The following is a 144,179-nucleotide window of genomic DNA, read 5'->3' as shown; positions in this document are numbered from 1 at the left end:
CTTTCAAATTATTGAAAAAAACTGTAATGTGTTTGAGATTTGATTAAGGTGTTATGATGTTATTATTGTAATGAGAATGTGTTTTGTGACATCGAGGTGTGGTTGTGATCATTATGAAAGGTGAATGTGTGTGTGTGAATGTGAGTACCACAATGCCGTTGGAAATTTTTTTGGACACTGTTAGTTATGAGATTTTGTTTCTATACATTTCTAACGTAATTTTCAACCTATGAAATTTTTTTATTTATATGAGACTGTCACCGTAGAGTAAACTGCTCTCGTAAATGTTTCAGTAAAGAAGGTAGGTGAACTTGACTTGTTGCACTCTGGGTGCCCAGCTGCACAACAGTCATGTGAGAAAAAGCGTTAATGTGTGCCTTTCAAAGGCACAGGTGTAGAAAAAAGAAGCCATTAACCTCGCTATTGATATTTTATTTGTAGAAAGCATCGCAAACATGACACACTCATACTTGAAAACATATGATTACACTTTGGAGTTCGTACTTTCTACAATTTACTGAAATGCGTATGAAAGGATGAGAAATACCTTACGTCTACACACCTGATTATGACTACTGTCTTTCTAGTTGAGAGATTTTTTGCTGCGTTATGAAATGTCATATGGCTAGTGAATGAGGTTTCATGCCTTGCTTTGTATATATATTTGCCTATTTCGTTTGAAATCTAATCTCTAGCTGCACTGCAGCATTGGTTAAAATAAAATTTAATAAATGTACTACTGCAAATATTTTTTGTCTACAGATCCATTAAATAATAATTTTATGATCTACTTTCTTTAAAAAAAGGAGTACTAGCAAACAAAAGAAGTACAGGTAGGAGAACTGATATAGACATTAGGATGTAAATAGACATTTCCCTTCACAGGAATCGCAAACGTAATTGTTTTCAATGACTAGGTAACTTGTTTGGTAGAGTAAGTTATTGTGATGCATTACTCTGGTGATGTGACGTAGGTATTAAGGTGTAAATAGATATTTCCATTATCTGTATAGCTGTCTTTACTGTAATATTTTTTCTGCTTGAGCTTTATTATGTTTAGGTATAGTTTATTGCTTTTGCTGCGGCTGTTTGTCAGGTATTTTCCTACTGAATTTCACTTTGTATTACTCTGCTAAGCCAGATTTGCAACTGTTTTATTGTTCTTGTTGTTGCACATTGGCTCATATTAGTTGTAATGTTGTATTTGCTTTGCTAATTTATATTGTCAGAGAAGAAGCTCAGCAGCGCAGTCATAATAGTGTAGTGGATAGGATACTAGATTGTTGCACAGTAGATTGTGAGTTCAAAGCTCATCTGAACTGAAAAATTTTAATTTCTATATTCGGTTTGATTACATTATAGAAGCATCCACAAATGGCAAGGATAATTGTACCGCAATGTTCTGTAGCTGTATATATACCGTATGTGTTCTGTCTGAAGGTGCTCTTGTATGTGCAAGTGCTGAATAAACCTTCGTTAGGTGAAGTTAGTGTTCATCATTCATCTACTTACACCTTCCTCTACATGACAATATTTATTGCTACTTGCTTTGACAATTTGGATTTTTTTCTCATTCTTGTTTGTGCTGCAGCATTGCCTCATCTCTTAGTTTCTGTATCTGAGCTCAGTAGATTTAAGTTAGCTTAAGAGGGGAGAGGCTATATAAGAAACTAACTATGAGGAATATGGAAAAAATACATTGAGAAGGTTTATGAAAAATATTTCGGTCAATATGAGTATTGTACAATAAGATTTGGAAAGAGGAAATAAACAGATAAGTAGGGATTAGGGAAAACGGGGTTAGGTAGGATTTTCTTGAAAACAAATAAGGAGGTAATGAATATGAGAAAGTAGTAATACAGAAAGCATGCATAGATAAGACTTATTCGGAATAATGATGAACTAAGGGAGAAGTAAAGAAAGTTTTGTTATACTGCAGTACCAAATGTTATGCTGAAAACAAACCCTGTCCTTTCTTTTTCTATGATTCTACTATGTGTTTATGTGTACTCTTGTGTGTCGATGTTTTTCCTGTATTTATGTGTTTATCTGATATGAGTTATGTTGTAGAATTTTTCTAATACTAAGCTGTATTTCATATGATGAGGAGTACTGTTATCCTCAAATACAATCTGTTTTTTACTTTGGAAAAACATTTAGATATTACTTATTCTGCTATGTTTCTTTTTTTATGGTCACGTATCAATTTGATGTTCTAATTTATATTCTCAATTTTTTCAATTCCTATTGGCGCTCGCTGTATTGCAGTAGTGGTTCAAAATGGTTCAAATGGCTCTGAGCACTATAGGACTTAACTTCTGAGGTCATCAGTCCCCTAGAACTTAGAACTACTTAAACCCAACTAACCTAAGGGCATCACACACATCCATGCCCGAGGCAGGATTCGAACCTGCGACCATAGCGATCGCGCTGTTCCAGACTGTAGCGCCTAGAACCGCTCGGTCACCCCTCCCGGCTATTGCAGTAGTTCGAGTAACGAAGGCTTTTGTGAGGTCATGAAGGGTATAAGTTATTGTGAGTTAGGCTATTCTTTTGTAGGGATTATTGAAAGTCAGACTGCGTTGCGCTAAAATATTGTGTGTCAGTTTAGAAATGTTGAAAATAAGTAAAGAGAAAATAGTCTCAGTACGTTCAGTTTCACTCTGGAGTTTAAAAATCAAGTAACGTAGAAGTTTTACCAGCACAGTCATTCTTTACATTCAAAGGGGAAGTTTCAAGTCATCAGCATTTTCCTTATTGCACTGGCACTTCTGCAGTCCCACAGTGAAGGTGGCCTTTAATGTCATCTAGTAGCAGAAGGGGTTCCCCTTGGAAGCAATGATTGTTGATAACTGTCTTTCAGAAAACCTGTCATTAGGTGCTTTGTATGCCGAGATCCTCAAGTGGATACCTACTATTTTTAATGTATCATGCTGAGTGCCAGTATTGAGAACGAAGTGGAGGGTCTCTTGTTTTATCAACAATGATGCACTGACATAGCAATCACCTATTTTCAGAGATGACAGAAATGTCTACATTATCATTGAGTACAAAATGTCTAAGTTGTCTTTGTTTCCCTTGAGCGATCCTATGTTCCATTGGATGATTTCATAGGTCATTTTGGGGTGTAAGTTGTGGGCTAAAAATATTTTGGGTTGACATTCGTATCGAATCTGTTTGTAAGAAACCACTCAAAAACGAAGGTCGGATAAAAAATTTATTTATTTTAAACGACCTGTCTCCAAAATCATTGGTGTCATCTTCAGGTCTTTAACATATTTTTGTTGTAAAACATGTTAATTTTGCGCTGAACCTTACGCACAACGTAAAATTGACATGTTTTCCAACAGACAGATGTTAAAGACCTGAAGATGACAGCGATGATTAATGAAACAGGTCGTCTTAAGTAAAGAAATATTTTATGCGACCTTGGCTTTTGAATGGTTTTTAACAGTTAGAACAGATCGTCCATCAGTATTCTGAAAATGAGAAAATTCAATCGAATCTTTTTGTAATACTGGAATGGGTCCATTAGTAGCATGCTGGTGTGTTATAGGCTTATCTTTTTATCATAGCCGTAATTAGACTTAAAATGTTGTTAACGTGATAGATGATAGCGTCACTCTATAGGATGAATCTGTGAAATTTTGGTGGGTACGGGTTGGGACCCACTGGAGCGAGAGGGACGTTGAGTTCTGCTTGGTACAATTGGTCCTGGGGAATAATGTTTTGATGACGTCCTCTCTGTTCCATAGAAGTTATTTGTTGCGGATGGTGTAGTTAGGCATGGCTGTACCCTGACTCATAATGTTTGGTAGTGTGGTAACTGCACTAGGGTAAAGCTTGTGTTCAAATAAAGCTGCTGCTTCGCGGGAGGCAATATTATTGGCAGACATAGTTTTATTAATTTCCTTGTGGCTGGTTCCTGATAGGACACTGTGCCCACCGGTACAATGAATGCAGGCGGTTGATCGGCCGTCCCACAGGCATCCCTGCTGTGTGGGCTTGTGCACGACTCACATATTGTGTTACTTCTACACTCTTTGCTGCACTGTCCAAATCGCAAGCAATTATAGCATTGTAAGACGGAGGGTATATACACATCACTCGGACGGCGAACTCCGTGAATATAAAAAAAACTGTGAGAGCCGCTGTGACCTAAATGTCATCACGAAATATTGTTATGTCTTGCTTATTCAATATTGTAATTTCACTAATCTTTCTGATGGCAATAACTTCGCAAGGGAGATTTGAGCATTATTGACAGTACCTTCTTTAGTAGTAAAAAACTTTAAAATATGGGCCTCCAAACCTGTTTTGTCTAAGGAAGAATGTTGAACTAAGGCATCGGCAGTTAATCCTGACACAGTCTCAATTTTAAATATTGATTATGTGCTTGAGTAACATCGCGAGTTCTTGTCTAATAATTTTGCCAAGTGCAGTTGGGTGGAGCCTGTCTCTATTTTCTACATATAACATGAGAGGACCTTTGTCGCTAGTTGCATGATAGTTAGCTGTCCCACTTACATGTTGATGGGTGATAGTACCTTCTTAGGTGGCGTTGAGTTTCCGTTATTGTTTTTGTGAGGGCTGAATGTCTCTGTAGTTGCTTCGACAAGTGCAACACGTCGGTGCGCATCTTCTTGGTGCAACAACGTGATTGCGTAGCTTATCACTTCACTATTGCGTGGATGAAGTACATTAGTATCCATTGTAACACTGTGCCGCAGTTTTTGCAAAGTTTGTGTTGCAGGAGGCCTTTCACTGCCATTGTCCATGGTGGTGATCGCAGCGCAACAAATGTTTTAACGATTCCGCAGTATTTATCGAATACCGGAATGAATTATCACTGTTTACACTTCACGAGACCTGGACGAGAAATAAGTGTTCACACTACCAGAGCGTGTCGATGTCAACACTTCTGTGTCCCGAAGCGAAATGAGGTAGCACGTTACTTATACTGTGTTCGAACATTGCATGGTAGTTTATCCTACTTATCTCCATTTACTTACATTTTTCTACATTTGGAGCAGGCTGCCATTCATTACACCAACTAGAATGTTTGCCTACGATGTATTGTATACTTCTACAGTAGCTGAACGACTACACATTCGCGTACACCACAGCATCATCAGCAAACCGCTCCCCAACCTATCGGTCAGGTCATTGAACCATATAGAGAATAAAAGCGGTCCAGTCACACTTACCTGGGGCATTTATGAAGATGTTCTTGTCTCTCACGAACAGACGCAGACGAGGACCACGAACTGGGCTCTGTTGTTTGAGAAGTCTTCGACCGACTTGCAAATTTTGGAATCTGCTACGTATACTTCTACCATCGTTAACAGTTCACAGTGGGATACCTTTCCAAAAGGTTTCCAGAAATCTAGGAATACGGTATATTCCTTTTGCCGTTCATCCATGGTTCGGTGAATACCATGAAAAAAGGACATGCTGATTCAAGCACGAGCGATGCTTTCTAAATTCATGCTGATTTGAGGACAAAAGCTTTTCTGTCTGAAGGAAATTTGTTGTATTACGACTGGAAACATGTTCAAGATCTCTGCAGCAAACTGATGGTAAGAAAATTGGTCTGCCATGTTGTAGGTCCGTTCTTTTACCCTTGTATACACTCATGCATATAAATGGAGGACAATGCTGATACATGGCGAAACAACGCTCTGGTGGGCGGTTTGCGGGTTTAAATCACCTCAGGCTATGACCATGCGGTGCATTTGACCTGCGATCGTCGCACGGTGGCGCTGGCTGCAGTCCACATACGCAGAGGTGTGTTGGTGCATGTCAGAGTATGGTGCAGCGAGTAAGTGTGCGGATGTTTCCAGACGTGCTAATTGTGCCTTTGTGTTGAAAATGGCTCAAAGAACACATATTGATGACGTTGTGAGGGGTAGAATACTAGGGCAACTGGAGGCTGGTCAAATACGGCTTGAGGTAGCACGGCTCTTCCGTGTGCCACAAAGTGTGATCTCAAGATTATGGTAACGATTCCAGCAGACAGGAAACGTGTTCAGTACTGGACGTCCACAGTGCACAACACCACCCGAAATCCGATATATCACCATCAGTGCCCGCAGACGGCCACGGAGTACTGCAGGTAGCCTTGCTCGGGACCTTACCACAGCCACTGGAACAGTTGTCTCCAGACACACAGTGTACAGGCGACTGAGTAGACATGGTTTATTCGTCCTGAGACCTGCAAGGTGCATTCCACTGACCCCTGTCACTGGAGAGCCCGTAAAGCCTGGTGTCAAGAACATGGTCACTGGAACAGTGGTCCCAGGTTATGTTTAAGCAAGAGTCCAGGTATAGTCTGAAACAGTGATTCTCGCCGGATTTTCATCTGGCGTGAACCAGGAGCCAGATACCAACCCCTTAATGTATTTGAAAGGGACCTGTATGGAGGTCGTGGTTTGATGGTGTGGGGTGGGATTATGATTGGTGCCCATACACACCTGCATGTCTTTGACAGAGGAACTGTAACAGGTCAGGTGTATAGGGACGTCATTTTGCACCAGTGTGACCAGTTTTTCAGGGGTGCAGTGGGTCCCACCTTCCTCCTGATGGATGATAACGCATGGCCCCACCGAGCTGCCATCTTGGATGAGTACCTCTATACAGAATGGAGTGGCCTGCGTGTTCTCCAGACCTAACCCTATCGAGCACGTCTGGGATGCTCTCGGTCGACGTATCGTTGCACGTCTTCAAACCCCTATGACACCTCAGGAGCTCCGACTGCCACTGGTGCAAGAATGGGAGGATGTACCCAATCAGCTCCTCGACCACCTGATCCAGAGCATGCCAATCCGTTGTGCGGCTTGTGTACGTGTGCATGGTGATCATATCCCATATTGATGTCGGGGTACATGCGCAGGAAACAGTGGTGCTTTGTAACACATGTGTTTCGGGACGGTTTTCTCAACTTATCACCAATGCCGTGGACTTACAGATCTGTGTCATGTGTGTTCCCTATCTGCCGATGTTATTAACGCCGGTTTGGTGTAGTACCACGTTCTGTGTCACCACATTCTGCAATTATCCTTAATTTATGAGCATGAGTGTACATGCAACTTGTTTGCATTTGTTTGGGACTATTCTCTGGACGACAGATTTGCGATAAATACAAGCTAAGTAAGGGACCTGTGCAGTAAACTACTCTTTGTACATCCGAATTGGGATTACATACGGATTTAGCGACTTACTTGTTGTTAACTCTTTTAGCTGTTTCTCTATGCCAGGGGTATCTATTAGTACGAGTATGTCTTCTGTACGGAAGTCTGTGTGATGATCAATTCCCAAGACTGCGAGAGCTGAGAAGTGCGGGAATTATTGAACAGTCGGATTAACAGCTCATGCACCCAAAATTATGATCAGTGTGGCCTTAGGAACGGTAAAGGCACCAAAGAGGCAGTTCCTTGATGGAAACAAGGATTCGTCGACCTGGAAAATGCGTTCGACAGTGGAAGATGGAACAAGATGTTCAAAATCCTGACAAAAATAGGGGTAAGCTATAGGGAAAGACGGATGATATACCGGGTGACCAAAAAGTCAGTATAAATTTGAAAACTTAATAAACCACGGTAAATGTGGATTGACAGATAAAAATTGACACACATGCTTGGAATGACATGGGGTTTTTATAGAACAAAAAAAAGTATTGCTAGACGCGTGAAAGATCTCTTGCGCGCGTCATTTAGTGATGATCGTGTGCTCAGCCACCACTTTTGTCATGCTTGGCCTCCCAGGTCCCCAGACCTCAGTCCGTGCGATTATTGGCTTTGGTCTTACCTGAAGTCGCAAATGTAACGTGATTGACCGACATCTCTAGGGATGCTAAAAGACATCTGACGCCAATGCTTCACCATAACTCCGGACATGCTTTACAGTGCTGTTCACAACATTATTCCTCGACTACAGTTATTATTGATGAATGATGGTGGACATATTGAGTATTTCCCGTAAAGAACATCATCTTTGCTTTTTCTTACGTTGTTATTGCTATTCTGATCAGATGAAGCGCCATCTGTTGGACATTTTTTGAACGCTTGTATTTTTTGGTTCTAGTAAAACCCCGTGTCATTCCAAGCATGTGTGTCAATTTGTACCTCTCTATCTACATTATTCCGTGATTTATTCAGTTTTCAAATGTATACTGACTTTTTGATCAACCTGTGGAATACGTAGAATAACCAATAGGAAAAAAAAGAGTGGAAGAACAAAAAGAAATGCTCGGATTAAAAGGGTTGTAAGACAGGGACGTAATCTTTTGCTCCTCCTGTTCAGTCAGACATCAAAGAAGCAATGACAAAAATATAAGAAAGGTTCAAGAGTAGGATTAAAGTTCAGGGTGAACAGATTCCAAACTTAAGATTTGCTGATTAATTTGATATCCTGAGTGAAATTGATAAAGAATTACAGGATGAGTTGAATGGAATAGTCTAATGAGTATAGAAAACGAGTTGAGAATAAATCGGAAAAGGACAAAAGTCACGAGACGAAGCAAAAATGAGAATAGCGAGAAACTCGACATTAAAACTGGTGATCACGACATGAGCAAAGTTAGGGAATTCTGCTACGTTGCAGTCAATATAACCCATGATGGACGAACCAAGGAGAACATAAAAAAACAGACTAGCACAGCCAAAGGGAGATTTTGAGACTAAGGGGAGTCTACTGGTGGGAAACATAGCTCAAAATTTGTAGAAGGAATTTCTGTGATGCAACGTGTAACTGTAGTCGCCACTATCTTTATCTTAAAGAAAACTCATATCTAACTCGTCGATGTCCGTTTTTGAGTAATTTTCACTGCACGCTGCGCGATTGCTAAGCACGTTGAGCAATTAACAGCGATTAGCGAGTACAAACCGTAGGGCCGTGCAGAAGTCAAACAGTCGTCCTGTGCACAAGACGCTGGGGGCAAAACACCACACAAAAAACAACGCGCTATGGCAGACTGCAAGGTAATCAGGCATTGTGGTTCCGTGTTGTGATGATCTAACTGTCGTCAGTGCCGGCATCCGATACAGACAATAACGTTCTTCATATTATAAACAGAGGTGTAAGATAGGGAAGGGGAACTCAGTTTACTGTCATTACCTGTACTGCTACTACGTTTCCTCTGGTTTTTTCCTCTGCGAAAACAACTGTAAGTTACATCTTGAAGGTAGTTTTTCAGATAATGCTCCGCTCTTGTTATATAAATATCAAAATCTGTTATACTAAGACGAACTGATTCAAACAATTGTTTGTCTAAGCCAGAGTTGTATATCTTAGCGCCTCTTTCCTGCAAATATCTGGAACAGGGAACACCTCATTTTTACTTTGTGTAAGACTTGGTTTGTTTACAAGTACCTGATGCAAAATTTACAAGTACCAACGTCAATCTAATTTTCCTAACAATTTTTAAATCAATATTACAACAGAGCGAGAAACAGCAGTACTAAAATTCTATGCTTATGAATATGTTTAGTTTCAGGATGGAGTTAAACACAACTTGATTAACCAAAATATTAAATTTGAAGACATTATACAATAACTTGGAAGTTTTGGAAAGTTCCAAATACGAATGAACATCATCTTCAATGGCATCGCGGTAATATTTTCAACAATGTCTTCATACGCCAGGATAATTGCTCTGACGGTACCTGAACACTGGTGCCATGTCCCAGGAAGGGAAGATACAAATTTAACTGCGGAAATGTGGAAGAATATTACAATACCAAGACAAGTAAATAATCTGTTATATTTAGCTAAACGTTTGTATCTAGTATATAGCAAAACGACGGCTGAATAGTATAATATTTTACAATGTTGTATAATTTTTGGGAGTAAATGAAGTATTCAGGGAGACAATAAGACATTAAAATAGCAGAGCGGTAGGCAAAGGTTTGTTGAGTGGGATGAGAAAATGAGGGTCTTGAATTTACAAGCATATAAGCGTTACTGAACACAGTAAAATGAACAATGGGATTCATAGTCTGCGAAAGTTGTGCCAAGACCGGCAAATCCAAGCATGCAAAGGAAAAGAAACGCTGCATTCATTTTTGTTTGAAATACCACATTAAGTCAATAGGTTGGTGAACAATATTTCGTACATACGATGGATTCAGTAAACATCCAGCGAATTGGACTGGAGAAGGGAAGGCACAACGCAAACTAAATTCAATGTTTAGATGGCTTCCTGAAATAATCGTACTATAAGGCACTGCCAAAAATACCTTGTACGCACATGAATACTTCGTAGGCTTCAGTCTGAAACAATGTCTAAAAATCGTAGTCAATGAAACTATAAAGCATTCTGATCTTCTATTATGTTTTCATCTACAAACGTTAGTTTACGGCTTACACTAGGAACTCTTAAGGAGGATTTGTATAGAGCAGTTGGCTCCCGGCTCCCAACTTCTTTCGAAGGCATCAGTGGCTTGACTTGTACGTTGGCCATTACATTACATTCTGGAAGAATGCGTCTTGTTTACTTGTGAGAGAACAGTCAAGGCTTTTTCGCTGAGACTTAAGATGTGTGCGTGTGGCCGAAGTTGAAGTCCCTCTAAGTCTTTGCTGTAATTACCTACTAACTCTTGGACTCTACAACGCGCTTCTTTTAACTTTTAGTTAGTGAGGTAGATAGTTCTTTTATTACTCCATGGAACATTTGCACGATGAATCATAATGATGTGGAACCAATCACTTTACATTCGTGTTAGCAGTTCACGTGAAACGATATATACGACGTAACCAGTTACTGGTGTTTGTTTTAATACAGATAGGAATTAGTTAATCCTACACACCAACATTTGCATACAGCATCTATGGTATAGAAGGCATTTTCAAGGAGAAACCTTTCCCAGTTTGTTTTCATATTTAACTTTTGTGTACGTAAGCTACTGTGTATCGTTTGGCAAGTGACCAAAAGTCTGTTGGCAGCATTCTTCATCAGTTTTTTCAGGTAAAGATTAATGTGGAATAGCAAGTGTCATTCCTCTTCTGATTTTTTCATGATGCACTTCATTGTTCCTTCTGAACAGTAGTGCGCTACTTACAAGAAACTTCATAAAAGAACAGATACACTGCGGATCACAAATAAAAAAAATTATTATTCACAAAAAATATATTTGAGCATTAAAAATTTTCTTCCATGAAGATGGGTTTCCCCAGAGTATTATTTCGTACGACATTATTCAATGAAAAAACGCAGCTCATATTACTTAATGAATTCTCTCTCCCCAAGATTTATAATGATTCAAAGTGCAAATGTAAATGAATTTAGATATTTTAGGAGCTAAAGACTGTGTTTCCTCCAGTTTAAATCCTCATCAAACTGCAAACCTAAAGGTTTTGAAGTATCCATTCCAGTTACATTGTCCTCACTGTGTGTTACCTTCGTCATTGGTGAAGTACCTCCAGATGTGGAGAGTTCAATTAATTGTGGCTTCTAAATTTAGAGTGAGAGAATTTGTAGAAAATTACTCTTTACTATAAGAACAACACTTGTCTTTTCTTATGTTCTTGTATGTATGTCACTATTGATTGCAATACCGGTACCATCAACAAAAGAACTAACTATTTTATCGTGTATTACAAGAAAGGTCTTGTATATATATTAGTAACAACTGATGTCTTGCGATAGAGATTTATGAAACCCAATACGCTATTTCCCCTATTCAGAAGAGTCTCCCATCCTTAATAGAGTAAGAATTAGTAAGTATAACATTATGCATTAGGTTTGTTAGATACATCATCCATTGGTTGGCAGTACCACCAATTCTATAAAACCTCTGTTTATTTTCCAGGAAATTGTCATTCATATAGTCAGATTTCTTAGATAATCAACAGAAAATGTTAGCCGCTGTTCCATTATTGTTCTATGGTAGTAAATTTTGGTGAGCGGTCGTGCGAATAGCATTCTCAGTTGTGTAACTCTTCTGATATGCAAACCGTGATTTACTAATGATATTGTTGTTGGTCAGGTAAGATCCAGAGGTCGTCACAGTCGCAAATATTTTGAAAAATGATGTCAGTAGTGAAATGGGTCGTTTGTTATAGACATTTCTCCTATCACCTTTCATATGGCGTGGGGAGGGTGTGTTTGTTATCAATGGTGTATTGCTATCTGCCCTGAGTCCCAGTCACGATAACCTCCAGCGGCGCTTTCACGACGGTCTCGTTCATCCCAGTCCCAGAACTCGTTTGAACTTGCCATGACGTCTATCGATAGAGGCTAAAAACTATGGCACTTCACATAACAAAAACCATTTAGTTATTTTTAAACGTCTGAGCATGATCACAGACTCACAGGTAATTTCTTGAAGTTCTTTGAAAAGGAACTGGGTATGGGCAGCTTGGGTCCAAAAGTCTGCGACTTTGGCGGCAAGCCAATTGAAGAAACTGCTATATTCAACAAAGACAATGCACAAAAGATAAGTAAATATTCCATAATTCGAATCAAGAACAAATGCCAACATGAGTAACTTTGACACAGATATGCTCCATGTAGCGAAGCTGTTTAAATCACTTAATAAAGATAAGACCCCGGTCCATATTCGATACCGTTTATATTCCTTTCGCAGTATACTGACATTGTAGCTCCATATTTAGTAATGATAAAAAATTCAACAGCTCGTCCGTCGATAGATGCGTGCCTAAAGGCTGAAAAGGTTCACAGCTCACACCAGTACTCAAGAATGGAGATAGAAATAATTGGCTTTTTTACTGACTCGTGTCACTAACATCGATTTGCAGTACGATTTTTGAACTTGTACTGTGTTCGAACGTTATGATTTACCTCGAAGAAAACGATTTATTGAAAAATAGCCTAAATGCATTTAGTAAACATCGTTTTTGTGAAGCACAACCAGCTTATTATTCTCACGAGTTAATGAGTACTATCGACATGGAATGTCAGTTCAGTCCACACTTTAATACACATATCAAAAAAAGTTTGCCATCACCTCGGTTCCTAGAGGTCGGGAACCTGTACAGAAAATTGGAATAGCGATCAACATAAACATCATTTCCGCCCTGTGTACTCCTCATGAAAACCGCACATTGCATATTCTACCATCACATAGCGAGACTTTCAGAGGTACCTCTAATATCTAGCAGCACGCCCTCTTGCACTGATGCATGTCTGTATTCGTCTATCAACAAGTTCATCAAGGCACTGGTGGTCCATTCGGCGTAGGTCCGTCAGAGAGATTAGTGGTCACGTAGTCCACAAACAGCCCTTTTCCAATCAATCCCAGGCATGTTAGATTGGGTTCATGTCTGGAGAATATGCTCACCACTCTAGACGAGCGAAGTCGTTATCCTGAAGGAAATCATTCACAAGATGTGCACGATGGGAGCGCGAATAATCGTCCATGAAGACGAATGCCACGCGAATATTCTGTTAATATGGTTGCACTGTCGGTTGGAGGACGTCATTCACGTACCGTACGGCAATTACGGCGCCTTCCATGATCAGCGGCGTACGTAGGCCCAACATAAAGTCACCTCAAAAGAGCACGGAACCTCCACCTTGCTGCACTCGCTGGACAGTGTGTCTAAGGCGTTCAGCCTGACCGGGTTCCTCCAAGTACGACTCCGACGATTGTCTGGTCGAAGGCATATGCGACACTCATCGCTGAAAAGAACATGATGCCTTTCCCGAGCAGTCTATTCAGCATGTTGCACCACCCTGCATGGTGTCATGGTTGCAAAGATGAACCTCGCCGTGGACGTAGAGAGTGAAGTTGCGCATCATGCAGCCTATTGCACACAGTTTCAGACGTCCCGTGGCTGCACAAAAAGCGTTATTCAACGTGGTGGCTTTGCTGTCAGGGTTCCTCAAAGCCATAATCCGTAGGTAGCGTTCATCCACCACAGCAGTTCACAGAGCAAAGCATGTCATCGATAGCTCCCGTCTCTCTGTATGTCCTCCATGTCTGAACAACATTGCTTTGGTTCACTCTAAGCTGCCCTTACTGTGAGCCCTTCATGGCACAAAGCAACAGTGCAGACACGATGGAACAGCGGTACTAAGCATCTAGGCGTGGTTGAACTACAGACAAGACGAGCTGTCAGTTATGGACCAAAGACCTTTGTGGTGCAGTTTGTTAGTGCAGGTTGCCTACATTATCTACATCTACACTTATACTCCGCAAGCCACCCAACGGTGTCTGGCGGAGGGCACTTTACGTGACATTGTTATTACCTCTCTTTTCTGTTCCAGTCGCGTATGGTTCGCGGGGAGAACGACTGCCGGAAAGCCTCCATGCGGGCTCGAATCTCTCTGATTTTACATTCATGATCTCCTCGGGAGGTATAAGTAGGGGGAAGCAATATATTCGATACCTCATCCAGAAACGCACCCTCTCGAAATCTGGACAGTAAGCTACACCGCGATGCAGAGCGCCTCTCATGCAGAATCTGCTACTTGAGTTTGCCAAATATCTCCATAACGCTATCACACTTACCAAATAACCCTGTGACGAAACGCGCCGCTCTTCTTTGGATCTTCTCTATCTCCTCCGTCAACTCGATCTGGTACGGATCCCTCACTGATGAGCAATACTCAAGTATAGGTCGAACGAGTGTTTTGTAAACCAGCTCCTTTGTTGATGGACTACATTTTCTAAGGACTCTCCCAATGAATCTCAACCTGGTACCCGCCTTACCAACAATTAATTTTATATGGTCATTCCACTTCAAATCGTTCCGCACGTATGCTTCCAGATATTTTACAGAAGTAACTGCTACCAGTGTTCGTACCGCTATCATATAAACATACAATAAAGGATCCTTCTTTCTATGTATTCGCAATACATTACACTTGCCTATTTTAAGGGTCAGTTACCACTCCCTGCACCAAGTGCCTATCCGCTATCATGGGGAGGTATGCACTCAGGGGAAGCCTATTATTCTCCTTTGATTGACAGGTAATTCACCTATTGTTCTCCATTGATTGACAGATAATTCACCTATTGCTCTCCTTTGACTGGTAGGTACTTAAGCTATTGATCTGCAAAAATGACTCTTCCTTTTCATTGACAAGTACTTAACCTATTGTTCAGCTAAAAGAATCCGTCCTTTTGACTGACAGGTACTTGACTATTGTTCCTCTGCCCCCTCCTCCTCCCTTCAGCCCCCTCACCCTCTGAAGAAACCTCCCCCCTAGCTGCTACAGGTACACTTTAAGGTGTGAGCTATTGGAATTGCCCCTCTCACTCTTATCAATTTGATTTACCACTTCTTTAAGTTGATCAATTAATTAATCTCTCCTCCTCTGGTAAACACCCTCCCTCCCTCCCTCCCGAAAACTGGCTGAACTGTCATGCAGAGGAAGGATCTCATGACAATAAATTCGAGGGAATATTGTTTGTTTATAAAACTTGAGCTTGTGTGGGTTGGATTTCCATTGCTCATCATTCTATCTGGTTTGGAGATATGTAGGTCTTGTAAGAAGTAATTACATTGATCGCTCTGTCTTCTTTTTAATTCTGGTCACACAAAGAAAACCATCATGAAACTCCTATCACACGTAATTACACTGGCATATCTTTTGATCACAAAGCACACACCGCCTGGCACCCCCATGTCCACTGGACCACACAGAACGCCACTGAACACGCTCCCAGGAATCGGGATGCACAGGCGGCACCCGCAAAGTGACCATGCGGCTGTCAGCTGCAGAACGATGCACAGGTGTCAGCTGGGGTCCAGAAAGAATGAAGCGGCGGCATCCCATTCATACTTGACACCTGAAGAATACCTGTTGAAATGCGTGTTCACCTAGGTACCATTGCTCGTGTGATGACACAAAGCTTTTGTATCCAGTGAGATGTCTGCATAAGAGATCACCTGCGCATGCACAGCTACTCAATGTTGTACTGCTGTCAGATGTCTATGTAAATAAGAGCCAAGTCCACGTCTCGGAAATAGTAAACTGCTGCAGAATTAATTAACGGTCGATTTTGCATGAGCTTTAGTGATGTCTCAGCTTGTCAGCATTGAAATTCTGATCCTAAGAGGACCTGTTCACGAAAATAACGCAAGATAACACCGCGCGATCCTACCAGAACAGCCCATCTGTCACTGAATTTACCCATCTAACTGCTGCTGGTGCCGGCATGCAACCACCATCCACCATTGTTTTCTGCAGACGAGTCTTTCAGTGAGCAAACTGTTTTGTACAGATCGCCATATTGCACTGACAGTTAAACCCCACAAAAGTCACCAAATGCTTCCAACGTACTCACCGTGCTGCAATGCAGCACCATTGGAGGAAATTGGCGCCACAAATGTGTCCGATGTCCGCGGCCACAGAAGCACATGTCAGCCAGACGAGAGGCCAGCCAGCCGTGGATGAGTGTGCACCTAAGGAGGACCTAAGTGGAATTACACCTCTCGTGCAGCACGAATTGGGTTATGGGAGCAGGAGCCACAAGACTGTGTCCACTTACAAGGATATATAACAGACATGTCTGAAACTATATATCTTGGGCTTGAAGAAAACCGCAGACATAGGATGTGGTTAAAACTCTACACTGTGAAAGTGGGAACAGGGTCGAAAACAAGAACACAGAGGTTGTGAGGTAAAAATTCATTTATTTCTCATCCAACTTAAAGTAATTTTACTTTTTCATAAGTGGACACAGCAACACTATTTTCACACATCTTCTTATTCTTCTTGAGTCGGTGGAGACAAGGACACCTGTAGAACTCCAGGTCTTGAAAAGCAGCAAACTTAAAGATTCGACGCATCCATGAGACCTTCTCCATCCCTTTCACGTAGATGATGGTATCATGTGGTCAAATAATTGAATCGACGTCACCATACATTTACAGGGTATGTCAGTATGCCAGGATCATCGCAGTGAATTCCATGGTAGAAATGCGTTAACCACTTTGCACTCTTCCGTGTCCTAGCACAATTCACATACTTGAAAGACCTAGGCGATGCAACGTTTCTTGAGAATGTCGCCATCATTCTTGTATTTTCTGTGTTCGCTACAAACACAACCTCTTTAAATATAAAGTTTCTACACTCACCATCATAGAAACCCAGAGCATCTCCAATGATTTTCTCACCTTGTGATGCCATTGTGAAATGCTCTAGGTATAGCGCAGCACATGTTCATTTATACAGCTCATTGCACAACACTAGTGAGTGGGCAGTAGTTGATCACACGGTCATGTAGAACTGGAGCATACATGGCAGTGCGATCTGGGAAATCTGTCAAAGAATCAAATTCAATTCGCATAACTGTAGGTCCAGACTTAATTATCTCATTCTGTTTTGAGCATTCTATTTCGATGATTAGTGATAGCTCCTTGTACTTCTTTGGACTGAGTAGACACTCTCCTCCTCCTTCTTCAGCACTTTCAAAGTAGTTGTTGTCTTCAGTCCTGAGACTGGTTTGATGCAGCTCTCCATGCTACTCTATCCTGTGCAAGCTGCTTCATCTCCCAGTACCTACTGCAACCTACATCCTTCTGAATCTGCTTAGTGTACTCATCTCTCGGTCTCCCTCTACGATTTTTACCCTCCACGCTGCCCTCCAATGCTAAATTTGTGATCCCTTGATGCCTCAAAACATGTCCTACCAACCGATCCCTTCTTCTAGTCAACTTGTGCCACAAACTTCTCTTCTCCCCAATCCTATTCAATACCTCCTCATTAGTTACGTGATCTATCCACCTTATCTTCAGTATTCTTCTGTAGCACCACATTTCGAAAGCTTCTATTCTCTTCTTGTCCAAACTAGTTATCGTCCATGTTTCACTTCCATACATGGCTACACTCCAAACAAATACTTTCAGAAACGACTTCCTGATACATAAATCTATATTCGATGTTAACAAATTTCTCTTCTTCAGAAACGCTTTCCTTGCCATTGCCAGTCTACATTTTATATCCTCTCTACTTCGACCATCATCAGTTATTTTACTTCCTAAATAGCAAAACTCCTTTACTACTTTAAGTGTCTCATTTCCTAATCTAATTCCCTCAGCATCACCCGATTTAATTTGACTACATTCCATTATCCTCGTTTTGCTTTTGTTGATGTTCATCTTATATCCTCCTTTCAAGACACTGTCCATTCCGTTCAACTGCTCTTCCAAGTCCTTTGCCGTCTCTGACAGAATTACAATGTCATCGGCGAACCTCAAAGTTTTTACTTCGTCTCCCTGAATTTTAATACCTACTCCAAATTTTTCTTTTGTTTCCTTTACTGCTTGCTCAATATACAGATTGAATAACATCGGGGAGAGGCTACAAACCTGTCTCACTCCTTTCCCAACCACTGCTTCCCTTTCATGCCCCTCGACTCTTATTACTGCCATCTGGTTTCTGTACAAATTATAAATAGCCTTTCGCTCCCTGTATTTTACCCCTGCCACCTTTAGAATTTGAAAAAGAGTATTCCAGTCAACATTGTCAAAAGCTTTCTCTAAGTCTACAAATGCTAGAAACGTAGGTTTGCCTTTTCTTAATCTAGCTTCTAAGATAAGTCGTAAGGTCAGTATTGCCTCACGTGTTCCAACATTTCGACGGAATCCAAACTGATCCTCCCCGAGGTCTGCATCAACCAGTTTTTCCATTCGTCTGTAAAGAATTCGCGTTAGTATTTTGCAGCCGTGGCTTATTAAACTGATAGTTCGGTAATTTTCACATCTGTCAGCACCTGCTTTCTTTGGGATTGGAATTATTATATTCTTCTTGAAATCTGAGGGTATTTCGCCTGTTTCATACATCTTGCTCACCAGCTGGTAGAGTTTTCTCAGGACTGGTTGTCCCAAGGCCGTCAGTAGTTCTAATGGAATGTTGTCTACTCCGGGGGCCTTGTTTCGACTCAGGTCTTTCAGTGCTCTGTCAAACTCTTCACGCAGTATCGTATCTCCCATTTCGTCTACATCTACATCCTCTTCCATTTCCATAATATTGTCCTCAAGTACATCGCCCTTGTATAAACCTTCTATATACTCCTTCCACCTTTCTGCCTTCCCTTCTTTGCTTAGAACTGGGCTGCCATCTGAGCTCTTGATATTCATACACTTGGTTCTCTTCTCTCCAAAGGTCTCTTTAATTTTCCTGTAGGCAGTATCTATCTTACCCCTAGTGAGATAAGCTTCTACATCCTTACATTTGTCCTCTAGCCATCCCTGTTTAGCCATTTTGCACTTCCTGTCGATCTCATTTTTGAGACGTTTGTATTCCTTTTTGCCTGCTTCATTTACTGCATTTTTATATTTTCTCCTTTTATCAATTAAACTCAATATTTCTTCTGTTACCCAAGGATTTCTAGCAGCCCTCGTCTTTGTACCTACTTTATCCTCTGCTGCCTTCACTACTACATCCCTCAGAGCTACCCATTCTTCTTCTACTGTATTTCTTTCCCCTATTCCTGTCAATTGTTCCCTTATGCTCTCCCTGAAACTCTGTACAACCTCTGGTTCTTTCAGTTTATCCAGGTCCCATCTCCTTAATTTCCCACATTTTTGCAGTTTCTTCAGTTTTAATCTACACTTTCAAAGTAAGAAGCAGAAATTCTTGCATACATGTTATATGCTAGACAGTACACATTTTCATTCCCTTGCAGGTTTAAACTGTCTTAAGGGTAGAATTCTGATTTCAAGTAGGCTTTGGCATTAGTGAACTCACAGTTGTCGAACACATCGGAATCATTTGCTATATTCCCTCTTATATTAGTCTGAAACGGACAAGTGCCAGCGAAAGGCAAAGGTCCTGAGTTCGAATCTCGGTCGGGCACACAGTTTTAATCTGCCAGAAAGTTTCAATCTTATACCCTGTTGCAACTGAGGGTAAGAATCCATAAATAGCATGAATTAGACTGTCGTTGAGATAGGAGTTCGTTGCAATGTTACACTCAACTTGGATTGCGCTGACAAACAGTTTGTCCGCAGTTTCATCTCACTTGTAAAATTTACTATGATCCTTCCTCAAAACTTGCCCTCGTATGAAACCCAGTAGGCGCTTTATTGAACATTTCTGGTTAAAGTCAATCGTTGCATTTAGTTCTTATTTCTGTAGCAGTTTACTATTTCCGAGAGGTGGACTTGGCTCTTATTTACATAGACATGTGACGGCAGTATAACATTGAGTAGCTGTGCATGTGAGGGTGAGCCGTTATGCAGATATCTCACTGGATACAAAAGCTTTGTGTCATCACACCAGCAATGGTGCCTAGGTGAACACATATTTCGACAGGTATTTCTCTGGTGTCAAGTATGAAAGGGATGCAATTGCCTCATGCTTCCAAGACCACAACTTACACCTGTGCATGGTTCGGCAGCTGACAGCTGCGTCGTCACTTCGTGGGGGCTACCTGTGCATCCCGATTCCTGGGAGCGTGTACAATGGCGTTCTGTGTGGTTCAGTGGACATGGGTGGCAAGCAGTGCGTGCTTTGTGATCAAAAGATGTGACAGTGTAATTACGTGTGATAGGTGTTTCGTGATGGTATTCTTTGTGTGACCGGGATAAAAAGAAACAAGCAATCCATGTAATTACTTCTTACAAGACCTACATCTTAAGGAGGATGGGAGGGTGTTTACCAGAGGGGGGAGAGGTTAATTAATTGATCAATTTTAAGAAGTAGCCAGTCAACCTTGATAAGCGTGAGAGGGGGTATTCCAATAACTCAGACCTGAAAGTGTACCTGTAGCAGCTAGGGGTGAGGTTTCCTGAGAAGTGGGAGAGGGGGGGGGGGGGGAGGTGAAGGCAAGGGGATGGGGTAGAGGAACAATAGTTAAGTACCTGTCAGTCAAAAGGAAGGATTCTTTTAGCTGAGCAATAGGTTAAGTACTTGTCAGACTAAAGGAAGGATCCCTTTAGCAGAACAATAAGTTAAGTACCTGTCAATCAATGGAGAACAATAAGTTATGTACCACTCAATTAAAGAAGAACAATAAGTTTGTCCCTGAATGCATACCTGCCCCTGATTTGGGTAACCTGCACGAACAAAATGTGTAACATAATTCTGTGGGAGTTGTTTGCTGACCAGTTCCAATATTCACTTCTCGTATCTTCACATCCCACACGTGCTCAATTGGAGACAAATTCCGAGATCATGCTGACCAGGGAAGTTATTGCACATCTTGCAGATGACGTTGGTTTCATGAGCTGTGTGTGAACGGGCATTACCTTATTGTAACAATACATCATCTTCCTGTTGCAAGAATGCCAAAGAACGGCTCTAAGAACGTTCTACAAGCAGCAAGCGCTGGTTAGTGCCCCTTAGATAAACACCATGGATGAACAACAGTTGTAACTTGTCCGTCAGGTCCTGGAAGGTTTCTTGGGGAATGGCAGCCCATTCTTGACGGATTACTGAACTGTTGAAAGGTATTGATGTCGGTCTGTGAGGCCTGACACGAAGTCGTCGTTGCAAAACATTCCAAAGGTATTCTATGGGATTCATGTCAGGACTCTGTGCAGGCCAGTCCATTACAAGGATGTTATTGTAGTGTAACCACTTCGTCACAGGCCGTACATTATGAACACGTGCTCGATTGTGTTGAAAGATGCAATCACAGTGTCCGAATTGCTCTTCAACAGTGGGAAGCAAGAAGGTGCTTAAGACATCGATGTACACCTGTGCTGTAATAGTGCCACGCAAAACAATAAGGGGTGCAAGCCCCCTTTATGAAAATACGTCCACACCATAACACGACCGACTCCGAATTTTACTGTTGGTACTACACACACTGGCAGGTGACGTTCACCGGGCATTCGCCATACCCAAACCCTGCTATCGGATCACCACATTGGGTACCGTGATTCTTCACTTCACACAAATACTTTCCACTGTTCAATAGTGCCATGTTTACGCTCCTTACACCAAACGAGGCGTCGTCTGGCATTTACCGGCATGATGTGTGACTTGTGAGCAGCAGCTCGAGCGTGAAATCCAAGTTTTCTCACTTCCCGCCTGTCAGTGTACTTGCAGTGGATCCTGATGCAGTTTGGAATGGCCTGGATAGATGTGCGGAGCGGCCATTCTGCTCTCTCACGATGGCTAATGCCTACTGAGGTCGCCGATATAGAGTACATGGCAGTAGGTGGCAACACAATGCACCTAATATAAAAAACGTATGTTTTTGGGGGTGTCTGGATACTTTTGATCAGATGGTGTACTTCGTACGCGCAGTCGACCATCACTTGCGTGCAGGCTGAATCTGCTTTTATCGCTAAAGACCACGCGCCATTCCATCTTCCAAGTGGAGTGGAAGACGGGCTAAAGGTGTTCGTGCCCGTAGTCCCACTGATTATAACCGGTTTGCAACACTTCGGGTTTAGACGTTTGGACTCACAAGCCCTCTTATCTGCGCTGTGGTAGTTGTACGATAAGCCACTGGTGCCCTTACAATACGACGATCGAGCCGTGAGTCTGTGCTCTTCTTAGGCTGCGAGAATATTCATGTGATCACTGATACCTTTAACTGACGCAGCCCCCTTCAACTTGGAGATAATTTCCCCACCACTCGAAAGGCTTTCAGACTAGTTCAGTTGGCTGTGGAAAGCACGAGTGCGTGTCTATGGCAAGGTTTCAACACGTTTGCACAACACGGAGCCTTCTGGCTGTGAGCGTTCCCTATTAACGGATAGACACAGCTGGCACTCTGGCAGCTGTGCTCTTACGCTATCTGTTGGCGGACGACGCTGAAACCATAATCAGTACATCTTCTATCCCCCAGGTAGCACAGGCCGCCATCGAACCAAAATTGACTTCTTTCCAGATGTACTAAGTTTTTCCAGTAGTGTATACGTGAAGCGTTCAATTAAATTTCCTCATTTTTAACCTTTCCTGCCTGAAAGGGGCTGTTAACAATGGTGGTATACCATTTCAGTTCAGGGTAGCAGAGGTAGCAATGTTAGTTTTCGCTCTTGCAGCACACGGCATATTAAACACTGAGGTGTATAATTTTCCATTACGACAACAGTTTGCCTGGCCGCCGTGGCAGAGCGGTTCTAGGCGCTACAGTCTGGAACCGCGCGCCCGCTACGGGCACCGGTTCGAATCCTGTCTCGGGCATGGATGTGTGTGATGTCTGTCCTTAGGTTAGTTAGGTTTAAGTAGTTCTAAGTTGTACGGGATTGATGACCTCAGAAGTTAAGTCCCATAGTGCTCAGAGCCATTTGAACCATTTCATTACATTTTTCCCAAAATGCAAACAAATAAATCACTGACAGTTTGCAGGGAAAGGATATTTCAATAGAATGAAAAGTAATTGGAATACAGTCTTGCCCCAGCCTACTACGAGAATGCATAAGTACGTTCATGGAGAGAGAAGCAAGAATAAACGCAATCAAATAGCTATTCATTTGAGGATTCAGAAGACAAGAACTTGCCAATTACGTTCATTATCACAGACACTAAACTGCATATTTGGGCAATGTGCTAATCTACCTCTGCATATGTTATTCACCAGGAGATCCATACTTTTAAGGCCTGTAGATTGCTTTGGTAATGTTTCCTTCTCGTTTGCTAAATGATGAAAAAAATCCAATTCCATGGTACTGACGTTTCTTTCGAATCTTTGCAGCGACGTTCTTTGTACGTTGTTGCTTGGTATTCGTAAAGCCGGCTACCATTCCTGCTCCCACTGGATCGAGGTTTCCAGAAGGATTTACGAATTGTGTTCGAAATGGAAGTTAACAAGTGAAAAACACTCTAGATCACCCCGAATTTCCATGTTAGTTTACGTAGATACATAAATAATAGCAAGAGGAAACCTAATTTATCGATTGGCATAGCATTCGAACAGCAGCAGAACAAAATTATCAAGATCATCAGATTTAAACCCTCTCATGCGAAAATTATAATTAGTTTCTTTCGGTGATGTTATTTCTCTGTCAGTACTAATTTTTCCACAACGTTTCGTTATCCTATGGTCACTCTTTTTTTTCTTGGGGCTCTTTCAACTAGCGAAATTTTAATTATAACCACCCTGTACTACAAAAAGGAACTAATAAGATACAGCTTTTTCAGTAGCAACCAAGAACGAAAAAATTATGGATGCGATGAACAAACTTGTTAATATACATTGCTTGTGGTAGATCTGGAGATGAAAAATATATGGAAGTGCACAACTACATATATGCTAATTTCTTCTGTTTCGCTCGTGCTTCAATAGTTATACAATCAATTTTTTCTTTTGAATCCACAAAGTGATTTATTACTCGTCGGCGTCGATGTATTACTCTATTATCCATTATATCTCCACATTTTTGTGGTATTCTCATATTCTAGTTGTGTATCACAACATATGTAGATAAAGTCCGTTTTTGGTCAACAGTGTGTAGTACGAATCACTTACACGACGCAACACTGAGGGCGAGATTTTGGTCTTTCTCGGGGTAGAGCTATGAATTATGCTAACTCTATAACTATATCGCTTTTCATGAGGTTAATTAAAGCAATTCATTCATTTAATTGTAGCTTCACGTTATTACGTAAAGATATTTTATGGGACACAGTGCTGTAACTTAAAAATATTTTTGGAGAAGTAAGTAATAAGAGAATTGACATTTCATGTCTGAAACTGCATTCATCATTTTGTTTTTTCCCTGAGATCGGTATAAAAAATGATATACTTTTATTCGTCATACATTGAGAAGAACTATTTTTGGACAGTTCTATTTCTTTGAGCTGTTATCAGTCTGTTTTTTTCATAGTATGGCGTCTTTTCTGACATTATAAATAGAACAATGGTTGATCGTTTGGAGTCGGTTGTCGCACTGGACAATAGGCTACTCAACATGTGTTATCTACAAATAAGCATACCCTTGTATCAGAGGTCCTTTTAAAATCTATTAACTTCCACAGACAAGACGGGGAGTACAGTAGATGCCTGATGAAGACCCAAGGGGAAGAGAACGAAACTACACCCTGCTTGTATGGCTGGGAGTACGACACCACGTGGCTGTCCCTGACCGCCGCTTCCCAGGAGGACTGGGTGTGCGATAAGGAACTGTACCCAAATACTGTGTATTCCGTGAGCCTCTTCGTTTCCACCACCATCGGAGTTATTCTCTTTTACATTGGTGACAGGTGAGTACCTCACAGAAAGATTAAAATTTGCTAACAAATTTGAATAACAATGATAACTGTTCTCCGTTTATGTAAGATGAAACAGTCAAGTCATTGTAAGTGTGCAGACTTTGGTGGTCGTCGTCACTGAAGGTAAAAACTTCTGGGTTATTAGGTTCCATTGTATATCTTCTATACAGTCGACGTTTCTACCTCTCTGATTCCGGATCTTGTATTCGCGATTGATTGAAGACTGTAAGAGACCAGTGTCGTGATCTCTTACACAGCAAGAGTTTTCCCTCGCTTATGCCGGAAATTGGGATTATATTTTAAAATACCTGTTGCTGTTGTTAGTGGGCCATCTTCATTGGCTAGTAAGCGAAGTATTGAAGAGCTAATACTTACGAAGTAGGGTTACTGACTAGAATAATTGTGACTGATTTTGGTGTAACATTGTCATTGGATGTAAATGGATTTTTCCCACACTTATGCCAGAGGAGAATTATAGGTTAAAATTCTTCATGTTACTACTGGGGGGCCACCGTTATTGGACAGAAGTGAAACGGACAGAGCAAGAGAGGGGTACTGTTTACCAAACAATATTATTGTCCTCAGAGATGGCATCCTGGACGTTGTTTGTATTTCTCGCACAACGCAGCAGCGTATTCAGTTTCTTGATGATGGGGATCCACTGAGCCTGCAACCTGTAGCAGCCGGCTGCTGTGACTGAGCGGTTCTAGGCGCTTGAGTCTGGAACCGCGCTGCTGCTACGGTCGCAGGTTCAAATCCTGCCTCGGTCACGGATTTGCGTGATGTCCTTAGGTTAGTTAGGTTTAAGTAGTTCTAAGTCTAGGGGACTGATGACCTCAGATGTTAAGTCCCATAGTGCTTAGAGCCGCTTGAAGCATTTAGAAATTTAATACGCTTTCTCGGTATTTTCTTCTATAACCTTTGGTTTCCTCCGCCACCACATGTACGTTATTAAAAACAGTGTGAACGCCACAGTTATCGTGATTTCCGCTGCTGCAGGTTTCACATTTATTTCAGCGGCGTATGACGTTTGTGTTCCTTAACATATTCTTTAACAATCATATACCTTCCGCCTGTACACAACTTGCAGCAGCCACACATCATTTTATAGACTCCCGCAATGTGGAGGTAATCTGGTGCATCAGTTTAATGACCGGAAAAAGCCTTCTGTTTTGTTTTTACTGAAGAAAGAGGTCTCTATAAGAATTCTGCTTATGCGATCAGTGACCCGAGAAACAAACTGTAACTCAACAGATAAATAACTCTTTCCTTTTAGCATGATGGACCGCCGAAAAAATTTTAGTGCACCCATTTAGAGGTTTCCAATTCACTCAAACTTTATTGTTTCAATAGTGAATATGAAGTACATGATATGATTGCATTTACAGATCACTATCTCAAACGGGTGAGAGATATCAGATATCAAGCCATGCTGAAACACCCATACTAGTATATGGTGTAGCCTTCACGAGTGGCTATGCAGGTACTGACCCTGGCATCCAATCGATCCTACAGAGGGCGAAAACTGTCCTGGGATACGTTACCCCACGCCTGCTCATCCTTCTAACATTCTACGTGGTGTCTGTTTGTTCTAAGTCGTGTCTCCCTACCATCTGCGCGCAACGACGCTCTGAGCGTGTTGTTTAGGGAATTGACTAGTTTGATCCTGGGACCTGTTGCTGGTAATGAGACGCCAAACCACACATGACATGTAGAGTTCAGAAGAGTTCAGTGAGACTAGCAATGATATAATCAAATACTTAATGATTTCAGCATCAACTCCACTGCACTCCCTGTGAAAACTGTTAATACTAATTAAAATTAGTGGGAGGCGTTCAAGGCTTTCGTATTTTTAGTTAGCTGGTAAAATAACGTCGTAAAAGCAGTTAAGTTTACCATTGGAATTTTTATTCTACTCACAATTGTTTATAAATTGTACTATTAATAAAAGGAAATATTTTAATATAGGATGATAAAAACCAACTGCGTTCAACAAAAATGTGAAGGAATATTCCCTGAATGGGTTTCCAAGTTCTGTAATGAATAGAAGGATGACCTATGCCGTATCACGTCTATAATCTAGGCTTAAATTAAGTTTCATAAAAGAGAAAACTATTAAAATGGTCTACAGTGACCTTCAATTATCTTTAATTACTTATTTAACTTGTCATAAATAACAGTGGCTGATATGACTTCGTAATAATTATATAACAGAAAAATCATCCCGTTTCAGATTTTAACTTCAAGTAGCAAATGTTAATACCACAAAGTTTAATTGACGATCGACACTAGTATTAGATAAAAAGGGGGTGTAACAGATGAGACTTTTGCAGTTCTGAGTGAAGCTTTATGCTCTGTTATGCGGCATTGTGTGTGTTCATTACCTTGTCGGTGGCTAGGCAGCGTCAGGGGCGGTGGGAGGCGCAGCGCCACACACCTCGCTGTCTTGCTAGCTAGCAACTCTCATGAACTTATCCTTACTACTGTTTACCGAATTTGGAAAAAGATATCTGGCTGTGTTTTCAACTGATCAGTCAGGGTCTCAATGTTAACCTCAAGCTCCACCTGAAAAACTTCTGTCTATCCAATGAGAAACGTTATACTTTTCATGGTGGTGCAATGTTTTTAATGGTTGCTACGTAACAGAGACGCGTATAGTCTCACACTAAAAATTTCACCTGGTGTGGTCCTTTTAGTGTTATCGTAAGATCTATACTGTTCTTCTGGAGGGCTCTATCTTTTAACATGGGCCTGGGGATGGACCTCCCGGCAGTCGGCCGGCGATGTGGGTGTCGCATTGTCCCGCTCTTATCGTAGGGCCTTCTAGCCTACAAGGCTCTGCTCTCGGCTTCTGTTCTCGTTTCTCCCCTCGGAAATGCGTCTGTTTCACGGTGGGAAGGTATGACATGAATTTGGGCGTTCTTGTGTTAGTCTGTGGTATTCAATTTGACACTCATTGATCGTATCACTTTGGTTAATATAATGTCAGGATTTATTCGGAGCTATGTGACATATTGACGGATTTTCTATCATGTCAGGGTTTTCATGGAAGGTGTTGGATTTGTCTGACACCTCACAACCTGTTCACGTAGTACTGTAAAAGTTGTTAACTGACTCATCTCACTAGTCTCCTCCAGTGCCATCACAACCCACACGTGCTCGATTGAAGACAACTCCAGAGATGGTACTAGCCAGGGACGTTGGTGCACGTCATGCAGAGTACATTGACTTTCACGGGAAGTGTGAGGGCAGGCATTATTCTGCTGGAACAACACATAACTTCCTTGTTGCAAGAATGGCAAAAGAACAGGTCTAACAGCATTCTGCAGGCACCGAGAGCTCGTTCGTGTCCCCTCCGATAACACCAGTGGTGAAAGAGTTTTCTAGCTTATCACATCCCAGACCATGAGGCCTGCGGTGGGGAACGCATTACATTAGATAGCGTTCCTCTGGTCTACGTCGTACACGCAAACACCACCACTTGCGAGCAGGCAAAATCTGCCTTCTTCACTGAAGATCAAAGTGTGCCATTCCATCTTACAAGTGATCGTCTAATGGCAGCAGTCGAGCCATAAACATCGATGCTGTAGTGTGAGTGGTAGACGGGCTAGAGGTGTGCGTGACCGTAGTCCAACTGCTAGTAACCGGTTCAAACAGTTCGTGTTCAAATGTCTCGACTCACAAGCCCTCTTATCCGTGCTGTGGTAGTTGTACAATCTGCCACTGCTGCCCTTGCAATACGATGATCCCGGCGGGCGTTTGTGCTATACGGTCATCCAGAACCTCGTCTACAGGTGTGAGAATGTTCACATGATCACTGATACCAGCATCGTTACGCAATTGACGCAGAACGTCCAAACTGTGTGGCAGTTCTTCGAAGGATCTATCCCGCCACTCGGAAGGCCACAGTTTGACGGCTTTCAAACTCGTTCAGCTGGCTGTAGGAAGTACAAGTGCGTCTCCGTGGCGTGGTTTCCTGCTTGCTTCACTAGTCTGGACCACACGGAACCTTCTGGCTGTGAGCATTCCCTATAAAGTTTAGACACAGATGGCGTTCTCGTAGGTATGTCCCTAGACTATCTGTTGTCGGATGACGTGGAAATCATAATCAGTACATCTACTATCTCCAGATGGCATAGGCCATCATCGGATCGAAATCGATGTCGTCTTTCCAAGGGTACTAAATTGTTTTCCGGCAGCCTATTACACTACTGGCCATTAAAATTGCTACACCACGAAGATGACGTGCTACACACGCGAAATTTAACCGACAGGAAGAAGATGCTGTGATATGCAAATGATTAGCATTTCAGAGCATTCACACAAGGTTGGCGCCGGTGGCGACACCGACAACGTGCTGACATGAGGAAAGTTTCGAACCTATTTCTCATACACAAACAGCAGTTGAACGGCGTTGCCTGGTGAAACGTTGTTGTGATGCCTTGTGTAAGGAGGAGAAATACATACCATCACGTTTCCGATTTTGATAAAAGGTCGGATTTTAGCCTTTGCGGTTTATAGTATCGCGACATTGCTGCTCGAGTTGGTCGAGATCCAATGACTCTTAGCAGAATATGGAATCGGTGGGTTCAGGAGGGTAATATGGAACGCCGTGCTGGATTCCAACGGCCTCGTATCACTAGCAGTCGAGATGACAGGTATTTTATCCGCATGGCTGAAACAGATCCCTGAGTCAACATATGGGGACCTTTGCAAGACAACAACCATCTGCACGAACAGTTCGGCGACGTTTGCAGCAGCATGGACAATCAGCTCGGAGACCATGGCTGCGGTTACCCTTGATGTTGCATCACAGACAGGAGCGCCTGCGATGGTGTACTTAACGACGAACGTGGGTGCACGAATGGGAATCCAATTTTTTCTGATGAATCCAGTTTCTGTTTCAGCATCATGATGGTGGCATCTGTGTTTGGCGACATCGCGGTGAACGCACATTGGAAGCGTGTATTCGTCATCGCCATACTGGTGTATCATCCGGCATGATGGTGTGAGGTGCCATTGGTTACACGTCTCGGTCACCTCTTGTTCGCATTGACGGCACTTTGAACAGTGGGTGTTACATTTCAGATGTGTTACGACCAGTGGCTCTACCCTTCATTCGATCCCTGCGAAACCCTACATTTCAGCAGGATAATACACAACCGCATCTTGCAGGTCCTGTACGGGCTTTTCTGGATACAGAAAATGTTCCACTGCTGCCCTGGCCACCACATTCTCCAGATATCTCACCAATTGAAAACGTCTGGTCAATGGTGGCCGAGCAACTGGCTCGTCACAATACGGCAGTCCCTACTCTTGATGAATTGTGGTATTGTGTTGAAGCTGCATGGGCAGATGTACCTTTACACGCCATCCAAGCTCTGTTTGACTCAATGCCCAGGCGTATCAAGGCCGTTATTATGGCCAGAGGTGGTTGTTTTGGGCAATGGTTTCTCAAGATCTATGCACTTAAATCGCGTGAAAATGTAATCACATCTCAGTTGTAGTATAATATATTTGTCCAATGAATACTCGTTTATCATCTTCATTCTTGGTGTAGCAATTGTAATGGCCAATAGTGTAATATTTCAAAGCCCAGTTTAGGGACAGTCCATCATAGCCATTGGCCTGAACTGCCTTCTTTAAGAAATTTAACTCCTATCGCAGGGTATTGTCGTTGTTTAACGGAGCATTACTTAATGCCTGTTGATCGAAATATTACATGAAATTTTCAGCTGCTACCGGTGACAAGTGTGAGCTCATAGGAACACCGTCAGATTGTTCGTAAAATTTTCCTATATTTTTAAAATAGCTCAATCGAATGCCAAATTTAACAATTTCATAAACATGTGGTGCAACTTTCGAGCTTATGGTCTCCATTATATCTAATTCTGGAGTGTTAGTAAGTAAAGATTTCACATCGAAGCTTACAAGAATGATACTTGCGGATATCTTCACTATTCGTACAACTTCTAAAAAAAAGAGTAGAAGAATTTTTTTCCTGTTAGAGGTGTCAGTTTTCCAGATAAATGACTTGCTAAAAAGTAAGTTGGCTAGTTGGTCTTATTCACTATTAGTGTCAAAGGACGTGATTCGTCATCTATCATGGATAGACCATACATAATTGGTCCATAGAGAGGGCGTTTGAACAAAATATTAATTATGCTAATAGGGATGACGAGGAACCGTCTTCTCATTCAGTTTAGCTACCGTTTGTTTCTCATGTCACTGACCGCATTAATAGAATTATATGGAAGAATGATATACACACCCCTTTCTTCAGGAAGAACGAAGTAGAAGACCATTTCGAACACAAAACGGTTGCAACTGATTAATTCCACACTACTGGCGTCTACGAAATGGCGTGTGGCAGCTTCCATGTGTATACAGCCGAAACAGGAAGGACTGAAGAACGTATTAAGGAAAACGGACATCACACGAAGTAGAAAATATGTGTGAAATATGCTGTGGCGGAACATCACGAGAACTGTGCACTTGACACTGATTTCAGCAACGTGGCTAAAGAAACATTTATAAACGAAAATTCAGAGAAGCAGTTCTAGATTGTAAGGACGAATGTAACTTCAATAGTCCAGGAAGCCACCTCCGTGGACAATAATGTTGTTGATTAACATTCTGCCTCGTTTACTCTGCGCGTTTCGCTTCTGTCCGCTGACGGTGATTCACCAATAGCAATAGAAAGAATTCTTATCAGTAGCCCTTCTAGGGCATAATTGCTGGAAAGATCCTTCCCTAAACTATGACGGTGGCCCAACAATGCTAGCCATAAGAATTTCAGCAAATAAATCCACTTCTTTCGCATTAGCGTGGGGAACTTCACTTACTGTGCAAGGAAGAAGGCCTACCAATGGTAGCCACTGCAATTTCACCCAGTAATCCCACTGTTTAAGCTTAAACACGGGGAAGCCCCGCTCTATAATAGGACGTGACGCTGGTCTTTGACAGTGTTCAGACGAGTACGGATACCACAAGATACTAAAGAAGACCCCAAAGGAAGGGTCGAATCGTCGATTGTATGGAAGTAGTACGACACGGCCCAAGAACATTGAAGACTTTACCATCACTAAAGTCACTGGAAGCAGTAATTCATCAATGACCTTAGCCGGCCGCGGTGGCCGAGCGGTTCTAGGCGCTTCAGTCCGGAAGCCCGCGACTACTACGGTCGCAGGTTCGAATCCTACCTCGGGAATGGATGTGTATGATGTCCTTAGGTTAGTTAGGTTTAAGTACTTCTAAGTTATAGGGAACTGATGACTTCAGACGTTAAGTCCCATAGTGCTCAGAGCCATTTGAACCATTTTGAGCCATCGATAACCTTATATATAAGTCCTAAATTTTTTTCAAGTAACGTGCAGTCAGTTACTTAGTTTGTTGCTCTATTGATGACAGGCAAATGACAAACCTTTCAAAGAAAGTAAATGAAGGGCAGAATGATTCCTACCAGGTGTTACTCGTCGCGGTTTTCGTCTGATGTCCTGCAAGCTCAGGTATCCCGTAATTAATTTAGATTTATAGTGGGCAACTAGAAAAGCGCACTCAGTATCATGATTTTACGTCTTTATTTCATAGTACCCTAACTAATTCTCACATTTATACAACAATATACACGCAGGAATCTAAGCAATATGATATTCTCTGTTGCTCATATCAATTCAGTGTCTTTAAGGAAACACTGAAAATTTTTCAGTGATTCGTCGATAGTTACTTTCGGCTCGAAAATGATATCATTTGGAGTTATTTTAAATGACTGTAATGTGGGTAACATGTTTCCTGAGTAGGTACCGTCCCTGCAGCGCCAGTTTTGAGGAAAAACAGAGTACCCATCAACAATTGCCAGACTCTCTTCACTTTATTGAAAACGATTTCCACTACATGGTTGTTGAAATGTGGGAATAGGCGAAAGTCACATCCCGTAAGGTGGAAGTTCCCTAGAATACGGAATTCTAATGTTTCTGTTATCTCACTGTCATACTATGTTGGTACGGTATCTGATGTTTTTTTTTTCCTTTCTGTTCAATCCTTACGCCTCGAATTTCGGATTCACCTGCCCTAGAAAACTCACTGTGTATTTGCCAGTTATTTTTGTGTTTTGCTGAAAATATATATTCATGACAGAAAAATATTGGCCATAATTCCACAATTTTAAACCCCCTTGTCATATTCTTCAGACGGCTTTGCTAGCGTAATGTTAGAATCATCAGTATCTTCGGCAGTTATTACCTGGTAAATGGGGAGTAGGAGTGGTTCAAATAATGGTTCAAATGGTTCTGAGCACTATGGGACTCAACGTCTGAGGTCATTAGTAGCCTAGAACTTAGAACTAGTTAAACGTAACTAACCTAACTACATCACACACATCCATGCCCGAGGCAGGATTCGAACCTGCGACCGTAGCGGTCTCGCGGTTCCAGACTGCAGCGCCTAGAACCACACGGCCACTTCTGCCGGCCGGAGTATGAGTGGGTATAGTTTATTGTCAGATAGCGACATTTCCACAAGGCTACATGTATTCACCCGTGTCTTAAATACTTGAAGTCCAATATTTGGTCACCAGACCTTTGTCTAACAATGGCGTAGTCAAGCTGCGATCTGATCATATCTGTGAAACATTTTCAAATACAGCCTTTTTTTTTACAGTAAGGGAGTGTCTGTATTTAACAGTGGCTGTATACTATGTTCCTTCGAACAGGCATGCATGTCAGAAGGAACGGACACTGCCGACGGTGGTTGGCGTCTTAAATTATGAAATGCATTGGAAAGCTGCGAATACTAGTAACATATGATAAGTTGTGCCAGACTGAGACTCGACCGCCGGCCGCGGTGGTCTAGCGGTTCTAGGCGCTCAGTCCGAAATCGCGCGACTGCTACGGTCGCAGGTTCGAATCCTGCCTCGGGCATGGATGTGTATGATGTCCTTAGGTTAGTTAGGTTTAAGTAGTTCCAAGATCTAGGGGACTGATGACCATAGATGTTAAGTCCCATAATGCTCAGAACCATTTTTTGAGACTCGACCCGGGATTTCCCGCTTTGAGCCAACTGTCTCCTTAACCACCGCTGCCAGCCACGCACACCTCCAGTACCGACCCAAACTTTCATTTGTCTTAGTGTCTGCGTCCCATAGTTCTCGCATTCAAATGGTGTGATCCCCTTGCAGGGAGAGACTTTGTTTTTCTAGTCAGATTGACTTGCACTGGCGTGAAATACAGTAACGCAGTATTTTGCAATACGATTCGTACATGCATGTCCGAAGGAATATTGCATCGAACTATATACACACAGTAAAATGTAGACAATGCCTTACAGTATGTCATACCAAATCAAGGCAGTTTGACGAGCAAAACAATATTCATCCCTGTGCTGGAATCATAAGAGTTTTTATGCTAACACTATGGGACGTAGACACTAGTAAATATCGAAATTCGGGTGGGGCCTGGAAGCGTGATCGGATGGCCGATGCGGGTAATGCGACCACCTGCGCAAAGCGGTCCGGTACAAATTTCCATATGATATTATTGAACCGTATAGGCGTTGTACAGTCGTATTCGCAGTTTGTGAATGCATTTCATAAGACCCTTTTTAATTATGATTTTTAAGAAAGCGGACCAGCTGAGATACCGCCTAACACGAAAGCTTAGCGATAAAACTGCGTATCACAAGATGTTTGTATGTTTATATATATTTAATCACTTCATCAACCGGCTCATTTTTTCTCCCAGCTTTACTAATAACTCATGGCTAGGGGTTGTGAACTTGTACAATTTCAGTTGACACGGGCTTCATTCAGCACCTGAGAATAACTACATCAGTATGTTGTCAGAAATAGATTACTTTCTCATTCGCTTTTCTATTTCTAACAATATCTGCACTTGTTACACACCATACGTTGCTGCTGTTATTATTGCCGTATCTGCACTTTAGTCATACCAGTGAGTTTGAGCCAGTTTGCATGGCTGGTCACCAAACGAACTGACTACTCATATTAGGGGTGGAGGATACTGATTACAATTTTTTCATTTGAGAAACCTTGTTAAGTAGGTATTTGTGCATCCTGCAACGCGAAATTTCAGTTCGTTACAAGGAAACACCCATTTCCTTTATATCAGTCTCCTCTTTATGGAAAGTACATGCTGTTGAGCAAGGTAACTTTGAATGCGTGATTGAGAAAGAGATTACACATTTCCACATTAAAAAATAAACAGCTTAAAAATTTTACAAAACGAAATAACGTATGTGTGCTATATCGCACAGAAAAATCTTAATGTTGTTGATGTGGGCAGTTCTAAATTTCTACCTTCGAACTGCGTTGCTTTGGCTCAAGACATATTCCAGACAATAAGGCATTGGTAGAGAATGAAACTGTAATGTAAACATAGGTGACTGGTAGCATGAGTTCAAATTTTAGTCTTAAGCTAGAGACACGTTTCTTTACGTATTTTTGCATGCTGTAGTCAGTAAGAATAAACGGTTACCTGCAGGTATCTCAGCCTACCGATGAGCCACAATATTACTATTTCCTATTAGACGATACGTTTTATTGAATACAACGCTTGACAATCACCAGACACTGCGCCACAGAAGAAGCCGTCATCAGCCATCAATAATGACGATCTTATTTCTTGCTGGAAACTTCTCCACAGAAAACTCATTTTACATGACTAGGAGGCCAACACACTAGACTATACAGTAATGATAAATTTACGACACAGAGCTCTTAACCTTGAAAAGGTATACTAAAAACTATCAGAAAACAATAATTTTATTTTATCCGCCAATGAAATTATTATTCCACACATAAAGTGAAAAGGATTACAAATGATTTAAGTAAAAAAAAAGTAATTAATAATAAGGTATCATGGTTTCATGGTGCTGTAATTAGTATGTATCATCATATCAAATGTCATGGTCAATGAATTGATGAGAAATTTTTTTATCAAGATGATCAGAGTGGGTTCGAGAACATTTTTCCACAGAACCGGTTCATCATTTGATACCCTTCCCCCTCCTCCATTCCCCTCGGGCACTTCCACTAATCACTAACAGCGATATCCTCTGCATACAAATCATGCACTTCGGCGCCGCCTTCAGCTTTGAGCCGCAAGCTGTTGCTTGTTTGTTTTTGCTTTATACCGACCCTGTTCTCTGTTTTCTCCAAATCTTTTTTACTGTTTCAGATCTGGACGGAGAATACAGTATCTGGTAGGCCTGAGTGCGACGTTGTTGTCTCAGATACTGCTCCCCTTATCAGCTCCTGTGTTTCCGCTCTACATTGTACTTTCCGCAGTCTCTGAGGGTACACACTTGCCTATGGCGGAAGCAACCATGGCGACCGGTGAGTTAAGCTGGAGTCGTAATAGAAAAACAGAAATATATCCTACTCATCTGTTTCAGTTTAGCGGCTCTTACGTTCCATTCTCATTCACTATGCTCGGTTCACCTGTAGCAAGACTTTAGTTCGTTTGTGATCACTTGGAGAAGACAGTCGCGCTAAAATAATTGAGGAAGTGCCAGAAGAGCTCAGTCGCTTGTTGCAGTAAAGCAGAGCGTGGTAATAAAAGTTCAACCATGGCGAAGATAGGTGTATCATTTGGCGACGGTACGGTATAGGTGACCCACTTTCTGTATTTATTTTGAGACGAGTCGGTCGGGAAGTGATTGATGAATACCGGCAGCACCTCGTTGACTATGCCATGTGGGTTAAACTGTGTGATGTCAACGTTGCTGTACTTCAGTCGCCGCGCGGGATTAGCCGAGCGGTCTTGGGTGCTGCAACCATGGACTGTGCGGCTGGTCCCGGCGGAGGTTCGAGTCGTCCCTCGGGCATGGGTGTGTGTGTTTGTCCTTAGGATACTTTAGGTTAAGTAGTGTGTAAGCTTAGGGACTGATGACCTTAGCAGTTAAGTCCCATGAGATTTCACACACATTTGAAGATTTTTTGCACTGCAGTCGATATGAGAACAAATACAACTTCTTTGACGGGCAACAACGTGCAGTTAACCATCTCTGGGCTCAAAAATGAGTGCTGCCGTTGTTTGTTTTGTTTCTAATGGAACAATTGTTAAAGTGGTTTACAGATGTGGTACGGATGGACAGTTATGATTAAGAATCGTTTAACTGGCCTTTCCGCTTATTTAAGTGAACCTAAGCATGACATCGATGAATTGTATCATACTCCGTCCAAACAGACCTTGGAAGACCCAACGGCACCGACCGGCCGCCGTGTCATCCTCAGCCCACAGGCGTCACTGGATGCTGATTTGGAGGGGCATGTGGTCAGCACACCGCTCTTCCGACCGTAGGTCAGTTAACGAAACCAGAGCCGCTCCTTGTCAATCAAGTAGCTCCTCGGTTTGCCTCACAAGGGCTGAGTGCACCCCGCTTGCCAACAGCGCTTGGCAGACCGGATGATCACCCATCCAAGTGCTAGCCCAGCCCGACACTGCTTAACTCGGTGATCTGACGGGAACCGCTGTTACCACTGTGGCAAGGCCGTTGGGTAATTGCATCACAGTAATCGATTATTCCATTAATTGTTGTTTCACGACTTTGTTTTTAGATCTATAAAATATTCCCTCTTCCTGGAGGCACTGCCTTATCGTAGCACCGACTATGAGTGCAGGAGAGTTTGAGTGTTCTGGAGAAGCTGAGATCGGTAGGTCTGAGCCAGCTAGACAAGTCTCAGCAGAGCCAGACAAAGTGTGCCTCACAACGATCCATCTTCCTTTACTTTCCTCTCCCTTCTTATTCCTTATCACCTCCTGATTTCCCTTCCACCACATACTTCAGCGGGAAACGCCGATAGACAAAGGCTAACGGCTTCTCTGTCGATGGGGCAGGGCAGGGCTAGAGCTAGTCCGAAACACGTTCGAGGAAGCATTAGGATAAATGACTCGATGATTAGTGTCGAGGGGCATACTGAAGTCGAACAGATATATCTACTGACAAGTATCCACTTCACTCTAGTAAAGTTTTAGGCAGACTTGGTATGTGAGTGTCAAGGCAGTGAATCCTGTCCCATGCTAGGAAGGTTGAGGGTGACCGTCTGGCACCTTAAAACTGATCCTTTCGGCTAGGTTATCACAACACCAACAGAAAAGCCCCTTGCCCTCCAGGTTTGGGGCTTGCCGTTCACCTAAAAACCCTAAACCAGAAAAGTTAAATCAAGTTAGTCAGTCTCGGATACCAGATAGATTAATTGAATACAAACGTAGCAAAGAAGAAGAATATCTACTTGAAATATGCAAAGCCCCAACCGCACAGGGCTCTCTTCGGTAGTAGCACAAGAGAATGCTTGATAAGATTGACGTAGCGGCATTGCAGAAAATCGGATGTGTAGGCAAACAGGTATGCGAAGCAGGAACACTACAATGTTTTATGGAGGAGGATCCAAAAGACAAATTGTGATGGGTTTTGTATAAGTAAGTACATGGTAAATCCAGTAAAGCAGTTAAAAACTGTGAGCAAGCGTTTGTCATACAGTTAATCAGAAAAGCTAAGACGCAACCTTCACAAACGTTCATACCCCTACTGAAGGCACACAACGAAAAAATATGTGAAAGGACAGATCGTGTTTACGAAGAAATCTCTATAAGAGAGACGATGAAAATATCTGTTCTCCGACTGCAGGAAAGTACAACCTGCACGGAGAAACCAATGATAACGGCTTCAGGACGGTAACATTTGCCGCTAAAAGGAACATGGTTATCAGATCGACAACATTCCCAACAGGAAATTCATCTAGAAACATGGTGCTCAACGGATGGAAAAACCGCCAGTCAGACAGATCAATTAATGACAGACATGCAGCAGAGGGAAATGGTGAAACATGGTACAGCACGTCACGGTGGTACTGACCATTTCATGATTTGGAAAAGTTCAGGTTAGGTGCGAAAACAAAAAATGGAAACCTTGGGTCTGACGTGCCAAAACGAAAAAGTGATGAAAAACGCAAAGATTTTGCCTTAAAAATAAATAACCAGTTCGACGTACCAAAAAATTCAGAAAATGAAGAATACGTGGAGAAGGAATGTCACGCTGTGAAGGCACACGCGTAAATAACGCGCTGTGCAGAAACAAGAAGCAGCAATAAAGTAGATCGTTTAATGAGGGTTGGGTTGGGTTGTATGGGGAAGCAGACCAGAGAGCGAGGTCATCGGTCTCATCGGATTAGGGAAGGATGGGGAAGGAAGTCGGCCGTGCCCTTTCAAAGGAACCATCCCGGCATTTGCCTGGAGCGATTCAGGGAAATCACGGGAAACCTAACTCAGGATGGCCGGACGTGGTATTGATCCGTCGTCCTCCCGAATGCGAGTCCAGTGTCTAACCACTGCGCCACCTCTTTCGCTAATGAGGAATGCGAAGATTTAGTTAAGAGAAGGAAGAAAGCACGTGAGTTATGGCTATAGGATACAGATAATGAAACACTGAAGCAAACATATCTAGAAGCGCGCAGAACGACCTCAAGAGTACTGAGAAATGAAGAGAGAAAACACCTAAGAGAAATTCTTGATAATTTAGAAGTGAATAGCCGAAATCCGGTCAGTAAGAGATTCTTTGAAGATGTAAAAACGGCAGGAAAAGGGTTCAAAGCAAGAAGTCAGTACGTCAGTGACAAAAATGGAAAATGATCGTGGACGCTGAATCAGTCTTAGAGCGATGGAGAGAATATTGCAGTGAGCTACGTTACTGCCCTAAACGATATCTATGTTTCAGTGAAAACCAAAAAGAAACAAATAACACAAATTGATATCACGGTGGAGGACATAGTGAAAGCCATATGGAAGTTGAAGAGCAATAAAGCGCCATGAGATGACATGGTCCACGCCAAAGTGTTGAAATATAGAAGACGTGTGCTACAGACCGAGCTGTGCACACACATTCAGGTCATCTGGAAGACTGAGGCGTTGCCCTACAGCTGTAAGACAGCAGTACTTTGTCCATTGTACAAGAGAGGATCAAGATGGATTGCTCTAGCCACTGATGAATCAGTTTATTTAACTTGGCGTATAAGGTACTCTGTCATAACTAAGAACATGGTAAACCTAGCAAAAGGAGTTAAAAGCTGCTGAATCAATAAAATCTTCTCAACAAGCCGCCTAAGTTCCAAGTGATGCGGTTTGTTGAGAAAATTTTATTCGAAAATAACTACCACTTTTTAGTTTTGGTAGAAATGTATTCCTATTTAGCATTTATTAGTAAAGTTAATTAACGTCGTTCTTTTTATCACAAATACAGTAGGAAATGTACTTAGAAGCACCAACATTTTTTGGGTTCGTGCCTATCCCGATCAGTAGCTATAGTAACAATTACGACAGAAACAATGAGATCTGGTGAAAGCATGTCATAGAGACTTTCCCTTCCAAACACGCTTGTTGCAGCTGTTGTTTATGAAATGAAACACCCAAAACAAGACTCCGCCACGCAACTTAAATTCCGCTCCATTTGCAACGATCTGTATGTGCAGTTTTGATCTATTGTTCGCCCGCCGTTTGTCGGTCTAGGAATGAACTTTCAAAGGCTACCGTACCACAGAGAATGTTTTGCAGGAGTACTTGGTGGTGTGCCGTTTCACAGAAAAAAAAATCTGTAAAAAAGTCAAAAGTGTATCAAATACTTGCAGGAGTAGCAACATGTTTACAAAATTTGATCATTGTGGCGGCAATGTCTTAATTCGCCTGAAAATTGTAAGCATCCCCAGCCAACGCCTACGGTTTTGTGGACTCCCTGTCATGCAGTAGGGTAAAGTAACTAGTTCTGGATCTACCTAAGTATCAACTCATATTTCTCGAATGGAAGTAAAGGGGCATAATAAGCTTTGTGCACAACGTATTAATTAGTTGATCTACCGTAATCAAGGAAAATATAGATTTATACACTCCTGGAAATTGAAATAAGAACACCGTGAATTCATTGTCCCAGGAAGGGGAAACTTCATTGACACATTCCTGGGGTCAGATACATCACATGATCACACTGACAGAACCACAGGCACATAGACACAGCCAACAGAGCATGCACAATGTCGGCACTAGTACAGTGTATATCCACCTTTCGCAGCAATGCAGGCTGCTATTCTCCCATGGAGACGATCGTAGAGATGCTGGATCTAGTCCTGTGGAACGGCTTGCCATGCCATTTCCACCTGGCGCCTCAGTTGGACCAGCGTTCGTGCTGGATGTGCAGACCGCGTGAGACGACACTTCATCCAGTCCCAAACATGCTCAATGGGTGACAGATCCGGAGATCTTGCTGGCCAGGGTAGTTGACTTACGCCTTCTAGAGCACGTTGGGTGGCACGGGATACATGCGGACGAGCATTGTCCTGTTAGAACAGCAAGTTCCCTTGCCGGTCTAGGAATGGTAGAACGATGGGTTCGATGACGGTTTGGATGTACCGTGCACTATTCAGTGTCCCCTCGACGATCACCAGAGATGTACGGCCAGTGTAGGAGATCGCTCCCCACACCATGATGCCGGGTGTTGGCCCTGTGTGCCTCGGTCGTATGCAGTCCTGATTGTGGCGCTCACCTGCACGGCGCCAAACACGCATACGACCATCATTGGCACCAAGGCAGAAGCGACTCTCATCGCTGAAGACGACACGTCTCCATTCGTCCCTCCATTCACGCCTGTCGCGACACCACTGGAGGCGGGCTGCACAATGTTGGGGCGTGAGCGTAAGACAGCCTAACGGTGTGCGGGACCGTGGCCCAGCTTCATGGAGACGGTTGCAAATGGTCCTCGCCTATACCCCAGGAGCAATAGTGTCCCTAATTTGCTGGGAAGTGGCGGTGCGGTCCCCTACGGCACTGCGTAGGATGCTATGGTCTTAGCGTGCATCCGTGCGTCGCTGCGGTCCGGTCCCAGGTCGACGGGCACGTGCACCTTCCGCCGACCACTGGCGACAACATCGATGTACTGTGGAGACCTCACGCCGCACGTGTTGAGCAATTCGGCGGTACGTCCACCCGGCCTCCCGCATGCCCTCTATATGTCCTCGCTCAATGTCCGTCAACTGCACATACGGTTCACGTCCACGCTGTCGCGGCGTGCTACCAGTGTTAAAGACTGCGCTGGAGCTCCGTATGCCACGGAAACTGGCTGACACTGACGGCGGCGGTGCACAAATGCTGCGCAGCTAGCGCCATTCGACGGCCAACACCGCGGTTCCTGGTGTGTCCGCTGTGCCGTGCGTGTGATCATTGCTTGTACAGCCCTCTCGCAGTGTCCGGAGCAAGTATGGTGGGTCTGACACACCGGTGTCAATGTGTTCTTTTTTCCATTTCCAGTAGTGTATTAACGGGGGCTGAGTACAGCTTTTTCTTAAAAAACTAAAGTACTCGCATTGGTCCATAATTAACCTAAACTAAACTGAACTCTGTCAGAACAGGCCTTGGAAGGCCCAACGGTACCGACCGGGTGCCGTGTCGTCCTCTCAGCCCAGGGGCGTCAGTGGATGTGGATACGTAGGGGCACGTGGTCAGCACACCGCTCTTCCAGCCGTTGTCAGTTGTCGTGACCGGAGCCGCTACTTCTCAGCAGTCACAGTAGCTCCTCAGTTTACCTCACAGGGGCTGCTGAGTGCACCCCGCTTGCCAACAGCGCTCGGCAGACCGGACGGTCACCCATCCAAGTGCTAGCCGACGGCGGTTAAATTCGGCGATCTGACGGGAACCGGTGTCATCACTGCAGCAAGGCCGTTGGCAATGGTCCATAGTTAGACCAGTTATTGAAAATTTTTCCCTTTCTTTACGCTAGTAAAAAAATGTCATAAGACGTAAGTCAGTGGACGGCGTATACGGCTAAAATATTCTCTGCAGAAACTGTCCGATGTGATCCACACCTGGTGCTCGGTACTTACTGAGGATATAAAGTACGAATATGAATGGAAATGAAACTCGATAGACAAAGGATGGAGAAAAGGAAATTACAATGCGCAAACAATATTATTGATGCAATAGCTCTCAATCCTATGAAGTTGCCTTTTGTAAGTTAGACCTACACCTATTTGCAGTTTTCACATGTGAAGTATTTTGATCAAACATTGTTTGCTGAATTCTGACATGTTTGGTGATACCACACTTCGCACTTATTGCACAGGATCCAGCTTCCTCCATTGCAGTCATCTCTGTATGTCCCACCACATCACCACCTATTTCACAGGCAGTGTGATCGTCTCCGTCACTCTCTGAACTTTCAGATGACGTTTCATGTCTCCTCTTTCGAGATGTTCCTCCTCTCATCTTCTTGTCTATTTCTTTTTCTTTTTCTTCGTACTCCTTTAAGAACTCAAGTGACGTCACACATGAGGACAGACTTGAAGCGTGACCGTCTAGAAGCAGAAGTATTGGTCATTTGGGAGGTACTTTCACAGTGAATTTCACGAACGATCTGTAAAATTTTTGGAATCTGTGTATCCATTTGGGGAAGTGGCAAAAGTGATATCTTCCGGAGCTCCGTTGAAGAGGTCTTCGTTTACCCTGCATCCGTGTAAATGACCACTGGTGATAAAACTACAGTTCCTGTAGCATACGTAGCGACCACAAGCGTTATGTTTTCACTTCTTCCACCACTTTCTCTTATCACCACTGTTTTGCAACCTTTCCGAGCAACAATTTTCCCACTCTTATTGACCATCGTTAACGCAGTTTCGTCAACGTTGAAGATGTCGCAACCTGTTACACGGAGTTCCTGAATTATACTCGTCAGCTTTTCTAAGATCTACTCATTAGTATTTTCTGTTTCCATGCCGGAGCCTGCGGCAGAAAGATTTCCTGATTGCCGAAGTGTTAAATTGTGCCGCATCATGAAAGTTTTGCACTAGCGTTTGGACGGGAAGTCATTTTTGAAAACTTTGACCACTTCCTTAGCATTCATTTCCCTTACAGTTTTGAGCATTTCTGCTCAAATTACGCCCCACTTTTTGCAGTTCTACGACAGTTTCGGAAATTTGTTGCTCAACTTCTTCCCCGAGGCGAGGTTTTGGTCCAGGTCTCTTGTATGCTAAATGAACAGCTCCATTCACTCTCCTCCGAATAGTATTGAATGACACTGATTCCGTATGTCCTCTCAGCCTGTCTTATCGAAAGCCCTCCTTTCTTTACAGCAGTATCTAACCGTACCAGATCTTCTTCAGTATAATTTCTCTGATTCTACAAGTAAAAAGTAAATGAATAAATAAATAAAAAATCAAATTAAATTAAAATAAAAGAAAACAAGACTCTGAATGAGATTAATAATTTATTATTATTATACATGTCTAATAGCTTAGTTTTAAAATTTCTTTGACGTCTGCAACAATTAAGTCAGCGTGATTAATTAAAAAAGGGAATCTTTTGAATATAATTATTATAAATAATAATGGTTTTAAACATTGTATTAATAATTAGATTATCTTCCCACATAATATTCAAAACATTTGACGACATTTTATACACTCTGAATGGGCAATTTATACGTAGGAAGACATGACACTGAGATTCATTTAGATTTTGCGCTCTTTCCAGGCGACGAATAATACTGCTGTATGGTTGTCAACAGCATTCACGCAAACACAATGAGAAGCATCGATACATGTCTTCAATTTTTTTCGTTGAAGATAAAGATATTTTCCTTTATCTTGAATGAATTTTAGTAATGTTGATGAAATAAAGAGAAAATAGCGCCATTGTAAACTTCCTTACCTCAATCTTACTCTCAAAATTCTGTTGAAACTGGGAGAAACAATTTCCGTGTACAGTGCGTTGGGTTCTCCAACTCATTAATACCTGCAAAATCTGTAGCGCGTACAAAGCCTACCGACGTAGTTATCTGTCGTTCATGTGGAAAACTACCGCTCCAGGAATCTTGATCCCCAGCTAGTTCCTGATCCCTAGTTCCTTATCTTAAGTCAGCTCCGTCACAGAGACCATTGACGAATTAACAAATCTCTCCAATTATTTGGGCCGAGACACGTCACCACTCTCTAGGAGAGGTACGAGACCCGGCTGTGACTGGCGGTGTACCGTTTGGAGGCGGGAGGTGATGTTTCAGGAAATAGGCTCACCGCCACTGACGGAACATTTGCTGTTAGCTTGCAGGTTATCTTACACTCCGGGAAAAAACGGGATACCCTCAACGACAAAGCCATTTTATTGATAATCTGACAGGCGGCTCATCACTGTGTGACTATATGGTAACAAATTCAGAGCAAATAAAACATACATTAATTGGTGTCTAGGCAGTCACATCAGTACACATTGTATCTCCGCCCCCCCCCCCCACCCCTCACACACACATTCTGGCGACAGTTCTATAAGAAAACTACCGTGAAGATCCCGAAACGTATTCAGCTATAGACTGTCTCCAGCATCTTGCACCTTTTGTTGCAATTCGGCAATGGTTTTAGCGTGCTCCGGAGAAGAGTAAATTCTCGCTTCACCATACCCAATACATGTTAAATTTTAGAGAGATCCAGTGATCTTTCTGACCAGCGCAGTCGTACACCTCGAAGAGCACGTTGCTTCGCAGAGGTCGTGCATTGTCCTGCTGAAGAATCACAATCTGTACAGTGTAGCGGGCACTGATTACTTTATCATGATGAAGCAACTAATGAGATTGCGAGTTGTAACTAATGGACGCCCATCCCATGAATTCGGGATGGGACCTGTTTGCCCTGGACGAATGCACACTGGAATAGGCAGCTCACCAGGTCTATGCTAGATACGTCCCTCTCTCACGTACACAAAAAACCTATTTATTCTCATCACTGAAGAGTACAGAGGGGCTTTCTACTCATCAGTCGACTCTTTCACGACTCCAGCTAACCGTGCTGGCGGTGTCGTGGTGCCTGAGGTTGCCTGGCTAGACACACATTATCTTAGTCTTGCTGCAAGACACAGTTCCAAATGGCCCTTTGTGGCACGCCAAGTGCATCACGTGCCCGAATTTCGTACCTTGAATATATTCGGTCCGTCACTGCTGCCCTCAAAGTGAGTCGATTTCTAATCGCAACACAGTTACTGTCTGCCGTCCAGAACCTGGTCTGTGGGTGCGAGAATGTTCCATTAACAGCTCTTGAAATCTGCGTCACGCCACCGATACATTATGCCCAACATGTGCAGCAGCCCGTCGATATGTCCAGCCAGCTCCCTGCAGGCTAGCAATGCAACTCTTTTCAAATGGTTGACGTTGTTCAACGAGAGTACGTACCCGTCGACGGGGGCGGTTCTCCCTTAGAATGTTGCACACACTGCTCTCGTCTAATCTCAGCACAGTTACTGTCTTCAGAGCGAAAACGGTGCACAGACTGGCATCCAGAGACCGTGACAAATAAATCAATAAAAGTTACAACCCATCACTATCCACATGCTGTACGCTGGTGCCACTGAACCCAGTTCTTGAGGGTGTTGCATGTTTCTTTGACAGTGTCTATGTTCTCCTTGTCATTCAGGATACTTCCAGTCAGCATTTGGTGTTTGAAAATTTTTCAGAACTCGTATATTGTTTTTCAGCTGACGTTTGATACTACGATTGAGAACAATTCTCAAACTTTTCCATTACTAATTATTAAACAAATAAAATATTTACAATACTAAAAAAAATAATTTTCATACTAAACTGAAAAGATACTGATTAAATTTACATATTTTAAGAAAATGTGTTGACACAGTTTCGGCTGCCAATTGAGGCCGTAGATAAGCGAATTTTTTTCAGTTTCGCTTGAAATGCGCCATATCATTTCGTTGAATTCATTTGTACGTTCAGTGGTGATTTTTGACTTGAGACACTGTATTTGTCACTGCTGCGCTGTTATCTGCCCCACGTATCACATCAGCGCTAACACATTGTAGCATATGGATTTGCACAGATGTGAGATGTGCACAAACCAGGAGGTTGAAGTTGGAGGTTTAGGCAAAACTGCTAATATCAGTGAACGCAAATGACATCGGCCTAGAGAAATCGAAGCGTGTGGAGAGGAGATCGCCGTTCACTGAAGCACGGTACGTGTTTGAGTCAGTTATTTGTTCAGGCTAGTATTTCTGGTCATTTCCAGCTGAGTGAATTCCATAATGGTTGAAAGGCGTCAGTGCTTCGGCGAATTCATTGCTGAATTTATTGACATGCGAGGGTGTGCTGAAAAGTAAAGCCTCCGAATTTTTTATGTGAAAACTCTCAAGGTTTCTTAAATGAAGCAAACTTTATAAACCTTCTACACCTTTATTCCTCACGTCTGTGTATTTAATTCTGAATATATTCATCTTGGCGACGAACATATTTCTCCCAACTAAAGACCAGTTTGTTGGTACCTTCACAGTGGAATGTTGGATGTTGTTGATGGAGCGACAACCTCATATATGTTTGCACCGCTTCATCACTAACTAATTGATCCTCGAAAGTGTTTTTTAGACTTTGGAAACAGGTAGAAACCGAATGAGACCAAGTCTGAACCGTAAGGAGGATGATCGATGAAGGTGTCAGACTGTTGCAGATGACACAGCTCTCATGTATGGCCTCGCATTATCATGCTGAAGGAGCGGGTGCTCCACATGTGGGCGGACTCTTCGAATTCGTGCTTTCCGTGTGCCTCGCAATATCTTGCAGAATTCACTGTGATGGCTTTAGGTATGAATTCCAAATGCATCTTACTTTGAACATCTAGAACAAAGTGGGCATGAACTTGTCTGCGAATGGCATGGTTTCATCGTTTTGGCATCGGTGATCCTTTATGGCGGAACTCCAATCACGCTCTCTAGCGGTCTGCGTCAAAATTGTTAACCTAGCTGTCACTACCTGTCACAGTGTTGTTAAGGAGACCATCACCATCGCGCTCAAAACATAAAAGCAGTTGTTAGATGTCGGATCTCCTCTACTACATTCAAGGTGTGAGCATCTGAGGTAGCTGCAGTGCATAGTTTTCTGTATTGCTTTACTGCAATGATGACTTGTACACGTTCTCGTGTTGTGGCACACTCACATTAGGGGAAAAGAAAATTGTGGTAAGGTCTTATGGGACGAAACGGCTGAGGTCATCAGTCCTTAAGCTTGCGCTCTACTTAACCTAACTTAAACTAATTACAATGAAATGAACACCATTAGCTGCTTACAGGCGTTTACATATGTCAATGGGGACAGATGAAAATGTGTGCCCCGACCGCGACGCGAACCCGGGATCTCCTGCTTATATGGGAGACGCACTATCCATCTGAGCCACCGAAGACTCAAAGGATAGCGCGACAGCAGGGATTTATCTATGGCACGCTTCCCGCGAAACCCACATTCTCAACGTGTTGTCCCGCACTACATTCGTGCTAGGCAACGCGCCGCGAGTAATGAGTATAATAGGCGGGGGCACTACGAATGTAGTGCGTGACAATATGTTGAGAATGTGGGTTTCGCGGGAGGCGTGCCAGAGATAAATCCATGCAGTCGCGCTATCCTCTGTGTCCGCGGTGGCTCAGATTAATAGAGCGTCTGCCATGTAAGCAGGAGATCCAGGGTTCGAGTCCAGGTCGGGGCACACATTTTCATCTGTCCCCGTTGACATATGTTAACGCCTGTAAGCAGCTAAGGGTGTTCATTTCATTGTAATTTCATTCTAACGAGCTGCATGGTCACCGAATGTATATGTTCTTTCTGACATGTCCGAAAGAACAAATATCATCTAAGTATATATATAACTTAAATTAACTTACGCTGAGGACAACACACACGCCCGCACCCGAGGGAGGACTCGAACCTCCGACAAGGGGAGTCACGCGGGCCGTGAAAAGGCTCCCTTGACCGCAGGGCTACTACGCGCGGCCACTCTCATCAGAGCTTTGTCTGTGTTATCCGACGATTTTCTCTGATGAATGCAGCTTCCAAATTCCGGCGAGTCTTCTCGGTTGTCATAGGCGGTCGTCTATCCAGAGTTTTATTACATACGTTGACGATAGCACCACCGTTTCCTTCACTACGAGCACGAACAACACAAAGTCTCACATTACTAATGTCGATACAATCATAATTCTACGCAGCATGCATTCTTCTCTGATTTTCAATTGGAGGTACATATTCTTCGGTTAGAAACTCGATTACAGCACGCTGTTTCTCATTGTCCTAAAAACATGGTTCAAATTGCTCTGAGCACTATGGGACTTAACTTCTGAGGTCATCAGTCTCCTAGAACTTAGAACTAATTAATCCCAACTAACCTAAGGACATCACACACATCCATGCCCCAGGCAGGATTCGAATTTACGACTGTAGCGGACGCGCGGTTCTAGACTGTAGCGCCTAGAACCGGTCGGCCACCCCGGTCGGCTCTCATTGTCCTACATACATCAGTTATATTACAGTCGCCATGTTGCTTGCTACAATTGGGCAGATAGTTAGAACTAGCTTCAGCGAGTCGACGAGTAATATGCATGACATGTAGTGTCTCAATCAATATTGAAAACAGAATAAAAATTTTTTGAGGCATTGCTTTTCAGCACGCTTTTGTTTATAAAAATCGCACACGTCTTCAGGAGGTTCAATAATTGTAGAGATTGAAATAAGAAACCGGATGCTTATAATTCGGTAACAGAGAAGATGAGAACAATTATCCCGTGGCAAACAGTAGTAAAAGAAACGCTTGAGAACTTCACAAAATTAAACTGGTGGAAAGAAAGTCGCTACAACAATAAATAATTAAAGCAGGGTAGTGAAGTTTCGGTAATACATTTGCCTAAGTAACATATTTAAGTGATTAACATTGCAAGACGACAGGTTAATGTAATCGTGAGAGAAACCATTGAAAATTTGAAGTGCTGGTAAATTAATAACCGGAGTAATGGCCAAATGTCGAATGCATTGTGTTGTACAGGTGCTGGTGTTACCCTGTGGGACGCAGAGCGTGTTGCACTTGGTTGGTCAATACGGGGACAGTTATTGCTCGTCATATTTTCTGTTTTCCGTAGTTCCTTAGTTGCTTCAAAATTCAGGGAAGTATGTTCCGTCCATGCAACTAACTGAAGGCCTTCAATTATTCCCATGTGTGCTCGATTGGAGACAGACATGGTGATCGAGCCGGCCAAAGAAACATGTCGACACTCTGTGGAGCTGTTGTGCTAGAAAAGCGGTATGTGAGTGTAAGTTACCCTGTGGGAAAACACCCTGTGGAATACTGTTTATGGATGGCAGCACAACAAGCCGAAAACAGATAGGTCGAACCAGCAGACTGACGTACAAATTTTAGGTCAGCGTGTGTGGGGTAACCACGAGAGTGCTCCTCAAATTGCTGCTGCAGAGGCAGAACGATGCGCCAGATCCACACGCCGAACACGATGGCCTTCCCTCTCTGGCCACCTGGAGTCCGGTTTTCTTGCACCCGCACATTTTCACGACCACCGCTGCCAGCAGTTATGTTCGGTGACTACATTTCTGCAAAGTATTCCTGCGTTATTGGAGAAAGAACTTCCAGCTTCCCGTAGCACTGTTACAAGACCCCATTTAAACTCCGTGAGATGCTGATAACGGCGTCTTTGTTGTCTTAAGGGGGGTAGGACGTCAAACGGGCCTTCTTGGAGCAGAAGAGACACCACAGGACATTTTAATTTCCACTGTGTATACTTTTGCGAATAAATTCATAAAACTTTGTAAGCATGACCAGGAAGGATTCAGGATTCAAAATCATAGCAGTGGAAGTTCAAAAAAATAATAAAATAATTTTTTTTACATGTGAAAGTTCATCATTTTTTTCACTTCTATTGGCTGCGTTTGTTCCTATAGGTACACGTTTCTTCATAATAAGAGAGATTCTTCGAGGAATTTTGCACAGCGTACAAACCATACTTACAGGTGTATGAAACTCTAGGAATTATTTAATTTATGAAAAAATGAATGTGTTGTTACATTTTAAACTTCATGTTTAGAAAAAACTCAAATATTATAGTTAATTATCTCAGTTTTTACCACAGTTTTTAATAGATTTGGAAAATTCTAGAGTTTGATACACCTGTAAGTATGGTTTGTATGCTGTGCAAAATTCATCGAACAATCTCCCTTACTTATGAAGAAAAGTGTACTTATAGCAACAAATGCTGCCAATGGTAAGTGAAAAAGAGGTGAAATACCAATGTAAAGCTGGCCAGTGTAGTCGCGCGGTTCTAGGCGCAACAATCTGGAACCGCGCGACCGCTACGATGGCAGGTTTGAATCCTGCCTCGGGCATGGATTTGTGTGATGTCCTTAGGTTAGTTAGGTTTAAGTAGTTCTAAGTTCTAGGGGACTGATGACCTCAGAAGTTAAATCCTATAGTTCTCAGAGCCATTTGAACCATTTTTGAACAAATGTAAAAAAAAAATTGTCTTATATTTTTGAACTTCCAGCACTATAAGTGTAAATCATGAATCCTTTTTGGTCATTCTGACAAAGTTTTTTGAAGTTATTTTTAAAAGTAGAGACACTGGAAATTAAACATTCCTGTGGTGTCTCTCCTGCTCCAAGTCGTCCCGTTTGACGTCCTACTCCCCTTAAGAGCAATCTTGAGTAGCATCAACTCAGCACATCCCTTCTGAATGGTACCAACATTCACGGCCGTTACAGAGTGGATTTAAAGCAAACCTGATTTGCATCCTCTTTCGGATAGTAACTGGAAATGACATCATCTTTAAGATGTCGAAACACGCTTACCAACTTTCGTTTTTATAGCACAACTCCATACTGATTTAGCGACTTTTTTTTGTCAGTGTATTAATCCTAGCAGATTTGCGCTACGAAATCTCTCTCATTATATTCACCTCCATATGGGATTGGTAGAATACTTCAACTCATTAATGTTCTACGCCACAATCTTTTGTATATTTAGAGTGAAGTCAGATTATTGTTTGAATATGAAACAGAAACTTCTTCCATGAGCGTCTTCAGGGTCATGGGGTATCTTACAAATTTATGTCGGTATACAGGACGTATCATAATTAATGGCTTGAAAAGAAAGCGCACATTGGTAGAAGTAAAAATTTCCCAGCAGACACATTCGCAAGAGAAATTTTTACGAGATAATGGCGACATTTTGGTTACTAGTCACTGCTGACGTATTTCTGTGTGAACTTCGCATGGTGTTTGTTTACGGTTTCGAGCAATGGTGCTGTAAACAAAACGGATGCGACACTGTAGTACACAGTCAGGATGCCACTCTTGTCAGTTTTTTGTGGTGCGTCAACTGTGTTGTACGAGTGTTGGTCGTAACATGAAACATTACAGTATCGAAGAATATGTGGATATGGATTTCATGTATGGTGCGGCTAACGGCAATGCACGAGAGGCTGCACGCTTGTATCATGAAGTATACCCTGCGAGGAGGAACCCCGAGAGTCGGATGCATCAACGCCACCGAGAAACTGGCAGCTTTGCCCATAGTGTGAGAGCGAGTGGGGCTACATGAATTTCACTTGTGCTTGAAGATGCGGTGCTGGAAACAAACATTCTCCAGGAATCTCGACTTGCCACACAAATTCCTAGAATGAGTCACAGAAGCATTTGGATCATAATACATCAAAATGCAGTGTACCCACACCCCCTCCATTGACTTCAGTGTCTTTGTGACGCGGAAGTTGGTCCTAGACTAACGTTCTGCCAGTGGGTGCAGCGACAAGCTGTGGGCAGCCCTATGTTTGACAATAACATTTTATTTACAGATGAAGCTGGGTTCACTCTTGATATTGTCTTTAAGTATCACAGTGCTCACCTTTGAAGTCGTCTAGATTCTACCGCACATGCTGAGCATGAATCTTCACATCAGCAGCATTTGTCATTGACTTTGTGTTTAGGGGCACTACGCAATCTTCTCACTGTTACCAGATAAACTCAATGGACGGAATTAACTTCACTTTTTGCGTTATCATCTTGCGGGATTGCCTGAGATTGTTCCCTTAGAACAACAGCAGAGGGTGTAGTTCATGCGTGATGCAGCACCGACACAGTACGATTCTATGGTGAGACGACATCTAGCGCGCCGATATGATCAAAGATGGATTTGGTGAGGAGGACCTTTATCGTGGCCTCCAGCTCCCCTCATTTGAACTCCATGACAGTCTATGACCAGGTGTTTGTGCTGTTCTCATCTTTTCATCATCATTCATGAAAGTGGCGAGATTGGACTGAGCAAAGGTTGGGAATTTGTACGGGCGCTGATAATTGAGCAGTTGAGGGCCCCACAAACTAAACATCATCATCATCATCATCCATGACAGTCTGTGTTTTGGGGCCAACCTAAAGGCATAGCATACGCTACGCCGTTTAACATAGTTGAAGAATTGAAGCAGAAACTTAGCGCTTGTCAAGTATTTCAAAATGATGTAGGCAGGATTCGAAACTCGGTTGAATAGCGGCGACGGACACAGGCCTGCATCCGAGTACAAAGATGACCCTTTGATTCTCTCCTTTAACCATGAGTAGACATGTCGCTGTTATTGTGTCCATTCAAAGCACCTGCACTTCTACCAAAGTATCTGTAACAAATTTTTAAAGTATTGTACAGTATTGTTACCTTTTCGTAACTGGAATGACGTTTACACAGAATCAAGTTAGTGCTTGATGAAATCACAAAGTCGCCGTTATCTCGCAAACGGTTCGTCTGTGGACCTAAGTTTCATTGAGACTTTGTGGCTTCTGGTACAGTGTACTTTCAGCTAAGTGCGTGTTCGCCATTAATTCTGGTACAGCCTGTGTGTACTGCCTACAGGTATATGTGGTCCATAACAAGAGTGAGTATAGGCGTAAACTATTCACGTCATTACCATAATATTAAAACTTTTCCTGAACACTACGAATCCCGTCTATAGTTCGGCATGGAGTTCTATATTCCGGCGAAAAAGTTTATAAAAATTTGCTGGTTTGGCTCAAGAGCGGAATTGTAAATCCCCATATTCTCAGAAATGAAGTATAAGAAACCTCACTGACCACACCTCTAATTTATTAGGCTGTATGAAGGTCAAAACATACTGGAAACAAAGAAAATATTGTCTGTAACTTGCACAATTAATGTGTTACACAGCTGAGATTCTTCATTTGTTTTCATGATATTCTTCATCAGGATAACTTAAAACGATTCGCATTTGTAATGAAATATTTCGATCACTGCTTATCTAGATATTGATGTCGAAAATTCTAAATCTTCATAACGTATTCCTGTTATCTGACATTGCAATGTCGCTATAAGCATTCGTATGGGTCGTGGGACAAGGCGGGTTCAGTGGCGAAGTTCCATTGTTCTTCTTACGTAAATAAATCAGCCATTGCCTTAGTGTACGTAGCTAAACTAAGCGCTCACTTTGGCCTTGGTTTTATACATTTAGACCGTTGGTAACGGGCTGTAACTGTCTTTATAGTTTTATTGAAGATCCATAAAAAAAGAAAGAAAAAAATAAGAAAAAGAAAAGGTATTACTTAATGGTCAAATGTCATCATAAAGAAGGTTATCTGTGACACAAAATGGCGTCTTCTCTACCCCAGTGATGCAGTACACTCGTATACGCCACCCGCTCCAAACTACCACCCCCCCCCCCCCCCTCAAAGTCCCCAGCATCCTGAGAGGGGACTTGGCATTTGTAGTCTGTATCTCCATAGAGCAAAACAGCAGCAGCAGCAGAAGTAAATTCACGTAATATTCGCATATGTTCAACATAGTATTGCACCCAATGGTGTCGGCTTCTTTTACGTAGTTTCCGGGAGTTTATTGCATCCGAAGTACTTTTCTGCAACATATGATGCTTTTTATAGTGTCGTTGTTATTTTACCGATTTTTTAAAAGGGTACATACACAAATACGGGTGTCACTGCTATACTACAGATTTTTCGACACTTTTTAAGAAGATACACGTGAACTGGGTTTTGGTGAAATTTTACCGATCGTTTTTAAGAAGACGCGCGTAAATACGGGCTTGGTGGTGATTTTACAGATTTTTTTCAACAGTACACACATAAATACTGGACTGTGAACATTTAAAATTTTCGCAATGCATTATTTAGTAATAAGTAAATTCCTGCTATTTACCATTTGTAAGCACGCCATTGCTATTTACGACTTAACCGATTTTTTCCGAGTCCTTCACATATTGCCACTTATGTCGAGGACAAAGAAACGTAAAAATATGGATCAATCGGATTGATCTTCATCACTAAACAGTTTCTTATTTAAGAACAAATACACGCCAGCTCAACGTATCACATAAACGTGCTTATTCCCCCACACTAATAGTGTGTGTGTCATCACTATCAAGTCCATTAACACCATAAGAATATACTGGACTTGTAAAAATAACGAGGGAACGCTTCTACTGAGAAGAGTGTATACATAACTAATATACCACACTTACGAGGCCCACACGATGTATCGCACAAGCCTATCGGATAGCCCACACTTCCAGCACATCACGGCCGCAGACGCCGCTGCTTTCCTCATAATGCTCAACATTTTGCGGTAGCATTTTGCCGCCACTGTTCGGACAGCACATGAATAATAGCAACATCCATTTTTAAACAAACAATTCACCCTGTAGTACCCCCTCCTCCCCCACTCCCCCCACCCCCTCCTGGAGCACTAAAGAGTATCACATCGCCTATCACACCGTGCCGCCAAAGTGCACATCTGATTGGGCCTACATTGCTAATCATCTCCTTGTACCACTTGTGCACATCACCTAAGGTGCCACTAACACTAGGATAAGAATAGGCACGGCATGCACTTAAGAACAAACAGGAAATGCAGCTTTCAAATGATAGAGCACAGAAATGAGTCGTCCTTTTCTTGTGGGCTAGTAGCTAGCTATTATCAATGCACCATTTCATAGTATCAACATACGTTCTAGTACACATCACAGTCGATGAGTGCACCAACGTTCCTAATGGAAGGTAACCTAAAGAAAATATAACTTTCGTACCATGTGCAGTGTATTCCTGTTGTACAGCAAAACACTAGTGCAACAGCAGTCGCGCCTGTCTCTGCTGAACCGTCGCTCTATAGCGCTTCTGTGTTTGATGCTGCGACAGCTGCGTCTTCACTTCTGAGTGCGATGGAGTCTCTGCCAAGGGCAGCCAACAGCAGCTCCACATGACATAACGTAAGCAATACGCTCCCATCTCCCTGCACACTTAGCGTACAGTGGGTCACTGAGTAATCCGCTGGAACCTGCGTCGCCGAAGACCTAGGCAGATGCTGCGTGAGGGACGACCTACTCCAACACTCAGAGAGGATGCTTAGTAAACTTCACTCGGCCCGTTCCTCCCAGTTTAGCGAGGTGCAAATCTGATCTAAAATATCTGGATACCTTATGAGTATGTGGGTTTTATTCTGTCAAGTTGTGCAATGGATTGGTCCAACAAGTACCCTTTGGCTCCTGCAAGAAACAATTTCCACATCACACTACAACAGAAGTCAGACAGACGCTCCTAATGTACCAACAAGACCTGCTTGAAAAACATTCAGCAACAAATATCTTATGGACTCGTACGCAGTACGACACAGAAATATTCTATATATTCTTACGTAATTAGTGGGATACTTGGGTAAGGGAGTATTGCTAGTTAGTATAATAAAAACATTAAGCGAACGAAAAATATTAATTATTACAAAAAATTCTGAGAAATCAAGTGAAACTTTTTCTTATAAAATAATAATAAATTTCCGGGTTCTTTTCGGAACAACAGATTGCCTCTTATGGATAGGAATGCTATTATTTTACAAAGTATGGAAAGGTTCTTTTCTCCCTTATCTTTAATAATGTTATTTACCCGGCAGAATGGCTGAGAACCGCGCCTACACAACTTGAATAACTTTTCTAGGTATTGTCAAGACTGTAGCGTGAGAAATGTAATGTACTGTTATGGAGGACAGATTGGACTCGCATACGCTGAGCACACAGTACCGTGAGCTGCGACGACTGCTGCCTGCGTCGCTCGCTGCTGAAAAATAACACAATTGTCTCTTTCTATCTGGATTGACCTTCAACGGTCAAACTCTCCCTATGCCTTGATGAAGTCAAGGACTCCTATCCGCCCCTTGTCTAACTATTGGCGTGGTACACCAATCAGATAACCAGTCCACCGCGATGCCACTCAATACTCGCTCGCAGGCTTTTAACTAGTACACAATAAGTGTGGTGGCCAACGCAGTGAACAATGCTTAATCGTGTGCGACTCAATATAGCGTGTCACTCCTATTTGCTCAAGACAAAGGTGCTTCTCCCATTGAAGTACTGAGGAGAGACTTTATTCCTCGCTCTCTGCGTACACGTACGAGTACAGTCCCTCTTGTTACGTGTTCCCACTCCAAGAGTGACAACAGAATGGCCCCTTTTTCTGGAAAAGTTGCAAGGGTAATTCATTCGCTGTCTTCCCTCACTCCATTGACTCTTTTCATCTGACATATTCCGCCAATCAGCGTTGTTCTTTTAAACGGGAGAATGACGTTCCGTTTAAGTCGACCAATGCGGAAATCTGTAGCATCTGCGTTAGGCATATACTGTCCTCCTGTGAAAACTCCGTAACTACGCAGTCGGTCCATAAAAAAAAAATGTGTCTTCTGGGCGCTCCACCACAATGTAGCGGAATTTGCTTTTAAGTCAAACATGGGGGTCGTTATCCCTTCACTCCAGTAAAAGCTGTCTTCTCTCTGGGCGGTCGCTTCAGCTGAAGTAGGTATGGCCGGCCGGCCGCGAAGGCCGTGAGGTTCTAGGCGCTCAGTCCGGAACCGCGCGACTGCTACGGTCGCAGGTCGAATCCTGTCTCGGGCATGGATATGTGTGATGTCCTTAGTTAGGTTCAAGTAGTTCTAAGTTCTAGGGGACTGATGAACTCAGATGTTAAGTCCCATAATGCTCAGAGCCATTTGAACCACTTTTTTTTGAAGTAGGTATGTTGTTGACCCAGCCCTCTGAAGGGATAGTCTTCCCAGCGGGCTGGTTTCCACTTTAGAAGGAAAATTCCTGTGGCTGTCATACTGTGTACGCCAGCCTCGACTTTTTCAACCTCTGTGTGCACTTGCGATTTACTTCTTAGATTTGCATATTGCTTACATGAATTCATACAAAATTGACTCTACCTTATCGAGTTTGGGTTCGAATAAAGCATCTTGATATGCAGAATACCAATGTGAGGACAGAATATGTAAGAAATGAAGGTCAGGAGACCACACCACCTTACACCCTACCACTAAACATTAATATGATGTCTGTCTACTGGTAAAATGGAATGCCCCATTTAAAACGAGGGAAAAAGTCATGATGGACAAGCTATAGATGTGTGCGAGAGTGGCTATGCACTTTAAGTGTTTCAGTTTTTTTATTTATTTTTTTCGGGGTATTGTGGGGTAATACCCTCTATGAATCAACATAGATACTGTTTAACGTCTTTATTCTTCTAAATACAGAGAAACGGAGATCAATAATTCCATTTCAGCAAAACTATTTACCCCTCCTCTCAAAGGATATAGCTTTTGTTAGTTATTCTTTTGTAATGCTGAGAATATATGGAGAGATCAATGACGCATCAGGTTTTGCTGATATGTAAATATCATAATAGAATGCTTACTGATCTCTTCATTTCTATCCAGTAAGCTACATGATATACAGATTCAACTACCAGTCCCTTCTCTTTTTTGTAATGATGTAGAAGATATGTTGTCCTATTTAGGCGCAATACTTACATTTATTTACGTTCAGGTCTACTACCAGTCCCCACAGTGATCAGTCATAGGTGTCCCAACAGTTCACTACTTCCTTTTTACAGAAAAAAGCATCATCCTACATCTATTACGGAACAAATACCCTATAAGCTAAGGTATAGTGCATGTCAGATGGTGAAATAAGGCGGTAGTGTCACGTTTCTTTTCTTTCTGAGTTTAACCTATGGAAAGAGTAAAAACGAAAAATATATATTGACATGCCACTCCATACTATATAGTGCTATATGCACAACTTTGATTGCAAACCTGAGAAACACAAAACTCCTGTATAGTAAAGACATAGAGACTGCGACGCCCACTGGCAAGGTCATGGTGTTCTGAGAGAGACGTTTGCTAGATTTGTCCTCATTGATTAATCACATGTTTCCATACCCCTCCCCAAGTGATTGAAAAACAGATTACTTTGTTGTGGAAGAAAACATTTGTATTATCTTGACTTACTAATTGCAGTCATCATGAGACGTATGTGGTAGGAAGTAACGTCTCACTGACAACAGAAGAATAATTAGAACCAACTCCAATCATCGATCCTGTGCAGGTCTTCCTGGAAATCACTGTGGCATACTGGGGCTGCAGACCTCGTATGTATATAATAGCATAAACCGAAATACACACTCAAAAGCTGATGTACAGTGCTCGATGCATCTACGTGATAGCAGTATTAACAAAAGGTATTGAACGAATTGTAGGTGGCATGTGTACTGCTTTTTACTGGTATACACATTGTTCACCCGAGAAATGTTAGAACATAAATGTAAGGAATTCCTACGATGGATTTTTATGTCTCTGCATTTGAAGTAACTTTGTATGCATTTTAAGTGCTTTGTGATATTCCCGCTGATTTCATTCACAAACAACATTACCATTCCATTAAACACAAAGCCATCAGGCCCGCCACCCTGTCACTGGCTATGTAAGATAGAAATCACAACGAGGAAGAAATAAACAGCTGAAACCTCTGGAAAGAGCTAAACCCTACTGCTATTACAGCCCTCCTGTATCTAAATACTCCACAAGCTACTGTACGCTGCATGCTGTGAGGTATATTGCTTGTAATATGGTGTGTAACGCAACTGCCAGTGCAATATAGCTTCCGCACCAAAGACGGAACTACTGCTGGTACCAACCTTTCACGCTCCGTTTGTGAATGGTGGGTAGAAATAACGTCTTCTCGTTGCAATAAATTCGTAAGGCATGTGACGGACGCGGTGATAAGTTGAAAGTGTGTTTTGTAATTCACGCCTTCGTGGATGATTCTGCTTTTCATCATATTCTCGACGTTAACAATTCCTCCATTAAAATTTTAGTTGTCGATGTTTGTATTTACATCTCCAACCTTTCATCTTGGTTCAGTCTTAAAAAATGAACGGAGCGCGAATTTTCAATGCGTAATGTATATCCTGCGTACTTTATCTGCTCTAACGCATTCGGACTCCTAATAATAATATTATTATTAATAATAACAGTAACACACTAAAATAAAAAAGGAGTTATGCTGATTGGTCACAAACTGATTTTCATTCAAGTATTGACGGAAAATGCTAAACTGTAAACTTTGGCGGCCGCTGGATGAATGTGCGTCGCTGCCGTTTCTCTGTAAAGCTGGAAATTACAGTAATCAGGGGCACAAACTCTTTGCGAATTTAGTTCCGTCTACTCGACCGGACAGTAACATGCCTCACAGACAGACGAGTGAACAGTGAAGGTAGATGTCAGCTTTTGAGAGAGGACGTGTCAATGGGCTCAAAGAAGCTGGCTGGAGTAATCGGCGTACTGCTCGACATTTGAACAGGAGCGATGCCTCTGTACAATGATGTTGACAGGAACCTGTGAACCGGGGCCGAATACGTAGTCATGAAGGAAGCGGCCGACATAGAGAGCAGCAGAACTTGAGGACCGAGCAATCGACAGAGAGGCACTCAGAGCCCCGAATTAATCGTTATCATCGATATAACAAGCAACTGGTGCTTCAGTGACCATGAAACTGGAATAGAATATTGTCCATTGATGAGTTCCGCTTTGAGATAAGCCCCGATCACTTGCAAAGATGGGGGTTAGCACACTGGACTCGCACTCGGGAGGATGTCGGTTCAATTCCGCGTCCAGCCATCCTGATTTACATTTTTTCCGTGATTTCCCTAAATCGCTTCAGGCAAATGCCGGAATGGTTCCATTAACAGGACACGGCCGTCTTCCTGCCCAATCCTTCCCTAATCCGATGAGACCGATGACCTCGCTGTTTGGTCCCTTCCGTTTCACCAGCCGCAACGTTACAGCACTTTTTTTTTCTTTATTGGATTTTGATACTCTCCAGAGGTGGGGTGGGCTGGCAGCAGCACAATACGCCGATCTGCAGCCTACAGAAAAGTTAAAAAACAGAATCAGGAGATATGAAAAACAAACAAAAGCAGGTGATTAGACGGTGACTGTTAAAAACTGAAACATGGAAAAAAGATATGAAGAAAATATAAAAATGCTGATTAAAACACATAGTAAATAGACATGCACAATTAAAAAAAAAACACAGCAACAGTCTGGTTTCTGTTCACATGAGATAAAAAAACACAACTAGCAAACACAACAATGGTGAAGATGCGGCAGAGGGCTGGGGTGGAAAGGATAGGAGCAACCAGGGGATGAATGGAATCAAGACTGCAGGAGGTGTAGAGGACGCGGATATGTTCGAGGAAAAGGAGCAGATGGGGGAAAGGAATCAGGTCGTAGAGGATCCGCTTGGGGGACAGGAGGCGTATACGGATTGCGAGGTGGAATGCATGGCGCTCGAGGATCTGCAGGGACTTCTAGAATTTGGGGGAGAGGGGCAGAGATCCAGGCAGAACTGGCATACGTTATAGCACAGTGGTACCTCGACGGTATTCTACGCCCTGTTTTGTTGCGTTTGGAGCATTGCATTGTGTGCTAGTGAATGATGGACTGTGGGAAAACCAGAAAAGAAGTGAATCAAATATTTTGAGATATGGTTCTTCCTTCGTGAGGAAAGGAACTTATGGATATCACTAGATGTCTGCATTTATTGTTTATGCTCGCTCGAGTTTCTCTGTGTAGGTAGTACTGCGTAAGTCCGACAGACGTCGACACAGCCACTTTGGATTGGGGAAGTAGCTGCACTCGACTTCCTTAAAGCTCATTCGAGTTATTTGAATGCTTACCGTCTGTTCCTTCGAAAGGATAGGCACGAAGCAGATCCTACAGCTGTGAAAACTGTATACAAACTCAAGAAGTATCACTGCTATCAGCTGCCGCGTTATATTAATCGTAATTAGCGGCGACGAACGAAAATGTGTATCGGACCGGGATTTCGCTTAATGTCTCGTTGGAGTTGCCCAAGCGCCGCTCAGTCCCCCACTCTGCGATCACGGCGCGTGAGATGAGGAACGGTACGACAGCGAAACTTGACTCGAAAAAATAAATCCTGAGTGCCAAATACGTTGGTCGTAACAATGTCTCGGAGAGATTTTCGTTAGTGACTGATATGAATGTCCGCTACATATACTGGGGCAAGCGCTCTGTTCTCCTTACACATCCAAAGACACATGTCCGCATGACACATCAAAGTGTAGATTCTGAATCATTACCAGTTTCTTTGGAAGCTAAGGTAATTAAAAAGGCAGAAATTTCTGCTAGAAATATTTGTCCATTTAGATTAATACTGGCTGTAGCATGCTAGGAGCTTGTAAATGTCGGTTCAGAATTAGTACAGTAGACATCACCAATACTTTGCTTCATTTTACTACAGAACAGTGAAAGATGACCCGATGATATAATTATGGCAGAATATGATGGCCAGCGTTGTCTTTGACATACCTGTCAATGTACGAGGGCTATCCAGAAAGTGACCTCCGATCGGTCGCGAAATGGAAACCAGCCTAAAAATCCGATGAACCTTTGCACCGATGTGTTGGGCAGTGTCTGTTGAACGCCCGACGATAGCGTCACATCACTCTTTTCAGTTATGAACGCATAAGGAGCACGTAAATGCACCTGGAAAACAGTGTCTCCCACCAAGTACTACTGCCCGCTGAGAAATTTCGCCTGAAACTATGCAGCCCAAGTAACACAACTGTCGCACCGTTCCTTCTTCATGACAATTCTCAGCTGCACTCTGCAGGAGCAATGAAGATCCTCCTACAGCATTTTCAGTGGGAAGTGTTTGATGACCCACAGTGCAGACCGCAACTGACCCTCTTAGTTTCATCTTTGCTTGCACGAACCGCTGACTATGAAGACAACATTTTGGCATAGACAACAAGCTGTAGATCTGCGTAGACAATTAACGGAAAGCACTAACGGCTGCCTTCTATGACAAGGGTATTGAAAATTGGTACAACGCCACGACAAATGTCTAAGTAGGAGCGGTGATTATTTAGATACTTAGCTGGGAGTTGTGGCTAGCTCTTGCAAATAACACATTTTTGATTTTTGCAGTAGTGCCCATTTCGCGGATGATCGGAACTTACTTTCTGGATAGCCCTTTTATATTGATGTACAACGGATATATGACCGATACATATAGCAAAATGGGTAGCATATTTATTATTACATAGTTTGTTTATCAAGATTAGGCACTGCGAAATATGATATTGGTTACAACTCTCTTTTCTGGGAAGAAAAAACTCCGGGAAATTAATTGAGGTCTACGTTAATGAAACGTTATCCAAACTGTTACGAGTAAATCCTCAGCATTTTAATAAGACTTAATTTTTCACTGACCTAGCTGGTGATATATACAAGGCACTGCAGCCTTTCAGCATTATGCATGAATTACACGTGTTTTGAACATAGTCCTGAACCACATTTTCGATGACGATTATTTAACATATGCGGGTGCAATGGTTTCTTTCACGACTTATGCTGCCAAAGAGGATCCGTATCGTTAAGAAAACTGGTGACGTAAATTCGGTACAGACAAGCTTCAAGCAAGAAACGGAGAGAAGGGGAAACAGCTTGTTTGATATGCTGCAGTCTGTAGTTAGACAGCAGAATTAAAGTGTGGAAATGCTTCTGGAAATAGGCGTCTAAGAAGAACTTAATGGTCGCGACGACAACACTGTAAAAGAAACTCGCGACTTTTTAGAGCCATTCAAAGATGCAGTAGGAATGCTAGAAGGCGAGACGAGACGTATCCATCAGTTCAGTCTTTTTTTTCTTATGTGTGCTCAAACTGAAAAGTCACTGTAATACAGGGCCCGAAGATACAAAGGAACGTACAGATTTCTGTAGAGCTAGTTATCTTTTTTAATACACTTTGATTATCCAGCAAATAAAAATGGTACTTAACTGCAAAAGGTCACTTTCAGTGTATTTTGACAGTACATATAGCTATCGTATTATCGTTTATCAGTGTAGATACTACGGGCGCCGCAGGAGCACTGTGTCTGTGTCATCGAGGAGGAAGTTGAAATTCGGAAGTTGCACAGAACAGATACACTATTGGCCATTAAAGAGGCTACACCACGAAGATGACTTGCTACAGAAACGAAATTTAGCGGACAGGAAGAAGATGCTGTGATATACTAATGATTAGCTGTTCAGAGCATTCACACAAGGTTGGCGTTGGTGGCGACACGTACAACGTGCTGACATGAGGAAAGTTTCCAACCGATTTCTCATACACAAACAGCAGTTGACCGGCGTTGCCTGGCGAAACGTTGTTGTGATGCCTCGTGTAAGGAGGAGAAATGCGTACCATCACGTTTCCGACTTTGATAAAGGTCGAATTGTAGCCTATCGCGACTGCGGTTTATCGAATCGCGACGTTGCTGCTCGCGTTGCTCGAGATCCAATGACTATTAGCAGAATATGGAATCTGTGGGTTCAGGAGGGTAGTACGGAACGCCGTGCTGGATCCCAATGGCTCCCTATTACTATCAGTCGAGATGACAGGCATCATATCCGTATGGCTATAACGGATAGTGCAGCCATGTCTCGATCCCTAGGTCAACAGATGGGGGCGTTTGTAAGACAACAACCATCTGTACGAACAGTTCAACGAAGTTTGCAGCAGCATGGACTATCAGCTCGGAGACCACGGCTGCGGTTACCCTTCACAGACAGAAGCGCCTGCGATGGTGTACTCAACGATGAAACTGGGTGCACGAATAGCAAAACGTAATTTCTTCTGATGAATCCAGGTTCTGTTTACAGAATCATGCTGGTCGCATCCGTGTTTGGCGACATCGCGGTGAACGCACGTTGGAAGCGTGTATTCGTCAGCGCCGTACTGGCGTATCAACCGGCGTGATGGTATGGGGTGCCATACGTTACACGTCTCAGTCACCTCTTGTTCGCATTGACGGCACTTTGAACAGTGAACGTTACATTTCAGATGTGTTACGACCCCTGGTTCTATCCTTTATTCGATCCCTACGAAACCCTACATTTCAGCAGAATAATGCACGACGCATGTTGCAGGTCCTGTACGGGTCTTCCTGGATACAGAAAATGTTCTCCTGCTGCCCTGGCCAAGACATTCTACAGATCTCTCACCAATTGAAAACGTCTGGTTAATGATGGCCGAGCAACTAACTGGCTCGTCAAAATACGCCAGTCACTACTCTTGATGAACTGTGGTATCGTGTTGAAGCTGCATGGGCAGCTGTATCTGTACACGTTATCCAAGCTCTGTTTGTCTCAGAGCCCAGGCGTATCAAGGCCGTTAAGTGGTTGTTATGGGTACTGATTTCTCAGGATCTATGCACCCAAATTGTGTGAAAATGTAATCTCATGTCAGTTATAGTATAATATATTTGTCCAGTGGATACCCGTTTATCATCTGCATTTCTTCATCGTGTAGCAATTTTAATGGCCAGTAGTGTACATTTGTGCAGCTGCTCTTTCGATTACTGCAAATTCTGTATCTGACAGATATAAGACGTGAAATACGCAAGTCAGATTTGGAATAAAACTTCAATTTCTGATGAGCTAGAATAATATTGTAACATGGCAATAATATCTTAGTTATTGTGATATTTGTGGAAATTTATTTAGGGTCGTCGAAAGAGTGACAGTAGCACTTATGAAACGTCCCCTTTGAACAATTGCACTTGAATGTGCTTAAACTGACACACAATGCTTTTTTAGCGCAACGCAGCCTGACTTTTAATAATCCCTACAAGAGAATGTCCCTGACTAAATTAACCTATACGTTTCACACATAACGAACCTCACAAAATTCTTCGTTACTCGAACTACTGCAATACAGCGAGCGCCACTACTGCCAGCTAAATAAAAGATTCAAACTACTGAAGGCACTAACTACTGATAGGCACAGTTCGCGAATGAAAGATTTTGATAGAGAACAAACAATGTATTTACCTTCAAAGTGTTCAAAAGTCATAATATATATATATATCAGTTCATGACATCTAGCCTTACAAATTTACTGTCTCTGTCCAAAACTCCGCCATCTCACTCCCCACACCAACCACTGCTGGCGGCTCACCTCCAACTGCGCAACGCTACGCGCTGTTCACATCCATCTGTCCAACACCACAATGGCAGACAACAATGCAAACTAGCCACAGACTGCACACAGCACAGCCAGTGATTTTCATACAGAGCGCTAAGTGGCGTTACCAGTAAGAAAACCTAAATAGCCTACTTACACACTCAGGTCGTTCGCCGACAGCCTGCCCGCTTTGAGTGTTCGCAGTCGTACAAGCCATGCCCGAGCGCGGTGGGATCCAGCGATTATTAGCGTACAAAAGGGTCTGTTTGCAGACCTCCAGGCAACACTGACTAGAAAAAGGGACAGGATGATTGGTCATGCTTTACAACGTCGAATAACTTTCATTGTACTGAAGAAAGCTGTAGGGGGTGAAGTTTATACGGCAAAACAGGAACTGAAATATAGCCAAAAATAAGTTGCATGGCGTGTGAGAGGCACTCAGATGAAGAAGTTGGACACAAGAAGTCGTGGCGACCAGCCGAAGAAAACTGAAAAAAAAAAGACACTTGCTCTATCACAGCATTAAGCTGAAAAACACATTTTAAATGGGAAATTATATAAACAACGCAAGCTTATAATTGCTTCTTAATTGTCTTCTTTTCTGATCTGCAGTCTGTTTGTGTTTATGACGCAAGAGAAAATGCAGCCATCAAAAATATTTTAATGTTACTATGAGAGTGAGGTTATAAGAGAAAATTCTACAATAACGTAACATTACTTTAAGGAATTTTATTTTACTTCATATGCCACCTGCGTTTCGTGTAAGAATATTTTTTGCATGATGGACGGAAGAATTAGACATGTGACCTAGCATATATATTACGATTAAAATTTCATACTTATATTTTATTTCCAGGAGTCGAATTGGCCAGTATCAAACACCGTTCTTCTGTCAACTTTTTGGGCTTTTTTTCTTACTGCCTTGGTGTAATTGCCATGGCTTTGATAGCTTGGTTTGTCAAAAACTGGGTGCATTTTACACTTATTGCCGCCGTACCATGTTTTATTCCACTACTGCTTCAAAAGTAAGTACATCACGTATCCAAACAGCTGAGAGTACATACAGTGCCTAACGCAAAATACACCTTGCGATACTGTTTCACTATGTGTTCACCAGAAAAGTGCTAATGCAAAATAGTTTTCTAGTAATAAATTGTTTCCAAAAAGATTTGTTGCTATGAATGAGGTAGAATATAATCTGAAAACTGTACATTATCTTCTAGGTACCGTAAAAAAATAAATTTAGGCATTTAACAACCAAATATTTTATTTAGTTTCAGTTTTCGATAATCGAGAAATGAATGTCGACAGGGTCCACAGTAATTTTCATCTTTCGTAACATTCTCATCTTATTTCAATGCCCGTTGAAGTTAGCTATTGATACTTCACTATATTTTGGCAGATATCAAACCAATAGAGTCCATATTTTCATTTCAGAACCTGGAATGTAATAGCACATAATTCTCAATATTTACATTCAAACAAAACGTTAATATCTGTCTGTATTTTAGATAAAGAGGTCTGTAAACACCTGGGATTTCAGAAGGAGAGCGATCTCCGTATAAAAGCAAAATAGTAGTTTTATTGGAGTTGGTACATTTCCTGATTACGAACTGCTACAAATTTATACTGCCATCTTCAGATCTGTAAGTGTTTTAAATATGTTACAGGTTTTGTGATTGTTGTACGTAATCTAGAGTAAAGGTTAACGCAGTTTTACATATCACCGGATACGTGAATTATAAAGCCCCTACTTGTGGCACAGTGGCATCTGGCCACTGAAAACATGGACGTAAACTGTGAAAATAAAGATATTACTTAAGTCATAAGCGCTAAGAACAGTTTAAGGAGACCGTCGTCTTAGAATATAGTAACGTATTCTTCACAGGAAAGACACTCCCGTAGTTGCATCAGCAAGACACAGAGGTGTCAAATACATCAGACAGACCACATTCTCTGCTGTCAGATGTGTGCGTGGTGATAACCGGCTCGGCACTGCTGGAAAGTTTGCGAAAGAACTACGCAACACTACAGTGTACTAACAGGTGACAGCAGTCTTACGCAGTAACATACGATGTGGAACAACGTCAAGCTATATACAAAGTAAATCAATCTATTTTCACCAACTGTAAGTTCACAACATTGCTGCAAAATTATAGAGCATGCAGTAATTTACTTCCGATCATACTGATCGAAAAACGTTTATTGAAAATAAAATAAGTGTATATGTGTATATTGCTATCGCAGTATTTTAACTTCAAATTGTACTATTGTTTGATGATGCCACAGCTTTTCAAACATAACGAAAATGTAAATTATGTGTTTACCATAATGGCATTTCCACTGAGTCTTAATATTTAGAAACTTGGGACAATGTGCATACAGTGTGTAACAAAGAGTAATTTCTGCCTAACTGAAGTATCGTTCGATAAAGAGGAACATCAACAGGGAACCTACTGCACCTCTTCAGTCCAAGTTTCTAGGCTGAATTAATAAAAACCAGAAATAGGTTAAGACGGTGGTTTTAATGCTTCAGTTTTCTACATAGTCTCTCCAGATGTGAATACAACACACAAAAAGTCCGTAAAATCATGTGAAACTCCTTCTCTGGAATATTGTACAACTCTCGGAGACAGAGCTCTCGTGAAAAATAAGTAATTTAGTTTGTAATTAATTGTAGTTGAACACTTTTAACTAATTAGATATTTTCTTTAGTGTACTCTTCAAGCTCACCATTAAAAGTTTTTCTCTTACTTGCGTAGTGTTCTAGTAATCGCGAAAAGTTCGTTTGTTTACTTACTGCTGCGTAGGCCTAATTTTTCGAGTGTTCATATTTAGCGTTATACCGCAATTGGAAGAGCAATTTGCTGTAGTTTAACTGATTAAATACGTTCATTTCGGTGCTTTTCAAGCTCACCATTGAAGGTTTTTATTTTATTTGCGTATTGTTCCAGTAATCGCGAAAAGTTCGTTTTGTTTATATTTCGCGGCTTTGCCTTACTTTCCGAATTTGCATACTTAGCGTTATACCGCAATCTGAAGTGCATTTGGTATAGATTAACTAAGTAAATACATTCATTAGTGTGCTCTTCAAGCTTGCCATTAAATGTTTTTCTTTTATTTACGTATTTTTGCACTTATTGCAAAAAGTTCGTTTTGGTTACATTCGGCTGTTTAGGCCTAATTTTTGATCGTGCATATTTAGCGTTATACCACAAATTTAAGTGCATTTGGTAATAGTTTACTTACATATTAGTTTCCAAAACATATTTAATATCCTTTTGCTCCTGTATTTAATATATTGTCGTTATCACTTAGTAAATCTCTTAACTAATTTCCAAACTACCATGGATACTAAGTGTGTGACGGCAGTAGGAAAGTTAGTTCAGGGGTTTTGTGCAGCTGTTGTGACAGGTGGTTTCATTGGGCAAATTGTAGCGGTGTGGGAATTGGGGAAGCAAACGAGACTCTTCCATTCTTTTGTAGGGTTTGCTCAAGAGATAGGATTATAGCTGAACGGGAGGAGAAAATTAGAGCCCTTCAGGCTGATTTGGACAGAGCGAGGGAGGAACTGAAGGGGTTAAGAGGGGAGGAGGGCAAACAGCGGAGGGAAGTGGTAGCTGGGAACAGGGGCCATACAAAGAGGACAGTGTCTGACACTTTCTCAATTGGCACAACCAATATATTTGCCTTGTTACCACAGTTAAGTAAGGAAGAGGCTCCAGTAGAAGTAGATGCAACAGAATCTCACTAGGAAACCAACTGTTTCAAAAAAAGTAAGAAGTAAGAGGAAAGATCTGTTCTAGGTAGCTGTCATGAAAGAAGTGTGGGCCAGATTTTGCAGGAAAAATTAGGTGACAGGTACCAGGTCACAAACTTTTTCAAGTCAAGTGCAAGTCTTAGCCAGGTGGTAGAGGATATAGGTTCCTTGCGCAAGGGATTCACAAAGCAGGATCATGTGATGATAGTGGGTGGAGTGGGAAACAGTATTGGTAAGGATCAGGGCTACAGTATTGAGTATGACCTGGTGAAAATAGCCTTGGTAACGACTCGTACCAGTGTTGGGCTGGAGCCTGCTTTCGTGTGGCATGATCAGCCCCAGTTGAACCGCTCTGTCAGGACGGTAAATATGGAGTTGGATCAGTTGCGTAGGGCGGCCACCCTGTCAGACATTTGATTGGTTCATGTCGATGCTATTGATAGGGGGGATTTCGCAAGGCATGGCCTACATCTGAATAGGAAAGGGGAGGGTAAACTGGCAGGGTTGATAGCGAAATCCATAAGGGGGGGACACTAGTACTCATGGATGTACCTCGTTTTTAGACTAATATCAGTGTCCAATGAGAAGTTCAGGCAGGCAGGTGCTAAAGAGGTCCAAAACTCACAAAATTATCACAATGGGAGAGTAAATAATAATGTTACCATATTTAACCAAAATATTGGTGGTTTAGAGAAAAAAGCAGATTCTCACAAGAGTAAAGTAAAAAAACAATGTTACCATTTTTCACCAAAATATTCCGGGATTGAAGAATAAAGTAGATGAGCTCCTGGTTTGTATAGATGGCATTGAATCTGATAATGTAATAGATATACTATGCCTGTCTGAGCACCACATTGTGTCTGATATGGAAAAGGTAAATATCAGTGGTTATAAAGTAGCTGCACAAAAGAGTAGAGAGAATAAGATGGGAGGAGGAGTTGCCATATATGTCAGAAATTATCACTGTGTAGAATGCTTAGATACAAAAAAGTTTTGTCTAAAGCAACATATAGCAGCATGTGCCTGTCAACTTAAACTGAAGGAGGGCTCTTTTATAATTGTAACAGTATATAGGTACGCTTCAGGAAACTACCATTTATTCCTGGAAAACTTGGATGCCTTGCTGTGCTATCTGTCAGATATGGGAAAGCAAATTATTATTTGTGGGCGCTTCAATGCTGATTCACTGAAAGAGTGTAATGGGAAGAATGACCTGGAAGTCTTGCTTGGTTCTTTCAATTTGACATCTGTCATTAATTTTCCTACTCAGGTAGTAAAGGACAGCAGCACATTGATAGATAACACTTTTATAGACCAAGATAGGTTTAAAAACATAAATTCTTGTCCTGTTTAGAATGGCCTTTCTGATTGTGATGCTCAGCTAGTTACAGTATATGACATAGCTCCATTCAGTAATTCAAAACTACCCTCCAAAGTTGTGTGTTCCATTAATGACTCAACAATTAGAAATTTTCAGAGGAAATCTTCAGCCGTTAGACTGGGATGAGGTGTGCAAGGAACCCGATGCTGATTTAAAATATAGCTTATTTCATGATACATTTGTAAGAGAATTTGAAAACTGTTTCCCCAAGAAAGTATTTAAAACTTATTATAACAAACCATGCAAAACACCTTGGCTTACTATAGGAATAAAAATATCTTCTAACCACAAAAGGGAACTGTATCTAACAACGGGAAAGAATAATGACCCTGAAACAGCCAAATATTATAAAAACTACTCTGCTACATTAAGAAAGGTTATTTAAAAGTCCAGAAGCATGTGCATCATGTCTGAGATTAACACCTCTGATAACAAAATCAAAACAGTTTGGAATATTATTACAAGGGAGACAGGGAAACCAAGAGTACAGGGTGACGGCGTCACCACCAAAGAGAATGGAAACTTGATACACAACAAGCCGGAAGTCTAAAATATTTTGAATATTTGTGCACCTTGGAGAGGTTTATTATTGTAATTTCGCGAGAGTACTTTTCGATAAGATTCAGACTACATATTACTTCCTTCCACATACATTTTGTCAAACTACCACGAGGAGAAAATTCGAGTAATCGCAGATAGAATAGAGCCTTGCCAACAATCATTCCTCTCACACACCAGTCGCGAGTGGAACAGAGAAGGGGGGATCAGTTAGTGATACCACAACAACCCTACGCCACACACCCTTAGGTGGCTTGCAGAACATTACGTACATGTAGAAACTTGTACTAGTTTGTACTAGCTAATAAGAAAAGACCTTTGTAAGCACATGAGCAGTCGTTACCCCCCACTGTTAAATTATTAACATTGATCAGTACTAGCTGTTTCTGGATTTCCTTAAATATTCGGTGTGGAGACACGTGCTCCAGGTGTCGGTGCCCCACGAATCTTCCTGTTCTCCTTTCCACTTTCAAAGAAGTTATCCTAACAACCCTCGTTTTTCGGCAAAATTTGGCTGCGTGCTATTTCTCTCTACAAATGCAGCTCTTCCAGGACTCTGCCATTCAGAATTAAGTGGCATGCATCCCACCGCCACACAGCTAGTGAAAGACAGACTCTGTTGTCCAGCACGTTCTGGAGGTATGATATGCACTGTCTGACTTCAGACGCTCGACGCAAGTGGTGATTTCTGTCTAACTCTTTTTCCACGGAAAACAGCCCAGCCTAACATTATACCTTCATGGCAGATTTGTGTCCCTACAGCGCTCACGTTCTCCGTGGAGCCCACCCTGCTTTCACAGTGGCTTCTCATTTAGCAACGCATTCATTTAATTACAGGAATGCACATTTCATTATCCAGTGGAGATTAATTTAGTCTGATTTGATATTATTCTTTCTTAAAGTGTTTTGCGTAAATTATGGGACAATTTGGAGAAAATGGTAGCGTAACAATTAAGTATTAAACTAAAGTTCCTGCAATATTTTCCTGTTACTTTCTTATTCTGAAAGTTGCATATTGGTAGATGTGATAGTTTACTTCCTTAACATTTCACTCATGTGATCGTACCTGTCATTCTCACCCCACTTAGATGTTAATCCAACTTCAGAGTTTTACTTTTACCTTATGATAGGACGCATTTCCGCATTAATATGCGCCACTGCAGTATATCTCTTCTGAAGGGGGCTCTTCGGATTCCTGGTGAAGATATATATATCATCAATCATGGTGTAGAGTTTCTGGCCATAAGGCTTTGAACCAATAATGCGGTATAGTCTCCTAGCTTATGTGTGGTATCTCGTTCAGTGAGTGTCTCTTATGTTTGTAGTAGCCTGTGTGTTGCATAAGCACCTTAAACATGCCAGCTTATTTTTTCGGGTTGTCAGCCATATGATATTTGGACCACCAAATTGATATTTGGCATCACCGAATTTGCTTTTGAGCTTACCTTTAATTTCAAGTATGACTCACAACAGAAACAGCGGGCCGTTTTGGCCGAGTGGTTCTAGGTGCTTCAGTATGGAACCGAGCGACGACTACGGTCGCAGGTTCGAATCCTGTCTCGGGCATGGATGTGTGTGATGTCCTTAGGTTTAAGTAGTTCTAAGTTGTAGGTGAACGATGACCTCAGATGTTAAGTCCCTTAGTGCCTAGAGTCATTTGAACCATTTGAACAACAGAATCTCAGCGGTACTCTTCCCAATGTCCGATACACTGAAGCGCCAATCGTATAGGCATTCGTATGCAAATAGAGAGGTATGTAAACAGGCAGAATACAGCGCTGCCGTCGGCAACGCCTGTACAAGACAACAAGTGCCTGGCACAGTTGTTAGATCGGTTACTGCTGCTACAGAGGCAGTGAGTTTCAACGTAGTGTTATAGCGGTGGGGCTCAACATCTTATAGGTCGCGAAAAAAATGGAGATTTTCCCGTACGACTATTTCACAGGTTTATCGTGAATATCAGGAATCCCATGAAACACCACATCTCCGACATCGTTGCTGCCGGAGAAAGATCCTGCCAGAACAGGACCAACGACGAGTGAAGAGAATCGTTCATCGTGACAGAAGTGCAACCCTTCCTCAGATGCTGCAGATTTCAACACTGGTCCATCAGCAAGTGTCAGCGTGCGAACCATTTAACGAATCATCATCGATATGGGCTTCCAGAGCCGAAGGCCCTCTCGCGTACCCTTGATGACTGCATGACACAAAGCTGTATGCCTCGCCTGGGCCTGTCAACATCGACATTGGACTGTTTATAACTGGAAAGATGTTGCCTCATCGGACGAGTCTCGTTTCAAATTGTATCGAGCGGATGGACGTGTACAGGAATGGAGAGAACCTCATGAGTCCATGGACACTGCATGTTAGCAGGGGATTGTTCAAGCTGGTGGAGACTATAATGGTGTGGGCCGTGTGCAATTGGAGTGATATAGGACCCCTAATATCTCTAGATATGACTCTGACAGGTGACACGTACTTTAGAATCCTGTCCGATCACCTGCATCCATTCGTGTCAATTACGCAGTCCGACGGACATGCAATTCCCGCAGGACAATGCGACGCCCAACACATCAAGAATTTCTACAGAGTGGCTCCAGGAACATTCTTCTGAGTTTTAACACTTGCGCTGGCCACCAAATCCCCAGACATGAACATTATTGAGCATATCTGGGATGCCTTGCGACGTGCTGTTCAGTAGAGATCTCTTGCTCCTCGTACTCTTACGGATTTATGGAGAGCCCTGCAGGATTCATGGTGTCCGTTTCCTCCAGCACTACTTCAGAGATTAATCGAGTCCATGCCACGTTGTACTGTGGCACTTATGCGAGCCCGCGGGGGCCCTACGCGGTATTAGGCAGATCTACCAGTTCCTTTCGCTCTTCAGTGTATGTCATAGAAATACACTTGACTCGCTACCTTAACAATTTTAAGAAAAATTCTACGTCATGTTCTACGAACATTCACGAAAATGTATCCCCACGACATAATTGCTAGGCTGTGATTCATAAATAATTGCCGTTTTCCGCTTTGCTTGACTATTTTTCTCCTCATTTATCAGTGCCATATTATTTTTACTTTCAAACGTTTATGTTATCCCACTTCTCGATGTCGTTCCACTTCTCGATCAATACTTCTTGCAGGAACTACGTCTAAAGTAGGGTTTTTAATGGCAGGTAAAAATGTAATAGTACGTAGAAAATAGTCTACTGAATTTGTTGTAGGGAACCTGGAGTGGGAGAAGCCAGCTTAAGGAGATATGGAAATAAGCTTGTCTATCTCTTGGTCTAGCATTACTGTTTTCCAGCTTACTTATAACTAACATGTGTACAAGTTTACACGTACTGTGCTATCTACTTACATGTACGTTCTTTACTTCCTGCAAGGAAACATGAAGGACGAGCCTGATTACCAGGAAGTCATGAAGCAGGTTTTGTTTACTTTACTTGTCCTCAAGATAGCTCCGTTGTATAGTATTTGCATTGACCCATGACAGAACGTGCTATGAAACAACGACAGACCTATTCGTTACTCTGTGTTATTCAAAGACGTGTAGTGCAATACGATGGAATAGTAACGGTACAGTATTTCCTGGTCGCTTGATAGGAAGGGGTGATCCTATTCCATGGCCTGCGAGGTCACCTGATATTAATCCCCTTGATCATTTCCTATAGTTATATCTGAAGTTATTTGTGTGTGAGACGCCAGTGGATATGGAGTTGAAATTAGTTGTGGGTAATGTAGCTGGTTCTGATATGATTTTTAAACACACCAGGGATATTAGTCAGCGTGGGTCAGAATCTTGTTCGCCGATGTCATGCTTCCATTGAGGTTGATGGCCGTTAGTTTCAGCACATTTTTTAAGATACGGTACAAGTTTTACTTTCATTTTGACAGTGGTGGTATTTGCTGTCATGTAATGTAAATAAAAGAATTCACAGTAATGTGATTTTATTCCTATTATCTCCTTAAGCTGGCTTCTCCAATCTCAGATTCCGTACCTCAAATTGTTCAGTGGAGCATCCTCTATCTCCTGTTAAATTTTTGCGCGCTGTTACGGAAACACCCTATATACTAATAAGCCAAAGGTACATATATAAGTTTTGATAGTTCATATCTTTGGAACAAACTGGCGTAGCGTTGCAATTTTGCGCGGTAGGGAGTCCATATTTTTAGACAACATAGTTGTGTGGAGGTAACAGCGATTGATTTACTTATAATCAATTATTCAAAATGACAGCCACCATCACATTATCTATTTTACCGCCAACCTGTTTCAACCCGCGATATAATCATCGAATTTACACACTTAAGCTGAAGATGATCCCATCGCGGGTTGAAACCGGTTGGCGGCAAAATAAATAATGTGATTGTGACTGTCATTTTGAATAATTGATTATAGGTAGTGCATTGCTTTCTCAACAGATTTTGGCGTGTGTTTTCCAGCAGATGACATGGCAGCAATGAATGAAGTAAGATTGGAGTTTGAACTACGCCAGCCCATATTCAAGTGGTACTGGTAGTATGATAATATGATGGAGGTACAATGGTAATGGAGTAGTGTAATCATACCGAACTCAGTCGAAGCCCACAGTACTGTTCAGGACACGCGTAAGGAACAATGTAGCCGACCGAAAACATCAACAAGGCCAGCTTCCAGCGGTGCTGTGTGGCAACATTTTACTAGATCATCTCAGAATCTGTGAAGCAGGGTGTACGTGGAAGTGGGGTAAGCTGATGAAGTGTACGACGAATTCTGAGAGCTGAAAAGCGGAAAGTGTACATTCCAAGATCACTGTGTGCTCCAGATGAGGACGACCCTGATCGAAGGATAGAGTACTCCGAGATGTTTGGAGATCCGCGACGATGAAGGGTTTGCAGAAATGATTATCTTGTCAGACGAGGTGCAATTCAAACCGAACGGTCCTGTAACCAGCCACAACTTCTTGCACTGGGCTGCTGAAAATCTTCAAATTCACGAGGACAAACATATTAATCTACCGAGTGTTGATGTGTGGTGTAGTCTGTCATAGCGCGGTTTCATGGTTCCATTCCGTTTTGAAGGTACTATAACTGGTGAGATGTACACATGCTGCAAATGTGGGTTTTTTCTTCCCTCCGAGAGGTGTTTGGAAATGTAAGATTTTATCTACAAGTTGCCGCTCCAATTCACAGATATGTCAGAGCTTGCTTGGATGAAAATCTATCTGGACGTAGGATAGCCCAAAGAGAAGCTGTTGAGTATCCATCATGATCTACAGAACTTACACATATTGACTTCTACCTATGGGGGACCTTTAAAAATGTTATCAACAGAAGTCAGCTATACTGAAAGAGCTACGACAAATCATCGAGGCGTCCTCTGCGGCTATCACATCCTGCAGCACTGGCTGACGATATTCATTCAACAATTGAACGCATCGATGTTGTTTAGATGCAAAGGGGGGTCACTTCGAACATATAAAATTACCTTCCCCCGTGCAAAAATTATAACAGTACGTCAGTTTGTTCCATTAATACAAAGAGTGTCTACATGTTTCTGGACCCCTGTATACACACCTGAGTAGTTCCGGTAAGCGCAATAGAATTGTCGTCAAAACTTCAGGATAAAGTCATAACAATTGTTTCGTATCAATATGCAATTTAATCATAAATCTCCTTAGTACAATGGCTACACAGAATGGTATCATGGTTCAAAAATAGATAAATCACAAGATTAATTTTTATAATATCGGTTGACTACACGACGACATTTGGTGATCGCTATGGATACTCGTCCGGCACTGTGTGGTTGCCTTCTGCGTCTATGTCATCACTGTTTTCTGTATTGCCTTCCGACGACTCCTGCAGACGACCGTAGACATTTGGACTGCCGCTGGCCACTGTGTGCCGAATAGATCAGCTACGTAATCGCTTCGCGCCTTTCTCTTCGTTTCTTTTTCAACGTTCCGTAGTTCTCGCATTCGCTCGGCACTGTAATTCTTAGGATTTTTACGCTGCTTTCGACGGTAGCTTTCCCTTCACTGGCGTTTTCTATAGTTCCGATCATATTTACAATTCATCAGAGACGACATCTTTCATTATTTTGTAATTTTCTGTTTAATACCGATTTCCACGTATTTCCGGTGAAAAATTTTATTGTCTTCCTTTGTGTCCTATTAAGGATTCGCAAGCTCTAGGTGTACGAGTTTCCACGCTACTCCGTTTTACAGCTTTAAACAAAGCTAATTCACGATAATCACGATCATGCACCTACACTGATACGATGATGTCACAGGCACAACAAATACTGTGAGACAAACAAGTACATACGTGATCTGTCCGCTATTGATTCAACCATTGTTAATGTTTGTTTCTCATTCGAGTGCTTATTAGGGATTCAAATGTGATGGTACTCTGTAACATAAGAAAGTTCGAGCACCTCTCACCGCAACGAACGTATAGACACTTCCACGTTTAAATTAATATTTGTTTGCTCGGCTTCTACACTATTCATCTGAAACCATTTATAGTATTCGGGACAAATTTGAAGCCGATAGTACTGGAAGACGAGTGGCGACTCGTGAGTAGGCATAAAAGAATTCCATTTACAATCCCGTTAAAAACCTGCCTAATACTGACTTTTAAATCGAAATACCTGACTACATTACATTTTTTTCTTTTTCCTGGGAGCTAATGGGGGAGGGGGGGTGGGAGGGCGAGATCCTCCCTTGCTGCCAGGTGTAGGCGCCCTTGATGTGTGCACATCAGGGAAGGTATCTGTGGAGGTAAGAACTAAGATGAACAGATGGTGACATAGTAGCTTAAGTTAGGAACGCAAGTACTAATTTCAATCAAATATTGCATATGCATGACTCATTGTGTGTACAAAATAATACTTATGGGGTAGTATATCCTAACCGCCCCTAGACGTGGGGTGAAGCTAAGAAAGGGTAACATGTGGAAACGTCCGAGGACGATTTGTAATATTTAACTAATCCCGATATTTAAAAGACTAAAGTGCCATCAGTTTCTCATTTGCGTTGTTCAGTGTATCAACCAGGTCGCTAGAATGAACACTGCATCGAGACAATAATTTTCCTAGGCTGTTCCGGAGGCCAAGATCAAGAAGCACGGGTCAATTCTATGGTTACGTCGTAACGTCCTCTGTGGAGTCCCATCGTGTAAAGCAACAGTGAATCAAACAGTTGCAGCGACAGTCTTTTTTCCCCAGACGATAATCATAGCTGGCAGAATCGCAATTTTCCTTAGAATTCAGAAACTGCAGTGGGAAATTCGGTAGTGTTAGGGATGAAATACATGTACAAATATATGTTAAATATATTAAATGTGTGTGTGTGTGTGTGAAAATGTTATGCGCCACCTCTCTCCGTATTAAATCTGGAAAATCCATGCTTTATGTTGCATGCTGAGAGGTGGGGCAGCTGAGAAAATTATTTGACTTCGCGAATACAGAGACACCAAAACTATTGTACATCGCAAAACACTTGAATAAAATTTTTCAAATTTACTTTAACGCACATTATTGTCTTTTATTTTTTGTGAATGTAACTGTGTCTGCTTTGTACATTTGTACCTCATTAGAAAGAGAAAGAGGCAGGTCAGGCACGGCTAGTAGTGGCTGAAGCAACATATCAGATATCGGCTGCATAAGATTTAATTTTAATGTTCTATTAAACTGGACCAGTATCTGGCCGCATGCTCATCTACAGCAGCAGACTGAATTAAAATAAATGCCTTGCAACTGGTGTCCAATTTTAGTCACCTCGAAGTTCCTGAAATACCTGCTAGCTGTAGTGCACAGTGAGTGTAAAACAGCTTTCAGTGTCTTCCCCTACGTTTCCACACAAAGGAGAAGAGAGAGGGGAGGAGAGTTCTACTGCTGAGGCGTTATGAAGCTAATTCATCCATTTGCGGCTCGCTCGTGATTGTTATGTATTGGGATGCTATAACCTTTTCGGGCGAAAGTATCTAGCAAGCTTAGCTATCCTAATTTGTATTATACTGCCAAACAGGACCAAAGAGAAATATTTAGAACTGAAATAAACAAGCGTCTTATTAAAGAAGGTACTGAAATACTTTGAGTTTCTCCTAACAGTTGTTGTCGAAGAAAGATTTAGACGTATGATCCTAACCACGAATAAAAATTTAAAAACTCACGTTTTTGTTTGCAGGTACCTGCCTGAGTCACCACGATGGCTGATAAATAAAGGACGCACAGAAGACGCTTATGAGGTCCTGGAACGTATAGCGCACACAAACGGAAAAACTTTGTCTCCTGACATCACGAAAAAAATTGATTTTCTGTGTCAACAAAGAACTTCGAAAATGGGGTTTACAATCATCATAACCAACAAGAATCTCCTCAAAAATACGATTTTACTTGTGCTCAATAGGTGAGTGGAACAAAATGTTAGGTTCATTAATTTGTAGTTCATTAAGTATAATTACTTCAGATTATACCGAAACTGCTGCTTAGAAACTTGTGTAGTTTCTCTGAATAATGTAACTGCGACGGTTATTTGATAAATAACGCCCCACCGTTTTTTTTCTCGGAATGTATGTAAGGTATGAGTTAGAATTTGGTGTCAATATCAGTCAACGTTTCTATTACATGTACTATTTTTATGCCTACTCTTCATTACGTTCTATGACCTTGCACCAGTGTTGTGTAAAATCATATATTCCCTGTTAGTGCAGAGCTATGTAAGAGCATATAGTCCCTGCTGATAAAACTCTGGTCACTGTCTCGAAGCCATGTTTTTGCTCCATGAATTCCTCTCTCATCATCTTCGAAGTGTGTCCGATGTAGAGAACAGCTAATACAGATACTTACTGACAACTATTGTTTCCATGCACCGGCCGGAGTGGCCGAGTGGTTCTAGGCGCTACAGTCTGGAACCACGCAACTTCTACGGTCGCAGGTTCGAATCCTTCCGCGGGCATGGATGTGTGTCATGTCCTTAGGTTAGTTAGATTTATGTAATTAAGTTCTAGGGGACTTATGGCCTCAGAAGTTAAGTACCCTGGTGCTCAGAGCCATGTGAAGCCTTTTAGTTTCCACGTGCCATTCGCGATGGGAACAGGAAAGGTGGGATCCGATTCTTGAAGTTTCGGGATTGCAGCCGTATCATGTTGACTTTTTGCCACGATATTTCGGGTGGCAATTGTCCAACCATCTCCAGGTGAGTGTCAGTCACCTGAGACTGCTAGCTCTTTTTTTTTTTTTCTCTTTATTGTATTTCAGTGTCCCATAAGGGGCGGCCTGGCAGCAGCATGGGCGCTGCTCTTCAGCCGAGAGACAGAGAGTAAGTACAGAACATGTAGACATTTAAAACAACATAAAAGAGGAACTATGGCGAAACAGACATATAAAAGAGGAAACATAAAAGATCGCGTAAAAAGGGGGCGACTAAAAATTGTGATAAAAATCTAAAAACTGTACACCAAAAACCGCACACCGTGACGATTAAAAGAAACACAAGGCGAATTATGGCAGGAGCATAAAAGTAGCGATGGGCGGCGTAGCGCATAACAGTCACCGACAGCATCACTGTGTACAAGTCCAGCACATGATTAAAATCATAGCTTCTGATGTGAGGGGAGAACAGCACCAAACACAACACCGACATAGCACACTGATGATAATGAGCACACTGTGAGGATCTGCCAGGGAGATGGAGACGAGGAAGAAGGAAAGAAAGGGAAGAGTGTTGGTGCTAAAGGGCGAGAGGGAGGGGATGGGCGGGGGGGGGGGGGGACCGAAGGGGGCCAGGGAGGGAACGACATGGGAGGGAAACAGTTGAGGTGGGGGTGCAGAGACTCGGTGGGGCAAGGAGGAAAATCCGCTCTGGGAGAAGGAGGGGAGAGGAAAAGGAGAGCCCTGGGGAGAGGGGGAACAAGGTATGGCTTCGGTAGGAAGGGTAGATGCCATCGCAAAGTTCAACATCCTGGAGGGGAAGGTGCTGCAAATTGTCGTGATGAAGGACATGGAGGGTGTGGAGGCAGAGCGATGGAGGAATATAGCGAAAGAGGCGCAGCAATGGGTGGGGGATGGAGAGGAAGGAGGAAACCAGGAGGTGGGGGGGGGGGGGGAAATCAAGCCTGCAGACAGTGTAAAGTATGCAGATATGTTGGAGGAAAAGGAGGAGGTGGGAAGGGGATTAGGTCATACAGGAGTCTTGTGGGGGAAGGATGCAGACATGGAAGGCAAGGTGGAGTGGGTGGCATTCTAGGTTTTGTGGGGCCTTGTGAAAGTGGGAGGGGGGGGCAGAGATCCATGCAACACTGGCATAATAGAGGAAAGATGATGGATGAGGGATTCATAGGTGTGGAGGATGGTGGATGGATGAAATCCCCATGTCTGGCCGTGCAAGAGTTTTGGAAAGCAGAGGTGGGAATGGGCTTTCTGCTGGGTGGTAAGGGGGTTCCAGGTGAGGTGATGGTCGAGGGTGAGTCCAAGATATTTCAGGGTGGGCGTGAGCTGGATGGGACAACCATAAATGGTAAGGCAGGAATCATGGTGACAGAAGGAGTGGGTGGTATGGCCTATGATGATTACCTGTGTTTTGGAGGGGTTGATACAAAGGAACCACTGGTTACACCAAGTGGTGAACTGGTCAAGGTGAGTTTGGAGGGTGCGTTGGGACCATTGAGGGGTAGGATAGAGAGCCAGAAAGGCGATGTCATCAGCGTATTGGGAGACTGCAAGTTTCCAGCTTCGGCTTTACAGCAAAACTCGACGTGGAAACACATGTCCATTGACTGCCATCACAGGAGCGTCCTCTATCGAAATCGGCGCCCTCTGTTAGTATTCTGCCTGTGGAGCGCAGGTGCATGCATAAAAGTGAGAGCTACATGGCCTCCCTCTGACGGAATGTGTGCTAGCGTCACTAAAAACCAGACGTCAGATGTCGATAGATGCTTCATTATGAATAAACTTCTCTCAGAAGAAATTAGAGAGATGACTGGGTCCCAAGCCTTGTCCAATTGAAAACCGCCGTCACGATTTATAAGATTTTGTGCTAGGCGTATTTTCACAGATTCTTTCATTACTCCTAGGGGCCAAGATTTTCGTGGCAGAAAAACCCATAGCTTGTCCTGTGGTAATAAAACGCATCATGTACTGTGTGTGTCGTCTGACTGATACAAGCTTTGCCACCCTAGCAAGGAATTTTGTAGATCCCTGCTTTCTGCAGACCCACATCACCTTTTACCAAACCAAGAAGGGCACTAATCTTCGCTTGTGACCAGAAGATTATTTTAACTTGTGTTTACGTAGGGTTCTGCCTAGTGATTAACACTGCAAAATCACAGGTTAATGTAAGCGAGAGATATGTTTATGACGCCGCGCGGGATTAGCCGAGCGGTCTAGGGGCGCTGCAGTCATGGACTGTGTGGCTGGTCCCAGCGGAGGTTCGAGTCCTCCCTCGGGCATGGGTGTGTGTGTTTGTCCTTAGGAGAACTTAGGTTAAGTAGCGTGTAAGCTTAGGGACTGATGACCTTAGCAGTTAAGTCTCAGAAGATTTCAAACAATTAAAAAAATATGTTTATTACAAATGTGAAATGTTGGTACATTAATAACCAGTGTAACCGTTAGAATGTTGAATCCAAGCATGCAAACATGCTTGCATTCTATTGTACAGGTAGAGGACGTATGTTTGTGGATGAAGTATGGCTCTGAGTACTATGGGACTTAACTTCTGAGATCATCAGTTGCATAGAACTTAGAACTAATTAAACCTAACTAACCTAAGGAAATCACACACATCCATGCCCGAGGCAGGATTCGAACCTGCGACCGTAGCGGTCGCTCGGCTCCAGACTGCAGCGCCTAACTGAAGTGTGTACATCCAGCACGTCTAGCACACATACAGGTTGGTTACAGGCCCTCAACAGATCTCCTTCTAACCAATACACCGCCATCAGTGACACCGAGGCAGAACCAGCTTTCATCAGAAAACACAAGAGACGCTGACCCTATCAACCAATGAGCTCTCGCATGACACCACTACTTGCGAATGGCGGTGGTTTAGGGTTAGCAGATGCATGCTAGAAGGCGCCTGGTAGGGAACTGTCCTGATGTGGTGACCGAGCAAGCCAAGGCAAGATGTCGACAACGATTTTTAACAGTTCGCTGTGTCATTGTTGTGCCAGCTGTCGCTCAAATTGCTGCTGCAAATACAGTCATGATGCGCCAAAGCCATACGCGTCTTGGTATTGCGACGTATTCGTTTGGAGCCCAGCCTTCTTGCAACTGTGCCTTCTCGTTGTTGTGTACGACGTGATTACAACGTTACAGAGAGGTGGGCTAATTAATGGTGTAGCAACTGTGGTCATAGTAAGTCTGGACAGAGGCAGAAAGGATTAGCAACCAAGTGAACATACGAGATATGACTGGAAGGTTTTAAGAATGGATCCACTACTGCTTACTGGTTTGACGGGCAGGTATACGGAGGGTGGGGAGTGAGTCATTGCCTTGTCCTTGAACGCCCTCTGACAGGGAACTGCACTTCCTCTATTCAGTTCGAGGTGCCAGTTGGATGAGTTGGGTCTGTTAGCGCTTGTTGGCGGATTCTGCCTGCGTGAAAATGGACGTAAAAACGAAGCAACGAGCTTGTGTGAATTTTTTTTAAAACCAGGAAATCTGCTTCTGACAATCACGAATTATTAAAAATAGATTTTGGAGATAATTGTGTTAGCCAGTAAAATGTTTTTGCCTGTTTGAACAGATTTAAAAACGGATTCGAATCATTTGAAGATGAACCACGGTCCGGCCGTCCTTCCACCTCAAAAACGAATGAAAATGTGAAAGTTCGCGACTTAGTGCGCTCTGATCGTACACTTACAATTAGGGAGATTTCTGATGAACTTCATTTAAATTTCTATGCAGTTTAGTCAATTTTAACTTAAGATCCGAACATGCGTTGAGTGTCCGCAAAATCCATCCCGAATGTGTTGTCAAGTAATCAGAGACAATACCGACTTGAAGTGTGCCAAGAACTAATTAATAGGACTAAAAATTACCCAGATTTATTAAATAGGGTAAATACAGGTGACGAATCAAGGGTATATGGGTATGATCATGAAACCAAAGAGCAGTCTTCGCAGTGGAAGAATGGAGGTTCGCCACGACTGAAAAAAGCACATCAAAGTCGGTCGAAGGTGAAGAAAACGTTGGGTTTGTTTTTCGATTCTGCCGGTATTTTGCATCATTAATTTGCCCCAAGAGGACAGACAATTAACTAGGAATACTACAAGTGTGCCCTTGAGCGTTCGCGCGAAAAGGTGTGGAAGAAAAGGCCTGCATTGTGGAAAGACAGGAGTTGGGCGCTACACCGTGACAATGCTCCGGCTCATCGTGCCTTCTCCACCGCTGAATTTTAGACCAGATTCAAAATTCCTGTGCTTCCACAATCGCGATATTCCCCTGATTTCGCTTCTGCGGACTTCTACCTTCTTCCTAAACTGAAATTTTCACTGAAAAGGAAGCGATTTGACTCGACTGAAGACATCCAGGCAAATACGTAGAGCGTGCTTAACACACTTCAGGAAAAAAATTACAGGAATGTTTCCGAAAATGGAAACACCCTTGGAGTCGGTGTGTTCAGTCAGAAGGGAACTATTTTGAAGGAGGTGCATTACAGTAGCATGTAAGTACCACCATTGTACAATTACAAGCCAATTCCTAAGACTTCCCAATCACATCTCGTATAAACAGAAGAATTAGTTAACTTATATTTGTCCAAGAGAAGGAAGATTGAATACAGATAAAGCAGCAAGAAACAGAGTCCAGCTCATCACTGACATCAATAAAGTGTTGATGTACTAACCACGAACTGTGGTGTTTGATCCGCGACTAGTCACAAGGCGAACTGGCTCCTAGTACAGGTGGGCTGAGTCGCTGCCCCCGGCCCTCCTGTATTCCGGCGGCAGAGGGCGCTCTTAGTACACAGCCGCTGGGGGCGTGGCTCAGCGGTCGCTCACCATTGCGTCCACTGATCCTGCGCGACCACTGTCAGCGTCTAACGGAAACTTGCAATTCCGTTACCAACTGTATAGCGCCCGTAAGGTGGTATCGATATGTGACACCACTCTCGTGACTACTGCCGCCAGCAATCAAGTAAAATGGCCACATACCTGCAAGGCTTTCTGCAGAAGGAACATCCAGCTTCTCGGAGCCGTGTAACAAGACCTCGCCCACAGTCAGTGAGCCCTACTAATGGCGTCTTTGTCGCCTTAAAAGTATTCTCGGTTAACATCAACTCACCATGCCCAGTCTCAAAGTTAACTAGCGCTCGCGACTGTTACAGCGTGTACTTTCATACTCATAGTTGTACTACTAGCGGCACTCTTATGCGAATGGCACGAAATCTATCAGACATCGACTTTCAGATGTAGAAACACACCTACCAACTCTCGGTTACGGCACAAAACTGCGACTTTTTCCCTTCACTATAGTTTTAAATGGATGTAAATGGAGGCTGTATTCATAAACTACTATTTGTTAATTGTTTGTATGCTGAAATTGTTTTTCATTAGTAATGCCATCTGATGTCCTGTTAATTACAGCGTGTATCAGTTTAATAGCGCAATTAGTTCTTTGAACAATTTGATACGATGAGCTACTAGTTTTACTCATATTTAATTTTTAAACTCCGTCTAATTTATTACATGTATATGTAAAAGTGCTATATGTAAATAATAGACATATTGCTGCCCTAGCGCCTCCTTGTTGCCGATATCACTTAAGATTACACGCAGTAGCAGGAATTAGTCTGCACTCGTCTGTTGCCCACAACAGATTACTACTTACTATGTTCGCACATGTTTAGTACATGCAGTGTTTTCAGTATGGTATATTTTATACGTGGTAAGATCTCCGTAGATGATTCAGTAATATTGTGGATTCAGTGTAATCATTGTTGTACCAGTGATACTACGCACATTTTCCATTTAGCCTTCTAAAACGATGTACCATCGAAAGCCTTAAGGCTGTTATTCAGTAAACACTCTGGCGAAGGCAATTTGTGGGCAACAAGGCCACTACGCCTCATATTGCATTTCTGCAGACCTTTAATACTATTGAAGTATCTGTGTATTTTATGGCTTCCCCGATGAAACGGGCGTGGGAGTTGTTCCCCAAAGCGAGATTTAACTATTTTGTCGGTCTCACAAAGCGCGTGCTTCGCCACCGTCGATTTCTCCACTCGTCGCTGTCTGATATACCTTTTTTGTTCGGAGTTCATGATGTTGACGGATCGTCTAGTAATTCCCACACAGACTTTTTCACATGTACAGCGTGTGTAGTATATTCCCAACATTGCAAGTAGATCGCTTTTTGTCGTTTTCCAATCAGAGACACTGTTTATAAATAGTCTTTGAGTGGTGTTTGCGTCGTATGCGGCCGATTCGTCCGTCCTCTGGGTATGTATGACAGAAAGGGTGTTCCTATCGGTTTTTCTTCTGATGTGTCGTCTGGCCGAGTGCTGATCTTATTGTAACTGGTTGGAGTACGCATTGCTCTACAGAACAAGTGTTTCATTTCGCTAAACATTTACCCTTTCTGCTTCCGCCGCACAGTGAAAGACCGATGCATGTAAAAAGAACTCGCAACATATCTTTGAGAGGCTGAAGAAAGTAAAGTTTGGGCCAAGCGGCATGCCTGCAACACTGCCGGGCCAAATTCAGTCTCTGGCTAGCAGTGGTCACAATGATACAGGCCGTCACTGTATTTATGATGTATCACTTTCTGGAAATGGCTTCTCGAGTTTACGTAAAACCAAACAAGAAGCTGTTGAAAGAAGAGAGGTAAATAGCGAAATAATCTCTTTGCCTGGCCTCGTCTGCTTCTTTCGTTCTTTTCGGCACGGTCATCATATTTTATATTGCGTCCAAACATATTCCTTTCCATTACTCTCTATCGTTCCATTTTACTCATTGAATATTCACTCCATTTATCAGGTCCTGAAATACATTCCCACTTCTACATGTATAGGAACGTCATTTCCCTTTCTTATTGCTGACATTCTTTCACTCTGAGTTTTAATCCCACTTCTAAAGACTGCTTTTCTAGTATATAGGCCGAACAAAAGAACAAATAAACTACATACCTACATTACGCCCTTTCTAACACAATAGCTTCTCAGTCAGTGGTCCATACTTACCAGTTCACCTTTTTTCACGTACACTACGAGACCAAAAGTATCCGGACATCCGGCTGAAAATGACTTACAAGTTCGTTGCACCCTCCGTCCGTATTTCCGGAATTCAATATGGTGTTGGTCCACCCTTAGCCTTGATGGTGGCAGCTGCCACTCTCGCAGGCACACGTTCAGTCAGGTGCTGGAAGGTTTCTTGGGGAAAGGCAGCTCATTCTTCACGGACTGCGGGACTGAAGAGTGGTATCGATGTCGGTCGGTGAGGCCTGGCACGAAGTCGGCGTTCCAAAACATCCCAAAGGCGTTCTATAGGATTCAGACAAGGACTCTGTGCAAGCCAGTCCATTACAGGGATGTTATTGTCGTGTAACCATTCCACTACAGGCTGTGCATTATGAACAGGTGCTCGATCGTGTTGAAAGATGCATTCGTCATCCCCGAATTGCTGTTCAACAGTGGCAAGCAAGAAGCTGCTTAAAACATCTATGTAGGTCTATGCTGTGATAGTGCCAAGCAAATCAACGAGGGGTGCAAGCCCTTCACACGCTGGTAGATGATGTTCACCGGGCGTTCGCCATACCCACAACCTGCCATCGGATCGCCACTTTGTGTACCATGATTCGTCACTCCAAACAACGTTTACCCACTGTTCAGTCGTCCAATATTTACGCTACTTGCACCAAACAAGTCGTTGTTTGGCATTTACCGGCGTGATGTGTGGCTTAAGAGCAGCCACTCGACCATGAAATCCAAGTTTCCTCACCTCCCGCTTAGCTGTCATAGTACTTGCAATGGATCTAATGCAGTTTGGAATTCTAGTGTGATAGCTGGACAGAAGTCTGCCTATTAAACATTACGACCCTCTTCAACTGTCGGCGGTCTCTGTCAGTCAACACACGAGATTGGCCTTACGCTTCTGTGCTGTACGTCTGCCTTCATGTTTCCACTCCACAATGACATCGGAAACAGTGGACCTAGGGATGTTTAGGGAAAATCTCGTCTACAGCCGTATGCCACAAGTGATCCCAATCACCTGACCTAGTTCGAAGTCCGTGAGTTCTGCGGAGCGCCCCATTCTGCTCTCTCACGATGTCTAATAACTACTGATGTCGCTGATGTGGGGTACCTGGCATTAGGTGGCAGCACCATGCACCTTATATGAAAAACGTCTGTTTTGGGGTGTTCGGATACTTTTGATCGCATAGTAAATATGTTTTGTATTACGTCTTCCTCGATACGGTGTACCTACTTTTACGAGTATTTCAGGGGTCTTCCACAACTTTACATTGTCGAACACCTTTTCCCCGTCGAAAAACCCTACGAAAATATCTTAGTTTTTATTAGTTGTTGCTTCACTACCATGTAAAACGCTGGATCGCCATGTATCGTGCCTTCAAATAACCTGAACCCAAATCCGTCGACGTCTAACAGATCTTCATTCTTTATTCATTTTTTGTGTTTTCTTCTCGTCAGGAATTAGCATACAGGAGCCGTGAATCTGTTTATACAATAATTCTCTCATGGCTAGCTCTAATCGTCTTTGAAATTGTTTAGTTCGTATTCTTCGTAATTTTCGGTTTTATGCAACCATTATCATACATGCTGCTCACTAACTTCATCAATGGTTTTGACTGGCACTTCTGCCAACGATTGTAGCTATAAAGCAGACATATAATCTACCGTTTCTGCCTCGACAGATCCCAATTCTTCCAAAGCTCTGCTGAACACTGCCTCTCAGTCGATCCTTACTTCCTCCTATTTGACACTCACTTCTTCTTGTATCACGTTAGAGAACAATTATTGCCAGTCATAGACGCCTTCATTGTCTTTTTCCGTCCGTCCGCTTCCTCCTATGGATTAAAAGTGGAGTTTGTTATTTACTGTAAATGTTGACAGCTTTCCTTTCAAATTTTGCTAAAACCATATTTACTTTTATACAAGCAGAAGTTGTTCTTCCGAAGTCCTTTTACTTTACATTCCTTCAAATTCTTGTTGCAATCGTCTAGCATTAGCTTCTTTTTACGAAGGTGTGCTGAAAAGCAATGCCATCGAATCATTTACGTGTAAATTCTTAAAAACGTCCGAATGAAACAGACATTATTAACATTCTACATCTTTATGCTTCATGTTTACATATTTGCAGCCTTCTCCCGCTAGGATGTAACACCGCTGTGTGTAACATAACTGTGGCGCTGTCTGAAAAATATCGTGCTGTAATCGAGATTCGAATTCGAAGAGTTCGTCCTCACGAATTGTGATTTTTGATATTATCGTGACATGCATGCAATTTTTGCTGTTGCATACCAACACTCAGCGCAACACTCCTTCAATCAATCAAATACAACGTTACCACCTTGCGTTAACTGTTAAAAGCTCTTGAATCTGCACGCGACTAATGGCCTCGTTTGAATTTTTACTAAAATATAAGTAATAACTCCAGTATAAGGGATTTGAGAAGAAGAAAGTAACGTGACGGACATATGGCAAAACTGTATCGTTCTTGTAAAATTACGCTACTGACCATTAAAGGTGCTACACCAAGAAGAAATGCAGACGATAAACGGATATTCTTTGGACAAATATATTATACTAGAACTGACATGTGATTACATTTTCACGCAATTTGGGTGCATATATCCTGAGAGATCAGTACCGAGAACAACCACCTCTGGCCGTAATAACGGCCTTGATACGCCTGGACATTGAGTCCAACAAAGCTTGGATGGCATGTGCAGGTACAGCAACCCATGCAGCTTCAACACGATACCACAGTTCATCAAGAGTAGTGACTGGCGTATTGTGAAGAGACAGTTGCTCGGCCACCATTGACCAGACGTTTTAAATTGGTGAGAGATCTGGAGAATGTGCTGGCCAGGGCAGCAGTCGAACATTTTCTGTATCCAGAAAGGCCCGTACATGACCTAAAACATGCGGTCATGCATTATTCTGCTGAAATGTAGGGTTTCGCAAGGATGGAATGAAGGGTAGAGCCACGAGTCGTAAGACATCTGAAATGTAACGTCCACTGTTCAAAGTTCAAAGTTCCGTCAATGCGAACAATAGGTAACCGAGATGTGTGACCAATGGCACCCCATACCATCACGCCGAGTGATACGCCAGTATGGTGATGACGAATACACGCTTCCAACGTGCGTTCACCGCGATGTCGTCAAACACGGATGCGACCATCATGATGCTGTAAACAGAACCTGGATTCATCCGAAAAAATGACGTTTTGCCATTCGTGCACCCAGGTTCGTCGTTGAGTACACCATGGCAGTCGGTCCTGTCTGTGGTGCAGCGTCAAGGGTAACTGCAGCCATGACCTCAGAGCTGATAGTCTATGCTGCTGCAAACATCGTCGAACTGTTTGTGCAGATGGTTGTTGTCTTGCATACGTCCCCATCTGTTGACTCAGGGATCGAGACGTGGCTGCACGATCCGTTACAACCATGCGGATGAGATGCCTGTCATCTCGACTGCTAGTGATACGAAGCCGTTGGGATCCAGCACGGCGTTTCGTATTACCCTCCTGAAACCACCGATTCCATATTCTGCTTACAGTCATTGGATCTCGACCAACGCGAGCAGCAATTTCGCGATACGATAAACCGCAGTCGCGATATGATACAATCCGACCTTTATCAAAGTCGGAAACGCGATACTACCCATTTCTCCTCCTTACACGAGACATCACAACAACGTTTCACCAGGCAACGCCGGTAAACTGCTGTTTGTGTATGAAAAATCGGTTGGAAACTTTCCTCAAGTCAGCGCGTTGTAGGTGTCGCCAACGGCGCCAGCCTTGTGTGAATGCTCTGAAAAGCTAATCATTTGCATATCACAGCATCTTCTTCCTGTTGGTTAAATTTCGAGTCTGTAGCACGTCATCTTCGTGGTGTAGCAATTTTAATGGCCAGTAGTGTATTTTCCTTCATTTCCAATCGGGAGTCTGGCCCTGCAGTTTGGCGTTCTTATTAGTGTTAACCAAATGTTCACACATACAGAGATGAGAAACGTGTGCTGTTCAACCACGATATTATTGCACTTGGCCGTTACAGCAAACACATGGTTACATCACAGTAAGCAAACCTAGTTGTGTTTAAGCTAAACGAATAGAATTGTCAATGTTTTTATGTAAGTTGTGCTTATACTATCAACTCAGATTACGCACTTAAGGCAACCGAAGCTGCCTCACGCCCAGGTGCAATAATACTGTAACCGACTTATATATTAAAAGTGTCATATTTGACGAGAATAATTTCAAAAGATAATTAGGGTAACAAGTTTTCATATTTTCGTTATACAGGTCAGCTGCTGCGTTTACTGTTTTCACCCTACTTTTCAGCAACAGTAATTTCGGAGTGAATCCATTTGTTGCATTCATAGGAAAAGGATCACTGCAACTGGTAGCATTGTACGCGGGTCACGTTGTCGGAAACAAGTTCGGGAGACGGGTAACACAATGTCTGGTGCTAATGTCTACTGGTTTCTTCTGCATCATTCTCGTGTTCTTAACCACAGGTAGCTCTTTGTTTAATCCTTTCTTGCACATTTCCTACTAGAAACTAATTTAGAAATATTTTCAGGGGAAAGGAAACGTTCAATATTGTTACACTGTACTTCACAAGCGATTTCGGCAGTCTGTAATTTATACAGATTTAGTGTTTTGTTGTTTCAAGGAAGTGACTCTCTTACAGGACATTCAACCCAGTGGATCATAACTACATTTTCGCTGATGCTACTGTTTTGCTGCGAGTGTTCGTATTCACTCTCAAACCTGCAGAGCTTGGAATTACATCCAACGAGTATACGACAAATAGGAATCGCAACTGAGTACGTCTTCGTTCAATGCACTCTGACTGCTGCACCTCATCTCGCTCACTTGGTACGTACCTGTACGATTTATTACTTAAAAATAATGACAGCTGCACATATCCACGCTCATGCAGTGTCCTCTGTTGCAAACATAGTGATGTGAATGACATCCGTTTGAATTATTAGGGTACCTCCCAGTGTAAAACTAGACCTATCATTCTCGTACTAGATCTGTGCTACATGAAAATTCATTCTGTTCTTTAAGATTCTTGTAAAGTTTTTTCTTTTGGCAATATAAATTTAAAGTTCCTCAAGACGTCAAGGTACAGCCCTTCGTTTGTCCTAAGCAAAATCTCCATAACGTTGTCAGTACTAGTGATTTCATGCTTGTGCGCTGATAAATGCTTACTTAATGCAGTTTTACTTATCGTGAGACTGAGCGAGGTGGCGCAGTGGTTAGCACACTGGACTCGCATTCGGGAGGACGACGGTTCAATCCCGTCTCCGGCCATCCTGATTTAGGTTTTCCGTGATTTCCCTAAATCGTTTCAGGCACATGTCGGGATGGTTCCTTTGAAAGGGCACGGCCGATTTCCTTCCCAATCCTTCCCTAACTCGAGCTTTCGCTCCGTCTCTAATGACCTCGTTGTCGACGGGACGTTAAACACCAACCACCACCACCCACCTAACGTGAGGAGATGGTACTGAAGCACGTTTCAAATGTTCGTACCGTCTGGCCAGTTCAGTTCTTTTTTAACCTCATCACACGTTTTCTTATAAACACTGAAAAACACTCCTGGAAATTGAAATAAGAACACCGTGAATTCATTGTCCCAGGAAGGGGAAACTTTATTGACACATTCCTGGGGTCAGATACATCACATGATCACACTGACAGAACCACAGGCACATAGACACAGGCAACAGCGCATGCACAATGTCGGCACTAGTACAGTGTATATCCACCTTTCGCAGCAATGCAGGCTGCTATTCTCCCATGGAGACGATCGTAGAGATGCTGGATGTAGTCCTGTGGAACGGCTTGCCATGCCATTTCCACCTGGCGCCTCAGTTGGACCAGCGTTCGTGCTGGACGTGCAGACCGCGTGAGACGACACTTCATCCAGTTCCAAACATGCTCAATGGGGGACAGATCCGGAGATCTTGCTGGCCAGGGTAGTTGACTTACACCTTCTAGAGCACGTTGGGTGGCACGGGATACATGCGGACGTGCATTGTCCTGTTGGAACAGCAAGTTCCCTTGCCGGTCTAGGAATCGTAGAACGATGGGTTCGATGACGGTTTGGATGTACCGTGCACTATTCAGTGTCCCCTCGACGATTACCAGAGGTGTACGGCCAGTGTAGGAGATCCCTCCCCATACCATGATGCCGGGTGTTGTCCCTGTGTGCCTCGGTCGTATGCAGTCCTGATTGTGGCGCTCACCTGCACGGCGCCAAACACGCGTACGACCATCATTGGCACCAAGGCAGAAGCGACTCTCATCGCTGAAGACGACACGTCTCCATTCGTCCCTCCATTCACGCCTGTCGCGACACCACTGGAGGCGGGCTGCACGATGTTGGGGCGTGAGCGGAAGACGGCCTAACGGTGTGCGGGACCGTAGCCCAGCTTCATGGAGACGGTTGCGAATTGTGCTCGCCGATACCCAGGAGCAACAGTGTCCCTAATTTGCTGGGAAGTGGCGGTGCGGTCCCCTACGGCACTGCGTAGGATCCTACGGTCTTGGCGTGCATCCGTGCGTCGCTGCGGTCCGGTCCCAGGTCGACGGGCACGTGCACCTTCCGCCGACCACTGGCGACAACATCGATGTACTGTGGAGACCTCACGCCCCACGTGTTGAGCAATTCGGCGGTACGTCCACCCGGCCTCCCGCATGCTCACTATAGGCCCTAGCTCAAAGTCCGTCAACTGCACATACGGTTCACGTCCACGCTGTCGCGGCATGCTACCAGTGTTAAAGATGCCATGGAGCTCCGTATGCCACGGAAAACTGGTTGACACTGACGGCGGCGGTGCACAAATGCTGCGCAGCTAGCGCCATTCGACGGCCAACACCGCGGTTCCTGGTGTGTCCGCTGTGCTGTGCGTGTGATCATTGCTTGTACAGCCCTCTCGCAGTGTCCGGAGCAAGTATGGTGGGTCTGACACACCGGTGTCAATGTGTTCTTTTTTCCATTTCCAGGAGTGTATAAGTACTCATTCTTTCCTTGTGAAATCTGCTGACGAAACCCTACATCCCAACGAACTTTCAGTTGCAAAGACAAATTGCACGTTAGCTTTACGTAGAGACCTTTAGATTTTTTTAAGCCATTCCACGATAAGCCATTCTTATAAAATGGCACTTCTTCCTTAATTTAGGTGCATGTCGCTGACACTTAAGTTTATTGTGTTTGTGCGAACTGTAGAATTACCATACCCATTTGCTACCAAAATCTACTTCAAGATCACGATCTGCTTGTCATATCTTCCTTTGTCCAAGGTAGACGTATCATCGTACTCAACAATGAATGAAAATTGCTTTCTTACACCTGTTAGGATGACATGATGCAGCAGAGATTATAGTCTCAGTGCATGTGGGTTTTCGAAAGATGCCGAATTTGTATTTACAGTTAGCTTTTGAAATGGTTAAGCCAAGACAATCCAGGATATTATTGTTTTCCACTTATAATGTAAACTACATTTCGGGTCTATGGTACACATCTTCTCAACCACCTGTCTGATTTTACTCCTTCCCATGGAACAAAATTATACAGTCACTGACATCCCTCTTGCGGTGAAAGACTCGACTTTTAACTACTGGATATTTTTGTAAGAAGTTAATTTCCAAGTCGTTGAGAAAGATTTCTTCAACAGTACCAGGCAGACTGTTACCCATAGCCACTCGCTAAACCTGCTGTAATATTCTGTTGTTAAACATGAAGAAACTGGTAGATAGTGTGAACTCCAGAAACTTAACTAGTTCTGAAATTTCACCTAAACTGGCTTTATTAGATTTGAATAAGTTATTTTCAATTATAAGAAGTTTCTTTCATCAGTAAATTAGTATCAAATTCTTAACATCAAGCTGAGTGAGTACTGTATCATGAGATATATCTATATTTTTAATTTGATCAACTATTTCGTAGCTTTTCTATAACGTTAAATGTATTGGGGAATGTATACATGACTCTCAGTCATTTTTTTAAACTTGATTGAGAAGGTAGCTAGAACAATCCAGTTGTTGACAAAACACTTCAAGCAAAAACAAAAAAGATAGCTAAAGAATTCCGAAAACGTCCATTATTTGGAAGTCAATGATGCTATAATTTTATTCCATGAGAATGGGGAAGAATTTAAGCAGGTGAATGACAAAATGTGTACCATGCATTCGAATAAACAGTTGACTCTAGTAATAGAGAAGTCATTATCTTGACTTCTTTTTGTTTTTTTTTTTTTTTTGGTCAACAGTCTACTGACTGGTTTGATGCGGCCCGCCACGAATTCCTTTCCTGTGCTAACCTCCTCATCTCAGAGTAGCACTTGCAACCTACGTCCTCAATTATTTGCTTGACGTATTCCAATCTCTGTCTCCCTCTACAGTTTTTGCCCTCTACAGCTTCCTCTAGTACCATGGAAGTCATTCCCTCATGTCTTAGCAGATGTCCTATCATCCTGTCCCTTCTCCTTATCAGTGTTTTCCACATATTCCTTTCCTCTCCAATTCTGCGTAGAACCTCCTCATTCCTTACCTTATCAGTCCACCTAATTTTCAACATTCGTCCATAGCACCACATCTCAAATGCTTCGATTCTCTTCTGTTCCGGTTTTCCCACAGTCCATGTTTCACTACCATACAATGCTGTACGCCAGACGTACATCCTCAGAAATTTCTTCCTCAAATTAAGGCCGGTATTTGATATTTGTAGACTTCTCTTGGCCAGAAATGCCTTTTCTTCCACAGCGAGTCTGCTTTTGATGTCCTCCTTGCTCCGTCCGTCATTGGTTATTTTACTGCCTAGGTAGCAGAATTCCTTAACTTCATTGACTTCGTGACCATCAATCCTGATGTTAAGTTTCTCCCTGTTCTCATTTCTACTACTTCTCATTACCTTCGTCTTTCTCCGATTTACTCTCAAACCATACTGTGTACTCATTAGACTGTTCATTCCGTTCAGCAGATCATTCTTCACTTTCACTCAGGATAGTAATGTCATCAGCGAATCGTATCATTGATATCCTTTCACCTTGTATTTTAATTCCACTCCTGAACCTTTCTTTTATTTCCATCATTGCTTCCTCGATGTACAGACTGAAGAGTAGGGGCGAAAGGCTACAGCCTTGTCTTACACCCTTCTTAATACGAGCACTTCGTTCTTGATCGTCCACTCTTATTATTCCCTCTTGGTTGTTGTACATATTGTATATGACCCGTCTCTCCGTATAGCTTACCCCTACTTTTTTCAGAATCTCGAACAGCTTGCACCCTTTTATATTGTCGAACGCTTTTTCCAGGTCGACAAATCCTATGAACGTGTCTTGATTTTTCTTCAGCCTTGCTTCCATTATTCGCCGTAACGTCAGAATTGCCTCTCTCGTGCCTTTACTTTTCCTAAAGCCAAACTGGTCGTCACCTAGCGCATTCTCAATTTTCTTTTCCATTCTTCTGTATATTATTCTTGTAAGCAGCTTCGATGCATGAGCTGTTAAGCTGATTGTGCGATAATTCTCGCACTTGTCAGCTCTTGCCGTCTTCGGAATTGTGTGGATGATGCTTTTCCGAAAGTCAGATGGTATGTCGCCAGACTCATATATTCTACACAACAACGTGAACAGTCGTCTTGTTGCCACTTCCCATAATGATTTTAGAAATTCTGATCGAATGTTATCTATCCCTTCTGCCTTATTTGACCGTAAGTCCTCCAAAGCTCTTTTAAATTCCGATTCTACTACTGGATCCCCTATCTCTTCTAAATCGACTCCTGTTTCTTTTTCTATCACATCAGTCAAATCTTCACCCTCATAGAGGCTTTCAATGTATTCTTTCCACCTATCTGCTCTCTCCTCTGCATTTAACAGTGGAATTCCCGTTGCACTCTTAATGTTACCACCGTTGCTTTTAATGTCACCAAAGGTTGTTTTGACTTTCCTGTATGCTGAGTCTGTCCTTCCGGCAATCATATCTTTTTCGATGTCTTCACATTTTTCCTGCAGCCATTTCGTCTTAGCTTCCCTGCACTTCCTATTTATTTCATTCCTCAGCGACTTGTATATCTGTATTCCTGATTTTCCCGGAACATGTTTGTACTTCCTTCTTTCATCAATCAGCTGAAGTATTTCTTCTGTTACCCATGGTTTCTTCGCAGCTACCTTCTTTGCACCTATGTTTTCCTTCCCAACTTCTGTGATGGCCCTTTTTAGAGACGTCCATTCCTCTTCAACTGTGTTGCCTACTGTGCTATTCCTTATTGCTGTATCTATAGCGCTACAGAACTTCAAACGTATCTCGTCATTTCTTAGAACTTCCGTATCCCACTTCTTAGCGTGTTGATTCTTCCTGACTAATGTCTTGAACTTCAGCCTACTCTTCATCATTACTATATTGTGATCTGAGTCTATATCTGCTCCTGGGTACGCCTTACAATCCAGTATCTGATTTCGGAATCTCTGTCTGTCAATGATGAAATCTAATTGAAATCTTCCCGTATCTCCTGGCCTTTTCTAAGTATACCTCCTCCTCTTGTGATTCTTGAACAGGGTTTTCGCTATTACTAGCTGAAACTTGTTACAGAACTCAGTTAGTCTTTCTCCTCTTTCGTTCCCTGTCCCAAGCCCATATTCTCCTGTAAACGTTTCTTCTACTCCTTCCCCTACAACTGCATTCCAGTCACCCATGACTATTAGATTTTCGTCCCCATTTACATACTGCATTACCCTTTCAATATCCTCATACACTTTCTCTATCTCTTCATCTTCAGCTTGCAACGTCGGCATGTATACCTGACCTATCGTTGTCGGCGTTGGTCTGCTGTCGATTCTGATTAGAATAACCCGGTCACTGAACTGTTCACAGCCTCTGCCCTACCTTCTTATTCATAACGAATCCTACACCTCTTATACCATTTTCTGCTGCTGTTGATATTACCCGATACTCATCTGACCAGAAATCTTTGTCTTCATTCCTCTTCACTTCACTGACCCCTACTATATCTAGATTGAGCCTTTGCATTTCCCTTTTCAGATTTTCTAGTTTCCCTACCACGTTCAAGCTTCTGACATTCCATGCCCCGACTTGCAGAAAATTATCCTTTCGTTGATTATTCAATCTTTTTCTCATGTTAACCTCCCCCTTGGCACTCCCCTCCCGGAGATCCGAATGGGGGACTATTCCGGAATCTTTTGCCAATGGAGAGATCATCATGACACTTCTTCATCTACAGGCCACATTTCCTGTGGATACACCTTACGTGTCTTGAATGCAGTGGATTTCATTACCTTCTGCATCCCCATGTTGTTGATCATTATTGATTCTTCCGTCTTTAGGGCAATTTTACACCCCTAGGACAAGAGAGTTCCCTGAACCTCTATCCGCTCCTCCGCCCTCTTTGACAAGGCCATTGGCAGAATGAGGCTGACTTCTTATGCCGGAAGTCTTCGGCCGCCATCGCTGATTATTTGTCAAAATTTAAGCAGTGGCGGGGATCGAACCCAGTACCTATGACGTTTTCATTATGAATCAAAGACGCTACCCCCAGACCACAGGTACAAGCTTTCTGAACTATTTCAAAGGTAATCGAATCACCAAATTCCTCATCTTAGAAAACTTACATGCACTGTCACTGTAATCCCAGAATATTGTGTCATTCTATGCGGTAAAACAGAGCCCATTTTCACTCTACGTTTTGTTAGTTAATACGACTGCTTTCGGCTCTTGACGCGATAGATATGGAGATCGAGGTACTGAAGCAGATTGTGGTAGCAAATGGGTATGGCAGGTCTATGGTTATGCGTACACTCAATAAATTAAAGCGTTCACAACATGAACCTAAAAAATTAATAAGGATGAACTGTTACTTAGTCAGCTTGACTTAAAATGGCACAACTTCTAATAAAATAGAAAAATCACTACATACAAGTTGCCTTTATAACTGAAAATTCTTTGAGATTAAGGGTTAGACAAAACATTTCACAAGGAAAGAATAAATTCTTACACTGCCCTATTTATAAGGTCACGTCTGATGACAGTCAAAAGAACTGCATTGGACAGGCGGGATGAACTTTTAAAATGGCTCTAATGAATATATGCTTACTCAAAGTAAAACTGACCTATGTGCTCATTTATTAATGCACAAACATGAAATCACTAATATAGACAGTAACTTTGAGGTTTTGGTTAGTGCAAGCAAAGAGCTGTATGTTGACATCAGTAGATATGTATTGGGGTTTCTGCCCAACCGGCCCCAGATCATAGAATCTATTCGAATCCATTTATCGACCCTATGAGACCAACACTGCTTAGCTAAAGGAACAAGGGCATGATAATGAATACAAAATAAAATGAAGAAGTAATAGTAATCACAACAGGAGAAGAACTATTTCTTTCAAGAACACCACCAAAGTAGAAGAATTAAAGGAACAAAGAAGATACAATATAAACGCATTAAAATCAAAGCACTGCAACTCCAATTGAAACAAAACCAAATCGAAATAAATAAGTCACTTATAGAAAAATCTAAATCAAATCGCAAGTAAATACAACACATTGATATGAAGACAAAAACTAAAATAAAATGTAGATCTAAGAGTAAACACATCAAAACAGTTGGCCGTTACCCATATTTTTATTAAGAAACAAAACAGCAAACGAAGACCCTTATCTATAACGAGAAAGAACGAACCCAGTGAACCATGACCAATAACGTTTGTACATTTACAGTTACTAAAGTCCACAACAATGAAATAAAGTCGAATAAATATAATAAAAATCAGGATGAATAAATAAAAGAAACAATGAAATATAGTCGAATCAATATAACTGAAATGAAATGTCGTGTGACGAGGACCTCCCGTCGGGTAGTCCATTCGCCTGGTGCAAGTCTTTCGATTTGACGCCACTTCGGCGACTTGCTCGTCGGTGGGGATGAAATGATGATGATTAGGACAACACAACACCCAGTCCCTGAGTGGAGAAAATCTCCTACCCAGCCGGGAATCGAACCCGGGCCCTTTGGATTGACAGTCTGTCGCGCTGACCACTCAGCTACTTGTGCGGACGTCAATGTAACTACACATATCTAATCAACGACAATACAACCATATTAAAATGAAGACACTTGCACATTTCATGGTAAATATGTGACTGATATACTTGAATAAACAGACACAGGTTAAGCAATTAGCAAATATGTAGACATAGGAAATAATAAAACTCATGAACAAGTGAGACCCAGTGAAACACCTGGTTTGCCCAGTCAAAACTGAGGGTCTATCCAGTCAAAAACGACATGTATAATTTTAACGAAAGCAGAACTATTTTTATTAACCAGTTGGTTTATATTCTCTAATTTTAAACTAATTAATGAATTAAACCACGCCAACAAAATCGAAAAATGAACGATTCATTATTGTTGTTTAAGATGGCGATGTACAGATTAGAGATCACATTAAACCTAAATACCAAAAAACATATACACAAATAAAGGAGAAAAAATTGTTCCACTCTTCAAATAAACAATCAACAAAGGGTAGCAATTCGCTACCCTCTTCAAATAAACAAACGACAAAGAGCAAAAAATCGGAAAACATTTGAAGAATTTAAGAATCTACACTGTAGACTCTCTTCTGGCTCAAAGAGTCTACACGCTATCTTTATCAATGATCCTGGCTTGTATTCTATAGTTATAAAGCTAATATGAAAGAAGCAGATAAACCATATGCGAGGAAACATGGTTCCCTTTTTAACCAGGGAGCAGTGAAACATGGCTTCCTTTAAAAAGAACAACGATAAACAATTCAAACTTGTCAAATGGCTGGGTTAAAACGAAATGAACAAGTTCAGAGCACAAAAATGAAATAAAAAGAAATAAAATCAGAAAATCATTCTCAAAAACGGCAAAAACCTTAGGCGCGTTGGAAGAAAACCCCAGAGGGATTTTTTCAGCTTCTCTTTATCTCATCTCTACCCTACGGGGTATTTGGAAGTCTTCTCGTATTCTAAGTTTCATTACCAGGTCGTCTTCCAGCGACTAGATAGTAGCTGCCCTTCTGCATCTGTCACCTGTCGCCTTTAATTGAGGGGGCAGAGCTCCAGACAGCAGTGTCTCAATGAACGACGATCCCCATTGCTTGGCTTGGCCAGGCGAAACTCCCAGCCTGGGGCAACTGGGAGCTTAAGCAGTCCTTTGCAGTTTGTATATATAGTTGGTATTCAGTGATAAAGTACATCCTAAAAGCTCAACATTCATCAGCTTATTCCGGACGTAAATATATAATTTCCTTCACATTATTATATTTCATTTGGAGAGACTAAATCTAAAACAGATGTAAATGTTAGTATGAATAAAGAAACAACATTTAAAAATACCTAATTTGTGTTTAAAGTGAAACAGAGTCCCCTAGTAATTAAATGGAACAAACGTGAGTGCCATCTGTTAACGGAAGCTCAAAGATAGTACATGTCTCAGCTTCCCGTTTCAATGTATGAATCAGCACCGTGCTTCTGTGCGAGACAACGAGGCTAACTAGATGGTTGCATCACACACAGCACAAAAAGCACACCAAGGGCGACAGCTATCGTTTCCTCCTATGATTACACAGCAATGTTGTAGCGCCTCTATTTAAAACCGGCTTTTATGGATACACCCATAAAAACATCGTAAACTAAACTTAATAAACAATTATTTACAAGCCCCAGCCCCTTTTCCTTTTTGTGTGCATAACACCAGTGATACCAGCCGATGCTAACTTTTCATTCCAAACAAAAATCTTTACTAAAAACATTAGCCAACACTTTATCTTGTAGGACTTTATCTGCCTCATGTCTCTTATTTAAATCTTTATTCTCATGATAAGCTATATCGTGTTCTTTACAAGCTTCATCTCACATATTAATTCCTTAATCTCCACTTTTTAATCGTTCTTCCAGCTTTGTAAATGGACCACAGTAGTTATAACCAGGAATGTGAAGCTCAGGCATTTTAAGACTATTCAAAGCCCAATTAACTATTCCTTTGCCATATTTCTTATTTTCCCAGAAGGATGATGGTAACATGTTTAAGAATTTTATAACGTGTGATATAGCTTTAGAGCTATTAATCACAAAATTGTTAATCTTCAATGTTAACTTTTTCATTGTTGCAGCTTTCTCATTTCGAAAATTATTGTTTCCTGCTCTCTCTCCACCATCAATAACAGCCACATGATAAATTAAGTCTCTAACATCGTTCATCCAAATGTATTCGATTGGCAGCTCATTATATTCTTTAACAAAACCTTTACCTCTTTTCTGTCTTGGAGTACTAGTTTCAAAACTAGATTCTGAGCTACTATCGTTTCTACAGTGTTTTCCAAGAATGTGCTTAATTATTGATTTGTATTTTGCCCCTCTACTCCATCTAGGCTTCCCACTACAAAAAATGCATTTGATTCAAGTAAGATTTCTTTGTAATTTTGTAAATCTTTTTCATCAAATTTATCATCAAGATCATTGAAAGTAATATACTTCTGGGTAAGAAGATTCATTAATCTGTCAGTGACTTGATATTCTTTTCTTTGTACAATTAAATAATCGTAGTGTCTTCCTCCAATAGTTGATGTGTCAAATTTTACAGGTTCATCACCAACATATTTTTCAGTGCCAATTGATTCCAAACCAAAAATTTAGTCATTGCAGTTGTTCAGATGTCCCAGTAAATGCGATCCTTTAAAAGTTCGTTTTGGTTTCAGTTTTGGAGTTGCTAGTCCTTCTGATTCATCATCTTGTTGATAATCATAAGCCATTTGACTTGCTATGTATATCATTTCACTTTTTTTAGTTTCTTCATCATAATCACAAAGCATATTATCTACTTCTGATTCGTTTAATGTTCTATTAATTCCCAAATCTTCACTTGTATTAAACTGAAATGGAATAAGGTCTTTATTTTTATTCTCAAGAGCTTTATCTGGTTTGCTTTCAAGTCATTCACCAAGGTTACCACTTGCATCAGTCACAGGTTGTTCCTGTTTTTTGTATTTGTCATATTCGTCAACTCTTTTGTTTGTAAATCCTCTAAACCTATTCCTTAAATATTCTCTTATTTTAATTGCTTCTTGTGCTTCATTTACATCATTAGGACTCTTCATTTTATTAATCATTTATAACACAAAATAATAAAACATAAACACAACGTGAACGTTACATAAATGCAATGTGAAAAACGTAAACAATACATAAATGTAACGCGAAAAAATGTAAATGTAATGCAATCTTGAAACTTTTCTGCTTCTGGTTTCTTGTTCCCTAATTAATTAGTGTAAACCAGGTTATTGCAACTTGATGGTTATATAACCATAAAGCACTCATCTTTCAATTGGACTAACATATAATGAGAAAAGAAGCATTAGACGAAAGATTCAAGCTGAGAGAGAACAGTTTTAAAATTATTAACAACTTGTGCGACTGGTTCAGGTTATTTCTTGGATTCTATTCCAAATGTTGAGAAATAATAATTTTTCAACATTAACCAATGTGATTGTAAACTCGTTAAAAAGGAATACTTTGCCATTTTTAAAGAAATGCAGTAGCCTATAAACATACCTAAATACGGAATAAATGTTTGTCAGTATGTCTGGGAAGTCTCTAAGAAACCTGTATATTTTAACTATAGGGTTACAGTAATTCAGTTCAAGATAGTAAACATCACCATAGAAGACAAAAGTTCTCCCTGTGTACATATTTACAACCCCAATTATTTTGGTATTCGGTTGAATTCCGACATCAGGCAAGGTTTTTGGATAACCACTAACAAGGCGTAAGTCTGGAATCGTTATCATGTACACCATGTTGTTTATAAAGCGAACATCTTCACCAGATGGACTTTGATAAATAGCAGTAATCTGAGATTTACGAAGCCATACCATTAAACCCACCAACTTACAGGGTAATGGATTTAATCGGACAACATGTTGAAGGTTTGTTTTATGAACCTGAATTTCTTAAGATAAAATATCCAGATGTTTGGTCGGTTCGGAAGATGTTGAAAAAGAAAGGTGACAAAGTGTTTGTTACATCTTTAGGTTGCGATAGTTCTCATAACTCTTGGATTAATATTTCAAGCGTTCTTGTTTAAACAGCTTTGATGGTTAATACCATAAAAGCACAAATAAATTATCTTAATTCATTATATAATAAATGGATAATTTGATTGATTTACAGAATGATGTTTTTACATTTAAAACAAGATCTGTTAGTTTTATTACTACTGTCGAAGATAGCGATGTTAAGATATGATGTAAAGGTAAGGATGTACCAGAGATTCTAGAATGTAAAAATACACATAAGGCAATTAGATATTATTTCAAACTTAAATATCAAAAAAACATTCAAACAACTAAGGGAGGAGCGATTAACCCCCCCGTTAAATGAACAAACAAAAGGGAGGAGAAGATTAGACCTCCCTTTAAAGGACAACCACACACAGTTTTTATCAATGAACCTGGTTTATATTCCTTAGTTATGAAGTCTAACATGAAAGAAGCAGAAAATTTTCAAGATTGGGTTAACAAGGGAATTTTACCATCAATAAGAAAGACAGGTCAATACCAACTAACAAATAGAATTAAACAATTAGAAGGAGATAACAAACAACTAACATCAAAAGAAGCTACCCCAGCGCATATTACAGCTGTTTTAAAGCAACTACTTCTATTTCTCGTGATAATTTGTTTTCATTAGGTGCCATTAAAGACCTTCACAAAGAGTTTCACATTAATGATGTTACTGATGATAACTGCATTGTGTGTAAATATGGTAAAGCGAAAGACTTAGAAGAAAGAACAAAAGACCACATTAAAAGGTATGGCGGTATCAAGAAGGCAGTATTAACTCTTGAATGTTTTTCTTATATCGATCCACTGTGTGTAACAAACACAGAGAGTTCCATCTCTAAACACATTGACACATTAGGTGCAAAGATTGATTATAGAATCTTCAAAGAGCTAATTGTGCTTAATAACAAACAACTCAAAAGGACAATAGAATATTATGAAGAATTAAATGACAAGTATGGCTTTGACCTTCAAAAATTAGTAAATGAACGAGACCAGCTTAGATCACAACCAAAACTGAAAAACATAACAATATGCAAACTCAAAACGCAAACAGAAATGGGAAGGCTTAAACACAAAAACATCTTATTACAAAAACAACTCAAGGCTTTGCTTGAAAGACAGTTATCAAAGGTTAGGTTTTACATGAACACTGTTAACCTTGGGCTTTAATGGTTAATACCATAAAAGCAGATGTGAAACTAAGATTTAAAACTAAAAAGCAGTTACTCACTGTCGCTAATTTCTGGTTCTGATTGTTTTTCATTTGATCTTCCTGTAAATTCAATCTTGTGAAAACTTCTACTATCACTTAAATTGATATAATTGTTCTTTACCACCGCTAATTACTTGTCTGTTTTTTATGAAATGCTTCCTTGTAACGATCAGGTAAAATTACCTTGTAGTCGTCTATGTAAACAACGACCTTAGCTCCAACTGTAGATTTGAGTAGTTCGGTCTTTTTAATAAATAGTGTTTCGTTTAGTGGACGTTCATTTAGGCTCTTGAATGGGCATCAGCCACAATTCGTATGTCAACTCGCTTTCTAGTAATTTCCAGAGTTTCTCCAAATACGCTGTTGTTCATAAATTTATAAAAGTCCTTTTAGAAATCATTGGTTGCCTTGGTTCTCACTTTTGTATTTAAATCTATATATTTCTTTAACCAAGCAGACTGTTTAAACTGAATTACTCTATGTATTTTCTTCAACTTTAATCCTAGCTGTAGACATTTCGGAGATTTCTGTAGTGAATAACATACTTTTATTTGTGGTGTAGTGTTCCTAGGAGTTTAGGTTGATTAGAATCTGGAGGACACATGTTTTCTAAAGCTAATGGGATGTCTTTGTGTTGATCATGAGGTTCTTTAGGGTATCCTAAATCAACTTCCAGTATGTAGCCAGTTTTACTGTTCTTCGGTATGTTTTCAATATCAAGATCTTTTATCTGTTGCTTAGTTAGCCATGTAAAGTCTTTGTAAGGCAAATATTGACTCATAGCCCATACATATAAGATGTTTTCATCAAGATAGGTAAGGTAACTACTTTCTTTATTTGGATTATAGTTTTTCATATATTTATTGTTTGCTTATCATTGACAGCACTGGGAAATTCCTCCTCTTACACCTTTTTCAATCATTAGGATCATATCATAATCAGATACCATGTATATGTTTATTCGTGTCATTTTTAACATAGCATCCCAAGCCAACCCATGACTTGTGTAATACCACGCCACATGTAAATCATAAGCATTCATGCATGTAGTTCTCAAGCATTCAAACACATCAGCTAGTAATAACACATATGTTTTTAAATACAAATCATGGTAGTCACCAATTTTACTCATATCAAAATGTTTCCAAATCTGTTTATATGTTTACTATCTTTGACCGTTATATCTGATTGTTCAAGGCTGTTGTAAAAGGCTTCTATAGATGGAAGTTGTGTTTCTTTAAACTTGTCTCATGAATCCATAAAATCGTAAGGGTATACTCGCTTTCGACTTACAAGTTTTAGTGAATCTTCGTTAAAGTATTTTCTTGTGTGAGGCATTTGCTCTTAATTAAGATTATTAGCTAAAGAGACAAGACATTATGACTTAAATCTAAACGAGTCAACAATCTTAACTTAATGCCTTCTTTAAAATGCTTAGTAAAAGATATGTATTTTTCTTCTTTGTTTGGAATAAGAACTATTTCTTCATTTGTGAAGTCTAATTCTCTGATATACAAATGAGAATCATAGCCACCAAGATTATGCATAAACACAGGAACAAATGTTGGTAGTTTAAGGTTACAATTATTACATGCTGGTGCTATAAACTGGCTGGTAAGATGATCTTGGTGTCTAGTCTTAAAATTTTCAGTTGTATATTCTCAATTACAGTAGAAACATGATTCTGAACTATTGAATAAGGCTTCATATTCTTCAGTCATTTCTAGAGGTACAACATTTTTATATACTTGGTGAATCTTCTTGGCCTCTTCTGTTAGGTCTTCAATAAACTTCTTTGATGCTTCTGGACCTCTGTACTGTTTAAATTCGGTTAATGTTTCATTTTTGATAACACAGTAAGCGAAACTACATGGTTCATGTTTTTGACATTTTCTTGTTTGTTTGGTAGGATTGTGATTGTTAAGATCAATTTTACAGTTCAGACATTCAAAGTCAGCATAAATCACATATGGTAGCCGCATTATATTTTGAATGTTCTTAAAGTAAATTTTTGCAGCCTCTTCTTGAATTAGTATTTTCACAGCATCATTAGCACAACGGTCTTGGATGTGATTGTTATATTTTGTTTCGTTGTTAAAAGTGTAGCATACAACCTCTACAAATGTACTTCTTTTCTTTGTGTTTACTTACTAGAGCAGAAATTAGATGAGAATGGTTTCAAATGAAGTGGAAGTGTCTCTGCAGTCCTTTAGTTGCTAATAAAAGATCGACAGATTTATCAGACGTTTTTCTTGCTTTATTTGGATAGAGAGGATAAATTATTCCTTTTGCATCATATCCAAACACATTTATTTGTAATCCAGTTCGTCTTTCAGTTTTGGGGATATCTTTAAGTGTGACAGGGAATTGTATATCTTTAAATGCGTCATCAATATCATCCTTCAAATTAATATACATAGAAACTCGATCAGTATTATGGTCATTGCTAGGTGCTGGATGTAAATAAACTTTTAAACAATATAAGAAACACTTATTATCATTATTTTTTATGTTAAGTGTAGCTTTTCTCGATTTAATAAGTTTTGCAAGATCAAAGTAAGAATTTCCTGCATAAGGCGTATATATGTATTAAGTCTTAATTCAAGTGTTTTAATTTTGTGGAGAGACCAGCCAGAATGTCTTCCTTAAAACTCACTCATCTCTCTAAGTTAATGTTTTCTAACTTGCGCCATATATCTGGTTAGGTTTGTTGATTTTGAGATACTTTCGTTTTTAGTCTCAAAGTTAAACTCTTGTATTACTCTTCCTTTCTTATAATCACGTGTTAGTACAACATTAACTTTAAGTGCATTTTGTTTGTGAAGAGCACTCTCAATTTTCTTATTCAAGGCTTTGGATGGTGGTTTTAAAAATGCTGTGGCAGGATCGTCAGAATGTGTTATTTGTTGTTGTTCAAATAACCAAGTTTTGAGCCTACTTTTTAGGGATTGTTCCTTCTCAACAACATTAAGCTTGCCTCATGATATAGGACTGATTAAAGTATTTTCATCTTTATAAAAAGGTAGTTCAGTAAGTGGGTATGGTTTAATACCAGACTTGATTATATGTTTAATACGAGCACTCTGCTAAATTTTTTTATAGCCTCGGTTTTTGTAGGTTTTGCAAAACGGTTTGGTTGTGTAGGTGTCATATCATGTAGATATCTGGAATCATGTGGTGTGTTATAGAAGTCAGTCTTGAAATTAATTGGTTCTGATCTTGAGAACTATAACCACTTATGTTGTTGGCTTTCCAGATTGTTGTAGTCTGTGAAGTGACATGTTGTTAAAATTAGGATACATATTGGTTTGACTATTTCTAAGTTCACTTTCATTCATACTCTCACTGCTTCTTCATTAACAGTATTTGACATTGTATTTATTATCTAAGAAATCTTATTTATTGTCTTTCAATTTTTATCTTCACCAAAAATAAATTTATCATTTTCGGCCATTTTTGAAGGTCGTATCTAACTTCATCGATGTGTAGTGTTAGGGAGGTCCGATTTTGACCCCTTTTGACTATATACTTGAAGAGAGATCTGTTTTTGTCTTCATAACAATGTGTTGTGTTTACTTGCGATTTGATTTAGATTGTTCTACAAGTGACTTATTTATTTCGATTTGGTTTTGTTTCAATTGGAGTTGCAGTGGTTTGATTTTCATGGGTTTGAATTGTATCTTCTTTGTTCCTTTAACTCTTCTACTTTGGTGGTGTTCTTGAACGAAATAGTTCTTTTCCTGTTGGGATTACTATTACTTCATCATTTTATTTTGCATTCGTTATCATGCCTTGTTCCTTTACCTAAGTGGAGTTCGTCTCATATGGTCGATATATTGATTTGAATACATTCTATGATCTGGGGCTGGTTGGGCACTAACCGCTATGCATATCTAAGACGTCTTGTGGAACTTTAAATTTATACTGGTAAAAGAAAACAAGCCGACAAGAATCTTAATGAGTGGAATGAATTTTCCCATGAAGCCTACTTCAGTGTTTATTATGCCTTCCTACATATGATACGAAGTGCCTGGTGTCTCTCCTCAGTCCTCAAATATGAATTTGTTTATTTTGTTGTCTGGTTGGGGTGTAAGGTAGTACGCACAGATTGCAGCCAGTGACATGCATGTAACCAATAATACTGTACCAATGTCGCTCATCACTCAGCCTGCTATGGTAGGTATCGCACTCTAGCGGACACACTTATTTCTCACACTATCATCGTTAAACGGTTTCGTAATTTGTAGTATTTTCAAGAAGCTATAGTATTTTTGTAACTCCTTGCCCCTTTTCCAATTTTTAGCGTACAGTAATGGTCCTCGATTTATCTGAATTCTCGTTCACTAATATGAAGGCCAATATTAATCGCTTAATGCCTGAATAAATTTCTTGTTGGAACAAATAGTCAAAAATTATGTCGTTCCAGAAGTACCCAAAACAATCAGGACATGGCAGCACATGTCAAAAGCGTTGGTAGCTCCGTGTAGAATCTACATCTACCGGCCCTAGCGCTAGAAAACAGTTAACCTTACACTTGGTCACAATGATATGACGCAATTTCGTGACGCCAGCGTTCAGAGGGAAAAGTTGTATTTTAATAGGTGGAAGACTCAAACTGTGCTGATCAGATAAGTAGGCTAACTTTGAAATGTTTTTTAAACTATACAGTTGAGAACGAAAATATACTATGCACACTTTGCTTTGAGGTTGTCTTTTACATCGGTTTTTATTTTTTATTGTGTGACGTGATGTACATACCGCAACCTGCTATTGATGATCATGTCTTTTAGCTGTTGATTTCATTATTTATTTTAGTTCCCTTTATGATGGAAGAACCTCTTTGACGCTGGTTTTATATTGTAGCTTATGACTTATGAACATGTCACATGGCTATACCTAAATTTTGCAGCCTATAACATGAACACATCTAACCATACAATAGTCTTTTTTACCACATCCATAACCTTTGTGCCTTATGTTAGCTGACAAACTGAATTTTGCAGCCCCAGGTACGAGTGGGTTCTCAAAATATTTTGTTGTTAACTGTGCAGTTTCTTATGCGAATATTTGTAATGTCACACTTTTGTAATTTTTATTTTCGTAGCCCCTTTTTGCTGTTCCAACTAGACCTGACGATGATCTGCAGCACAGACTCAGACCGGAAGTCGGTAATAAAGGAACTGATTCGGACAGTGTCTGAATTAAAAAATAGTAGATTTATTGGTGCTAGATCCAGTGCAGAATATGGTGGTAATTTTTGAGCGGACCGCAAACCACTAGAGAGTCATTCTCATTCTTTCAAAACTTTGTGGAGTCGTTGGCTAAATTTTTGAGATACGGAATTCTACGTCCTGTTCGTTCTTTAAACACTATCTAGAAGACCTAAATGTTTCTTTACATTATAATATATGCAATTTGTTTAGAAACTGAGTGATATTAAGAAACCACTTTATCTGAAGGTAATTTACTATCCCTGGTGAACAATGATGACGAATGACGATCGCTTATAAAAATCCTATAAATGAAAAACTACATATTTTTATTGCATTGATAAAACTCTCTGTAATTGTCGATAACAAACGACAGCCACCATATAATTTACTGGTCCGTTTGACGTACGTCGAGTTCATTTACCATTATGACCTCTATTTTAATGAACTACATTTGGGAGCCTTTTCATTTATACAAGTAGTATCGCCGAGTACAATTTTTTAAAACATATTTAATACAAGTACACTTGTCTGACAAAACAACGTGAAACATCCAGATCATATTATTGGATGTCAATGTGACTTCGTAGACGTGCACATCATCGGCGGGGACGTGAAAGATCCGAGTTAAAATTTTCTGTGGTAGGTAGAATGGCCACCAGATCGCAATAGTATAGGTAGTGTGTAGTGCTGTTATGCGGCCTGACAAAGTATCTAAGGAACGTGAAAAACGTCAAATGCTGAGTTATCTCTGCGAATTGCGCAGAAATGTCGCGGACTCCTGATGACATCAGGTCGAGGCTAGTAGTGACTTAGAGATTTCTACGGTACGTCCGCAGATATCCTTAGTCGTCATGTGTCACCTCTCGCGGAAATGTATGATGGTGTCATTTTTCTACATATCAACGCTCTTCTACAAATTAAGTTTGTCTCTATAAACGGTCAGCGTGATGTTGATGTACTCCTGTGTCTACAAAGATTCCAAGGTCTGCCCCCAATAGATCACGTGTGGATCCAGCCACGACGTCACTTCGTGTCAATATCCGAGATATGAAGGACGAGTTACATCGGATGTTGGCCAACTTGCCCCAGGAGAGGATTCTGCGGCTTTGTAGCACCCTTCGCAGGAAGAGTCCAAGTCAGAAGGCGTGCAACATCAAACCGATAATTGGGCTTATACTGCCAAGTTCTTCGTGATCTTATACGCTTGTGTAATCACTGAAATAAAATCACATACCCTCTGAGCCAGCGAGGTTTAATTTAGTTTTTTCTCCGTCTCCTGCGCACTTGCCTTTTTGTCAGGCAGTGTATTTAGATGTGAGTATATGACATTCATATTTTTGTTTACAGGGGAAGACTTCTGGAATGCATATCGTATTCAGCGTGCTTGCAGCTGTGACACTGATTATGTCGGCTTTAATGTCTTTTGTGCCGGAGTCATTTAATGAGAAGGTCCCGGAGGCGAAAAACGATATTTCACTCCTAGGAAAGAATCACAAGTACTGGAGTCTTCCTACCAGAAAGTAAAGGAGATGGAGAAAGTATTGCTAAGAAGAACTGGAGCTGTAGACATGATCCTGCAAAGGTCTGGAGAAACGAAATACTGTGATGACAAAAATATATAGGCGGTGTTCTTTATTGTAACAGAAATGAAAGCAATTCCTTCCTGAAATAATGATACGACCATGATTCAAGTGGTATGATGGTAAAGTGGTGAGGGAGACCATTTACATCTACAAATGAAACTGATATATAATTCGAACACCTACAAGAGAAACAAATCGATTCTGCCAGCTTAAAGATAGTACAACATGCAAACTATAATATTTATGAAATAACCTCATTTTTTGTTCATGATATTTTATTACCCTTATTACTGTTATTATTATTTTTTTTATTATTATTATTATGTAAATACAGTTTAATACATGCAAATGATTATAGTCTTAATTTTAAGCCCAGTACATCCAAGACAAAAGTTGATTCAGGATAATTAATAAAGTTATTGATCGAAAGAAGACACCAAACAACATTACGTCAGAAAAATATATTACTGACGAAACTCAGAGATTACTAAAACTAATAACAAATTCATTAGTAACAAAGGTGTGGCATAAAGTCACGTAGAGGGCTAGAGGCCATTCTAGTAAATATATGTAGATATGTTCTTAATAGGGCAAGGTCACATAAAAAGTGATACAGCAGCTCAAGAATGACTTACTGATCACAAAGAATGGGTGACACGTTTCGGAATTTTTTTCGTCTTCAGAGATATAAAATAGAAATGTAACAAACGAACTGCTTTACATAATACATGGTAATAACTATTTTATACAGTAACAACCACGCAACATTAAAGTGCAAACACCATCCATTCTTATGTGTCCAAATACAAAGGAAGGATAAGGACAAGAGCGTCGTCAGTAACATGCGTTGCATGAAAGATGGACTGTTAACGAGTTTCCATGAAACCGTGATAGGAAAATTCAATCACCACTAGTTTTCAGTAGGGTAAACATTGTGGCGCCGTGTCGTATTTACTGTGATAATAAATTGCATAAAACGACACAATAAAAAGTGATACGTCAGTGCATATGGGGAATTCATGTAATGAGCTATTTTAATAATATTATAAAGGAAACATTAAGAAACATTACATATGGGTCATATGATCCAAGTACGTGGCACCATGAGCCTAAAGGTATTCATTAGTAACAAATAGTGTATGACGATCCTGTAGGTGCTCAAGTATCAACATTGAAAGGTTATCTAGATTCTCTTTTGGATGATTCCTGGGCTCAGTATACTAAGTGGAACCATTTTAACGTTAAGTGCCTCCTACTGAAGCTTTATTTGGAATGACAAGTTTGTATATTTTTGTTGGTTTTTCCAATACATGCTTTGTATTTTCCTCTTAGGGGAAACGACACCGTCACCAAGGAAGGGAGCTTTACACTTCTCATTTACTACAAATATTTACGGTGAATTGTGCTTTTCTGATTTATGGTTTAAAAATATCTGGTGATTATAACTTTTTCTGAACGAAAGTGGTTATTTGTAAATGTACAATGACGTTCTACTTTTCTCTTGTGTTTGTTGCGTCCGATATCAGTTTGTGTAAGGTAAGCTATTGTCTCTGTTATTAAACATCGTGAGAGAGCAGAATGGGGCGCTCCGTGGAACTCAAGGACCTCGAACGTGGTCAAGTGATTGGGTGTCACTTGTGTCACACGTCTGTACGCGACGTTTCCACACTTCTAAACATTCCTAGGACCACTTTTTCCAATTTAATAGTAAAATCGAAACGTGAAGGGACACGTACAGCACTAAAGCGTACAGGCCGACTTCCGCTGTTGACTGATAGAGACCGCCGACAGTTGAAGAGGGTTGTAATGTTTAATAGGTAGACTTCTATCCAGACCATCACACAGAAATTCCAAACTGCGTCAGATCTATTGAAGTACTATGACAGCTAGGCGGGAGGTGAGGAAACCTGGATTTCATGCTCGAGCGGTTGCTCATAAGCCACACATCACGCCGGTAAATGCCTAACGACCCCTCGTTTGGTACAAGGAGCGTAAACATTGGACGACTCAACCGTGAAAAAACGTTGTGTGGAGTGGCGAATCACAGTACACAACGTGGCTATCCGATGGCAGTGTGTGCGTATGGTGAACGCCCGATGAACGTCATTTGCCAGTGTGTGCAGTGCCAACAGTAAAATGCAGGGTCTGTGGTGTTATGGTATAGTCGTGTTTTTCATGGAGAGGACTTGCACCCCGTGTTGTTTTGCGTGGCACTATCACAGCATTGATGGTTTAAGCGCCTTCTTGCTTCCCACTGTTGAAGAGCAATTCGGGGATGGCGATTTCATCTTTCAACACGATCGGTCACCTGTTCATAATGAACGGCCGCTGGCGGAGTGGTTGCACGACACTAACATCCCTATGACGTACTGACCTGCAGAAAGTCCTGACCGGAATCCTACAGAACACCTTTGGGATGTATTGGAACGTCGACTTCGTGCCAGGTCTCACCGACCGATATCGATACCTCTCCTCAGTGCAGCAGTCCGTGAAGAATGGGCTGCCATTCCCAAAGAAACCTTCCAGCACCTGGTTGAATGTATACCTGCGAGAGTGGAAGCTGTCATCGAGGGTAAGAGTGGGTCAACACCGTATTGAATTCCGTCATTATCGATGGAGGGCGCCACGGACTTGTAAGTCATTTTCAGCCAGGTGTCCGGATACTTTTGATCACTTAGTGCAGCTGCGTCCCTCCTACCTGTTCTAAAATTATTGCAGTTGGCTTAGCGCCTCCAACCAGTAGGCCTCCCGCAGTCTACGGATAGATCCTATGGCAGAGCTTCCGCTCAGTGGCCTTCGCTCGTGTGGGGAAACTCCTTGCTGCCTGCCTCAGCTCATTGTGGACACACACTGTTCCTGCTGCGATTCTCATCCACACTGCCTCCGTGCGCCCTGTCCTTGGCTGGCAGTCTCTTCCTCGTGTGCATTGTGGGCCACCGCCCACTGCTGAGGTCACCAGCCTTGCTGAGTTGTTCCCGTCATCACTTTACCAGCCGTACGACGCTACATGTCGCCGGGTTGCCTGTTGACGGCCGCATCACGGTTGTCGTAGTTAATTAACTGTAAATGAATATTTTAACAATGATGTTATCACAATCAATAAAATATTCCGGGCTATTATGCCGTGGTCGAAGAGATTTTACTTTAAAACCCGAACTTTCGTCCACATCTGCGAGGATATTTTCAAGAGGAATCGTAGCTTTGTTGAACGTCGCTCAGTAGCAAACCAGGTGTGAATCGGACGTTCAACTAGCCTAAGATTCTGCTTCAAAAATAGTCCGGCGTATTTTATTAAATGTGCCAATTCAGGCCGTGAAAGTTTATCAAGGCGATACGCCGTACAGGAGCAACTGGTTTCCGGTTACACAGATTCCCTTCGTCTCCAGTTAAACCTGACTGTTAAAACGCTTCGAAAAACCGGTCTCTTGAACAACTTACTTTCGGTTTTTTGTTGTTGGTACTTCCACAAATTTAGACTTCGAACAAACACCGAAAATATATAATAATGGTGGAGGAATATGAAATCATAGTCGATATGGGGCTGAGGCTGTGGCAGAAATCTGTCGCATTGGCTCCAGCAAAGATTGCGAACGTGAAAGAGACGGGTGTGGTGACAGCGGTGAAGGAACGTCACAAGCTGATGACTTCTCTGCATCATCACATTCGGATGAGATCAATTTTTCACACACAGGCAGCCATAAAACTAAAGATTCAGTTATCATCCTAAAGTATAAAAAAAAAAAAAAAATGTGTGTGAAATCTTATGGGACTTGACTGCTAAGGTCATCAGTCCTTAAGCTTGGACACTACATAACCTAAACTATTCTAAGGACAAACACACACACCCATGCCCGAGGGAGGACTCGAATTTCCGCCGGGACCAGCCGCACAGTGCATGACTGCAGCGCCCTAGACCACTCGGCTAATCCCACACGGCCCTAAAGTATCGATCAGATTTACCTTCTCTTCTTACGAACATCGTGGGTGTTCTCTCCTTGTACACTGAAGAACCAAAGAAACTGGTACACCATCCTAATACCTTGTAGAGCCCCCGCGAGCACGTAGAAGTACCGCTACACGACGTGGCATGGACTCAACTAATATCTGTACTAGTGCTGGAGGGAAATTACACCGTGAATACTGCAGGACTGTCCATAAATCCGCAAGAGTACGGCGGGGTGGAGATCTCTTCTGAACAGCACGTGCAAGGCACCTCAGATATGCCCAAAAATGACGCATAGGGTGTCGCATTGTCCTGCAGGAATTGCCCAAGTCCTTCGGAATGACATGAATGGATGCAGGTGATCAGACATGATGCTTACGTCCGTTTCACCTGTCAAAGTCGTATCTAGACATATCAGGGGGCCCACGCCAGACCAGCTGCCCGCGGCCCATGCGATTACAGAGCCTCCAGGAGGATGAACAGTCCCTGTTGACGTGCAGGGTCCATGGATTCATGATGTTGTCTCCATATCCGTGCACGTCCATCCGCTCGATAAAATTCGAAACGAGACTCGTCGGATCAGGCAACATGTTTCCAGTGATCAACAGTTCACTGTCGGTGTCGATGGGCCGAGGTGAGGCGTACAGTTTGTGCCGTCGGCTCCGAAAGCCCATATCGATGGTGTTAAGTTGAAAGGTTCGCACGCTGACACTTATTGACGCCGAGTATTGAAATCTGCAGCAGTCTGCGGAAGGCTTGCACTTCTGTCGCTTAGAACGATTCTCTTAAGTCATTGTTGGTGCTGTTCTTGCAGTATCTGTTTCCGGGTGGAGCGATGTCGGAGATTTGACGTTTTACCGGATTACTAGTCAGGAGGACGTCGTTATCAGCAGAAAGAAAACTGGCATTCTATGGATCGGAGCGTGGAATGTCAGATCCCTTAATAGGGCAGGTAGGTTAGAAAATTTAAAAAGGGAAACTGATAGGTTAAAGTTAGATATAGTGGGAATTAGTGAAGTTCGGTGGCAGGAGGAACAAGACTTTTGGTCAGGTGAATACATGGTTATAAATACAAAATCAAATAGGGGTAATGCAGGAGTAGGTTTAAAATGAATAGGAAAATAGGAATGTGGGTAAGCTACTACAAACAGCATAGTGAACGCATTATTGTGGCCAAGATAGACACGAAGCCCATGCCTACTACAGTAGTACAAGTCTATATGCCAACTGGCTCTGCATATGATGATGAAATTGATGAAATGTATGATGAGATAAAAGAAATTATTCAGGTAGTGAAGGGAGACGAAAATTTAATAGTCATGGGTGACTGGAATTCGAGAGTAGGAAAAGGGAGAGAAGGAAACATAATGGGTGGATGTGGATTAGGGGAGAGAAATGAAAGAGGAAGTCGTCTGGTAGAATTTTGCACAGAGCATAACTTAATCATAGCTAACATTTGGTTCAATAATCATAAAAGAAGGTTTTATACATGGAAGAATCCTGGAGATACTAGAAGGTATCAGATAGATTATATAATGGTAAGACAGAGATTTAGGAACCAGGTTTTAAGTTGTAAGACATTTCCAGGGGCAGATGTGGACTCTGACCACAATCTATTGGTTATGACCTGTAGATTAAAACTGAAGAAACTGCAAAAATGTGGAAAATTAAGGAGATGGGACCTGGATAAACTGAAAGAACCAGAGGTTGTACAGAGTTTCAGGGAGAGCATAAGGGAACAATTGACAGGAATAGGGGAAAGAAATACATTAGAAGAAGAATGGGTAGCTCTGAGGGATGAAGTAGTGAAGGGGGCAGAGGATCAAGTAGGTAAAAAGACAAGGGCTAGTAGAAATCCTTGGGTAATAGAAGAAATATTGCATTTAATTGATGTAATGAGAAAATATAAAAACGCAGTAAATGAAACAGGCAAAAAGGAATACAAACCTCTCAAAATTGAGATTGACAGGAAGTTCCAAATCGCTAAGCAGGGATGGCTAGAGGTCAAATGTAAGAATGTAGAGGCTTATGTCACTAATGGTAAGATAGATACTGACTACAGGAAAATTAAAGAGACTTTTGGAGAAAAGAGAGCCACTTTTATGAATATCAAGAGCTCAGATGGAAACCCAGTTCTAAGCAAAGAAGGGAAAGCAGAAAGGTGGAAGGAGTATATAGAGGGTCTATACAAGGGCGATGTACTTGAGGACAGTATTATGGAAATGGAAGAGGATGTAGATGAAGATCAAATGGGAGATAGGATACTGCGTGAAGAGTTTAACAGAGCACTGAAAGACCTGAGTTGAAACAAGGCCCCGGGAGTAGACAACATTCCAAAAGAACTACTGACGGCCTTGGGAGAGACAGTTCTGACAAAACTCTACCATCTGGTGAGCAAGGTGTATGAGACAGGTGAAATACCCTCAGACTTCAATAATAATTCCAATCCCAAAGAAAGCAGGTGTTGACACTTGTGAAAATTACCGAACTATCAGTTTAATAAGTGACTGCTCCAAAATACTAACGAGAATTCTTTACAGACGAATGGAAAAACTGGTAGAAGCCGACCTCGGCGGAGATTAGTTTGGATTCCGCAGAAATGTTGGAACACGTGAGGCAATACTGACCATACGAATTATCTTAGAAAATGGATTAAGGAAAGGTAAACCTACGTTTCTAGCATTTGTACACTTAGAGAAAGCTTTTGACAATGTTGACTGGAATACTCTCTTTCAAATTCTAAAGATAGCAGGGGTAAAATACAGGGAGCGAAAGGCTATTTACAATTTGTACAGAAACCAGAAGGCAGTTATAAGAGTCGAGGGGCATGAAAGGGAAGCAGCGGTTGGGAAGCGAGTGAGACAGGGTTTTAGCCTGTCCACGATCTTATTTAATCTGTAAATTGAGCAATCAGTAAAGGAAACAAAAGAAAAATTCGGAGTATGTATTAAAATCCATGAAGAAGAAATAAAAATATTGAGATTCGCCGATGACATAGTAATTCTGTCAGAGACAGCAAAGGACTTGGAGGAGCAATTGAACGGAATGGACAGTGTCTTGAAAGGAGGATATAAGATGAACATCAACAAAAGCAAAACGAGGATAATGGAATGTAGTCGAATTAAATCGGGTGATGCTGCGGGAATTAGATTAGGAAATGAGACACTTAAAATAGTAAAGGGGTTTTGCTATTTGGGGAGCAAAATAACTGATGATGGTGGAAGTAGAGAGGATATAAAATGTAGACTGACAATGGCAAGGAAAGCGTTTCTGAAGAAGAGAAATTTCTTAACATCGAGTATAGATTTAAGTGTCAGGAAGTCGTTTCTGAAAGTATTTGTACGGAGTGTAGCCATGTATGGAAGTGAAACATGGACGATAACTAGTTTAGACAAGAAGAGAATAGAAGCTTTTGAAATGTGGTGCTACAGAAGAATGCTGAAGATTACATGGTTAGATCACGTAACTAAGGAGGAGGTATTGAATAGGATTGGGGAGAAGAGGAGTTTGTGGCACAACTTGACTAGAAGAAGGGACGGGTTGGTAGTACATGTTCTGAGGCATCAAGGGATCACAAATTTAGCATTGGAGGGCAGCGTGGTGGGTAAAAATCGTAGAGGGAAACCAAGAGATGAATACACTAAGCAGATTCAGAAGGATGTAGGTTGCAGTAAGTACTGGGAGATGAAGAAGCTTGCACAGGATAGAGTAGCATGGAGAGCTGAATCGAACCAGTCTCAGGACTGAAGACAACAACAACACCGTATTCCTGATATTCACGGTACACTCGTGAAATGGTCTGACAGTAATATCGCTACTTCATCGCTACCTCGGAGAAGCTGCGTCCCATCGCTCGTGCACCGACTATAACACCACTTTAAACTCACTCAAATCTAGATAACCTGCCATTGTATCAGTAGTAACCGCTCTAACAAGGGCGCCAGCCACTTGTTGTCTTACATAGAGGTTTCAGGTTGTATCTTAGTGTTCTGCCTGTTTACGTACCTCTGTATTTGAATATGCTTGCATATGCAAGTTTCTTTGGCGCTTGAGTGTATGTCGTCGCACGTTTCCTGTCCCTCTCCCCGTTTTTAACATTTTCAATTATGTGGAGGATTGTAGTTCACTACTACTGCATCCGTAAAAGACTTCGAAACTACGTATGGTACCATTCTGCAACACAACCTATGTCCGAAGACTTCAGTAAGAGCCGCGCCTAGTGGCCGTGCCGTTTGAGGCGTCATGTTACGGATTGAAATTATTCTGCAAGAGGATGAGTACAGAGCACTAAATATATTCTTAAGAAGACTTCCTGCCGATATTTGGAGGAGCTAAGGATGGAGAATGCAAAGTGTTAGACTGCTGCCATTGAGGTTGCCACGCAGCTGGAGGAAGTAGAATTACAAACTGGTGTGCAGGATGAACGGAGTGTTTCTTCGTCAGAAATGAACTGCTACTAGATGTGTGGCCCACTTTGGGAAACAATGTCGCCAACTGCCATACTATTAGTGGCTCGTGGTGGAACATCGGGAGTGGGATTTTATGAATAGTGTGCAACTTCAGGGCAAGGATACATACTGAATTACGCGGGATATATAAATGGTTTCTCGGTAAGTTACTTGATAACTGTGTCTTTGTCTTACTGTAGTAGGATTGATGCAATGTAGATTGTTGCGTTCCACTGTTAATAAATATTGTAATAGTTTGTACGTTAATGCGAGTATGCTAAGGTAATACGGTACTGCATTGTTTATTTAACTGGAGACCTAGAGGCTTCGTCCCTTCGTAGCCCTCAGTGGTTCACAACCCACAACAGGCCACAGAAGACCACCCACCTCATCCCCATCCCAGACCGAATCCAGGGTTATTGTGTGGTTGCGGTTCGCCCCCCTCCCCCCCCCCCCCTCCTCCCAGCAATCCCAAGGTAACGTCACATGCTAGACGAGCGTAACCCCAAAGTTTGCGTGGTAGAGTTATTATGATGTACGCGTACGTGGAGACAGTGTTTGCGCAGCAATCGCCGACATAGTGTAAATCAGGCGGAATAAGGGAAACCAGTCCACACTCACCGAGGCAGAACGAAAACCTCCTTAAAAACCATCCACAGGCTAGCACGACTTCCCGCTTGGGAAGCAGCTCGTTACATCACGCGGCTAGCCGGGCGGGCTAAGGTAATACGGTGCTTTCTGATGTAATTAATCATATACAATGAGCCTTGTGAGTAGAGGAGGGTGAAGGGTGCGAAATCCTCCAGTTGGGGTTTAACTGAGAGTGTTCAAAAATGGTTCAAATGGCTCTAAGCACTATGGGACTTAACATAACACCGAGCGAGGTGGCGCAGTGGTTAGTACACTGGACTCGCATTCGGGAGGACGACGGTTCAATCCCGTCTCCAGCCATCCTAATTTAGGTTTTCCGTGAATTCCCTAAATCATTTCAGGCGAATGCCGGGATGGTTCCTTTGAAACGGCGCGGCCGATTTCCTTCCCCATCCTTCCCTAACCCGAGCTTGCGCTCCGTCTCTAATGACCTCGTTGTCGACGGGACGTTAAACACTAACCACCACCACCACCACCACTTAACATATGAGGTCATCAGCCCCCGAACTAACCTAAGGACATCACACACATCCATGCGCGAGACAGGATGCGAACCTGCGATCGTAGCAGCAGCGCGGTTCCGGACTCAAGCGGCTAGAACTACTCGGCCACAGCAGCGGGCACTGTGAGTGTTCAGGATGGGCGTCATAATTCTGATGATGCTGCGCATTTTCGGCAGATTAGCAGTGGACGAATTACAGAAACAACGGTATACAGTTTGTCGTGGTTTTATCCTATGAGTGGAGATTAATACCCGTAGACTTTTATGTACTGGTTCTTTTCCCAGCGGCTAGTATGACACGAATTACAGTGTTTTATTATCCACTACTATCTAGTGAAATGGGGAACCATAGGGAGATTTGTAAAGGGGAAAACTCAGGAGGTGTTGCTACTTTTCAAGGAGAGGGGTAACAACGCACTGCCGTCAATATATGAGCTGCGTTTGCGCCAAAGCGAGAAGATTACGATGTTCCCAACCGTGAAGGTTCAGACTTGCACACGCGCGTGTGAAGAACGGTTATTCCTAAGTAAAGCGGAAGCGGTAGGACACTAGAGAGGTATTCTGGAGTCACACCCATACTGTCAGTGGATGAGTATGCATCCAGTTTATTACATATTTGCTCCACAGATGATGACAGTGAACTGTTACGAACAAGGGCAGCCCAAGGGGATGTCGATGTCGGAATTACAAAACAGTGGAATGTTATTAATACTACCAGTCACATAGCGGGAACAACATTCCGATTCCCAAGGACTATCACTGGAACAGTCATAATAATCTGTTATGAGGTTATAGTTTCACGGAAGAATCGGGTTACCGCTGACGGTATGTTTCAGCTCGTAACCCAGTATCGTGATAAGCAGTGCAATAACATTACAGTCATGAGCATATCGGTTTCTGGAATCGCCTTGTGTCACCTGAATGTACCTCAGGCAGAAAACTGCGAGATTCCTCACAGTAAGATCCTAATGAAGTTAAAGCAATACTAAAAGTACATTCCCCATCCGCGAACCCTGTAGCTGCTAATCTTATTTTCCTTCTTTCTGTCAAATCATCGGAGAATGTCATTATTTTTATCCGCAGCCAGCTTGTGCAACTGATCTTAACAAACATCATTACAGATCGCCAAACTGCGCTTGTCGGGTGTGGCTAAGACGTACATCACGTACCATGAGTTTTTGAGTAAAATAAGCACAGTTATAGAGCTGGTAAATGGCTTAAAACAACGGTACAGAAAACAATATAGTGCTCGTTTATTGTAGAAAATTTAAGTAATTTAGGACAATTGTTAAATGAGATAGCCGAAGCGTTTTCGGACACGTTACGTAAATTGTACGCCGAAACGTATATGAGTCGACTAACAAACCGGATGTTGATGCACTTTTATTGAGAGAGGCTGAAGATAGAGCGCTGGATGTATTACTAAGGGGGATTTCTCCAGAATTTCACACAGAGTGAGAATGGAAGATCCGTAAAATTTGGAAGAAGCGCTGCAGTTAGCCAATTATTTGCAAGGGATAGGTAGTGGTACTAAGTCTCGAATTGATCAGAAAATGTGTATGTCTAACAAAGAATGTTATCGCTGCGGATAAAAGGGTCCTCTTAAGACACAGTGTCGCAAACCGCAATGTTTTAATTGTCAACGGATTGTCGTAAGGCACTGGAGTGTGGGTCAAAGAAACAGGGTAACTATAACGGGAAAAAGAAAGCACTGAATTACAACGGGTATCTTCCTTCCCTCGAGATGCGTTCCCCTTAAATAGAAGTGTATTCCAGGCACACACAGAGACGGATTGTTCGTTGGCGGCTTATTTGAAAGAGAAACAGTATCAGGTTTTGGAAGATACCTGGGCACACGTATCGGTTGTCAGTATGGACCTCGCGTATAAGAGCAGACTACAAGAATTAAGGTATAGGACGCGTGCAGTAGGCGACAATCGGGACAATTGGCTTGTGTTTAAAACAGGAAACACAAGGTTTCATGAGCAAACTGTGGGACATGGTGTTGCTGCGACACTTAGGTTAGAGTTTCTGGTCAGACATCGTGCTAAGATCAACCTTTGGTAACGGAAGAGTGAGCACGATGGTAATTTATTTCCGTTGGTACAACAGTTGCAAATGTTTCCATATGGCAAGAATAACGTATTGCAAAAGTGGCATCGAATAAACTACGTATAAGTGCATTAAAAGTTGTTTTGCGTAACAGAGTACCAGCAGGTACAGGAGAACTATTCTGGGTACCAGTAGATACTAACATCCCACAGGGTATAGCGTGTTTGGTAGAACTACAAGCAAATAATGTCATGTTGTCTGAGCAACATTGTTTTGCATGTAGATGTATAATATGTTCAAGCGGATATTAACGGTCACGTTATCATGCCAACAAACCTGGATAATTTGGGGTAGATGAAGTGAGTCTTCTAAAAGGGTTACTGATAGCCACGTTAGAGGTTCTCTAGGAGGAAGATTTTAAGTATTCTACGGCACAAGGTAAAACAGAGCCGGACTGAAGCGCCTAGAACCGCTCGGCCACAGCAGCCGGCTGAACATAGTGATAGCCCATGGCCAGCGAATATCGTGACTGTGGTTAAGAAGTCACCAAAAGGATCAAAGAAATATTACTGACATATTGGATAATTTGGATCAGTGCAAATTCCTTTCAACATTAGATTTAAGAAGCGAATATCATACAATTGAGATACGCTCTAAGGGTAGACATAAAACAGCATTTACCACCACTTCTGGTTAATACCAATATTGTAAGAAGCCGTTTGATGTGACAGATTGAGAAGGCTCGACTTACGCTTAACACTGGTAAGTTTCGCTTTGCACAATCACAGGTAAACTATCTGGGACATATAATTAGCCAAGAGTAAGTAAGTTCAGATCTGTGATTAACATCAACAGTACTAGATTTTCCGGCCCCTCAGCCTGTTAAACCATTACAATCTTTCCTTGGATTAGCAAACTAGTATAGAAAATTCGTGAAGGGGTTTGCGAAAGTGGCACAGCAACTTACAAAATTATTATTGAAGCGCATTACGTTTAGCCGGACACCTGAGTGTCAGAGAGCACTTCAAAATTTGAACGATGTATTAACTTCTGATCCAGTTTTGATTTTTCCAGGTCACATAAAGGAATTTATATTGCCATGTGATGCGAGTGGTACAGCTTTGGGAGCGGTTCTAGAGCAAATTATTGACGGGAAAGAAAGCCCAGTTTCATCTGCATCTCGTCATCTTAATAAGGCTGAACAAAATAATTCTGTCATTCAAAAGAATACGTTAGCGTTAAAATATGGTATTCCTTATTTTAGATGTTATCTATATGGATGTAAGTTCACATGGATGGAGCTTTGAAATGGGTCCTAGAGCTAAGAGGACCTTCAACCGCGGTGCGGTTTGAGTCTAAGTGAATTTCAATAAGATGTGATTCACAAACTGTATGTTAAACACAAGGATGCAGACACACTTAGTAGAAAGAATGGGGCGTTGCTAGTCTCTGGATCTGATCTAAAAGCTCTGAGGAAAGCACAAGCAAACGGTAAAGAATCAGATGTACTGCAGATAGCCACATTATGTAATACAGGATGGTTTTTGTTTAGATGAACCAAATGTAGACCACGTGTTGTGGTTCCAGCAGCTTTGCAGACAGAAATACTACGACAAGCACATGCTCATATGTTATCTGGTCATGGGGTAAGTGAACAAAAGGTAGAAGAGTAGCAGAAAGATTCTGGTGGAGAACAAGATGTGCTCACGTTCAACAATACATCAAGAAGTGTATTTCGTGTGCACAACATACTGATTTATGCCATCAAAAACTACAATTACAGATCCAACCAAAGTCTGACTATCCGTTCCTAATTGTAGGAGCAAATATTTTGATGCCATTCCACATTGGGTAAAAAGTATGTTTTAACAATTCTCGATCACTTATAATGATGGTAATGATAGAAATACCAGATCAGAAAGCAAGCGCAGGGTCTTACGTTTTGGTTAATCATTGAATACTTAAATTTGGGATGTCACAAACGATTGTTATGGACTGGGGGGAGCAATTTCAAGTCCGATATCATTTAGCACTTGTGTCGCTCACTGAAAGTTAAGAAATAACGTTCACGTCCATTCCACCAACTGGCGAATGGTTGCACAGAAAGAGTTCATAGGTCTGTATCTCAGATGCTAAGCAATTAAGTGAATCCTAAACATCTAGACTGGGAAATATATTTAGATTTTGCAATTTGTACCTATAATTCAAAAACTCATCGACGAACTGGTTATCACCTTACGGGGTACAGAGAGAGCAGTTGCAGAAGTGAGAGGTAAAATTCCATATTTTCTTGTACAGTGGAAGATGAGATGGCTGAATGCTGCTGGAAAACTACTAAAAACCGAGTTCAGTACAACAGGTAGTGATTATATGTCAAGCCTGAATGGTACAACAGGCCAAAAGCAAGTAGTAGCAAGACATACAGAAACATTAGTGGACTGTCATACAAAAAAATTATGGGTGTTGAGTAAGGATTGTTAAACATAACTAAAACAATGCACAAAATGACAATGGTATTGCAGCAGTATACTAACGATACAATGATTCCCGTAAATAAGGTTTTAGGTATAATGCAGAATCATTTGAAAACGTTGGACAGCAAAGTAGGCATAGCTGGGTAAGAGAGGGAATTCGTAAACAGTGTAAATGTTGCTAGAACGGAATCGGAAGGAAATCAAGAAGCTATCCACCATGCTATGCATAAACAACTAAGGACTGCAGGCCAACATCGAAATTTTTTTTTGCAAGGGCTGTTGCAAGCGGAGAAAGTATTTCCTGCAGGTCTGCAGCATGTTATTTTCATAAAGGAAAGAAGTCAAGCATTCTACTGTGTGTGTGTGTGTGTGTGTGTGTGTGTGTGTGTGTGTGTGTGTGTGTGTGTGTGTGTGTGTGTCAAGTTCTAATAATCATTTTAAGATTTTTCTTTGTTTGCTTTTTCGTAACTAGGAGATGGATTAAATTTTCGGTTAATGAAGTATTACTTGTAGCTAAACAACGCGAAATTCACATAGTTCTGGCAGGAGAAGATCTGGGTGAGTACATTAACGAAATAATTACTGTTTGTCGTGCAGGAGTAGTTCAAAAGGATAATCGATCGTGTGAAATACAGTTATATTCTTGGGAAATATTTAAGAAAATTGTCATGAAGCCCCATACACACATTCATCGAGTCGGAAATCATTGGATTTATTCTGTATACAAGCCACAAAAAGTAATAGTGAACTGTTATAAAACAAGACTTTTACAGGAATGATAAGAGTAGAATTACAGCTTAGCAGTACATTAACCCTCGGTCAGGCGCAATTCTGGGACTCCTGAGTTCGGGCGCAATGAGCCTGACAGGCACAGATTTTGAAGTCACCTATTATCTCAGATTCTCAACTTTAGTACCCTAAACGTAATCAGTTATTTTCATGGGAATGTGTAGACGGAGCATATGAAAGTGGATGAAAAAAAAAATCATTAACCACAAAAGTAACAAAATTGAAAGGACAGAAATTTTGAAACTACCACCAAACAGTTACAGTTTTTAGTACATAAATTTTATTAAACAGTATATTTAAGAAAAAAACTCCAATTATAAGCCACTTTTTTATGCTGGTGTCTTTCACATTCACTCGGAATTACCAGAAGGAACAAATTGGGGCACAGAAAAGCAAAGTTGACAGACCACATTTGCGTGGGATAGGCAGATTGCGTTATGGAAGTTTTTACATTCAGAGTTTGACATCCTCCTGCAACCCGTTTCTGTAGTGCAGGTGGTGCATCTACGTCTTTTTGGACGTGGAAAACGTGGTGATTCCTCTCTCAGTGGGGATAAATCTTTTGAGCCGACTTTGCAGGCTGGAGGGGATTCCAAATTCCAACCTTTTTCATAATTCTTCTGTATAGCTCTCCAAGAACAAGTTGATGTGCCAGTGATTTTAGGTACACTCTACAACGCATTTCTTTAAGTTGATTTCCAAGATAAATTACCTGTGAGTTGATACCACAAACATTCAGCATTGTGAAAAAAATTATCATTGGCCAGCGCTTTGTGTTTGGGCTGACACTGTAAGTAGCACACGTCTGATCTACAGTATCAACACCACCTTTTGTTGAATTGTAGAAAGTAACAATCTGTGGTTTATTTTTTTCTCCACATTCGGTATCAATAGCAGCGTCATTGTGCAACGAAGATACAAGAATCACATTTTTGTTCCGACATGGTATGTAGGAAACCAAAACCTTTCCATCATTAAAGCCAATCATGCTGCTGTGTCGTTCCTTCCCCTTTCCTTCAGCAAATTCTAATGGCAATCCCCTTTATTTTTTCTGACAGTTCCAACAAATGACAGCTTTTTTGTTTTCAATTAGTCGATTTCAAATTCAGAAAACCTGATATTTGCCGTAATAATGCGACCAGATCCAAATGAAGGATTAGCCATTCTCTTGACAACTTCACTTGGCTTGTTTCTGACACAGAAGGGATCCAATGGCTGTAATCCAACGTAGATCTGCATGTTCACTGTATACATGTATTAGCATCAACAAGAGCAAAATGTTTTATTCCATCTTTGTTTGATTTTCATGGTATGTACTGCCGAAAAACACATCTTCCACGAAAACCTGAAAGCATTTCGTCTGTTGTGACGTTCTCACCAGAGGAATAGCTCTTCTGACAAATTTCCACAAACTTTTCGAAAACTTCACGAATCGGTGCTAGCCGGTCAAATTCTTTCTGTTAGGTTCTGGTAATTCGGTCATCAAAACGAGGGCAACGTATTAGACTCTTAAATCGTTTGAGATTCATCACGAGGCTGAATTTTTCAACGCCATCGCCTTCGGTCCCCCAAAGTTCCTCCACACTTTGACGGTTGCTTCTGTATGCTCCTGCTACATACAGCAAGCCAATAAACGCCCTTAGTTCGATTACATCTGTGGAACTGATGTCTCTCTCTCTGGATAAACTATCCTTGATAGTATCTATATATTGGTTTGTGTATCTAACAATCATATCAACGATATCATCAGTGAATGTATTATAGATTTACTGACATATTCTGCCACACTGCGTTTCATACTAAAAATGACACATTTCTATTACTATCGAGGTATCCACTCATAATTTAGAAGTATAATATACTATGCTTTAAAACAGCAAAATATTTCTTAAAACCGTAGAAGTCAACAGAACTGTTCCCAACGATGCCTCTAACTTCACGGAGAATAAAATTAAATCCCAATAACCGGTGGCGCCGTGACTAACGATTAAAGGTGTCAAGAACCGAACTACAAACGCACAAACGAAAGGCAAGACAATCGAAATAGCAAATTGTAGATGTTGTATGCAGCATAGTTATAATATCATAGCAGAAAGTCAAGTCAAGAGGCGACATTTGGTATTATTGTTGCATTTTTGAACAATTCATTATCATCATAAGGAAGGGGGAAATATTTTTTATTTTACTAATGGCTTACCTTACAGCTTAGGTTTCAGCTAGAAGTGAAATTTGGTTGCATAAGTAAAGAAAGTAACATTTCCACGAGGAAGAAGGGAGTTATGCATTATCAGACATGACTTCCGTCTAACATGTTCTTCATCTAAATTGAATTTTAGTTCCTGATTGTTAAAATGATGTAAGATTCTTGCAATTAAAGCTCAACACTTCACATGGGTGTTGAATTTCAAAATTTCTTCTCATTATTCACAAGCAGTGGACTTCGATGTATATCCATTCAGCATGCAAGATGAATGTAATAACAGATATCCTACCAACGATTTATGACATTTTATTACTCCATCACGAATATAGGATCAACAGTGAACCATTAACCATACAACTGACATCTGAATATACACATTCAAACAATTACTTCATTTTCGATATTACAATTTTTAGGTGTTACGACTAAAAAGTATCTCATCACATTAATTTAACATTCGTCCAGAAATGTTACAATTATTTTATTCGTTTCATACATATAAATCAGTCAAAAACGACATTATCACTTGAATAGACTTTAGATATGCTGAATAAACAATGGTATTAACAGTGTAAGTAATTAAACAACAAAAAACTGAGCACAGTGTTCCTATCGTGTTTTTGATATAAATTTGATTAGCGCTTTTGGCAAATTTAATAGTAATTCTGTCTTTTACACAGAAAATATCTTTAGACTATTTGTTAGCCTGTATTTGGTTTCACAATAGTCAAAGGGCTCATAATTACTATTAAAATTACTAAATTCTTAGTTACAAAGATGGATAAAGAGTAGTTCTCATGTTATACCAAATACGTCTTCAAGTATTTTGACCAACAAATGCAAAATGAGGTATTTAGTGTAACATGATTTCATTACATATTCATTATATATTAATTACACACACGCACACACACACACACACACACATACACACACACACACACACACACACACACACACACATACACATACACACACACACACACACACACATACACACACACACACAAGAACATGCAAAATACCTCCATGTAGTATTACAAATACTGTAATGAAATGTGTTGCAAATGGGCATAAAACAACAACAAGAAAACGTAATTCACATGGGCGATGACTTGCACTCAGTCAACTAAGAGTCATAGTACTGATCTGTTCATTACGTTTTCCAAACTGGTCTGTTACGTTTCAATACTCCTCAATGAGTATTGCATAACAATGACATTTTCCAGGCACTTCCAGGAATTCCACATAACAGAGAGCTAGTATTAAGCACAAATTTTAAATAACAAAACTTGTCAAGAAAAGTGCATGCAAAATACATGATATACCAAGTATTTTACATTTACTTAGCAATGAAATCTTAGTATTACATGAATCCTGCAAAGAAAAACGTATTTTAAATGATCAAGAACTTATCCTCTCAGAATGAAATTCTTCAGTTTCTCCCCTTTCATTGCAACAAGTAATTATGTCATGTAACATATCATATGCTATTTAGTTTTTTAAAAATTGCACACAAATCGGATAACATTTTCTGAAAACCGCAACACTTACATAGAACAACACTTTTTTAATAGAAAGCAGATAATGAAGTTATATAAAAATAAAATTATAAAGAAACTTCACTATAAACTCCAATTATGTACATTAAAGGTAATATCGCTTATCTCCCGACCCAATAACGTTGATGCATTTTCTTTCAATCAGTTACTTTGCTACACATAAGTATATAAAACAACGTTTTCTAATAATGAATGGTGATTCACTTTGTAACACTGAACCAAAGTCTGTCTTTCCTCATAATTGTAACATCATGTTAATAACGTTTAGTAAAATTTCTAGACATATATTTAAATATCCAAAAATTATTCCCATCACAAAAGGAAAAGCATATCTTTGTTAAAATTATGTTTTCCTCCTTATCCTCGTTAGTAATTTTCACTGTCACATTGGGTGCAATGACATGTATTATGAGAATATATATGCTATCGCGTCTTCCTTTCCAGAACACACACTCTTTTTCAGCTTCCATCAATATTGAAGATAAAGGAGAAGATTATGTCTCGAGGGAAATTTGGTGATGGGATCTGCACATAGAATGTGTTTATCTCAGACCCTATTCAGTGAAGAAGCAGTGAATCTGAGAAAAATCACTGAATCAGTTTTGTTCATATTATAAAGCACATAATGTGTGTGCACCTATTGCTGACAGAGCTCTGAAAAACAGTCAGAATATATGTTACGCTAGTTTTATCGCAGTGCACATTAATCTATCAAATGTAAAATTGTCAGTCATAAGAAAACATATTTTCCTCTCGATCTACAGTTTAGTAACACTATGTTATGACTGAGGACATGTTGGTTACTAATCAAAGACGCTGCCCCTAGACCATGGGTGCTGCTTCTATAATGATGCAGGAGCATCGCAACCTCCGACGTCTCCCTGGAGCTCGGTGACGCTTCAGACCATACAGTGTCGATACAAGAGGAAAAAGAAGCCATAGCCTTAGAAGTTAATGTGACATTACACTGTCACATTGGCACCACATAGCGTCATAACTTCATCTTAAGCCATAGTGGGAGTGGCACACTTCTGTAAGGTCTTCACTCACCCTCTTAACCACATTTCAACCCTTTTTTGACGCTCCTGTGATGTAAGTCAGGAACGCTAAGCCCAGAATTGAAATCACGACAGTTTTTTTTTTTTAAATGGAGCCAAGGAAAATATATCAGACATGAAATATGTCAGAGACACCACGGTCCAGGATCGAAACGAAACGGCATCTGGATTTGGCATATAAGGGAATCGGAGAGAACACGGCTTCCCTTGGAGCGTTGATTCCCACAAATTTCGCGGTCGAACACGACAGTTCAAATAGCGATTAGAAACAGGACAACGTTCTTGAGAGTGTTTGGCCCTGACGACACCACTGGACGATTCAACCGTTCCGTAAGAATATCGTGTGTCTACAACACCATACAAATGATCGCATTCCTTTGGACAGAAGCGTAACCACATTTTTTGCTCTAGTAACCATGACTATCCACTACGCACCGTTCACACCCACTAGCCGAAATCTGAACGTAATCCAAAGAAAGGAAAGTTGTTCATGTTTTATCAATCCTCCTGTTTATGGCCCTCGTACGGTGAGATCACGCGTGCAGGGTGAGGAGGGGTGGCGACATTGACACATGTGTGAATTAAACGACAAGGGTTCCCTCTGAGAACTCTCATTCAGCAGCATTCTCGGCGCCACCCACACACCTCTGCTGAGTGTTTTAAGAATGTACCAGTTTAGAGACATCGAGCAAGTGATTACTGGCGCTAGTGTGGCAGGCATTCCTTTCGACACACCGTAGATTGCCCATGCAGCCACAAGGCGCTGGTTCAGTTCAGTGACGTAGTGCCTTTCAGCTCAGAGGAGCCGAAACCGCAACCTGTCATTCTGGCGCCTAGTAATCAATGAATGTATGTCTTTGTAGAGCTTCATTTTTAAAATGCTCAACAAAAGAGTGCCGGAAGCATCGAGGCTGTTGCCGAACAGGGGGATGGCTGTGGGGGAGGTCTTAGTGGGGTCCGTTAGTCACGCATGTTTCAATGTTGCAATCACCTGCGGTCATGCCTAAGAAGTGTGCGAAACAGAAGGGCTGACAAGGCATTACTATACCGGAGCTGTAGCAAATTTTGTTGAATGGTGTTGTAATATTTTATGACCATATTGTAATATTGTTTTTGTAAACGGTTTTTTTTCCTCTCCTTATGTTTTTCTATCAGGATGGATACTGACAGCAGAGGAGAATTATCATAAATAGGAATTCATTTTTCATATCTATACTGTTTCTTCTGTCTATCTTCTACACTGAAGAGTCAAGGAAACTGATACACCTGCCTAATATCGTGCAGCAATCCCGCAAGCATGCAGAAGTGCCGCAACACGACGTGGCACGGACTCGACTAATGTCGGAAGTAGTGCTGGAGGGAACTGACACCATGAATACTGCAGGGCTGTCCATAAATCCGTAAGAGTACGACGGGCTGGAGATCTCTTCTGAATAGCATCTTGCAAGACATCCCAGATATGCTCAATAATCGCCAGTGGACATGTTCAAATTCAAAGGACTGTTCCTGGAGCAATTCTGAACGTGTAGGGTGTCACATTGTTCTGCTGGACTTGCCCAAGTCCGTCAGTATGCACAGTAAATGGATGAAGGTGACCAGACCGGATGCCCACGTACGTGTCACCTGTCAGAGCCCTATCTAGACAAATCAGAATATTTTACAACCTAGTACTGTAACATAGTTTATAATTTTACAACCTAGTACTGTAACATAGTTTATAAGTACTGAAGAAGATCAGTTCCTTTTAATAACGCTACTGAAGTTTCTCAGTGTTAAATTCGTAAGAAATGTGTTAAGTACGTTCATCTACTCGGTACAATGTTCGCAGTTATATAAACATTGTGGGAAGAATCCTGCCGTTTTTAATAGTCAGTTTACACTGAGAACCTGCAGGTAATTTTGAGCAGTTACATGGTCGCCTTGAAGGTTTTGTCGGCTTATTTAATGGTAGAAAAAAACAGTGGTAGCTATCGATTTTAATTCAGATTTCCGTAAAGAAATATCTCCAGTAATTATGTATTGCAGTGCGTAACACTGGCATTCAATTTCATTCCTTCTGTAAACTGTTGAGTATTTAACTGTTCAGAAACAGATACCGATAATATCTATCCATACAAGTCCAATGAACAAGATCGTATTACAAAACAGATAGTCACTAGTCTCTCGGACCATGACATGCAATGTCCTATGCAAATTTTAATACTAATCAGAAGAAGTAGAGTTAGAAATAGTAGTAGAAATTTCCGTTATTGATAAGATCATTTTTACAAGGCTGTTGGACATGGCATTGTACTACATTTCAAAAAAGCTAAAATAATATTAGTCGTACCTACTGGTATTTACAACATTACCGGTCTAGGTTGGCAAGCGTGGGACAGGTAGTAGCAATGACAGTATATTAGGAACTATGCTAGCATCTGTCGTAAGTAATTGAGGGAAACCACGGAAAATCTCCCCCCCTAATCCAAGGTCAGCCTGTTTAAGAAGTATCACCTCATTCGGTTTATTTTTGGTGTAGTCTAACAAAGAAATTATAACAAAAAATTATTTAATAATATAAAATGTTAAATCTAATATAAATAATTAATAATAAATAAAGTATTAAATATAATATAAAATTTTAAATATAATATTTCCTCTCTTCCAGTCACACACTGCACACATTGGTGCACACACTGGTTCTCCTATAGAGATAAATACTGTTACAAAATCTACTAAATTTGTTATCAGTAAGAAAAACATAGTTTACCTTAGGATAATTTAGACAAGAAATAAAAGAAGCATAACAAATAATCCGTTCCGAAAAATCTGAAGAATTTTTTAATTAACTTAGCTTATCGAATTGCAACAAAAGTTTACCAAAAATAGTACTAGAAATGTTTACCAAACTTTTAAACATCTATTTAATGGCTTTGAAGACCAATTATTTGATTCAAAAATGAAAATGGGAAATTAGGACTAATAGCAAAGAAAATTGTGAAATATTAGTAACATTTTTTGACGGGCTCTTAAACTGACCGCATGCAAAAATTAAATTAGGATTTTTAGCAATACCACAAAATATGGAGGAAGACTTCCCACTGACACAGCAAGAAACTCATGAGGCCATCTACATCTACATTGATACTCTTCAAATCACATTTAAGTGCCTGGCAGAGGGTACATCGAACCACCAACACAATTTGCAATTAATCCAATCTCGAATAGCGCGCGGAAAGAACGAACACCTGTATCTTTCCGTACAAGCTCTGATTTCCCTTATTTTATCATGGTGATCGTTCCCCCCTATGTAGGTCGGTATCAACAAAATATTTTCGCATTCGAAGGAGAAAGTTGGTGATTGAAATTTCGTGAGAAGATTGAATTGCTCCATTATTTCATCGACATGGTTAAAAAGAGCTGTTGCAGTTGTATAAGCACTCACATTGCGCCCCCCAAGAAGTCACTCCACTATTATTTTCCTGTGGGACTGAAAAGTAACGGAATACGATAGATAACTATGATCTATTGCTTATATATGATGTTTTATCAAACATAAAATACGTATTCTTCAATTCATTACCCATTACGTGTCTCCAAATATTAGCTACCGTATTTATTACACCATTTTGAATGCTTGCCGATTTGCCGCGCGACACTGTAGACGTTACTGAATGGTCTTTCAACGAAGGATCAAACTTGGCGCCTGCAAGAAGAAACTCTATGTAATCTTTGTTAACATGTTCTGAATTTTCCTTGCGGGTCCGAAAGGATAGTTCCTGACTCGCTAAGTAGACAATATATCCCTGTTCTTTCTTAGTTTATCATTGAGCAATTCTTTTCCTACCCTCCGTTGAACTCTAAAGAACTTTAACCATAGCAAGGCATGTTAAAAAAGTATAAATGTGGATAGCAGACTCACTGCGTTTCTTCACTGCAGTATTAAAACGGTTTAAATCACAACACCCTTGCTTATTCCAAACTGCTTTTTTCGTAGCAAATAAAAGACAGGCCCAACAATAATATCTGTTCATCACATCATAACTGTAAAGTCAGTCTGACAACATCTTACGAAAATGCCTCTTAAAAACCGTTTCCAGCAAAACTACGTTTTGCCTTGACACATGTTGAAACTTATGTTTAAGTACATGGTCTGCTATAGTCAATAACTTGTTTCTTCTCTGTGTAAAACAGTAGAGGAAAAGGACTATGTAATAGTTTTGAAGCAATACCTTCATTTTACAATTAAAAAATGCCGCAATCTTCACGGCTGCAGAAAACACAAGACGTAAGGAAAACAAAACAGTCAGCCAGTGAGCAACGCGCCGAATCGTAGGCAGAAGCAACATCGTCCTGGCTGTGGGCCTCCCGACCAGTGGAAGGAGTGGAAGGAACATGCACAGTAACACTCGTACAGCCCGGGAGTCAGCGGCGAAGCTGTACCAGCGCCTTGTGTCATGCTTAGCGCATTGCATGGTGGTAGGGGCCAGGCAGGCTGTAGACAGTTGAACTGAAGCATTACCAAACAAAATTACCAACATAATGCACTTTATACTTATTAAGAATGATGCAATTTCTTAGTTTTATTCAGACGTTGGTGCGCAACCCGCTGACCTCCAAGGAGACGCCACTAATTTTGCAACACTTTAGATGATCTGGCAGACGCAGTTACTCGAAAAAATCTCTTGGAAGTAATATCAGATAGAGCAGTTCTCAAACTTTCAGCTGAAAAATAAAAATTCATGACAATCACAATAGAATGCACCAAAATTCACAAGAACAGAAAAAGGTAAAATAGAGCTAGCAAGTAATTTCAAATAGCTTGAAGAAACTATACAACAGAATAGAGTCAAAAAATTGCAGTTGTTATAAGAGTTAACAAAATGGAAAAAGTATGTGGCTTGACAAAGAAAACTAAGAGAACAAAAGTAAAACCCTATACCGCAGACATACAATCAGAATGTTTATATGAGTGTGAATGCCTAACAATGAACTGTGAGGTGGACAGAAAAGAACTATCAGAAAGACGGATAGTTACAAAAGCAGTGGGTACAATACAAACTACAGATGGCTGGAAAAGTGACATAATGATGATATCTACAAAAATACAGAGAAAATGTCAGAAGTAATGGCTAAAAGAATAATAATTTTCTTGGGACACCTCTACTGAATGAATGACAACAGGCTCACGAAACTTATTTGTGTATCCCTGGAAGAAAAAATCAACAATAGCATGGATTACAGAAATAAGGAAATATCTGGAAAGAAACAATATTAAAGAATCGGAAACACCCCAAACGAACCTTTTTAAGAATAAAATATTAACTTCAGAAGGGTTTCAATGCAGAAAAAATAAGAAATTGGGAACAACTTGGAGAGAGTAACGAACATGAGAAGAGGATGAAGGAGTTCTACATCTACATCTACATACATACGCCACAATCCACCATACGGTGCGTGGCGGAGGGTACCTCGTACCACAACTTGTATCTTCACTCCCTGTTGCCCTCCCAAACAGAACGAGGGAAAAATTACTGCCTATATGCCTCTGTACCTGCCCTAATCTCTCTTATTTTATCTTTGTGGTCTTACCTCGAAATATAAGTTGGCGGCAGTAAAATTGTACTGCGTTCAGCCTCAAACGCTGGTTCTCTAAATTTCCTCAGTAGCGATTAACGGAAAGAACGCCTACTTTCCTCCAGAGACTCCCACCCGAGACCCTGAAGCATTTCCGTAACACTCGCGAGATGATCAGACCTGTTGTTGCCGGCCGCGGTGGTCTCGCGGTTAAGGCGCTCAGTCCGGAACCGCGTGACTGCTACGGTCGCAGGTTCGAATCCTGCCTCGGGCATGGATGTGTGTGATGTCCTTAGGTTAGTTAGGTTTAAAGTAGTTCTAAGTTCTAGGCGACTGATGACCACAGATGTTAAGTCCCATAGTGCTCAGAGCTATTTCAACCACCTGTTGTTGTTGTTGTTGTCTTCAGTCCTGAGACTGGTTTGAAGCAGTTCTCCCTGCTACTCTATCCTGTGCAAGCTTCTTCATCTCTCAGTACTTACTGCAACCTACATCCTTCTGGATCTGCTTAGTGTATTCATCTCTTGGTCTCCCTCTACGATTTTTACCCTCCACGCTGCTCTCCAATGTTAAATTTGTGATCCCTTGATGCCTCAGAACATGTCCTACCAACTGGTGCTTTCTTCTTGTTAAGTTGTGCCACAAATTTCTCTTCTCCCCTATCCTATTCAATACTTCCTCATTAGTTATGTGATCTACCCATCTAATCTTCAGCATTCTTCTGTAGCACCACATTTCGAAAGCTTCTATTCTCTTCTTGTCCAAACTATTTACCGTCCATGTTTCACTTCTATTCATGGCTACACTCCATACAAATACTTTCAGAAACGACTTCCTGACACTTAAATCTATACTCGATGTTAACAAATTTCTCTTCTTCAGAAACGCTTTGCTTGCCATTGCCAGACTACATTTTATATCCTCTCTACTTCGACCATCATCAGTAACAAATCTAGCAGCCCGCCTCTGAGTTGCTTCTATGTCCTCCCTCAATCCGACCTGATAGGGATCCCAAACGCTCGAGCAGTACTCAAGAATAGGTCGTATTAGTGTTTTATAAGCGGTCTCCTTTAGAGATAAACCACATTTTCTCAAAGTTCTACCAATGAATCGAAGACGACTATCCGCCTTTCCCACAACTGCGATTAATGCTTGTCCCACTTCATATCGCTCTGCAATGTTACGCCCAAATATTTAATCTACGTGACGGTGTCAAGCGCTACACTACTAATGGAGTATTCAAACATTAAGGGATTCTTTTTCCTATTCATCTGGACTAATTTACATTTATCTATATTTAGATTTAGGTGCCATTCTTTACACCAATAACAAATCCTGTCTAAGTCATCGTGTATCCTTCTACAGTCACTCAACGAGGACATCTTCACGTACACCACAGCATCATCAGCAAACAATCGCACGTTGCTATCCACCCTATCCAAATTTTCATTTATGTACATAAAAACCAATAGCGGACCTACCACACTTCCCTGGGGCACTCCAGATGATAAACTCACCTTCGAAGAACACTCACCATCGAGGACATGGTACTGGGTTCTATTACTTGAGAAGTCTTCGAGCCACTACATATTTGGGAACCAATCCCATATGCTCGTACCTTAGTTAGGAGTCTGCAGTGGGGCAGCGAGTCAAACGCTTTCCGGAATTCAAGGAATATGCCATCCGTCTGATACCCTTCATCCAAGGTTCGTAAGATAACATGCGAAAAAAGGGCGAGTTGCGTTTCGCAAGAGCGATGCTTTCTAAAGCCGTTCTGATGCATGGATAGCAACTTCGCTGTTTCAAGGAAATTCATTATATTCGAAATCAGAATATGTTCGAGAATCCTGCAACAAACCGATGTTAAGGATATTGGTCTGTAATTTTGAGGATCCATCCATCAGCCCTTCTTATATACAGGCGTCACCTGCGCTTTTTTCCAGTCGCTCGGGACTTTAAGTTGGACAAGAGATTCGAGATAAATGCAAGCTAAGTAAGGAGCCAATGCAGTAGAGTACTCTATGTAAAACCGAATTGGAATCCCATCAGGGCCTGGCTTCACAACCCCAGGGATGTCTATCACTATGTCCTCCATACAAGAATCTGTACGAGACGCAAAAGGCGGTATGTTTGTAGGATCCTCCTGCGTGAAAGATTTCTCAAATGCTAAATTTAAAATTTCAGCGATCGTTTTGCTGTCTTCCGTTGCCAGGCCAGACTGATCAGTGAGTGACTGTATGGAAGCCTTCGACCCGCTTACCGATTTTACGTAAGACCAGAATTTCCTTGGAGTTTCAGAAAGGTCTTTTGCTAAGGTATGACGGTGGTAGTGGTTGTATGCTTAGCGCATTGCTCTTTTACAGCAGCACGAATCTCTACGAACTTTTGCCTGTCCTCATTCTCCCGATCTTTGCTTCCTGAACATTCTCCGAATTGCACTGTTAAACTACGGTGGGTCTTTTCCGTCCGTAATCCACTTTTTCGGCACATACCTGTCCAATGCGTGATTAACAATGTGTTTAAATGTGCCCATAATTGTTCCACGTCCATCGTACTGGAAGTAAATGAAGTCGATTCATTTACTAAGTGCGATGCTAACAACTGCTTATCTGCTCTTTCTAGTAAGAATACTCTCCTAGCCTCCTTGACCGACTTTTTAACTTTCGTAACCATAGTCGTAATGACAAAATCATGATCACTAATCCCTGTCTCAGCACTGACACCGTCGATGACGTCGGGTCTGTTCGTGGCTACCAGATCTAAAATATTTCCATTACGCGTTATCTGTTGATTTAGCTGCTCAAGACAGTTTTCGGATAATGTGTTCAAAAGTAATTCACACGACGGCTTGTCTGTACCAACTGTAATGAATCCATAGACATCCCAGTCTATATTAGGTAGGCTGAAGTCGCCTCCGACTAATATAGCATGATCCGGGTACTTCTGCGATACAGAGTGTATACTCCCTTTGAATGATTCTATAACTGTCACGGTGGCACCTGGTGGCCGGTAATAACACTCAACAATTAACTTTACTTCTCCTAGCCCTGTTAAAGGTGTCCAGATAACTTCACAATCACACTCAACTTCGATCTCAGTAGACACAATATTCTTGTCACCTGCAATGAAGACACTACCTCCTACGGTGTCTAATCTCATACGATGGCCCGTACGTTCATCAGATCTGACGTCCCCGGATTTCTTTCTGCGGGGAAAGTTGAAGGATATTTGCTATCGTGATCCACCGACAACCCCTGACAACATGCGTCAGAGCATTGTCAATGTATGTGCGAACATTACGGAAGGCGAAATACTCGCTCTTGAGAGGAATGTCGTTACATGTATTGCCAAATGCATTGAGGTTGACGGACCTCATTTTGAGCATTTATTGCATTAATATGGTATTTACAGGTAATCACGCTTTAACAGCATGCGTTCTCAGAAATAATAAGTTCACAACGGTACATGTGTTACACTGGAACAACCGAAATAAAATGTTCAAACGTACCTTCGTTCAGTATTTTAATTTAAAAAACCTACCTGTTACCAACTGTTCGTCTAAAATTGTGAGTCATATGTTTGTGACTATTACAGCGCCATCTATCACAAAGCGAAAAAAATTGTCCAACTAAAACATCCATATTTCTTTACGTCCTACACGAATATGTAATAAAAAGGGGGCTTCCTATTTAAAAAAAACGCAGTTGTTATCCGTTTGACCTATGTCAACGCAACCTAGCGGGCCAACCATAGCACCATGTGGTTTCCCTCTCAAGCTAGAGTAGTTTCATTTTTTGTAGTTTTATCGTTTGACGCTTATTTCGTGAGATATTTGGTCCGGTCACGAACAATGGACCACGCTGTATACGTTTAAAATGTGGTTTTAAGGGGAACGAACTATTGCTTTCATCTTATGATGTGACATCACCGTATTTTACACGTTTAACTATTGAAGTAATTGCCACATCTTCAGTTTCAACTGTTTCCATTATTAGATGACCAGTGATTACCGAAAGCGGTAACCTCTTGTTAAACTTATTTATGACTGTCAGCAAAAATAAGTCATTTTAGCAACACTAATGAACGTGAGTATTGTTCTGTTGATGACTTTATGTGGCAATTCGCAAACAGTGCATTCCAAGCACAACACTCACAATTTCTTGTTGTCCTCTGAGCCGTAAAATTCGGAAAGGTATATAGATAATCTGGGCAGTATTAGCAAACTCAACAGGGTTCTGAGAAAATCAAGGTAGTGCAGAGGGTGACGTAGTGAGTTGGAGATAATTGGCTATTTTGAGAGCACTAAAATTTTATGTTTTGCAGGTGAAATCCAGTTCAATGTCATTCTCAAGAGGTGTAACGAACTCATAGCGAGTAGGTTCTCAAGTGTCACTTAAACGTTAATTGGGTAAGTAATGAGGTGTCTCTTAAACACTCCCAAAAGGCCGAAATAGTGGGAAATACCGAAAACGATAAAATTTTTAAATGTGCCTATTTATCGTGAAACCAGTTCATTCCAGATTCGAATCCTCGATAAAGGTAGCTGTCCACTACTTTCATTCGGAACAGGTGGTTATCCTTGTACTCCTTAAAATAATGAATTTCCTTGTACATATACAAGAGGGCTACATTTTTATTCCTACCTAGGGGTAGACACAAGGGATATGGTACGTTGCAGCGTAAGCGTATAGAAAAATTCCTTCTCCCTGCGATATTTTACATGTCACCCATATTCTTCTGGCGCCACTAACACCATCACCTAATTTTAATGCCAGAACAGGAGATGAGGGAGGATGGCTCTTTTAACTTCTGCAGTTTGTTTACTCAAATTTTAAGAAAAGAATGTATCGTTCACTCCAGAATACAGAATCAGTTGATAACCTAATTGATTAAGACCATGTGTTTGGGTATGTGACTTTATTGTGAGGGGAAAACAAATTTTGCACAACGCGTGAAATCCCTTCTTACTGAATTTTTTAGCTATCAAGAACTCATAAACACCCGGAGCCTTTTTGCTGAGTGTTGTAGATGCTGAATAAAAGTGACCGTCTTGTTGGGAAAAAAAGAAAATGTTCTTTCGATGTAGTTGTTGAAAAACTGGTATAACTCGATTCTGTATCATAAGGTACTTTATACCCATTATTGTTCCTTCAGAAACGAATGGCCCTTTAAGACCCCTAACAGACAGACCACACCACTGATAACCCAGGAGGATTAACTTGGTGAACAGCTGGTGCAATTCGTTCCTTCAACATAAGATACTTTTCCTTCAAAAAACGAATGCCCCCGTAAGTCCTCCGACGGACAGACCGCATCACGCTGATAACCGAAGGAGGTTAACAGTTCATTCTTCCGCAGTAGGGGGATTATCTCTTGCCTGTACATACATTTATGGCGATTGATGGTTCCATTCCGTTTAAACGTCGCCTCATGAGACCAAACAATGACATCATTTAACTGATCACCAACGCAAATTCATTCACAAAAGTCGATACCCCTATCCTTGCCATCCTTAGTCATTGCGCAAAGAAACCGGGAAATGCATGGTTTCGTATTGTTTGCTTCAAAATGCGGCGAACACTTGATTTGTTTAACCTGATTCACGCTCACCCTGCCATATGGACTTCTTTGAGAATATTGTGAAATTTTTATGAAGTAATGTTTACTGCAACAGTCACATGTTACTTTTATTGGGAC

The 144,179-nt window shown here is 41.4% G+C and overlaps 1 protein-coding gene across 1 annotated transcript; it reads left to right on the top strand.

Moving 5' to 3' along the window:
• The first annotated feature begins 24,873 nt into the window (after positions 1-24,873).
• On the top strand, positions 24,874-113,185 carry LOC126355407 (solute carrier family 22 member 13-like). Its single transcript, XM_050005711.1, has 5 exons — positions 24,874-25,072; positions 80,123-80,344; positions 92,418-92,632; positions 92,809-92,996; positions 113,009-113,185. Exons 1-5 carry the CDS (start codon positions 24,876-24,878, stop codon positions 113,183-113,185), a joined length of 999 nt encoding a protein of 332 aa, XP_049861668.1. The 5' UTR covers positions 24,874-24,875.
• The last annotated feature ends 30,994 nt before the right edge of the window (positions 113,186-144,179 follow it).

This window comes from Schistocerca gregaria, chromosome 3, assembly GCF_023897955.1.
Source record: "Schistocerca gregaria isolate iqSchGreg1 chromosome 3, iqSchGreg1.2, whole genome shotgun sequence".
Taxonomy (NCBI): domain Eukaryota; kingdom Metazoa; phylum Arthropoda; class Insecta; order Orthoptera; family Acrididae; genus Schistocerca; species Schistocerca gregaria.
The sequence above is the reverse complement of the archived record's forward strand: the minus strand, read 5'-3'. Positions and strand labels throughout refer to the sequence as shown.

Bases quoted from the DNA above. Each gene is read 5' to 3' on its own strand.
- LOC126355407 (XM_050005711.1), top strand. From the start codon at position 24,876: ATGAAGACCCAAGGGGAAGAGAACGAAACTACACCCTGCTTGTATGGC. The intron at 25,073-80,122 runs GTGAGTACCTCA...TTTTGTTTGCAG, and splicing joins CTCTTTTACATTGGTGACAG to GTACCTGCCTGAGTCACCAC. The intron at 80,345-92,417 runs GTGAGTGGAACA...TTCGTTATACAG, and splicing joins ATTTTACTTGTGCTCAATAG to GTCAGCTGCTGCGTTTACTG.